This window comes from Eleginops maclovinus, chromosome 20 (genome assembly GCF_036324505.1).
Source record: "Eleginops maclovinus isolate JMC-PN-2008 ecotype Puerto Natales chromosome 20, JC_Emac_rtc_rv5, whole genome shotgun sequence".
Classification (NCBI taxonomy): domain Eukaryota; kingdom Metazoa; phylum Chordata; class Actinopteri; order Perciformes; family Eleginopidae; genus Eleginops; species Eleginops maclovinus.
Genome location: NC_086368.1, coordinates 26,558,880 through 26,674,026, shown reverse-complemented (window position 1 = coordinate 26,674,026; position 115,147 = coordinate 26,558,880). Strand labels below are relative to the sequence as shown.

The following is a 115,147-nucleotide window of genomic DNA, read 5'->3' as shown; positions in this document are numbered from 1 at the left end:
TTCTTCTCCACAGACTTCAGATTGACATTTTTAAAAGTAGACTGTCATGATCATTTTCACAGATGACGGTGGAGCTCGACCCAAGGGGACAGTTGTGGCATGTATTGGTATAAATTATACTTGTATTGACTTTTTACATGTAATAATGAAAACATATATATTGACTTTACATTTGACCTTTCATCACATCTGTAATAGGATGACTTTTCCAGGATATTTACAACACACTGTGCTATGACTTTTTCCAACATACTGAACTATTCTACGACTTTTTATCAGATTTTATGACAAACTATATTATGGCTTTTTTCATGATATCATCAGCGTATTATGAAATGACGTTTCTTATATTTTTCAACATGCAGTCATTTTCATAGTTTTAAATACTATTCGACTGCAATGTATTTACTCACATACATAATAAAGACTTTTTTCCACATATAATACTACGTTTTCATATTCATGTGCTATACTAGGACTTTTTTCAGGGTTTTACACATCCTTTACCTGTTCGTTATATTTTTAACGTATGACCTTTTTTAGATATATTTTGAACTGTGTATACTCTATTGTTCTTTATGAACTTTAAAACACATTATATTATAACTTTTTTGACTTACTTTACAATGATGTTTCCATTTTTGACATACTCTACTATTACTTGTTTCATGATATTTAGAATAAACTGTACTACGACTTGTTTCGACATACTGTAATATGAGTTTATATCATATTTTTCACCATACTGTACTCTTCTCATTATATTTTTGGCATAGTGTACTAGATAGATAGGTACTTTGTTGATCCCAAATTGGGAAATGAATTTGTTGCAGCAGCAAAGTGTAGTACGTCTTTTGCCAGGGCCTGTCACGGACCCATATAGGACCCATGTAGGTGGGCACGCTCGAAATCAGGGGCTACATCTGTACAGGCATTAAAATCTTAACCTATTTAAAAGGTGGAAGAAAGTATAAACATGATCAAATAAAATAATATGTAATAAAACCAATAGACAGCAGCACATCTATGTACGTATCTACTGTATAAAGGACACGAACCACAAGAATGCTCAATATTAAATGTTCTAGATCGACGATAAGCAGCACATCATTTTTTTTAGAGATATACATTGCTGTAGATATGCAAGGCGGATGATGTTAGAGCGTTGGCCTATGTTCCGGGGCTGATCCTCCGACAGCCCCCGCCCCAAATTTCAACCCCTGCCTTGGAGGCATCATAGCTCAAGCAAGTTCAGCAGGTGCCGAGACTGTGTTGGCACATCTTGGATTAAAGAAAAACGAGCTGCTGGATAAACAGGAATAAATGCTGAACCAAGTATTTACAGTCTGCATCATGTCTGAACATCAGTCAACACGATTGTACTTAGATATGGAGGCATGTTCTCAGAGCTTTTGGTTTCTGACGTTGGAACATTTCCTATCAAAAAAAGGTTGTATTGAAAAGAGAAATCGCACCGCTCCAAAAACATGCTGGTGTAAAGTTGCAGCTCAGCGTGAAAGATATAAAAAACACATGATTTGACTGGAGGGAATACATTTCCAGCACTCACTAATTACACATGTTTATTTTATACACATCCCTTCAAAAGTAGTTTGGGGTATTTTCTTCCAAAATGTAATTAGTGGATAAACAAAATCAGGTCTCAGAAAGAAAACATATTGAAATTAAAAATGGGTAAGTGGGCTGTGAACTGGGGCAGTACACACTTGTGTACTAATGCACTACTTTGCAAAGAAGTGTATACAACTTTCCTCTGCATGTTGACTGACTAAATCTTCTTACTGCCTGCAATGATGTTAAACTAGACAAGAATGAAATACAAGCATCTGATAAACTGGAGATTGTTCAGAAGAAGTGACAACTACATTGCATTTTACAGCGTTTCATCACTGTCGTTGCAATCTGTTTGCTTGCTGTGAAATCACAAGTGACAGCCGGGATGGATGAACAAATCTACAAAGGGTACTAAACATATCACAAACATAAAATGAATAATACAACACATGCTATTGGGATTCATCACAAGAACGGGAAGGAACGACACGATGATTAATGGCAGCAGAGGAACACAGGAACATGTTGTTTACCTGCAGGAGATAACAACAACAACCTGATCTATCAGTCAGAATAACGGTCTATTATTGATCATGCTGTTATTATGAGTGACTTGTCCAGCAGTGGCTCAGTAAGTAGGGGCTTGGACTGGAATCCTAGGGTCGCCGGTTCAAGTCCCCGAACCGACTTGAAAAAATATGGAAAGTGGACTGCTACTTGGAGAGGTCCCAGTTCACCTCCTATGCCCTGCTGTGGACCAATTTCCCTGTGTGTGCTCTGCTGTGTGCATGTATGTGACCAATAAAGAGGGTTTCATCCTCCGATTCTATCAATCTGTGCTCTTTGGTTTGCTTCTTTTTTAAATCCCAAAACTAAAAGTCTTTGTACGATGGAATCACATCGGCCAATCAAATCAAGCCAAGGACGTAATGGCCCCAAGAGAGAGGTGCAGGAATGAGTTTTAAAACCCCAAAATGTGTTTGCATTTGACCTCTTCCTGTGCCCTCGTCTCCAAGTCAACAAGTTTTTGGTAGGAAGCCTGAATGGAAATAATACTTCCCTCCTGAATGTCAAAATGTTCCTTGTGTCATAAAAGCAGCGGCTGCTATGAATTGACTAAATAGACAACGAAATCTGTCGTCACGCCAAATGTTAGCCGCCTTTAGCTTAGCGGTGCTGAAGTGAAGTCATGCGATCATGATGTAGTTCGCTTTTTACTTATGCCGATGTGAAGATAATCCTGCTGAAGGAAACGTGGAAGCATCATAAACGTATAATTGCCACAGATCTTAGCTTCAATATTGCCAACTCAAATGGAAAAATGTAAGGGTTTTTGTAAAGGTAGCCCTTGCGATGCTATTTTCAGGTTCGTTTGACAAAATAATTTCATCAATGCATCAATCTATGGCCCCTCTCCCACTTCCACCCACCTGCCTCTGTCGCGCTTGCTTTTGAAGATACTGAAAGCCACAAGGTCTGAGAAGGAGAAAAGGAAAAGAACAAGGTGTCAGACTTAAAAGTCAAAGAAGAAAAGCATGATTTGAAAGTTCAGATCCCCCATTAACTCTGAGCGACCTTCACAGTGGTGTGAAACAAGTGTAGGGTGGCACTATTATTGTCTGGAGTCGGGCCTGTGGGGGTGCTGATGCTCTGTCTTTCACTCACTTCTCTGCACTTTAACTTAAAGGTCAGGAGAGGCAATAAGGCACCAAGTGTCCGGTCAGCTAGAAGAGCCGCTTCCTTCACCTTAACCAGACAGGACACATCAGTGGCTACATTTGAATCAAGACACATAATTCCTTCACAAATATTTTTTTTTTGTATGAAATATCGTACGGGAGATTCTGCACACCGTACTTTACTTTGAACTTTGATTTTTCCATCTTCAGAAAAATGTTTCGACTGATTTTCCTACAGTTTTTTTCCACGCAAAATGCGAGCCAACTCTTTGAATCCCAAAGACACATTAATGTCTCCAGCTACGTATTTGACCCTTGCGTGGTCTTGTTAGCTTCAAAGGCCCCCTTTGCTTGTGTTTTGTTTATGACCCAGCAGAGCCATAACTCACGGTAGTTTGTCCTCCCACAGCTCGTCCCTCTCTGCTCCACTATTCTCACAACGGGTCAAATCGCATGAACTTCTATGGCTGCCTTTCCTCGCAGATTTATTGGTTGACAGCTAATTTATCCATTATACACATTCCAAATTATAGGCTTCAGTCAGCGGGATGGCGGCAACTGAACAAGGAAGGAGAGACGTGCTGTCATTCTTCTGTGCCACCACATTTCCCACTGGATCCAAGAGATTTACCTCAATCTTGTGCAGAGCGTATCACTTCTCTTGTTCAAAGACTGAGCAGAGTGCAGCGGTAGATAACACTAACGTCATTAAGTGTTAATCTGCATGAGGGTAAGAAAACCACCAAGAAAAACGAGCAGATTGGAGTTTTGGTTGCAGAGGTTGTACACAGACATTGAACTTTGGTCAAAACCCTGAAGGCAACATGGGTGTTGGGAAAAAAAATGCATGAAGTGCGATGTTCAACAGAGCTTTTTACTCTTTGTCACAGTCTGAGCAGTACATTTGCGGGAGTCCTTATCACACCCCTAACAGCAGGACGTTAATCTTATATTTTCTACACATATGGTGTTCAATGGGGCAAAGATATAGACCATTAACAACAAGTCCTGCTTATGTTTGTGATGGGCAATTACATGCAGCCTCTTCACATGTGACATGCACCAGGCTAAACAAGTGAGTGTAACTCAAACTCCAATTTCAAGTCATAAATGAGAAACTTTAAAATTGAATTTGCAGATTGCAATAAAAAGGTGATCCTACTCATATTGGAAAACCTCTATTTGGACGTTCCATAAGCTTGCAAAAGTTCTGGAAGTTAAAGACAACGAGAAGCTGCAGTGGCTCAGTCAGTAGGGGCTTGGATTTGGAATCGTAGTCCAAGCCCCTACTGACTTGAAGTCCCCGAACAGACTTGAAATATGGAAAGTGGACTGCTACTTTGGAGAGGTCCCATTTCACCTCCTAGGCCCTGCTGTGGTGCCCTTGAGCAAGGCACCGGACACCTCCAATCCCCCCTCCCCATTGCTCCCAGGGCGCTGCACGATAGCTGCCCACTGCTCCTAGTACTAGGATGGGTTAAATGCAGAGGACCAATTTCACCGTGTGCTCTGCTGTGTGCATGTATGTGACAAATAAAGAGGGTTTCATCCTCCGACTCTATCCAGATTCTATCTTCTAAGCTAAAAGGTGATTAGCTGATTAACGCTTGTCGACGAGAAGTTGTTACACCATGTAACCTGGTTTAACATTTCTACGTTTGTGCAGGACTAACAAAATAACACACACAATCTTTAAGCAATAAGCGTTGAGGGGTTGGTATGCATGCAGTATTTTGGAGGTTCGGATACATCCAAGCTAGCTAGGTAGCATTTTTTTCCCCTGGGTCATCCCTATGTACCCAGTGTCTTATGTTAAAGTAAAAGTAAGAGAGCTTTCAAAGTAGTTTAAATGTCCCAACAAATAGAAGGAGAAGGAAGGTTTCACACGTGATATAAGTGGTAAAAGTATGTTGTTTTACTGTAGAGATATCAATGATTTTTCCCGCACATTTGTGTAAGGATTCAAACAATGAGGTGTAGATAGGTATTTACCAGGGTTTAGGAAAGCAGGTTGGACCCAAGTGCATCAAGACAATGGTTTAAACCAAACATGTTCAATATTCAAGGTTAACTGGACATAAGACATACAGACCACACCTCTCTCTCTCTCTATTAAACTCAAAGAACCCACAACACCATCTGAAAAAACAGAACTTAAATACATGCAGAACTAATCAAGGGCCAGACACAGCTGGGCAGGGCAGGAAAACACAAGGGCACCAGGTGATCAGAATCAGTCATCAAACAGGAGGGAAAACACAGAGACAGGAAGCTACAATAAGACAGGGGTGAGCACTCTTCAGAATAAAACAGGAAAACAGGCAGACCGTGACCCTTCAAAATAAAACGGGCAGACCGTGACCCTTCAAAATAAAACGGGCAGACCGTGACCCTTCAAAATAAAACAGACAGACTTTGACAGTCGTTTAAACATGAATAGAGAAACATACATTATTGAGAACATAAAACCTTTAGAAGGGTGTTGTTAATGAGTCATATTAAGAGGATAATAACATTTTGTTGGTTGTCGTCAACATTTTTTGCCCAAGTTTAGGTTTAAAACACATACACCTTTAATCCTTTTAGCGGCTAAATGATTAAACTGACCAATTTTTTTCTCCAAATCTAAGTATTTTAATGAAAAGGACTTTCCTTCTGCACCTCTGAGAGTTCCACGAGTTAACGATGTAATATGCTTAATTAAGTGATGTGGAAATTAAACTGCTCCTCATTTTCAAAGGATCCCTGCCAAGGGCTCCACTCGGAGAACCAGCTGAGTAAGGAATTACAATCTCAGCGTGATGCGAGCCGTAATTGAAAGACTTTACTGCGATATCATTTTCGAAGCCCCATGTGCTCAAACTGTTTGTAAAAAATCTGTGGTTTTGATTTAAAAAAACACATTTTCGTTCATCATTAATACGATAGGCCTGTAAGCCCTCTATCAAACGACAGACGTGTGCTTTTCTATGTGTGAGTGAGAGCCAAAAAAAAGCAGTGTGTGTTTGTATTTGGCTGGGTTTTTATTGACCATTAGCAAGTCTTAATATCCCTGGGGAGCATGAGGTAAGGCCTTAGTTCACGAGTTAAGAAATGCTTGATTCTTACCATTTAGATGTCAGCCTTTTAATATTTACTATCTCAACCTTAGGGTTCATTTATAATGTAGCTATGTGCCATTACGTATCCCCAGTAATTCAAGTCCTGTGCACATAAACTGCTGGACTCCACACTACTACTCTCCGCCGTGTGACAGGCTCCGTGAGTAACTCTTATTTCCTGCCTATTGATTTAAAACACAACAAGCGGCTCTAAATGTGACAAAAGCTCTATTGTGCCTATGAATGGACTGAGCTCACGGTTTTTCTTGCGTCCCGTGGCAGCCGTTTTCAACCATCCGTGGCATGTACTCAAGAGCTACATTTCAACTTTATGTTCTCCCAGCTGAACGTCAAATCAATACCGCTTAAAGTCTCCGTCTCCAAAGAGTCCATTTCATTTAGCTGCTTTTGAGGGGCTCAGATAAATAAACGGCAATTGTGTTTGGTTTAAAGAGTTCAAGATACCAGCCCTGGTCACTTTCTCGTTTATTTATGTCTTTATACTTGAACCACAGACCTGAAGAATGACTATATGTCAGTGTCTGGTTGGACAGGTAGCATCAGCGCAGACTCCAAGTGTGGCCAAACATCCATTATCATCATCATAAAGCATCCACCTGCCTCTTAAGCTGCAGGATGCATGCGTACGATCCTGCAACCGCGGGTATCGCCACATACACACTCAATTGCTGTAATTGCACCTTTATTAGTCTCCCATTCACACTTTTTACAACCCTGCGCAAAGAGCAAGGCCACATCTGTGAAAATGGCCTCTAAAAGCATGAGGCTGTTATAAACAAGACCCTTCAGTGCCATTAGACTGAGTGGCTGGGGGAAGCAGACAGGCCCTCTACTGCGAACATGGTGAGTAAAGTCAATTAGCGTACTTCATTAGAGTGTAGTAAACTTGCAGAGAGGCTGTAACCTGATGAATACTGGTAATGCTCTGGTTTTAGAGGCATATTTTAGCGTGATCGTAAATAAAATAAAAATGCTGTCATTGTTTTAGCATCAGAAATATAGAAAACATTGAGAATATTGAGCCATTTGTTTTAAACGCTACAACCTGAGACACCTTCTTATTGTTTTTAGTCGGTGGGCTGGTTGAGATGAGGCAGAATAAATTGGGCAACAAGATAGTACAACTTTTATTGTTTCTCTAATTGAGTGCATTCAAAAGGTTAGCCAATGGACAGCTAAATGGACACCTTAGTTAAGAGTGTTAACATGATTTGTTTCTCAGTCAGAGGAATGTCTTTGGTTTTGCAGGTGGCTGGTTATAATTGAGGGTTAAATATAAAGGGGAAATCGTAATCCACTCACGGCACTATGAAAACCTTTGGTGAATTAACAAACTCAATTAATTCCTAAAACAATTGTTGGAGTAAGAGACTTCTTGGCATTGTAGTTGTAGGAAAACAACACAACATTCCTTTCTAATTGGGAGGATTATTACCCTTGTCCCTGGTCGACTTAAAAAGGACTTAAAAAGGCAGTCTGTAGCTAAATTCAAAAATCTGCCAAGACAAAGCTAAATCGACCTTATTTCACCTCCTTAGATCTCTGCAGTGGCTTCTGAGAAGTTTCAGAACTGTTTCATACAAGGTTTCATTCTTGCAACAACAAAAAGAAAAGCCCATTCAACCTGGATTCACAGTATGAAGGAACATTTCTTCCCCCACTCTGTGGTGTTTACACACACACATTACACACACACGGAGGATATACGTGATGTCCTCAGGGATAAACAGAATACACAGAACAGCAGTACGTAATCCAGACACAAAATCAAATATTTCATCACAGATTTAGAGGAACAATACAAATATGATTAGGGATGCATTTAATAACGATGGGGACTATTACCACCTTCCTGCTCATAAGGATTATTCTCTTTGCAGGAAATAATCCCAGTGTGAAAGACTTTATTAGGAGATGAACAAATACATGAAAATGTTTCTGTTGAATTGAACAATATTAGCGTAGGTACAGCCTGAAGATAAAATCCAACACTAATGTGCCAAATGATTTGAGTATGATGAGAGCCTTTTCACAGCTGGCAGGCATAACTATCACTGTGATGTTGTTCCCCTTTTTGCTTCGCATTAAAGGAAAACAACGGCCCAAATTTCTGCATTTTTCTTTACTCTTATCGTTACAGCACATCAGTATTAAGGTAAAGAAAAGGAAGCGATACATTTACATTACTTTATTATTGTAATACTTGGATTAAGGTTCAAGTTATGGAGAGCTGGGCAAAGAGAAGATACATTATACACTAGCGGTGGGGGAAATAATCCATACAGCATAGTATTGCCTAATATTACCTTGTGTGGCGAAGTTCTCAGAAATTAGATTTTTTTCAAAAGTTTTCAGATTTTTTTAGAAATTCTCAGCGTTTCTTTACAGAGACACAGTTGCACACAGAAGATACGTTCAGAAATAGAACGTTTTTTACATTGAATCTGGATGTACCAAAATTGAATGTGCTTTACGGAAACATGGTTGCACCATCTGATAATGTTTCCATCGATGCCTTCCGGACAGTTCAGGCAATGTTTTGCCAGGCAATGGCACCATGTCTTCACCATGAACCTGATTCTTTAGAGGGTCTCTGTGCTGTGGAGGACGTCCTGTGTCAAAAATGCTGTGTCTCTGTAGCTTCAAAGACTATTATTTTCACTTCGACTTATGTTTGTATAAATGTGTATTTATGTTAGTCTCATAAGGTGCAACTGTCACAAAACCTGATGTTTCATTTCCCCCTTGGATCAATAAAGTAGCTTGATTGATTAACTAAGTAATAATGACATCAGAATACATTTTTAGACTACTTTTACTACCCTGGATATGAGGCATCGTAGATGATCTTGTCTTAGGTTAGCGAAACGGTTTCACTAGCATGTTTCCTATTAACTGGAAAGTATTTCTTCAAGTATCTGTGAGACCAAGGTTCACGTCTTGGAAACACAAGGTTAAGTGCTTCAGTAGGAGTCAAACTCGCACTTTGCTTAGATCTCTTAACACTGCTCTGATTTCCCGGTTCCTTGTGATGGCTTGGAATTTCCCAACATTTTTGACATGACTTGAATGCGATCCGAAGGAGGCCGTCTATAGGCAGTGACAGAAATAGAACTGCTGAATCAAAGCAGCCTTCACCACTTACAGTTTCTCTCTGTGTGTGATGATGCCAATCTGACAGAGAAGTGGAAACTCAAACAGCAGCCACCTGAGGTTGGAGCCCGCTGAGCTCGCCGCCCCCACACTGAGGCGCATTTTAAAATCCACTTCTCAAACCCACTGGAGCCTGTACGTCAGAATATTTCAATCTCTACCTTTTTTTTTAACCACTGACCATTTTCAGAACATCAGGCGGTATTTCTCACCATCCCCACGTTGCTTAAGAAGCCTTGTGAAGTCTGTCTGGACGCCTCCTGTGGTGGAGTCTCCCTGCTGCCTCCATTTTAGTTGCACTTGGTATTTCTTGAAGATAAATGTTTTTCTCCAACCTGACTTTCTCGAAATCTACCAACACACTGAACAGAGTCCCACCCATTGATGATGTTTGTCAGAGTGTCTACAAACGTTTGACCCTGCTGTTAGACAAATAATGTAACCTGGGCATTGACACCAACCCAGACACCTGATCCTTGATCTGTTTATGGTAACCCTAACCCTAACCCTAAACCTTTAAGCAATGGAGAGAAAAAATCCCAAGTCCCTACAAATATGACATGACTAGAACTCACCATAAAGTAAGGAGGTAGTATTTACAAGCCGCAGATCATTCTGAAAAATGCGTGAGAAATTTATAATGCCTGAGGTGATTTGACATGTCACTTGAACTGAAATATTATCAGCCAAACGTACCTTGAGTATAAAAGTATCTAAGCCTTACCCTAACACTAACCCTAACCCCGTATAATATGCTGTTTGTATCACTAACAAGAACATATAAGAGCTTTAGATTGAAAGTTTGGCTACAACTGACCACATTACGGTTAGGATTAGTGTCAGTGGTGTTTTATTTTAGATTCAAAAAGTAAATATAACATTGAGATAGTCGTGGAGACGCATAAAGTGGCAGGATATGTAAAGAAGTACCTCGAAATTATACTTAAGTTCAGTGCATGCACCTTCCACCCTTGCGATTATGGTTCTCAAAGAGGGGTAAATCAAAATGAGTCGCAGGTTCATCTGAGCTGCAGCAGAAACCAACCCTATAACTGGATTTATGACAATAAAGATAAAGATGGTGATGGCATTCTTTCACCGGCTGTAGGTGCTCTAACGGAAATATAAAAATCATGCAGGCGAGGGTTCATCATGCGGGCAGCGCCGGGTAGAGCTGATCGAGGTCATGGCGTCTGTGTGTGCTTTTTCAGGCGCTTCAATGCGATGTAATAAGGAGGATGTGTCACAGTCTGCATTCACTGGCAGCAGAGAGGACTCGGAGTGAATTCTGATTTCAGGGCAGGCAGAGAGTGTTGGGTCTGGCTCGGAAACTAAACAGTACCCTCTATTGGATGACACGGAGATTGCGTGACCCCGTCTCAGAAGAATTGACTGCTGGTACAGATGCTGCGGCGGCTTCATCGATCATGCACTTTTCGTCCCATCAAACCACTCACTCCTCATGCATTGACCTATTTATAGATTTTGGGCTATTCTGCTTCCATAACATGTCTCCTTGCAGCAATTAAAGCGGGAACCAATTAAAGTGTTTAGCTTACTTGCTTTGTTTATTTGCGACCCTACATTTTCCTATACTCACAATCGAAGTTTCATGATGATATTTATACCATGTTGCTTCTTTTTTTTTTAACATATACACCTGTACTGACATGGAGTTTGACCATAGCTTTAAAGGCTGATTTCTCAAAACTGAGTTAGAGATAGGAATCACTGGGTAAATTCCATCCATTTATATAGTTGTTTTATATTAAATATAGGGATGTATTCATACATTTTTTAATCCTTATCCTTAACATTTAATTCCTAAAACATCGAGAAAATCTATTATTTTGTCTGGCTGTGACAGTATTTCCTGATTTATGGAGTGATACAAAGAGATAGACTATCCAAAAAACCTCTGTAAAAGACATTTGACATCAACAAATCAGCAATCCTTTTGAAGCTGGCTTTATCTAAAAAAAAATCCAGAAAATTTAAATAATCTGCAGTACAAAAGATTATTGTCTTAATGAAATTAATCAAATTAGGCAGTTTCATGTAGATACGGTTAAGTTAAAATGACTCCCGTAATGAAATCTCTTAACTGAAACTCTTGAACTAAGAGAGAAACTCCTCCAATGTCATAATGACTTTCTTAAGACTTGATGTATTGCTCCCCTTAATCGTGTCAATGCCACCAAGTGTGTCCATAACCGCAGTGCTCACCCTGTACACCCTGACTCGAGTCAATTACTTAACATTTGGTATGCACTACCACTGACCACAGATCAATTAAAAAGTTATTCCCTGGCGAAGCATGAAGCTCATCTACAGGCGACTGCCAAGTGGGTTTAAGTGTAGTCCAGAGGCCCCCAGGGGTCCGTGAGAGGACTCTACGGGGGGCAGAAGAGTTTCATTTTATACTTATATTACTGACTAGTTTGATCAAAGGCTTCACTCTACTCTGCACAGTATGGTGAGTTCCTTTCCAAAAAAAATGAAAAAGGATATATCAGATTTTGCAATACCTACTTACAATTTCCACCAATCTATAGGACTTAGATATCAACATCTATATCTACTTTCCTACATTTCTGTTATAATTCTGATTAAAATGCAAAGAGGTCCTGCTGGTCTTTCAAGAAGACAGTATTTTCTTTCATTTTGATTACATTTTTTGCTGCTCAGCGAGGCTAGAGGCAACGTTTCCTCACAGAGCATCTGACAGCCTGGTGCATTTACTTTTCTAAAACGTTATCCCCCGGTAATACAGTCCTGTTCCCCGCGGCTGCACACACACTAGGCAGCAAAGATATGATTTAATGGACCCAAAGAAAACCTAAAAGCGTAGTAAAGACATCAAAATAAGGAGTAAATAAGACTGTAGTATATTAAGGCCATCATCTTCCTCTGTCCATATCATCTTCCATTCATAAAGCCAGGGTCAGATTTTAAGTCATTGCGTGTTAAGCTGCTTTTAATATCCCTCCTGACCTGGGATTTGTTTCCCTGGAGACATGTCTTCTGAGCCCAGTGCGGCACGGATTAATGCTGTGCAAATGTCAGCAAAAGACAGAAAGAGACACCAGTGATTGGCCTGTATTCGAGAAGACATTTTGACATGTCAGAGTAAGGAAAGCACAGGTGTCAATGGCAACATTAATGATGGCTTAACTACGCTCTGCTGCTTTGATTTCCTTATCAGTAACACCTGTGCTTTCCCTACTATGACAGTCAGAAATGTGTGCTGTGAGAGAGGCTTTTTGAGAGTGTTTAACAACAGATGGTGAGCCTCTACAAGTCAGACGGTTCCGAAGGAAATTTTGACAGTTGTTTTCCTCTTCTACTTCTTAGAACATATGTTTCGTGGCACTATCTCTATCTGCGGAAACATTGTGCGTTTGGAGAACATAGCTGATAGCAACACACATTTGATTAACACAACCTGTCAAACACAGGTGTAATAATTAAGTGGCACAGCTCCATTAAGTGTCCCAGTTAGCATGCTAGCATCAACCTAAGCTAAATGAGACGCAGTCCTTTTTCATGTAATGAATTACACCTGTGCTCGTTCTACTATGACAAACCAAAAGGCCTGCTTTGGAAAAGGTCTAATGATCTAAAATGGACAAGCTATCGACCAGCTACGACAAAAGGCCTTTTTCACAGAAGACATTTTGACATATCACGGTAGAAAGAGCACAGGTGTAAATAATTAAGCTGCTTTGATTTCAGAGTCCTGGTGTTGTGTATGTTGGAACACATCAATAGTACAGAGCCAGCGTTGGTGTGATTAGTAACACCTGTGCTTTCATCACTAGGACAAGTCGAAATGTGTGCTGTGAGAAAGGCCTTTTCAAGACCTCTTCAAGGAACATCTTCTCTGCTTCCCAGATACTTAAGACAGCTCATCAGAGACCATAATGCACTTGGATTGTACTTACCAAGGACAGTCGCATGTTTGAAGCGCCTCAACTCCGTAATACATAACACACTAGCTTATAGTGTCGTTTTAATGCTGGGAAACTATTGCTGTGTCTCGATGTATGAACTTCTGTACTTACAGAGTACCAAAAGTTGAGTGTGGAGCGCTGGAAACTTCTCACACTCAATGTTCCCCATCTTTGCACCATGGAAATAAGTACATACGTGTGTTGTTTGTTTCACTATTAAATAAACGTACCACTATACTACTGTTTCAAAGAAGCGAAGTGAACAGTACAATGATTTGCCACAATTAATGCTAATGTTGCTAGCTAGCTAGTTAACCGGTAGCGGTAGTCACTTCCTGTGAGGGAACAGCAGCCCTGTGCGATTATATGAGTGTATAGAAGTATATATATATGGGCTTTTCTGATATTTAGTTATAGAGTAAAGTCATATCTCAGTCTTTAGGATGAACTAACCCCTCTGTGAACTTCACTTCAGCAGGTACACCGTTGTACTATTTGGAAATATTACCTTAATTTCCCAAAAAGTTCAATAACGTGGTAAATACAGCTGGTGTAGAAGTACTTTTTCATTTCTGGGAAACCAGGAGACATACTGTCAAAGGACAAATGAGTAAATAACAAAATTATTTACATTTACATAATCTGCTAAGAGAATTGTTCATTGATGTGAGGTTTTCATTGCTATAAAGCACGTCGAGCCTTCAGCTTCTTTGTCGTTTTTAAGATAGAGGGTTTAATGTTTTAGCTTAAGGGGACTTATATAATTATGTATTATTTACACCTGTGCTTTTCTACTGTGATGTACTGGAGGAAGTCAATTTAGACAGAATATACTTCAAAAACTAGATGCATACTTCCAAAGACACTACCAGATGATTATGGACCATTGCTCATTACTGCAATGGACAAAGCAAATACAGATGTTACTATGTTTACTGAAAAACACAAAGTAGTAAAGATTTGCCAACACTGTTAATGAGTACGCAAAATGGAATTGGGACGCAACATAAGGTTCATTTTCAAAATAGCAGTATAGAAGCAGTATTTCCTGCTAATGCACACATTGAAACAGAACAAATAAGATGCCGTGTGTGTGAAAGTAAGCGAGACCACCACGCATAAAAATGTTAACATTTATTGCTCTCTTCTGAATACTGCCCTGAAAGCAAAAGCATTCAGAGTATACACAGAAATTTTACAATTATATATGGTTTCACAAAGGCAGTGAACACATACCGTATTACAATCTACAAAAATCTACTTTACAGAAATTTAAAATTCTAAATATCAAAAAGTACAGCTGCAGAAAACAGGTGTAGAACTGGAACCAGAAACTGCTCTGGATATCGGTCGGTGAAACAACATGGTGACATCACGATACAAAGGAAGCGGAAGTCCTCTTTGTACTTACAGCTGGTTTTTGTAAACTACAACCGGCAGACCAAACAAAAACGTACTCTGAAAATTAACTGAAATTATGCTTTTTATAAATTATGGTGGGTTTTTATGCATCCAAAATATATACTTTTACAGGAGATGCCTTGTAGCATGGTCGTTGTATTGTGAGTTGGACTGGTAGTGTATCATTGCAAATAACAAAACAGGAGAAAGGTAAAAATAATAGGACACAATGGAAAAAAAAACATCTTTATAAGGATGTAGAAATCATTTTTAAAACAATGCATGTTGTCAACATCCTTGGTGGAAATTGGTGGAGTAATGAGTGATGCTGGGGTGGGGGTGGGGTGGGGGGGGGGGGGGTGGTTTACCTTCAAATAAAATTTTTACATGAGCTTCAGTCAGGAAAAGAAATGGTGGCGGTAGCTCGTTTTTATAAATAACCAGGGGCTGGTATGGCTGTTCTGACCCTGGTAGTGGTAGACCGGGCTTAAAGGGTACAAAACGTAGACTACAAATCCTGTCAATGTCCAGTGGCATTATTAGAAAAGAATCAGACCACTTCTGAACACAAAAAAAAAGGAGGAAGAATCCAGCCAAGAATCTGAAGGCTGCAGAAAACAAACCTCTTTTTAAGGACAACTTAAAAGCAGATCAATAAAATATTCCAGTTAAGAAATAAAACTTCAAATGAAAAAAAATAATGTATGTGTATGCCCACATCAATGCCGGGTATTTTTTTGGAGGAGTGTCCAAAAAGAAAAGCGGGGCGAGGCGTTTTGTCTGTACGAGTTGCAGTTATCCTCGTTCCCAGTGACAGTCAAGCTGGATTCAAGGACAAGCTGGTTTATGGTCACACATGGCTGCAGGGAGCAGGGGGATTTGGGGAGGGGGGTTCAGTTTAGTCCTGCTCCATGGGCTCTTCTGTGGTCCCAGTGTTCAAGGTGGCACTTTCCATGGCGCCCTCTGTAGGGGGTTCAGACGTACTGCTGGAGGGGGCGACGTCTTCTCTGGCGGCGTCTGCGCTCTCCTCTATGCTACAGCTGCTGCTCCCGCTGCTGCTGCTGCTGCTCACCGGGTCGCTGCTGCTCTCCTCGCCGTCCCTGCTGGTCTCCTGGCTCTCCAGGACGCAGGCCGGGGCTTGCTGCTCCGTCTGATCCATGTCGTTACCCTCCTCCTGGGAGCCGCACGGCACCTCCCTCTCGGCCTGCTCGGCCTCCGCACCGGAGCCGGAACACGCCTCGGTCTGCGTGCTGCTGCTCGGTTCTGTGGTGCGACACGGTCAGAAACATCTTTAGGAAACATCGTCTTCACACTAAAAGATCTTAAATCTGTCAAGAGAGTTTAATGATTGAGGGATGAATGACTGAATTTTCTTGTCAGGCACTTCAAGAAGGACCAGACAAACACTACTCAAAAGAGGAATACATCATCTCTTGAAAATAAAGCTGAGTAAACCAGACTTAGACAATATTGTTGTGGTTGATGAATGTTGCCCTCATTTACTTAAATATCAGAGCATTTCTCCTTTTTTAAATCTTTGTTCATAGTGGAGGCTTGCAAAAAGATCAAAGAAATCAAGGTTACACGGGGTAGTGTTATTGACAGACTAATGTATATTCAACTTTTGGGGGTAAAGTATTCCTTAAAAGTTGTATTTACACAAAATTGACTCACAAAAGTTTACAAAATGGACTCGATGTTTCTTTACATTACTGCAAAGAAACTTTATACATTTACATGATATGTATTTTAAGTCAATTACATGACAGATAACATGACAACAAGCCACTTATCATAACATCTTAGTTTGAAGATGACCAACGTCCACCTATAAAAAAAAATTCCCCACAAACTGGTTTATGTTTTAACAATTTCATGTTAAATAGGGTTGGAAATCATGCCTTATCGAACCATCTCCTCCTGCATAGACTGAGAAAGACTTTGGGCATAATTGAATATCTTTGCTGCCTTTAGAACATTGTCCCTCAATAGAGGAATACCCACAGTCACAGCTGAACTTGTTTTGAAAGAAAAATTTACTGAAATGATCAGCTTAAAGCGCTGGTTGGGATGAGCCTGTCGAAACGGGAGCTTACTGAGACACATTTTTAAATATGAGAGCTGCAATCTGGAATAACGCCACAATCTGAAAATGCCAATACAGTCACAACTCATCCCCTGATTCATACCAGAAAAGAAAAGAAAAACTGGCTGCAAATGTGGAATAGATTCATAACCGTCAACAAAACAGCCAATAAAACTGCATTAAATAAAACTCCAAAAAGAATCAGTCAGGCATCATTCAGATCACAAAAAGGGAAAACCTTAGACGATATTAAGAATCATTTCAATATAAAAACAATAATAATTGTATTGGTTTATGAGCATCTGTATCAAACAAGAATTTTGATTTAGTTTACTTATTATCTTTTAATAGCCATTTTACTATGTTTGAATATCTTATATTCACAATTTTACGTGCCATTTAAATATTGCAGTGGTCCATATGGTGCATTTAATAACATTTATATTAATTGTGCAGCCTAATTAGGTGGAGAAAATAGTGTTGTATAACACAGCTGTACCTAATAACTGGCAAATGAGTGTCATATGCAGCCAAAAGAAAGAAATTGCAGTACCGGTCCAGTTTTCCATACCTTGAGTGAATTCAGCTTTTTCTGTGTATCAAGGACTGCCTAAATGCTCATTTTCCCCTCAGTAATTCAAAAAACAAATACTAAATACCACACATGGCAAAAGGAAACAACCCTACCTTGGTCCTCTGGAGGAGCAGCACTGCTGGAAGCTTCATTGTCCTTCCTGTACCCGGCCTTCTCCTCTTCGTCCTCCTCCTGCACCATGGCTTCTGCCTCTTTCGATTGGCAGGTGGCGTGTAAAGGCCTCAGTGTGTCTGCCTCCTGCTCGTCCTCTTCGTCCTCCTCATCATCCTCTTCCTCGTCGTCCTTGCTGAACTTAAGTCTTTTCACTTCCTGTTGCTCGGCCTCCATGTCCTCCTCCGCTTCTTCTGGGTGTTTGTTCTTCACCGAGCTTCCCAGGGAAGCGCCCGACGCTGAAACCTCACTGAAAGAGCAAGAATTGGGGATGTGATTCCCGTGGATATGTGGAACATGGGTACATTTTCTGGTTTAGTTTCTTAAATACCTGGAGTCTTTGTCGTCTTCGTGCTCTGTGTTGAGGTCTTTGTTGTCTGTGCTGTCTGGCAGGCCGTTAGCTGATAGTGAGTGGGCCAGAGACAGCTTTGGTCGGTTCAGCGGCCGGGGAGTTCCAGGACCGTTCACTTTCCTAGGAAAAGCAAAAAAAGGAATAAAAAATAAATTCAACAATTAAGAAAAATATTATCAGTCTAATTTATGTTAGGTCTAGGATTAAAGACTAAATCTGTCACGTACCTCTCTGTAAAAGCAGATGTGTTCCCAGGAAGCATCACTCCATTCATTCTGTTGAGAGCGCTGCAACCATTTTTCCTGTACAAGCAAGTTAAGAATAAACATTCATCTTTATCCAGTGGAACATACAATTCACACATTTAGTTTACATCTAAAAGTGATTCGTTTTGGAAAAGACACTTACTCTGAGGTTGGGTGAACACAGCTTACCACCATTACATTCTATAGGGGGAGGAAGAAAGGGCAAAATTAGTTCAAAAACACTGAAAGCTGGTAAACAACTTCAGGGGAATAGCAGCTTGGGGCATACCTTCTCTACTCCCCGGAGAAACTTATCTGTTCCTGTGTAGTTCCTCTTGGGTTCTGTGAGCAGCTCGCACAAGCGCTGGATCGTAAATGGAATTCTAAAATGAAAGTAAAAGCAACAGACTCAGTACAAATGACTGAAATGAGTAATTTCTCATATTCTCAACATATCAAAAAGTGAAACATTATTGTAGTTTACCAGAAAGATATAGTATGAGGGCAATACTGTGGAGCTGATCTTTTATATAAGATATACAAATTCTCATGAGAACAGGAAGCTTGTGTACAAGATGGAGCTGCAGACGTTAACAACAACACAACGTTGGAAATACGTAAAAACAAAACTATCTGTCGTCTGATCGTCTATTTGACACGATTTTCATATTTTTGGGGAAATTATATCGTTTTTGACAAACAGAAATATTGTTTTCTGGCATCACTAACATTTTACAGGAAAACAAAAACAAAGGTAAAGCGGTTTTAGACAAAACGCTGGTTAGGATACTATGCAACCATTCAAATCAGGCTTGTAGGTCTGCTATTCAATTGGTTCAAAGTGCCAATTAACTCGATTAACGGGATTTTTGATACGTCTATAAAATGTAAAAAACATTTACGTCACAATTTTTAAAGAGCATTCTTTAAATGTTTTTGTTTTGACCAGCCAGAGACTTTTCTTCATAGCTTTTTTTGTTTAAGACTAACTCAACATAAAATCAATCGATTATCAAAGTTGTTTGCCAGGCAGATTGTCTATTGTTAAATTATGAATTGTTTTGGCTCCAATACAAATGTCTTTTTAATTTTAAAATTGGAAAAGTATGACAACAAACATTCAAAGCTTCCTTCAAAAACCTCAATATAAACCTGAAAAAAAAGTGTACATTAAAACAGCAATAGATTGCACATGTTGGTCACAGGGAACAAGACATGGTAAATCAGATCAGAACTGTCATAGAAATCTACTACTAAATGTGTTCACGTACCCATTGTATCCCTTGACAATTTTCAGGATTCTCTCCTTCATATCTTCGAATGGAATTGACTCGACGTTGGGATTTGCAGGACCTCTTTGCTCAGGTGCCGAGGCTCTGAAGTCATCCATCACATTCTCCAATTTAAACAGGAAGTAGTTCTTGAATTGAGACCATTGGACCCTGGAGTTTAAGGGTAAGTAAAAAAAAAAAAGGCTCAACACATTTTGTTTGACATATAATAGATGGAAAAACTGGCCATGTTGGACAAAAGCATGTAGAGAAGGAGAAACAAGGCATGGGCCATTTTAGGAAGTGGTCGCCATGTTTCAGGTTTCCCTCATTACTTACATTATTTTTTAGAAAGAAAATGTTACAAAACATTATCTTACAAGTGTAGTAACTGCTATTAAATGCTAAAGGTGCTAGTTTGGCACACTGACAGCATATTTGAATGAAGAGCCAAATAGATGTCATCACAGCTTAGGGTGGTCAGTTAGCCACAAAGCTAACAGGAATCATAACAACACCAACAGGCGCCGTCACAACTTTTTAGCTTTGTCCTAATGTTATAAAGAAGACGGGTATTAGAAGTTAATATGAGGTTAAAGCTAACTGTGTGAAAGCTAAAGGGCTATTGTTAGCTTGTGGTCTTTATTTACCTTCCAGTTCAGCTCTTACAACTTGCAACATAGTAAAGAAAAAGGGAACTAGTCAATGCTCACACAAGCATTTTAAAAATCAGTAGATTTTTGTCATTGTCATTTTTGTAAATTTTATGTTAAAACAGTATTTCCCATCCTTCTCGATTCCCAGCTGTGGCCTGTCATTTTGTCATTACTGTAGCTTCCAATCCACGTCCTAACGTCCCACAATGCCTTGTGTTGCTCACTGCCACTCACATCAAGATCCTATTTTCTATGCCGGTACGGATGTCGCATTGGCTATGGGAACATTAATTAAGAAGAGGCATGAAAATACAGTTGAAATAATGAATAAAATGAACAACAAACTAAGATCTTTCTTTTTGCAAATGTTGTTCTTCTACTCCACTACAATTCTGAGGCAACTCATATACTTTTACCCCACTACATTCAGTTACTTTGTAGGTTTGTATTAATGATGTGACATAAAGCAACACTTAAATAACCGTTAGGTACACCTGGAGTTTACTACCCTGCAGTTTACAAAGTCATTAAAACTAGCTGCACCTTTACCAGCTTTCATAAACACATTAATAAGTAGAATCAAAACATATTATACAGTCATTCAAATGTGACAATTAGTAGTTTTACTTTTGGTACTTTAAGTATATTTTAAATGCCAATACTTCTGTACTTTGACTAGAGAAACATTTTAATTGCAGGACTTTTACTTGTAACAGAGTATTCCTACACTGTGGTTCTTCGACTTCTAATTTAGTACAAGATCTGAGTACCTTTTCCGCTTCGTGTGTGTGTGTGTGTGTGTGTGTGTGTGTGTGTGTGTGTGTGTGTGTGTGTGTGTGTGTGTGTGTGTGTGTGTGTGTGTGTGTGTGTGTGTGTGTGTGTGTGTGTGTGTGTGTGTGTAGTAGTGGTAGTAACGTTAGGGTGAGGAGAGAATGTATCAGGCCTGCTATGTTCACTTACAAGGTCTCTCCTGTCTTGGCAATATGACATAGAAACTGCTCCAGAAGAGGAGATGCCTCCGTCTTTGCTTTCTTATCGAAATCTGGGGAGAGAAAACACATTTACATTACGTGGGAACAACGAAAACAACCCAACATTTCTTCAAAAACTAGCCTGAACCGAGATAGACAGGCTCTGATTTAACCTAGCTACATGTTTGATAACTCGGCTAAAAAGCTTGGTTGTTTTGCATTTCACCCACAAAACGAACCTTATTAGGAGGCGACACTCTGGCTGAAGACGATCACATTGTCTAATTAACATTACTTATTTACATAACGTAGCGGGCTAATGGTTGTTATACATATAGCTTGTTAGCTTGCTAGCTTGAAGTTTAGCACACTAGTTAGCATGTTTAGTTAGCCACAACCGGCAAACACTAGTCTACCATTAGCCAATTGCACTTGCTAGTTATTTCACTAAAAATATATGTCAACGTGTTTAATCAAATAATGACAGCAAATACATATACGTGAAGAACTAAGGATAACGTAAAGTGTCATAATTGTGTTAGCTTTTCCCCCTTGGCTAATCAATTGGTAAAGACAGCTAACCATTTCCGTGAACCAGCTTGTTAGCATTAGCAACTAGCTAGCGGCATTAGCCTGTGAGCAACAGTCCGTTTGTTTTCTATTATACAACGTTCAGCGGAAGCACACATATACAGCGTTGTCTCGATAAACACACAAACTATCGAAATAAAATGAAGTGACCTCGGAGCGCCTCTTGAAGCGAGTCGATCTCCATCACGCCGTTGCCCTCTGTCAGTGGATGTAAAAAGCAGACTGGCGGCTAGCTGCTGCTGCTAAGCTACGATCTCACAGGCAAAGAGGAGGGAGCATTTTAATATGGCGCCGTGAGGTCACTGCCTGTTCAGCAACAGGCGAGCAACTGTGCTGGGAAGAGCAGCAGAGCCTCATGGAGAAAGTATCTATCTTGAACAATTTAATAGATGTAATTTAAAAATACCACAGTAAATGTTACTACCAGTATCTGCCTACCTGATGATAACATGAATTAAACACACAGACACAGCATGATTGAAATATTACAACCAATATATTTGACTATTTTACTAAGAGGTCGGTCTAAAGTTTAGAAGAATACTCAGATATTTCATTTAAGTATGTATGTAATGTGCATATGTACCAAAAGTAATGTCCAATTTTAGAATCTTATATTGATTTACTGGATTATAATAAATCGTATGTTTGTATTTTAGTTTAAATGTTGGACTTATCCTTTAAATCTGAATGTGTAAAGTAACAAATAACTAATTCTGTTTAATAAACGTAGTTGAGTAAAAACTATAATATTTGCTGCCAAAAGGAAGTGGAGTAGAAGTATTGAGTAGCATAAAATGGAAATACTCAAAGTCAAAAATCTTACTTAACTACAGTACTTGAGCAAATGCACTTTAATACATGACACCACTGACTGTTGGTTTTGCTCATTTGCTGTCCACAATGCTTTTGGCATGGATCCAGGAACTCAAAGACTACAATTATTTAAAATCCCTAAGGTGTATATGTTGGGGACTATAATTTTCCTCAGACATTAAAAATACATATCTTTAAGAGCCAGTGGTGAAACAAATACAGCAGTAAGTTTAGTTTCTTAGCCTAGTTTCAGTAAAGATGTCGGTATTAATCAAAAACATACATGCATACATTTTTGTCATTGTGACTTTTTATGAAGTCATCATAATGTTAATTTTCAAACCAAAAAATACCAATTAAGTAACTTATTTCGAGACAAATGTTCTGTATTGTAATCTAGAATGACCTTACTTATACCTCTTTGCATTATAAGTATTGTGACAAGAATGCATTGCTTTGGTATATTTCACTCACCATAAATGGCATACAAATGTAAATCAGACTCAGAACATTGCATTGATTTATTTAGAAACACATGTTGACTGTACAGCCTTGTTCAGTTTCCAGTTGAAATTATATATTTAAATCTTTACACCACATTGAAAGTAATGCTGCTAAAACATTTGACCCATGTGTTCACAACAGACCATACATCATATTACAAACTAAGACACCCTCTCAAACACTCACTCACCTATCCCACTCATTTCTTGTAATAGTAAACATGGCAGACATGAATATTTATATGGCACATAATCAGCTGTCACTATTTTTAAATGCTAGCACTTTTGGTTTTGATTGACTCCGGACAGTGAAGCATCTAATGTGGACCTAACACAACAATCCCGTTCTTATAATATCATTCTGAAAGTGCATTTTAACATTCGGTTTGTTATATAAAAGTCTGTGTTTTCCTCTTTTTGTGCTGTATTTAATACTGTCAGTGGCATTTGGCAGCCGCAGAACAGACCAGGAACTCTTTCCATTCACACATGCTCACAATTCAAGTTATTTGCTGGTAAAACATTCACATGATTTAAGAGGAGCGGTTTATGAATCTACTACTTCAAGTAGTAAAGCTTTTTCCAAAGTCCAAAGTCAGCTCTGTGTAGTGTATGTCCATGAGGAAATAAAAAAGAAGGTAGATAAACAAGTACGCCATACATTTCGCTTTTAGCCTACACTCAAAATGAAGAGCTTATAATTCTTGATTTAAAAAAAAAGAAGGTTTTGTGCAGTCTTTTTTCGTTCACTTTTCAACATACATTTCATCGTACATAACTGAGATGTATTAAGACGGCAATAAGGCAAACCTATTCTACGGCACCACTGACCAGCACTGTATGCTTCTCTGTATACATAGGCTTATTATTACCATGATTTCAAAATGTTCACTTTCCAGAAACACATAAGAGCTGAGAGATGCCGGTATGACACATAATCCATGGCAACGTGGTCCTCGGGGTTGTCGGAATAAAAACAGTTTCTCCATCAGTTGTGTTTGACATGTCGGACCACTTTATCGTCAAACGCCTTCCTCATGGTCTTCTCTATCTGCTTGAGGAAGACCTGAGGAATGCGACCACACAGCGTGTTGACCGTGTCCAGGAACTTGGTCTGGATGGGGTAGAACAGCGACTGGAACATGTTGTCCTCGAAGGGAAACTGAGGGAACAGAGAACATGGTCCTGTGTCAGCTCTCATCCCTGAGCTATTTCAGTTTGATCGTTTTCTAATGGAACGTATCACAGACTAAACGGTATTTACGCATCCCGTCAGCAGGGTTCGGGTGGGGTGTGCTGGCGGTTTGCATTAATCATAAATTATGACTGAGCTCATCTTTAAGAGGCTTATCTCAGCGGTGCAGAGGGGAGCTGACTCTACTGCAGGAGAAAACAAAATTTAAATTTTAAAACTGACCCAGATTGTTTTAGGCAAGCAAGGGAGAATTTGTATCACAGAGGAAACACTAAATATGCTCTTTTTTCAGAGGACTACTTTTCTTTGTTTGTATCCTGAAGTCGCTATGTTTGCCTTATTCCAAGCCAATGCAGAAGCACTGAAAGATTATGTACATACAGGATTCTTGAAATAGCGGTTTGTATCTTCATTGTTTTACAGCACCTATTGTGAGTAGCTCTGGATAAAAGGGTCTGCTGCATGAAATGTACTGTAAACCTCTAATGAATCAAAACCAATTATTTACTAAGTTCACAATACTTTTCCAATGCACAGCATCAGTATCCTCCTTACAGCGGATCTTTTTATGTGCAGGAGGATCGCAGGTGTAACTAATTGCATTTATATGGATAACACCAGGACCCTGGAACTGACCCACGCGCTTAAACCAGCCATCGTTAATGCAGCAACTTACACCCGTTTGTATCTGCTCTAACATGTCTGCTGTGAGAAGTTTCACAGACACTAGCCATTAAAATTACAGTATTGAATAACCAACCACCTTGGACTCTATATCCACATTTTATATCAATATCTGTGTTATAAAGATGAGCATTGGTGGAAACTTGTATCAAGTGTGTTCCAGATAGGATGGATCTGGTTAAAATGCAATACATTATTAAGTGCTTAAATGATCTTCAAACAGCAAATTCAAACCCTAAAAATGACAAGTAATTAAAATGATTCTCTTGATAAGATCTTAGGTATAATCTTTGTTGATTGGCCTAACTGGGAACTGTTAAAGGCACTGTTTTGAGATCTTGTGCAGTAAATATAGACACTTGGACAAAATGGATTTTAAATCCTGATTAAAACACTGATGATTTGAGCAGATTCGTTCCACATAGCCATGGATGTGTACTTACTTTATGTACCTTTTTTTAATCTGCTATGCCACTTGCATCTATGCCACTTCTGCTGTAAAAAATGTAAATTTCCTCTGGTATAAGACATCCTTTATGTTAAGTTGCAAAGAAAATATTGGTATTTTAAGGAGAGTAAGCCATATCTTGGAATGGAAAAAGGTTTTGGATCTAAATGACTCTATGATGTACCCTTTCATATCTTAGGGCACATATGAAATCAGTCTCTATTGCATCTTTTCATACAGCCCCATTATTTCAAACCCCTGGAGCTATTAAATATATTAGATAGGTACTTCTGTATTGGAATGTCTTATTCATTCCCTACATACTGCTTTCACAGTGTCTTTGGAACTAGGTGTCAGATTCCCTGTTATCACACCAGATCTGTTGATGTTGAACAGCCTCTCTTGCGGGAGAGTACAGCACTATGAAAATTAGATCTGAAAGCATTTCTAACATTTATTATCATAGCCCTTGTTTTTATTCTTGGTCTATAACTATGTGCAGATTTAACATAGTGTGTTGTGCTTTGACACTCATATTGTTTCAATAAACCTTGATGATCCTCCAGGCACACTTACATCCCGTATTGCGTCATAGACTACTCTGAACGCCGGCTGCTTGTCGTCGTGATACACTCCACGGTTACCATGGAGAATAGACACACCCTCCTCTTCGGCCCCTTTGCAATTACTGCCGTACATACAGTGATCTGGCCTGTAGTTCCACTGGCAGGGGAAGATGAAGAGACACTCTGCAAGAACAGAAACACACAAAACAATGCTTTATAATCATTATATATTAGACCTAGGTTGGGAATTCAAATGCAATGCAAATAAATACAAGTGTATCTATGTAATCAATGTTTGCCATGTTTTAGGAATAAAATGTTGTACTTGAATCAGACTATGGATTATATATGAACAGACACCTCTGCAAACACCTTTAAAATAAGATTCTCTACTCTTGTATGGCTGGCAAAAGTAATTTTGAGACTTCAAACATGAATAAAATAACTAATCTGAAAGCCAAACATTTAGAAAGACACTACACAGCAAATAATGCATTATCTAAAGCTAACAAAAGGTGCATAATCTAAAGGGGAAAATAGACACCTCAATGTGTATTTTGAAAGTCCTCCTTACAATCTGCATGAAGCCATTTGATTCAGCCCTAATCTGAAGAGAGATCACATTTTTTTCCTGATGAAGAACAAGCACAAAGAAGTCAATGCTTTTGGACTAACTTAAATATCCCTCTGGAGATTGCAGAGCACTCCAAGCTGCACCATGTCAAACAGTCACTTTGGCTGTGGTTTAAAGCAAACACTAGCCATGCCAGCTCCTCCGTGCCTCTGAGCGCTTAATGCCTACATCTGGCCGCTGCAGCTGGAACTCAGTGTGCTGTAGCCTGCAGTCACAGCATCCTGTGTTTACCAATGCAGATTTATTATAGTGTGGTGCAGTGATGACATGTTTTTTTAGGCTGACATGGAAGTGAGCATCACAAGGGGTTCTTTAACAAAATGCAATGGGATTTTTCCATTGGATTTCGGAAAATATTGCAGAAATTTGTGGACAGGTGACTCTTTTAATGTTTGTAGGCAGGTCATTCCCCACATATTACCACCAATTGTATGATGTTTGAAGCATTAGGCTATAAACCAAGTACATCACGGTCACATGGCTGCATATCACTAACGCTAAGCTAATGTTTGTAGTTAAGTCACAGGTTAGCAACTGCTGTTTTTATGACACATCGAAGCTTCGGACATTCACGAGTGGGGTATTTACTGTGGTATTTTATGTTGTAGAATAAAACATGAACATCTTCTAAGCTTGGGTTAATCACAGATCTTGTTTCAGGCATCCAATAAAAAAAATACAAGAAAAACTGATGTGGTAAAATACTAACTAATTTCCCCTGGTATATGACTCATTTCTGCACCACTCTATCACTGGTTACCAACAATGAGATAATACAAAATGTATGTTTAAAACGTGATTGTGTGCAGACTAGGAATTTAAAATGAAATCAGATACCCCGTTTGATATGGTAGTAATTCCTTTTATTGGGCCTATTGTGTATTTGGATTGATAAAAATACATTTTATGATCATTGAAGATAACATAAATACATGACAATAAAAAGCACCGTACCTGGGTTGTAATGGAAGATAATGTTGAGCAGGTCCTGGTCTCCCCAGGTGATGTGGTTCTTGTACTTCTGATAGAGTGGGTGTAGAATATTCTCCCATGATAGGCCACTTGGGATCATACTGTTCTGAAAAACAGACAACAACATTCACTCTCAAAACAGCTCCAGAGCAATTCCTCTCATTTTTTTCTCGAACAAATCATCAAAAGGAGGAGCACATTTACATTCCTAGTTCCATTTGCAATATGCTGGCAGTGTTAAGAGCTGCTAAATTGAGTTCTGAGGGCTGAAGTCTGTGCACCTCGCATGGTAATCAGAAAGCTTCAGCCCACTCAAAGCACTGCAACTTAAGCTCAAAGAAAATAACCTTCAGTATGTAAAAGGGAAGCTCGCTTTAGCCTTTCACTGATCAAAGAGTCTGGGAAATAAGAATATGTTTTGTCCCTACTTTGAACAAAGTGCTGCGGATCCGTGTGAGGTTCATCAGCATGACACCAGAGTTGACCCCGGTGACTCCGTAGAAAGGGTGCCGTGCAAAGCGGCTGTACCATCCAATCTTTGGGACCTCATGCTCCGGGGCCATCGCTGCCAGCTGAGTGCTGTTGAAGGACTTCAGAAAACTCCAGATGTCGTCCATTGGCCGCAGGAACAGCACATCTGTGTCTACATAGAGTAACGACTCAACGTCTTTCAAGATGACCTGTCGGGAGATGATAACACCCATCATTAGAATATTTAAGCGTACAATCTTTCAACTAAAGTTGCATATCTCAAATCTGTGACTAAAGGGAAACTAAATGTTGTTCAACATTGAAACATTTCTGCAGAGGGGATCTGTGAAAGAGCATTTTGAAATGTCCTGAAAAAATCCTGAGTTTTCACGGTCTGCTACAAACAATAAATCAGCGAATAACTTCCTGTATCCAGTGATAAATTGTGCTGTCAATGCATGGCTGACAAATTACAGTGTAGGCCAGTTTAACTCAAAAAAGCAGCCAGACTTCAGAGCTGAAAAACCTAACAGTTTAAACTATTTCTAAAGTCCCTTACAAGTTGGACAGATTACATTTTGTGTTACTTCTAGGTTTAGCATGCTGTCAAAGATTGTACTTAACATACCATTGGGTGTATGAAACACATGGAGAAAGAGGTTCAGGGTACAGACAAAACCACTTACAGCAAATGGAAAGGGTTGGTTGTAGAAGGGCGATAAATTAACTGTTTGAATTTTGGCTTCCAACAAATATGCAATAAGATGATCAAGTTACCGATTGTTGTCTCAGCAATGCTCTTGTGTTGTCTTGTATTATAAATCAAGTGCACCCTTTCCTTTACAATGGTGGGCTCCCACCCCTCACTTAAAGCCCAAACGCAGCCAGGCTATGACATGTTTAGTTTAGCTGGTGCCAAGATGACGGGAAAAGAACCTTACATAAACAAAAAATGTATAAGCAGTTTGGCTGTTTGGAAACACTTTGGTTTCAACAAGTCTGACGAGAAACAACAGAAAGTACTTTGCAGGATTTGTTACACGGAACTGTTTGCACAACAAAGTAACCAGTTTGTTAAGTCAACTGATATTCAATCCTTAAGTGGCCTATAACAAACAATAAGAAGCAAAAAACACTCTTTGCTTCTTGGCAAAGACATGTAACCAGTTAGCACTGTGAGCATACAGGAATTCAAATACCTGGTAAACATTGTGCCACCATTTCCCCTGAGTTACACTGCCTTCCCTGTATAAGAAATGCCCAGTTAAAGTTGCAAATGATGCATCTGAAGCAGAAAATTGTGCCACCACAACGGATTTATGGTCAAACCGCATCATGAAGCCTTACATCATTCTTCAAATGTATTAAACTGACACTGATCCTTCTTAAGTTCTACAAATCCATGATGTTTCCAAAGTCAAAGTGTTATTTTTGTAGTTACGTTATTATAGAGGTTTTGCCATAGCAGCCCTAGTGATATAGTATTAAACGATGTCACCGTGGTACAGTGTTCTACCCCACAGGCTTTGCTGGCTCTGTTGGATTATATGGCTGACAGCAGTGAGATAAAGCGAGTGCTGGTGAGTGTGACAAAGCAGAAATCGATACCAACAAGCCCAGACAGAGCAGTAACCCACTAGTTATACAGCCTCAGTTTATGTGTGATTATCCACAGCAAAGCAAAAATAGCTATTGTGGAGTGGGAAGGATTTATCTGTCAATATAAATGGGGCTTTTCAAATGTTGTAGTTACATGCTTAATGGATTATAAACTATAAAAGCACACAGGATGTTAAAAGGGTTCCCTTTTAAGCTCCTTGTTATGGTGAGTATTGTGAAACCCACAAACAAAGATAAAGGTACAACCCTATAGCTGCAAAGCGTCAAGATTTCGAGAACATAAAAACAACAAAATATGGGATATAACCAAGCTACCTTCAACTACATAACTATATATGACTTATTAGATAAGGTATGTAACTTTGGGCAAGAGATAACTTGAGCTAACTCTTTCATTTTGCCTATGTTAGCTTACTATGCTACTCTTGTTAGCATGTTAGCTAAATGACTTTGCATTTTTTCTCTGCTGTAATCAGGCTAACATTAATTCGCTAACGACATCAGCGCAGGTAACAGCGTTAAAAATCAAAAGGTTTGTATACGTTATTTGATCCTTTAAATGGCAATCCCTAATTGTGTACAGTAAGTCACAGTTAAATTAAAACATTAGTACATTGTTTACCTCGGTTTTATTGTAGGAGGTATGGCATGGACGTGATAAATAAATAATGAAATAAATAAATAATAAATAATCATGTATTTTAGTTATTGACAGTTATTTCTAAATTTGTATTGCATATGTTATTTACACAATATATATACTAATAATAAATATGTATCCGTCTCATTTTTATTATATTTTTTAACTGATAGGTTATGCCCTGTAAACATGCTGCTGTAACAAAACAATTTCCCAATTTGGGGTTCATAAAGTATATCAAATCTAATCAAAATTAATGTCATCTACTCTTAAACGAAACAAAAATAGATGGATTTAATAACATCAATCATCTCAACCTGAATGTTACTAGGATTTAGAGCAGGGCTTACACGCTGCATCGCTGCTGGGTTAAGTGAAGGGGGTCAGACCAAACGTTAGCATCAATTTCAGCCCTTGAGGCAAAAGAAAGTCTCCCTCGTGCCTCGCCATCACCGTCTAGAAAACTGAACTGTTACCAACATGTTTACAGCGAGGCCTTGGGTTATCTAAATGTGAAAGAGTCGTGTGAAAGACAGTGTGTGTGATTTGCTCCTGTTACTGACTGAAGATCAGCGAGATTCTTTTATTTATGTTTCTTTCCTTGTTTCTTTAAATTAATGTTCACACAGGGCCTCTTGCGTGTAAGTGGAGAGGGGGTTGTTGAGTTAAATCAACTTGTTAGCATTGGGCTTTCAGTTATGAAAATATATTAAGAGTGGCAAATGTTAAGTGTTGAGATCATGGACTGTATATATATTTTATTCTGTAGTTCTTTGCCGGTTCATATTTGGATTCTGTGCCTCTGACCATGTCTCCATGCTTTAATGTTCAGAAAGCTCTTTATTTTTCTCATTCTGCCTGTGCTGCAGCACCTCTTTTCACCCTCTGTCTGAAACCAGAGCCCAGTCTGCCCTGATCGGTTAGCTGGCCGACTCTGTTGTGATTGGTCAACCGCTTAGAGATGTCCCGCCCCTTCACGTACATTGTGTCTGAGTTCTAGCAAATGGAAGTGCAAGTTTTACACAGTGATGTCACTATGTTAAAGGGGTAAACGAAGGACACCAATGGAGGTATTTCAGGCAGCGGGGGGGGGGGGGCTTGTGTTGCGTTAGACAAAGAATGATTCATTGCTTTTGTAAAGTATAAAAATGAAATCTCAATTAGATTATTTTCCAATCTCATTCATCCTGTAAAAGAACCATTTTAAGAATAGTTGGATGTGGATTTCTGCAGCATTCACTCAGTTGAAGCAGGTGATGATTCTAAATGAAGATGGATTGATCCAGCCCTAACATAACTCAAACTTTTGGCGAGGCTGAGCGACTACAAGCTTCTCAAAAGGTTTTCCTGATTAAGTGAAAAGTGAATGATCATTGATTGTCTTGCAGTCTGAGAAATAACCTATGGATTTGTCTGGCAAGCAATATGTTCATTACATGGTAAGCAAGCTGGCTGTTATTTCAATGAACACCAGCAGAAAAGAAAATCAATAGCCTTCAGTTGATGAAATCACCGGAGTCTCTAAGGACTGCTTATTCACTGAGTAAACGCTGTGAAAAAAAAAGTGTGAAATCCTCAATAATCACACAAGTTAATTATAGCCATGCGCTTGGAAGGACATTGCTGTTAAAGAAGAAATTAATTACATTTTTGTCCCTGGTTAATGACATGCATGGCCAGGATGTGAGAGGAGATAAGTGCTGCAGCCTTACGGGGAGGAAGAGTCTCTGAGCAGCGCAGGGCTTGAAGAGCTTTTTCCACTCGTCCGCGTTCCCCACGGAGAAGGTGATCGGGTAGATTCTGTACTGGAACTTGGCGGACATGGAGCGAGGCCACTGATTCAGCTGGAAGCAAAGCAACACATCACATATACTTAATTTACAAGGTCTAACAAGGTCTTTGCATTAGGAGTTTATTGCTATGCTTATTAATAGGAACAAGCGAGAATGTCCTTCTGATCCCGTCTAGTTTTTTCCAAGGATTCGTGGGTGTTAATTTAGAGAAATACTAAATACATTTGATAGCTTTCTAATGGTATTTTACCCAGAGGCCACTTACCGTTTACATGGCCAACATATAGGACTGTGATTTGACATTAAATCAATAAATTAGGTTAAAATCTTCAAGAAACAATGGGAAAAGTGGATGTAGAAAACATTTTTTAAAGATCCTCCTCTGACTTGTGATAACTAAGATGTGTGTGTTTCTGTATCTATGCTAACTGGTTGTCATTTGTTAAACGGTATAATGCATTGTTCTTCAACTGGAGGTCTGCGACCGTAAGGGGGGGGCTGCCAGATTATTGTTAAATATGTCTGAAAATACACATTGCAATAACATGATTCCAACATAATAGCAAAGATCTGTTTTGGGGCTGCTTCCGGTTTGAGCATGTAGAAGGAGGACGCAGTTGCTATCAGCTCCGCATTTTTCATAATATTTTACTAAGATAACGCCGAATTTTATTAAACTTTGGTACAGACTACATTGATAGAGTTAAACGGAACAATATTGCACACCGTTACGATGAGCAAGGGTGGACGGATCGGTAAAACCCAGCAGCGAATGACTGATTCATTCCCGGGACTCGAGGACAGGCAGAAAATGTCGTCGACGGGGCCTACACAGTTAACGGCTGAGATGCTAGTCATTGAGCTCCAGAAATTGAGCGAAAGTCTTAAGGAAGATTTCAACGCTGCCTTGTCGGAAGCCATGGCCCCGATACTCCCAACACTTGAATCTATAACCAACACTGTGGCGACTCACACCGCCACCATATCACAGATCGAGAGCACACTGTCTTCCCACTCAGATGACATCGTTAGCCTGCAGCAAGACGTGGCGACCTTGAAGAACCAGCTAGCCTCCGTGTCGGATGATAACTCAGCGCTACACGCTACAGTGGAGGACTTGATATCGCGCTCCAAGCGTCAGAACCTCAGAGTCGTGGGTATTCCTGAAGATATGGAAGGTGCAAACGCTAGGCAGTTTATGTCTCAGTTATTCAAGGAGGTGGCTGGAGATGTCTTACCTGACTCCGGCCCGGAGCTCGATCGCGCACATCGCAGCCTGAGACCCAGACCCAGCCAGGGCTCTCGGCCCATAATTGTCCGTTTCCATCGCTACGTTGAGAAGGAGCAGGTTTTGAAATGGGCCAAGGAACACCGGGAGATGTCCTACCGAGGGCACAGGATCAAATTCTACGAGGATTTCAGCGCCACTATTGCTAAGAAGAGAGCCGCTTTCAATAATGTGAAGTCCCAGCTTTACAAAAAGGAGTGCGATTCGGCATGATTTACCCCGCCCGGCTGAGAGTCACCTTCAACGGTATGGTCCACTTGTTTGACACTCCCGAGCTGGCTGATCGCTTCTATCAAGAACGCATTCATAAGACTTAAGCTGCCGTGTTTCCATTTCGCTACGGGTTGATTTTACTTTTTTTGATAACTCCGTTGTTGCCTACGGGTGTGTTTTTGCTAGGCTAGGCTAATTCCGTTTAGCCTGCTCACCAAGCCCGTGTTTTTCTGTTTGGACTCATCATTTTTTCCGGGTGAGTGCAGCACTGTCCTCTGCTGGTGTTTAGTCACCTGCCAGCATTTGTTCTGTTGGACTGTAGATCGTTGCCAATTTGTCTGTTCTAAAAACAGAATCGTTCTAGTGGTGTTTAATTTAATTTGATATTGTAGGAGGGGATACCACTGCGTGGTCAACTGGTTGTTTAGCAAAGGTTTATCCTGCTACTCACTTTGCTAACCGCAATGTTGAGCTTAAGGTTTTCTTTGTTTTCATTTGTCCTCAAAGATATGTGTTTTTTCTTTTTCAGTAGAGGGTTATTTTGGGAAAAGGTTGGGTGTTTGTCTAGGGGAGGGTCTTTGTTTTTAATATCTAATGTTACTGGTGTGTATGATGCTTGTCCACTACGCTTGTTATGTTACATATGGTTGATGATTTTAATTAATGACTAACCAGAATACAGGTCAGAGAGGGTCTGTAGGCTCTGTTAGATTTATTAGCTGGAATGTCAGGGGACTGGGAGGACCAATTAAGAGGTCGAGAGTGTTCTCACACCTAAAAAGTCTCAATACTGATATTGCTTTTCTCCAGGAAACGCACCTTTGTGTGAATGACCATGCTAGGCTTCGTAAGCCTTGGGTGGGGCAGGTTTTTCATTCAAATTTCAATTCTAAAGCCAGGGGCACAGCCATCATAATACACAAACGTGTTCAGTTTTCAGCTGAACAAACTACTTCAGATCCCGGAGGGCGTTATATTATAGTCAAAGGTGTGCTATATCAGACCCCAGTGATTTTGGTTAATGTATATGCCCCAAATTTTGATAATCCAAATTTTATGACCTCAATTTTCTCCTCTTTACCAAATATGGACACACACCGCCTCATCTTCGGGGGTGATTTGAACCTTGTAGTTGATCCACAGTTAGACAGGTCATGTCCCAAAAGATTTACCCCTTCTTGTATGGCTCGAGCACTATCCACATTTATGAACCAGGTGGGTTGTATTGACCCATGGCGGTTTCTCCACCCGACTAAAAGGGATTTTTCATACTTCTCTCTAGTTCACCGTGTTTACTCACGCATTGATTATTTTTTTGTAGATAAAGCCCTTCTGTCTTCTGTTGGACTGACTGAATACTCTGCTATCGTCATCTCTGATCATGCTCCTCTTGTTCTAGAGCTATCTCTCTCCCCTAGTCCAAGGTGTGGGCCCTGGAGATTTAATACAGGCCTGTTAGCTACCAAAACATTTTGTGAGCATATTTCAAAGCAAATAGACTTTTTTATTGATAATAATAAATCTGAATCCACCTCCCCCTCCCTTCTTTGGGAAACTTTTAAAGCAGTGATGCGAGGAGAGATTATTTCGTATAATGCTCACTCTAGAAAACAAAAGACAAAAGAACAGCAGGATTTGGTTGACGCTATTAGTAAATTAGACAGACAGTACTCGAGTTCTCCCACTCCTGAATTGTATGCTGAGAGGCGTAAGCTTCAATCCAAATTTGATTTGCTTTCCACTGGCAGGGCTGAGTATCTTCTTAGACGGACAAGGGGTACGTATTATGAATACGGTGATAAGGCTAGTCGCCTCTTAGCATCGCAGCTTAAACACCAGTCAGTTTCTCAGTTTATTACACAGGTCTATGACTCCTCACATTCCCTCACTACGAATCCTACTGAAATAAACGATGCCTTTACCACATTTTACTCCAAGCTGTACACATCTGAACCCCCTATAGACAATACAAATATAGAGCATTTTTTTGACAGTCTGGATATCTCTAATATTGATACTCTCACGCGTGATAGCTTGGACGACCCTCTGTCTCTAGAGGAGATAACTGGCAGTCTTAGGAAGATGCAAAATAACAAGGCCCCAGGCCCGGATGGTTTTCCTGTAGATTTTTATAAAAAGTTCTCGGCCCAGTTAGCTCCCCTTTTATTAGATATGTTTAATGATTCCCTGAAAAATGGTACTCTACCCCCAACACTAAGACAAGCCTCAATCTCCCTTATTCTCAAAAAAGGCAAAAAAGCAGAAGATTGTAGTAGCTGGAGACCTATAAGTCTCTTGAACGCGGATGTCAAACTTCTTGCTAAGGTACTGGCGAACCGCCTGGACCCGTGTTTACCAGGTATTGTCTCTGAGGACCAGACTGGCTTTATCAGGGGTCGTCAATTATCTTCTAACATCAGACGGTTACTTAATATTGTGCTTTCCCCTGCAGTCTCACCAGATGCTGAGATGATTGTCTCATTAGACGCAGAGAAGGCTTTTGATCGGGTGGAGTGGGACTATTTATTCTTTACACTTCATAAATTTGGTTTTGGATCTCGGTTTGTGTCATGGATTAGGCTTTTGTATACTAACCCTACTGCTAGCGTAAAAACAAATTCTCAACTGTCTAAATTCTTCCCCTTGACGAGGGGCACCCGGCAGGGCTGTCCGATTTCCCCCTTATTATTTGCCTTGGCAATAGAGCCCCTTGCCATTGCTCTGAGGTCATCTCCACTTTTCACAGGCATGCGCAGGGCTGGGTTGGATCACCGGGTCTCGCTATATGCTGATGACCTTTTACTCTATATCTCCGATCAGTCAACTGTATTGGTGACATTCTGCAACTCCTAAATAGTTTTGGGTCATTTTCAGGCTATAAGGTAAATTTTGACAAGAGTGAGTGTTTCCCTGTAAATGAAGTAGCTACTCGCATCCCAGCTCATGCCCTACCTTTCCACCTGGCTCCTACGAGTTTCCGGTATTTGGGTGTAACTATAACTCGCAGTCTTGCTTCCCTTCATGAAACAAACTTCTCTAAGCTAGTCACAGATATAAAGGCGGATTTACAACGATGGAGTAACCCTCCCTCTTTCTTTGTTTGGTAGGATTCAATCTATTAAGATGAACTTTTTACCAAGATTTCTTTTTCTTTTCCAATGTCTGCCAATTTTTTTACCAAACAGTTTACAAATAACTAAAAGATTCATTTTTTTGGGTGGTAAACTCCAACACCAATCTCTTCAAAAACAAAACTATCTTACCCCCCTTTTTTTTTATTCACCCTTCCCAAAATTACTTTTGGGATATTCCCTTATCAAATTTCCCTAATAACCCTTTTTTTCTCAGCCCTTTCTGGCCCCTCTTTGTGCCCCCCCCGCTCTTCCCCTCCAAATATCCTCAAACCAATTGTTTTTTAATCCTTTTAAAAATTTTAAACAATTCAGGGAACTTTAAATTTCCTCCCCCCCCTTTCCCCCCCTTAATAAACATTGTTTTCCCCTCCCCCCTTTTAAAAACCTTTGGTTTTTTGGGAAAAAAAAAAGGGTTTTGAGTTTTTTCTAACCTATACATTGACGGGACATTCGCAACTTTTGAGGATATTCGCAATAAGTTTGATCTGCCACATTCTAGTCTGTTTCGATTTCTCCAAGCACGAGACTGTGCCCGTACTCACTTTGCTTCATTCCCACTATTGACTGCTAATTCCTTGATGGATGACATCCTCTCACTTAATAAGTTAAGTGGTAGTATAACTGTACTATATGACCTCATTATATCGGCTGGGACCTCTCCACTTGCTGGGGCTGTGGGCAAGTGGGAGAGGGAACTTGGGCTTGACCTCACAGATGAATGGTGGGAAATTGCTTTTAAAAGAGTAAATTCTACGTCCTCTTGTGCCCGACTGACTCTGATTCAGTTCAAGGTTTTGCATCGAATACATTTCACCAAAGCAAAACTCTCTAAATTATTTCCAGGCTCAAGTGATATCTGTGATAGATGTTCTTCGTCAATTGCCAATCATACTCACATGTTCTACTCTTGTTCGAAATTGGCTGCATTTTGGTCTGTGTTTTTCGACACTGTATCTAAGGCTCTCAATATTTCATTGTCACCCAGTCCTCACGTTGCTATTTTTGGTGTACCTGAAGATTTGACCATGCTGACTAGAAACCAGAGTGATGTTATAGCTTTCGCCTCTCTTATAGCCCGTAGACGTATTTTGCTTCAGTGGAAAGACCCAAAGCCACCCTCCGCATCTTCCTGGTTTGAAGATTTGTTGTCTTTTCTCCATCTAGAGAAAATCAAATATACACTACGAGGCTCGTCTGATAATTTCCTTAAAAGGTGGAATCCGGTACTCACTTACATTGACTCTCTCACCTCCCTGGAATGTAACTGATAGTCCTATCAACGATATTGTTTGTTGAGCTGTGTGTGTCGAGCATCAAACAATTGTATCTGTGCTAAGTCTTTTTATTTATTTATTTTTTCTTAATGACTCTTGTCCAGTTTTGGGTGGGTTATTATTTGTATTTTATTTCCTTTGTGTTTTCATTATCATTCCCTTATCCTGTTCCTGGAAAAAAAAAAAAAAAAAGGGGGATTTCATGCATGTTTGACGACTGCTACTTCATTGTTGTTTTTTCTCATGTTTCCCAATAAAAATACATATGAAAAAAAAAAAAAAGATCTGTTTTGGGAAAAACACAACATTTATGACAAGTTAGCTTACCTATGCTAAGTCACAACATAGCACATATACATAACGAGAAACAAGCTACCTGCAGCTACACATGATATTTTTTATTACCAGTCAGCCAACTTTATTCTATGAGCTGCTTTCTTCGGAAAAGGCAAAAAAGGCACTTAATACAGAGGAAGCGTCTAATGGACTTCTTAAAAGGTTGACTAAGGAAAAGAGTTTGAGAAAGAGCCATTATAAACACTCACTATTCTGAAAGCCAATCCCCTGCTTCTCACACACTTTATCAACATGAGATGTCTCGTAAAGACGTCCATTTAAAGCAATGAAGTCACGTCTCGTGGTGTGGCGTGGTTCTGCGTTCAACACAGGCAGTCGCCAGCTGTTGTTTGATTAAAAAAGCCACAGTCTTAACAAGGGGAAAGCACCTTCTTAAACTGCACAATGGTACAGTATATGACCTGTACTAAGTCCCTCTATAATCATCAGTTTGGCCCTGGATAGAGTGAGAGCGCTGCAAGCATTCGGAGACTTTGTACTGACGAGGATACGAAATCAGAGGAGATTATGGACAACCTTTTTCCCTCCCTGAACACGCAGACACCCTGTCTTTTCACACAGCATTGGAAGTAAGCTTCTTTTTGACTTTTGTCTATGCCTTGACTTGCAGAGCTGTCTGTTTCCAAGTCGAGAATTTTAACACATGGCAATAATTCACCATACACATGACGGCAGGTTCACATGTTTAAGGTCCATTAATAGACGTGATGTTAATAGACTGTTAGTTACTCTATCAGTGGAACTAATCAAAATCATGCCAGGCACCTCCGTAAAGGTGACTTTGAAGTGGCAGGGAGAAAAAGCAGTGAGTGTCTGCGTGATATATTACTCCCCGCCTTGAGATAAAAGGGTTATACGTCTGAAGGGAGGCAGAGTTAAATAATGCTCTGATCTCGATATCATCTATTCCAAAGAGAGCGGGGGATGTTTAACACGCACTGGATTAAATCACAAGTCAGAAGACTCTCTACGGAAGTAAACAAAGCAAATACAATAAAAAGAGTGTTGCTTATAGATTGATCTTGAGCCTTTTTGGTAAAACCCTGGGATACACATTTGGGCCTCAAAACCCCAGAGAGTACTTACCCTTTTTTCAAACTGCGGGGCCAAAGGGTCCTCAGCAAAAATGTGAAACGTGATCTTCTTGAAGCTGAACAGGAGGGCTGATTTGACCATGGTGAGGGTCTCGTCCAGACGATTCCCACAGGCCACCACGGCCAGGTGCATGACGTCCTCCGCCCGTTTTCGCTTAGTCAAAGGTCGGCCCACGATATTCCGCGGCTTACTGAAACAAAAGACAGGACTCAGAAGTGCTAACTGTCTGATAAAAATGGAACAAATGATGAACAATAACGTTTTTTTGGATCTGAATGGGACAAGGCCATGTGTGGGGAGAGTGGGAGGGGGTTTGGATCTTCTGACAATCACTGATTAAATGAGGCTTGTTTCCCTCACTCGTCGCATGTAAATTGGCCTTCATGCTGCAGTGCTTGTGAAGAGCCATTTGTATTATACAAGAGATGCACTGAACCATACTTGAGTCAAAACAGGGATTCAAAGTCAACGAACTGAAACAGAAACTGTAATTCATTTTTATTAGGCTTGACCAACATGGACTTTTGATGGTTCATTCATTTGTGATTTATTTAAGTCAACACATCTTATCAATATATAGTACTTAAACAAACAAGCCCATAACCATTTTCATACGAAAATCCCCAAAAGTATACAGCGATGTAGCACTCGCCCTCATAATTTGAAAAGCCTATTAAACAGCTCTTGAACACTTGAAAACCTCTGCTGTAAATATGGAAGTAATTAACCTCTTGCTCTTTCAAATTCCCTTTTGCTGCAACATGCTTTCCACTATACAACAACATAGCCTTTATCTGCTTCAGTGCAGCAATATCCTGCTTGGAATAAACATTCACAAGCAAGACACCCTTTTTTCAGGATGCATCATTCATCAAAAGAAAATTGACGTGTTGCGCTTCGCTTTTACACATTTCTCTGTAATCCAGTCTGACATATTTCAGTGACAACATGACAATTTTACTGTTAGGATTTCAAACATAGCTCAGCTGCTAAACACAAAATTATACAGACAGTGATAGCACTCAAATAGTTCTGCTTCACCACTAAAATTGTTATTGCAGTTTGAAAATCCCTTATAAAAACAATATCCAAGGTCTGTATTGATCTACATAATCAAACATGGTGCTTGTAGATAAATTATGAATGCAAGACCACCATTGTTAAGATGACTAGTCTGGACATATTGAAGAACATAGCTCACATTCAGAATAGTAAAGTATTACATTTGTAGTGTAGCCAAATTGATATTACATAATTATACTAATTAAGTGACTTTATTAATAAGAGCTTTGAGGTTGACGCACAATTCATGTCTGAGTCATTTTCATATTAGCTTGTGCTAAAGTTAGCATAATTGATTTACAGTATACATTTTAAACAAAGATTACACCATATAACTTTTCATAAACAGTTAGTGACAATTATAGGATCATGATAAATGATAAAACATAAAGTAACAGAAGCAAAATAAGAAAGTATTCATAAAACTGGCTAAATAAAGATTGCTAACGCTAGCTAACATTAGCCACTAATAGCCACCATCAGCCACGGGTCATGCATTACCTAGTAAGCAGTAGCTGCAAGACCCCACAGAGTATTGAGCTGAGCAAGGATGCATTTCGTTCCTTTGTTCTAATTTCTAAAAAGAGGAATGTTTTTCTGTCTTTGTTTAAAGGGAATAAAGTCTTGCTTTAAATTTCGTGTTTATACAGATTCTGAACAGAAACTGGGTGTAGAATGAAGTCAGGTTGAGAGCTTTCTGTTAAACCCACATAAAGCTGGTACATTGTACAACCCAAAATGCATTGTGTCCATCCAGGCAGAATAGTGATTGGGCAACATCATGCCTGCATATTGAGAAACTACAACATTAAAAAAAAACTGTCATTGCGAATAATTGGATCCAGTCTCAAAACCGCAGCATATGTAAGCTCTGCTGAACTGTCAACAGGTCACTGTTCAACTGCAGTGGACACGGACATGTGAGAAGCACAGAAATACATTTTAGACTTTGCAAGAATCCAGGAAGAAGAAAGAAATGAAGCTTTCAAGAAAATAGCAGATGATCACATTCCTCTTCCTGTCTGACGGAGAGACAAGGTGAGAAGGCGAGGACTTGTTTTTATCTAAGACAAAGTGCCTTCATGTATTGTTCAACACTTCCTCCACACACTACCAAACACACACCACTTATTTTCAACTGTAAGTTCCCACTAGACTTTGTTCTTCCATGCTCAAAGGCACGGAGGTTCTTTATCAGATGTAAGAAAGTGCTCTCTCTGCAGAGCTAGTACTGCTGTGCTGTTAAAACAAACTCAGCAGTACAGCGTATCTCTCACTACATTCGTACAATGCAGGAGCCTGAAGCTGAGACCAACACCATTTATTTTTCCTCTACATGCACGCGCAGCATGGAGCTGGATGTAATAAAAACATGTTCAACATATGTTGTCATAGCCTTGGGGAGAGAAGACTGGAAAACAAAATAAGAACAAAGAACCTTTTCTTTCAGCATGCAACGTTATTTGGGAGAACAGTGCAAGGTAAATGGTTTTATGTCTAAAGACTGCATATTCCAAAAAGGCATTGATCTCCTCTGTGCCTGGAGGAAGCAACCATAAAACGGATGGGAAGAGAGAAGAGTCAAATTTGACAGGTGGGTTGCAGGGTTGTCTCCGAGCGTGACACTTAGTTTTCTGCATGGCTGAGGGACAATGATGAACCGCAGATTAGGATGAATGAGAAGGTCCTGAGAAATCTGTCTGCCACGCTTCAAAGGCCGATGCTCTGTCAAGGTTGTTGAACACACATTCCTATTTTTACCACAGAAAATGCATTCCATATCTCCTACACGGGTGTAATTACGCTGCACTTAGTCATGCAAAATAAAAGCCCTTGAAATTATTTTTGCGTTAAATTGGATGGACAAAACAAAAACAAAAATGGCTTTGTTTTTATAAAGCCTGGGCTGCACACATCATGTTTTGTGTTGTGGCACAGTTCCCCACATCTGGAAGCAGTCTGAGAAGCACAGCAGAGGTACAAAAGAACTGAATTCATTACCGGCTGCAGAGTGAGCACATGAAGAGTGATGTGCCTGCAAAGTAGTACAGCCAACCCTTTTAAATCATGTAAAGACATAAAAGAGCAGCACGTTTGAAGATTACGTCAAAGAAAAATGTACATTTAGAGTGAAAAACCAGAGCACAAACTACACCAAAGAACACCTCAAAGGCATTGAATTAAATCGGCACATAACTGGGTAATTTGACAGACTTGTATCCAACGTGTTCACTTTGGATTGAACCAGTGGGGGTCAAGGAAATGACACTTAACATGACCTTCCTCTATAGGGGAGAAGAACCGCTTTCAGCTCTTCAAATCAGGTACAAAATGTTTAAGCACATGACAATGAAACCTGCAGATAGTACTTCAGACAGATCCAATGGATTGGCAATTTATTCAATATGTGGCAAAGCAGAGACAAGCATTCGGTATGTGGATTGTTGAGCCCAACCATACAGGATCATTTGCATAATACACTTTAATTATATCTACATGTTAGCACAAGCTGAACATGTATAACAAGGTGTGAGTTCTACTGGGAAATCTTGGGTAGTGTGGCACTTGTTAACCATGGTAGCCACTGGATGTAAAGCTCTAGAGAGTGTCTACGGCAGGGCAAAATATGGGAGACTAGGGCTGTTCATTTTCTTGGTATGATTTTGTTGAGATTTCAAGAGCGCTGAGACGATACTACAATGCTGAGTTCAAACAGTGCCGACCACTGATTGGTAAGAGAGAAGCTAGGATATTGAGCAACATGGGACATCCAGACAAACTCTGCTAAGCTACCAAGTTTTAATTTACTCGACTTTTAAAAATGGCAGCCAGTAAAGCTATACTTTGTACACTATGTATGCTCCACCGTGCAATTGACAACGTGCAGATGTTCTGTTTGGCTGCAAATTAAAGGATTTAGGAAGTTTGAGGTTGAAGATGATGTGCAGCAGTTCCAATCCTGAGGTGGTACTACTGGAAAACAAAATAAAAAAAGAGTATCTGAGACAACGTTTGAGATGAAGCTAGCCAAACTGAACCATGCAGGTGCATAAAGGGAGCCAACAAAGTTCTGTGTGCAGTTGAGGGGAAATTTTAAGCATCAGTAGAAGAAGAAGAAGAAGAAGAAGATTCAACTTTATTGTCATTGCACAGAGTACAAGTACTAGGACAACGAAATGCGGTCTCTGCATTTGACCCATCCTAGTGTTAGGAGCAGTGGGCTGCCATTATGTACGGCGCCCGGGGAGCAGTGTAGGTAACCAGTGTCTTGCTCAGGGACACCACGGTGGCACTAGGTCTTTCGGGGAGTTGAACTGGTGACCTTCCAGTTCCCAGGCCAAGCCCCTATGGACTTTGCCACCACCGCCTACAGTATGGGCAGATGCCGAGTGTGTATTACATTGGATTTCCAGCACATCCACCACATTCGGACTGATTTACCTTGACTACTCCTCTGTCTGTCTGGTGCATGTGGTGGATCTGTCAATCAGCTGATCAAGCAATGACTGAATCAATGGTTTTAAGTATTTGCTGGATCATTATCTATCATTCAAAAAGGTCATCTTCAAGGAAAACTTGGGATTTGTTGGTGGGCTTTGTCATATCTATGCCTTGACTTTTACCCAGGCATGTCTTTCTGTTTTCCCAATTCCTCCTTCCACTCCCTCTATGACTCACTCAGAAGTGAATTAAAAGTGAGTTAGCCAGAGTAACAGGCAGGTTTAACTTCCCCTCATGAGTCTCACACAAGCACTCCCCTCCAACCACTTTCAGCTGCACAGCCAGGCAGGGAGATTTCAGAGCCCTCCTTGCAGAGAGAGTGTTCAGTCATGCAAGATGACATTTTTATAGCTATGCATGATGCCACAGCAAGAGAGTGACTTCCTCACTGCCAGGAGAGCTGATGAACGATATTTGAAGTGACGGGGCAAGGGATTTGTTTCAACGCAAGGTATCAACACCCATCTAATCCCATAGATGCAGGCCTTAATTCAATGTAACAAAGCAGATAGGTGGATAACATCTGTATTATTCAACGTACTCTGACAGGAATAAAGAGATTAGAGTGAAGTAATGTGTTACAGGAAGGCTCTGTTGTGAGGATTATACATCACAAGTTTTGATGATTAAGGTATCCACCAACATTTGTTTGCTTTTTTTTATTTATATGTTACATCGCTGACTCAAATGCTTCGACCACTGCCACAATAAACAACATCCTAATCAGGTTTAAAAGCCAATGAAATAAGGAATAGTAATCACATCGCACATTGGGCATCGTTATTGATTTTTATATTCTCAGATGGATAAAGATGTTTGTTGTGGGTCAAAAGTGTGTGCGTAAGGTCTGCGCTATCCCAGTACTAAAACGCAAGGGACAATATCAAAAGACAGACGGAAGAACTTGTCGCATTTGGTTTCTTAGCCTGCTTTCTTTTTACTTAATTCTGGCGCCTGACCTCTAATTTAACGCACCAGGGTAAACTTTTACCATGTGACAGGGCTAGCAACTGGTCGACATCTAGGCAAGACAGATGTTGAAGAACTCAATCATTTGGAATAATAAAAATATTGCGAAAGAGGACCCCAAAAAAGTTGAGTGCCGGGGATAGGAAAGAAAAATGGCGTATCGCAAATCTACGACGTGTTTGGTAAAGTACCTGGAAGATGTATCGGATAATACGTCTATAATGACGGCAAGTTTGAGGCCAACTCAGGTTGTTGTAAACCTCACCCCCTTTATTGTTTTTGAATATTTCTCTTTGAAGAGCTTTAAATGGTATTCGGACCAGATGTTTTGGTTAAGTGATTACTGTATGAATTGTTTAGAAGTAAAGAAATACCCATCAGAATTTCCCAGAACCTGGTGGGACATCTTCAAATTCATTGTTTGGTTTGACCAGTAGTCCAAAACCCAAAGATATTGAATTGAAAACAATACATAAAGGGGGGAAAAAATCAGCTAAATCTCCCATTTATTACTCTGCAACCAGCAAAGGGTTTGTGTCTTCATGTGGATTAACCGTATGCCATTTCACTGATTGATCAACCAGCTAAAGTGGTTTGCCTCAAACCTTCATCTGCAGCCCCAACACACACAGAGGGAGCTCTCCCTATTCTCTCTATTTCTGGCCACAGGAAGAAGTGTGATGTGTCAAGAGGAAATGATATGATTAGGAAAAACAGGGATGTTTGTCTATTGAGCATGCTGCACAGGAAATCTGTCCACGGTCCAGATTTACAGATGAACGACAAAAGGCAAAGATACACACCTTCTGATGTCATCCCTCATTTTGCCAAGGTTTGCATGAGTGTTAGAAAACGACATCCTTTTATTCGGATTCCTCTGGCTTTTATACCTCCAATCAAACATCCATTAATCACATAGCAGACATTTTTTTGGGAGGCTTTGCCCAGAGATGCTTACTGTATTTCCCACCAATCGCAGCAGTCAGTCTTGAGCGCTTTCCAATCCCGGTTGTGTGTTGTGTGTTTTTTTTTTACGGCCACCGGTGACCCCTTCCACCCCATCTCTCTTATCAGTGCTGAGCACACATGGAGGAGTGTGGCTTCTGGGAGGACGTAAAAGGTCCTTTCTCAATGCAACGCCTTGATGGCTTTTATCTCCACTGTTCCGCACCTCGAGTCTGGCTTTGAAGCTGAATACATATTATTAGTGGAGCGAGGGTATCTGCACACAACGTGGACTGGTGGCTATTATGGCATAGCTGGCGTTCAGCCCGGGGAGGAAACGTTAAGGGATGTGTGAGGCTGAAATTAGAAAGCTGGAAGACATAATAAAAATGCTCACATCCTTGAACATAAATAGCAACTCTGCCTTTTGTCTTCATTTGAAAGGCAGCAAAGAGATTGTGACTTAATCAGATCATCTGCCAGGGTGCAGCTTCTCTTTTTAGAGTCCAGAGAGGAAAATCAAACCTTTTCACTCCCACCTAGATTGTTTTAGCAGACTTTGACAATCAACAGGATGGGTTTCCGTCTTCTGTCACATCCAGTAATATCTTACCACCGTTGCAGTGTAATTACTCTAACGGGACACACAAAAATGTATGTGCTCATTTATTGTTCTCATTAATTGCAGTTAATGTCTGTCAAGGTGACCTTTCCCCCCTTAAAGTAAGACGGTAAGAAGAAAATCCCAATATTTTTGACCAAATTGGATAAATAATTCTCATCAATATGGATTTAATGACTAAGCGGGAAATGGCAAAGTCTGATAAGACACATTTTACTGTCAATCAGGCTTTAAAACCAGACAACACACATCTTTGATATCTAGTCTTATTTCACAATATCAATGCTATATGGATACATTGCCAAGCCCTACTTTGAAGCCTCAGAGGATTGAATGTAAATACTTTCCAAAAAACAAGATCTAAAATGTAGAGGTCAGGTTATAATTCATCACTCTGCTGTGCTATTATGTCCTCCCTGCAAACACTGCCAATATTTCCACCTAATCACATCAGTCATGCTCTCTACTCACATTTCAGCCTTAAATTTGATTGCAACAACGTGACTCACAGTGGAATAAATGAGTAAAAATAATGGGACATAAAACGCAGCCAGGCAGCATTTATGCTCATGTTGAAAGTGTCTCTCTGACAGATTAGGCATATTGTGAAGCCAGCAGCGTCCTTGAGCACAATGTAGGCTGCACGTCTGCCTCAAAACATGATTATAACGCTGACTCTTAACTTCCTAACGACAGGGAAATATGAGATTCAGCAAAACCCGAGCAGTTAATGAAGCTTTTGTGTGTGCAAAAATGGGATCAGGGGTGCAGAAATCGACAAGAGGAGAAAGAAACAAACTCACCTCTTTGCATTCACCCCTCTCTTGATCGCTTTCCCCTGCTTGCGTCCCTGGAGAGGCTCTTCCACGGAGGATTTCTTTGCAAACTTTGCTGCAACATCGCGTGCAAACTCAGAGTGCGATCGCCTTGAAGAGTTGCTTTCCTCCTCCTTTTTCTTTTCCTCTTCCTCTGCAACTTCTCTCAACAGCGGATCGTCCGCGGCGTTGCCCCCCAAAAAGTACAAAAGTAGGAAAACTCCGAAACACACGGCGATCACAACTACTTTGCAGTGGATCCGCATGGTGAGAGCGACTTGTTGCGGCTGGTTGATGCAGACGGGACTCCGCTCATGTCTGCGGGTGAGGGAGAGCAGCCCGAGTTGACATTTTCTTACCGCTCCCCGCTCGCATTTTCCTGCAGATGATGATGGAGAGCGGAGAGGAGCTTCTGCAAAACGTCCATGGACGATTAGGCAGCGGAGGCGGGGCGACTGAGCCATTACCGTAATCATGGGAGCACTACCGCACACTGTTATAAGAATCGGAGGATGAAACCCTCTAGTCACATACATGCACACAGCAGAGCACACACAGTGAAATTGGTCCTCTGCATTTAACCCATCCTAGTACTAGGAGCAGTGGGCAGGGGAGGGGGGATTGGAGGTGTCCAGTGCCTTGCTCAAGGGCACCACAGCAGGGCCCAGGAAGTGAACTGGGACCTCTCCAAGTAGCAGTCCACTTTCCATATTTCAATTATGTTTGGGGACTTGAACCAGCGACCCTTCAATTTCCAGTCCAAGCCCCTACTGACTGAGCCCCTGCTGGACTAAACATTTTTTAGAAATTGGTCCTCTGCATTTAACCCATCCTAGTACTAGGAGCAGTGGGCAGCTATCGTGCAGTGCCTGGGGAGCAATGGGGAGGGGGGATTGGAGGTGTCCGGTGCCTTGCTCAAGGACACCACAGCAGGGCATAGGAGGTGAACTGGGACCTCTCCAAGTAGCAGTCCACCTTCATGCTGTAAACACATGATTAGTCTCCTCGTGTTTCGGCTAACGTAGCAAAAACAAATGAGAATTTAGGTTGGTGGTTTTTTTGTACATATGTTCATATACATTAAACGAGAGATGGGCTTACTCCAAACTTAATTTTGAACATTAATACCACGAATGAAAACATTATAGTATCACATTATGAATACAAATGCAATCAAAACTAATTGTGTATTTAACAGATATTTAATCTGAAATATTGAATATAACTGAAACTGTATTTCATGTACTGTTGTATTATTTTATATGTCTACCCCCTGATGTGAACATTTAAGGTAAATATTATAAATATATCAGAATCAGAAATACTTTATTAATCCCAAAATAGGACATTTTTTTCATTGCAGCAGCGAAATACAAAAAGAAGAAGCATAACAAATAATCAGAACTAAAAAGAAAAATGAATAAAAATGAGTAAAAACGAGAAACATACAAATGTGAATGACAGATACAGAAAAATACATGGATAAGATTATTGTTAGTGTGTATTGTTTTATATTTGGTTCAGCAGAAACACTTTTACATAACTGAAATTGTGTTGCCATCTTGATATCTGTAAATGTGTTTGTTTTGATGGGAAGTCCATAAACTCAACATAATCGATTATTATTCATGAAGTAATAACTTTTTTAATAAGATTGCATCAATATTCGAAAGATTTAAATTGACTAAAATCCTAAAAATACTAGTGATCGTTTACCCACGAAAATATGTATTCACACCATCAATAGGTAGGCTACTGTTCATACATTCAGAAACACAGCCTACATCACATCTGTGTGTTTGGGGATGTGAAAAAAAAAAATTGAATGTAGTTTTGAGAAAAAAGTCAGAATTCTGAGAAAAAAATCTGACTTTTTTCTCAGAACACAAAATAATATATATTTGTTTATTTCATGTGGCCCTAATCCTCCTCGATGGATTTGAGAGAGGTCAGTGCCACAAAAACTTTTTCCCAGAACATTTTTACTGCCGGTTTACAATCTACATTACGGTACAACATGGGCGCTGCATCCATGAGCTGCCAGTGAAGCTTGTTGGGATAACTCTGTGTTTCTCTGGTGAGTGTTTATTCTTCTGAACTGGATCTCTAAACGTCCTGTGGTTTTAGTGACAGTCTCTGAGGCGATTCAAACATTCCATTCCCACTGCAGGCCTTGGGATAAAAGCAGTGTTAGATAGTGGTTGTATCGGTCAGCTAGCAATGCTGCTGTGCTACGTTAGCCGAAACACGAGGAGACTAATCATGTGTTTACAGCAGGAAAACGAAACCACCTTTAAAAAGCTATGAAGCCAGTGTTACATAAGGCTTATTGGATAAAGACTGTTGCTTTATATGCAACTACTTAATTGTTTTATATTTTTAAAGTCTGATGTTGAATTCGGCATGCATGTTCGGCACTAAAACCTATGTTTTAGACAACATTTAGACATTGGCGACTTGTTGTGCACGTGACGTACCTAACTTTCTCTGCTGAAATGACATCAGCGCCATAGGATTTCTTCATGTATTGTATCATTAATGTTAGCAAATACCTTTTTAAAACACGCTTCTACGTAGATCAGAGTCATGCCGAATGTAAATATAGACCATAATCATTGTTAAAAAGGGTTTAGTGTTGTTTTGAAGATACACAAGTCTGTCAACAAGCAAGATTTATTAAAAAGTGTAGTTTTTTTGAATGCAGTTTGGCTTGAGGATGTTTATTAACAAGAGAGGAGGGAAAATGTACATTCTGTCCGTGTTTATCTTAGTCTGTTTTACATGTATATAGACTCCTGCATTTACCAGGTCATTTTTACAACATTTAGCTTAATTGTATTTTATATTTGACATGTAATTTAATTCTTCTGCATGACTTGCACATTGGTCTTACAACATAATCTTGCACTTAAAATTCTACTCTGTTTCTTCTTGCACCAGTTTTATTGTTTTATGTCTTATATATATTTATTTTGCGTTTTTAGGAGCTGCATGGGACTTAAGATATGCCAATAACTACACTGTAGCTACTGTGCATGTAACAATAAAACCTTTGAAACTAGAACATAAGTCATAGTAAAGACACTTTTAGGAATCAGGAAACAAGCTATGTTTACAGTTCTCACCATCAGTGTGGCCCACGTGGGCTGCTGCTTGTGGTGACATGATTAAGTACAACAACATGTAACAGAGTCAACCACAAGGTGGCATGCTAAAGTCAGCTGCTGTGCAATGCAGTCCTATACATTGTAAGTGGAGCTTGAGATTTTTTTCCCTGTCATTGGTTCTACAGGTCTGTGTTACACCAGCAATCACAATGATAACTCCAGCGTTTGACCTGAGCCAAGATCCAGAGTACCTGATCCTCAGCATCCGTGTGCCCTACACCAGAACATCAGAGTTCGACCTGTTTATTGAGGGCACAGATTTCAAGTTCTACGCCAAGCCCTACTTTCTCAGGTGAGATCGAACACTCGTAGCACCGTATTTCTTCGATAAGGCAACCTATCTTGGATGAAAGAGTGTTTATATACAGAGTCAAGTCAACAGAGTGTGATAATTTACAAATTAAATCGATTCACTGAATGTAATAGTACAGCCAGTAAAAAGTACCTATTTTTTTTCCAAAAAGGGCTGAACTGAAGTATAATAACATCTTTATTTTATATAAATAAATCCAATAAATAATACAAACTTTCTAATAAAAATATTCCTTCTTGTGACTAAATATACGTTTAATAAATTCTGTAAATATTTCAGAAGATGGGCTTTTTATCTCGAAGACTACAGTTAGCGAAGTCTGCGCAATCAGGTGCATTTTTGTCACTTTAATTATTCTTTTTTTTGCAGGAAAAAATGATTTTATTTGTATTAAGTTAGTTACTGTAAAACATACAGAAACAACTATTCGCATGACTGCTTTTTGTCAATAACACTTGGGGTTTCTTAAATGTTCAGCACACATCTCTGGGTTTTTTCAACAAAAGAAGCTATTTGTAAAACTTTATTTACACAAACGTTCAAAACCTTTGTTGCTTAAAAGGTATTTAGAGTAACCCAAAATATATGTATAAGAACGTTATTTTGCAAGTTCCCATACATTAAATTCAAAGTTGAATTTTTTTCAATATAATTAATGACATGAAGTCAGAGGTCTTGGTAATGTAGTGTGAAATGAATCAAGTTTTGGTCTTAATATCGATAAGACAGGTTAGAACAAATGCTGTGTATGTCTGTTATTATTGACTGCTACTGACACTGGGTTATTTTCAGATTATCTCTTCCTGGACGAGTAGTGGAGGATGGGAGAGAAAAGGCCAAATTTGACATTGATAAAGGTGAGTCACATTATAAAATGATGTAATGACGGTTGAATAAAAAAAGGTGTGTCTCGTCATCTCAGCTGTATGGTGATGTTGCATTACAAATTGCATCGACAGCTGTTAGATTAAGCAAAGAAATTAAGATTGCACATCAATTACTTGGACCCACATTCATATCCTACACGCGACCACTGTTCAAATTACCATAGGGCTCGGTAGTGCCCGGCCCCCTTAGTTCTGGCCAGGGTACTGCTAGTTCCACTGAAAATCACTGTCTGGGGGGGCCCACTCAATTCATTCATTGTCTGCCTATATAGCCTACCGGTAACTATGATAGCCTACGTTTCCCTCTCGGTGGGTGCAATTTCCCCCCAGACTGCAGGGGCACTGCTCCGCAGACTAGCCTACTGTCCGATCTCCCTCTCCTGGCTCCTCTCGCAATAAGACATTATGAATTATGCGAGTGTTATGGGTGAGCGAACTAGCAGTGAGAAAAGAGTTCAAAGTAGAAAGGAATGTGGAATTTATTTATGAATTGTTTACAGAAATTCATTAATAGCCATTAATGTCAACGAAAAGACATATAGATTTGACCATGTTTGGGTTCACCGCTAAAAGACAACGTGAAAGCCCGGCAGAAGTCCGAGCAGAGGCGCAGGCTGGCGTGATTCAACATGATCAAAATCCTGTATGTGAGCCCCGCTGTGGTGAAGTGCAGAATGCAGAACCAACCCCAGACATTCCCAAAGTATGGACAGCCAACCAATTCAAAGAGTGGCAGGAGAAGGGGTTAGTAATTAAGGATCTTTGACGACATAATGCATAATGCATTTACTACTACTCTGTTGGTAGTAAGCAGTGCCCCCCCCCCCCCCCCCCGCCTTTTGCCCTGAATATAACTAGTAGTGTTTGGAACTCAACTAAATCGTTAAGTTTCAAAAGTCCTGACTTGATAAACTAGATTTGTAAGACTAATGTAAGATCTGATTTGTTCTTTTCCTTTCATTTATTGAGTTATGTTTCTAATTTCAAACACCTTTAGACCCGTTTCCTCCAGGGTTACGTTCTTTTATCAAGGAAAAACTGTTTTATTTGATCCTTTTCCTTCTCTAAATTTTTAAAACAATTCTATCACATCATATCGAAGGTTTATTTTTCCAGTCAAGTGTACGATTCAACATGGATTTTTAAAGCAGTTAATCCTTTAACAGAAGAACCGGCGGGTTCTAGAGGGTATAGGGTAAAAGCAAATCTGATAAATAGCTAAGCCGAGACCATTAAAGCTTTAAAAACCATTACAAGTAATAAAATCAATTCTGGATCTCACAGGTAGCCAATGCATAGACTATAAATTCGGGGTGATGTGGGCTCTCTTTCTGGTTCTTGTTAAAACTCGTGAAGCTTCAGTGTTCTTTTAAGGGACACGTGTAATAAAAGCATGCATTAAGGTCTCTGTGATGGCTTTATAGAGAAACGGGCAGGGGCATCTTACACCCCTAATCAGTGTTGGGTGTAACGCGTTACAAAAGAAAAGTTACACAGTTACAGTATTAATTTTTGCTGTAACGCAGTAATATAACGCATTACTTCTGAAATGTGGGTAATATAATACCTGTTACAATTCTCAGTAACGCAATGTGATGTGGTGTTTTGTAATTCTAAGAATCCACAAACATCGTGAGACATTCCGACACCAGAGAAATAATTGTGCCGGTAGAATAGTAACTCAGTAAGCCTGTTTACTATTGGTTAAGAGGGCTGCAGAAACAGATCCGCAGTGCAGAGCTGCAGACTCGGAGAAAAGGAAAGTAAAAGACAGGAGTGCCTGCGCGCAGGCCGAAGCAACAGCAGGTAACTCTCTCTTTCTCGGGCTGCTGTTTAAACCCTGAGAAGTTAAGAGACTCGTGGCAGAGTGTTGAAGATCTGCAGCCTCTGTCCTCTGTGGAATCGCACCGGCTTTTAGAAAGCTTGTCAGCCAAATCCCCGTTAACACACCAATGATAAGGTGAGCTAACGTTGAATAGAGACTCGTTCATATACAGCAGGTCTCTGGGCTGTGCCGAGGCTCCACTATTATTAATAACAAACTGCGACGTAATGCTACCGGTATCAAATATTATTCAGCCCACTTAAACGGAGCATGAGTTATTCTAGCTCTTTTCCTAATTTTCAGCATGTACCGCCAGATAGATAGCTTTAATTAATGAGCTGTAATAAACTACATTTTAGCATTTAAAGTCACACTTTTGCAGTTTTTTGGGTGAAAGTGACTCAAAGTCACGCAAAAGTAGTGTAACGTATTACAGTTCAGAGACAGTAATAATGTAATGTAACTTATTGCTTTAAAAAGACAGTAATATGTACTGCATTACATTTTGGAAGTAACTTAGTAACATTCCAACGTATTCCTTGTGTTCGGAAACCTTAGATATGATGCTCCTTTATAAAAAGACAGATCTGAATGATACTATCGACCCCTCTAACAAAAGCTCTGAATGAAACACGGCTCTGCTGCAGACACGGATTAATCCCCGGGGAGTCTTTAGTTTGATCTTCAGTCAATCAGCCAGGGAGAATTAACCCACTCATGTCATTGCATCACGTTTCTAGCACCACAGCGATGTCACAGTGATTAAAGCCTGCAGGCCCCCTGTAACATCTCTCCACAGTGACAGGGAGCTCTCTGCTATTCCTTTACATATAACAACGATCAAATGAAACGCTGTCCCGTCTGTCACTGCGTTCTGTCTTTTTCTCTCGCGCATAATCAGTCCTAATGAAGTTGTCTTTATGGGGACATCCGCCTTATGGACTCTGACACCTCGTCGGCCGTCTGTCAGCACGGCCTCTGTTAGCGCGCTGTGTCTAAATAAGCCCGGAACATCTGCTAATAAAGCCGCGCTAATGAGCGTCGTTGTTTAGACTTATAATGAGCAGTCGTTAAGATCCCTCTCTCTTGCAGGCGCTCTCCGTTCTGCAAGGCCCGCAACACGAGCAATTAGCGGGGCTCCCATCGTAAAGCACATCTAAGCTTTAACACTTGGGTGCATCGAATTTTTATGAGGTCTTTAGGCGGCCCTCAGAATTTCTCTGTGGTGCAGCCAAATCAGTCTAAATCATCGAGCCTGCTTAATTTTTAATAACGGGTTGTGAAGAAACTACTTGATTTTTTTTAAAGTGCTGCAGTGTTGCACAGGTGGTCAGGCTGCGGGGGTGAGATACTCTCCTTAAAATTAGAATTAATGACTTAACAAAGAGAGATCAATCACACTTTTGCATAAAAATCATTAGTCTTTGATAAAACACTTCTTGTGTGTTGTGTTTTTCCTGTACCACATGTTGGGAGTCACCATGTCGTTGTCATTTCTGACAAATTGGCTGTCAGTTCATGAAAAGCTCTTAGTAATTTCTTTCTCAACTTAGTAAACATAATGTTTATGTTATTTAAGGATAACCTTACCCATGAAATGACCATTTGGCTATCAATTACTCGCCTCGTGCTACCTTGAGTTCTTGAAGCGAACATTTTCTTACATGCCTCCACAAAGAATCCAAAAAACTGGGAAAAGTCTGAATGCATTTGGGTCATATTTACTAAAAGCAACTTCTATATCAAAACATTGATTTACTGACTTCACTGACAGTATAATACAAGTCTCATACATCCAGTTGGAGGCTGACTACTTTCAAAACTCATGCATTTTTAGGAAAATGTAACGATTTATCCATTTCCTCAAACAGTACTCGCACAGTAGAGTAGTGTGTGTTAGATTGTGAGTTTATCACGCAAAAATGTGACAAAATGCTTTTATTTCAGCCTCTAAAATAGGGTTTCTTTTCTTAATTTTTCTATCAGAAATAAACTAAATTTCTCTGGGTTTTTTAAATCAGAGTCAGAGAGAGATTTATTGCCAACACATACGAGGAATTTGTCTTGGTGTTTTTGGTGCATACATAAACATGCATACATTAAAATATATATATATCTACATTGAATATGAGTGAAGTAAAGGTATACCCTTAAAAATAAAATATATTTGTATGTTTGTTCTGCATTTATGTGTATATTATATATATATTTCTATTTATTTGAACATTTTATAAAAATCTTAATGACAAAAAAATAGATATATATTACAAATAAAATGTGTGCTCTTACAGTGAGCCAAAAATGTGGAGGGTTGTGCAGGAGTGACAGTATTAGGATGAACAGGATATTTTTGACATAGTGTACGTTAATGTAATGCATAGAGGCTATAGAGGGATGACTGAGGGATAGTGGGGGTCCCGGGTCTTGGTAATGAGGCGGGTAGACGGGAAGAAACTCTTGACATTTAAAGACATCACCTTGGACATTGAGTAAATGGCATAGACATTTCTATCTATTTCTTTGACTGTATATTGACCAAACGTGTCGATCAGTCTAGAAAATAGTAGCTAGTTGCAGTTATTGACTAAAATAATCCTCCAATTTGGTTTATTTATGGTTCGTTTTATCTATGGTATGGTTCAAAAAGAGGCTTCCAGACTGGTGGATGGATGATGTTAAAAAAAGAGATCTGTAATGGTTTAAAAAACATGCCTTGCTCATTTTGCTGTAGGTCTGTTCACTGTCTGGGTCCCTAAGGAGACGACAGGAGAACACTTTGAAGGACTTCAGATGCTGACCAGCCTGCTTGCTCCTAAAGGCGCCCGCTCAGCAAAACCTCTGATAGAGGACGTGAGCACAGGTAAGCTAAATCTATAGTCGGGTCAATTAAGGATAACATTTAAAAGAATCTAGAAACAACCATGACTCATTACCATATCAAAGGATGCAGTGAAGGCGCTGGAGAAGCTGATGAGGAGGAAGACGAGGAAGACTTTGACTGGCAGGTGGAGCAGGAGGTGTATAAGGAGAAATCTGAGGAGGAGCTGGGGGCCCTGCAGCAGTATGGCTTCGGGAATCAGAGGTCTGGAGTGTTTGCACGATTACAGGTGAGCTTAAACCCTTCTGTCTGAATATAATCGTGCAATAAAAACGAGGACGACAGAGCAAGATTTAATGTCTTAACAGGAGGAGCTGACCGACGTGATTGATGTCAAGAACCCAGAAGGAGCGACGGCAGCAGAGAGGAGGCGGGGACGGCAGGATGTAGAGGCGTCTGATTTTTCTCCTGACCATTACCTGTGAGTTTATGGGAATAGAAATCTTACACACCCTTAAACATAGCTTTTATTTTACCTCTCTGCTAACATCTCTGTATGATTTCAGGGCCGATTTGTTTGAGGATGAGGAGATCAAAAGGCTGCTGAAGTTCAGTCCATGGTGGGCAAAGCTGAGTCCTTCTACAGAGCAGGAGAAGGAGGCTGGTAAGTTTAATTTACCCCTTTTTTCTTTATATATGTTTACTGAGTACAGATTGTTTTTATCTGAATTATATTGCTTGACTCTAATATTTTGCTGCTGTCCAAAAAAAAGGTTACATGAATTATTCAATTTTTTGGGGAGAAATGATTGAAAAAAGAATTATCCAAAAGTATAAAGAAATTGTAGCAAAAAAAATCAAAATGCTCTTAAAAAAATGAAATCAAAATGCTCTCAAAAAAATGAAATCAAAATGCAATTTAAATGTCTTTTTTAAATAAATGATGAACAAAAAATGTCACCAAAAAATAATAATAATCCTCTACAAAATATTGTGTGTTTTCGTGGTGGAATAGATATCGCATGTTAATATAAATGCAAATCATTGAAGTTTTTCCAACAATCAGTAACAAAGTAGTGACTGAAGGCTACCAGAAGGTGGCATGAGAGAGAGGGCAATCATGCATTGTCTAATTTGGCCAGATTTGCATACTAAAACACATTCTATTACCATGTTTACCATCCCCTGTAGTTCCTCCACTAGTAGCGAATTGTTATTTGAAAAAAAGGATTCTATACAGGAATCTCTTGGCTGGGTTTTCTGCCTGCAAGGCATTGACATTGTTCTCTGACAATATGCGAATCCCCAAAGGACACATGAGTCTTTTCACTGCCCCCTGCCAGAGGAAGGTCGGAGAGAAAGCAACAGAGCTGCTCTCCCTGCCAGAGCGCCCCAGGGCTCTTCAACAGGAAAGACACTTCCCATTATGAAAGGTTGATCTTGGACCTTCTCTAATCACTGCATCTCTCTGCTGCGTGTTGACCAATTTCACACATCCTGAGTCAGGACCTGACAGCTCAGAACAAAGCAGTTTATAGAAGGTTTTTCTAAAAATATTTGAATTCAGGTTTTAGTTTGAGGTTTATTGCCAACTAGGTTTTCAGATACAAATATAAATAACATAACTTTGCTTTGGTGTATAATGGTCAACAAAGAAAGAGGAATTACGTTGAAAAATGTTGTGCTAATTTCCATTATCATATTTGTATTTTGTGTCTCTGCTGGGACATGTCTCCACGCTTTAATGTTCAAAAAGCTCTTTATTTGTCTCAGACTGCCTGTGCTGCAGCACCTCTTTTCACCCTCTGTCTGAAACCAGAGCCCAGTCTGCTCTGATTGGTTAGCTGGTCGGCTCTGTTGCTATGCTAGCCAATAGAAACTCAAGTGTTGCGTAGGGATGTCACTATGTTATGGAAATAAACAAAGGGGTCGAATGGTGGTGTTTCAGGCAGGGGTGGCGATGTGTGGGAGAAAAATTCCTTCTGGAGGGAACATTTAGTCTTTGAAAACCATTTGCATGCACATAAACCCATATAACACACCATAAGGAAATGGAAAACCCCATAAAGCATTACAGCCCCACTAGAAAATGAAATATATCTACACAAAAATGAAGTGCAATGAGAATATGATGATATAAAAATCTGCGCAGAATTTAAAGGGCAAGAGCTATGCAGTTTAAAAAAAGAGTTCAATGGCTTTTTCACTCAGATTGAGACGTGCTTCTTGTTAGCTGAAAACTCTTCCGTAGCAGCGTTAGCTCGTGAAGCCTCGGCACTGCGAGAGACTATTTAATCGTGCCGTCCCGCTCCTCTAACAGGCGTGCTAATTCCAGTACTTCAACTGGTTAGGCAGGCGCGTGGCTCACAGCTTATGTGCAGTGCATGGGTGTCGCGCTCTTCATAGAGGATTTAGATTAAACAGATAGCTTTACCACAGGAGGGAGAGCCGTTCTGTTGTGGGGTTTCCAACTGGCGCGAGGGCTGCCGGCCGCTGATGAGCAGCCATCAGTCAGCCACGCAGAGCCCATTAGCCGCAGCCTGAGCTTCCAACATTACGGCTCCCTCGCCTCATTCTGCCTTCTGAGACTGAGTGCCTCAGTCGGGAGCCCGGGCGTAGATAAATGGGCCAAATTAAACTTAATGGCTTGATTGACAGGTCAAATTGCATTAGCCTCAGCCGAGTGTGAAGAATGGCCGGAGATTTAAGCGGCTCGACATCAAATCCAGAATGCACGCTTGTGATTTTAACTGTTTGTCATATATTTAAAATGGCGAGTACAACGCCTCCTTCCTTTCGATTTTTTTTCCCCGCCCCCTTCGAGTCTGATATATATGTCAGCTGACAGATGCATGTGGACACAAGTGCTAATGAAGTAGAAAGTGGCCCCTCCGTGCTCCCCAGTGTCGGCGCCAGTGCACTGACAGGCCACAGCTGTCCACTGGAGACCTGCAGTCTCACACCAGGCCGGGTTAAACCATCCTGACAGCTCGGGTTCTGTCTACCTGCTGCACTCTGTTACGGCTGGCTCTAGAAATTGGACCACGTTAGATGGTACTATGAGCAAAAAGTTTGCAGACCGTGTCATCAAACGTCTCTGTGATTGGATGCTTGATATGATCACAGCATGCCTTCCAAGGTCACGTGTCAACCTTTTGTGAAATCCTGGAAGCGTTTTCCAACCCTCAGCGGTGTTTTGACAAAGCATATTTACTGCATGCCATCGGGCCATCTGGACCTGTAGAGAGCAGTGCGGAGCCAGGCCGCCCATCCAACTGGAGGAATTAGGTCAGAAATTAATTTGCAATCAGCAGAAGCCCCCCCCCCCCACACACACACACACACACACACACACACACACACACACACACACACACACACACTGTGCTAATGCTCAGTAGAGCTGATTCGACCCAGCAGAGATGAATGGATCAGGTCTGCTAACCTCCTCACAGGTTTAGCTGCAGGATTAATGATTTAAATATAATGGCATCACCAACTTGTAGCCATTACCATTTAGATTGCATTACGTTTTCGTCAATAGCAGTTGGTTTTTTCAAGATTTTCTCGGGCCACCAGATCTTTTATTCAAGTGACGGTGTCGAAAAGGGGAGAGACAGAGGCCATGACTACCAGAAGTCCCTGGCCAAATTCGAACACGGGCCTTCAAAATTCAAGATTCAAAGTTTTCAATGTCATATGCAACATCAGCTACAGTGTAGAAATGGCAATGAAATGTCCCGAGCTCCTCCAGCAATGCAACACAGTTGTATAAGACATTAAAACAATAAAATAAAATAGAATAAGAAGTTTTGCATTTAGCTTAAGCCCCGCCTCCAATCCATAGCATCACCGGATTGCATTACGTCTTTGGTCATTAAAATGAATGGTGTGAGAAAAAATTCAAAGTGGCTTTTACCGTATTCTACAACTTTTAGACCCTTGTGATTTAAATAAGGGCTTTTAAAAGTGTTCGTACTTGGTAGTTAAGAAACAGATCCTTTGATTTACAGACGTCTCTTTCCCAATGTAAGTCAATGGGGAAAAGTCCTTTTTGAGCCCAATGACATGAACACAGAATTATTCTAGAAGAAAAAATAGTGCAAGACACAGTCTATATGCAAGAACAGAAGGTTACATTAAATATTGTACAGTAAGATGAAATGAAATACTGTTTATTACAGTGATAACTATTCAGATTACTGACCAGCTCTACTAGCTAACTAGACGTGTTGATAACGCTTTTAATTCCAAACCTGTGTTGTGTAGGGCTAGCCCGTAAAAGACGGTGAGTGGAATCAGACATCAGTGACCCGCAAGCTGCTTGCATTTCTTTATTTCTATATTCTAGCAGGACAAGCAGCCTCTCAAAAGCATTCCCGAAGGATAGCTTACCTAGTAGAGCTGGTGGCCCATTTGATAATCCTCTGCAGCTGACCAGGGTTCGATACCAACCTCTGGACCACTTCTGCATTTCATCCGCCTTTCAAAATATGCTAATCCATCTACAATAAAGGCAAATAAATGATCTGAAACACAAAAAAAGCTATTACTTGAACAGTGTGTCCCACAGGAGGTTGTAGGCTTTAGATATAAACCGTCACGGTGATGAGACAACAAAAACAAATCACACCCACAGAGATCTACAAACCTAACGGGGTCCGTGCTGCTGCCAAAATCTGATTCAGGTGCAGCCTTAGTGTCTTTCTTTGGAACAGACGGACTTTAAATCTGCTAAAATCCCCAGGATAATTTCCGTGGGATTTATGATCCTCAAAGATTTAAGAAGGAACACTTTTTGTCAACATTTGTCTACTAAACACACATTTGCTCTTATGTTTTCATCCCTCACGTGCATTGTGACTCTGCATGTGTTAAATCCCCTCTCGAAGCTCAAGTGTTTGCAGAAGCGGCCGTGCAGATGCAAGTGCACGTGCATGAGGTTTCTTTGTGTGTGTCTGTGTGTGTTCTGCTCTGCTGCTGCAGCTGCACCGCTGAGGGCCTCAGGTAGCGCCTGCTGGGAGCTAAAGCCTGACGTAATGCAGCAGGAATCTCCTTCCCAGCAGAACCTCGTTCCCACTGCAGCAGGAGAGATCATCCAAAGCGCTGCATGTGTATAAATATATCGAGTGTGCCTTCGCGCGTGTGTGAGTGCTAGAAGCCAATACACAGCCATGCTTCTCCCACATCGGGGGCTCAGCGCAGGGACTCTCCTCATGCAGAGAGAGCAATTGCTTTCAGCTGTTTCATAAGCTGCCGGGAGAGAGAAAGAGAGGAATCGTCTGAGTTACGGCGTGTTCCTGCAGACTTCAGCGCGCCTTTCAATACCGCGCGCCGCAGATAGCTTAAATGGGATTGAAGTCTGTTTGTGTCGCTCCATTAGGCTTGCCACAGATCCCCATTAAGCAGATGTCTCTTTCAAAAAAGGCAACAGTTAGTGAGTTTGCAGCGAGCGGGGGGAAGCAGACGTTTTGAGATATTTTTCATTTGATGCAAATGTATAATTCAGATGTCAAACGCATCTTAATGGGATTGGGTTAACTGGCTTAATGTTGGCCTGTAGGACCCATTTTCTGCCCCTCATTTACTCCTTTCATGTTGCACCTGAAATAGCCACCCCCCCTCCTGCTGTTTCATCATAGCCGGTTGTACTCCAACGGTGGAAAACAGATTTTATTTGCGTAACTATGTGCAACAGTTGGAACCTGAAACAGAAAGACTGTGTGTGGTGATATGTTGAAACAACTGCTGATAGATTGTCTTAGAGGGAACTTTTTTAACACTTTCAATCTTGAGAGGGTCTCATCTAAGAGGTGGAATATGGGAAACAACTCTTTCTTCCTTTCATGCAACGTTACAACTTCTGAATTAAAGTTTCCCTCTTTCACCAAACTACGTACAGCTCAGTTGCCTTGTTATAACTCACCTCAAATTAAAGGAACACCTTACCGTAACTATTTGGGTTAGTCTTTCCACTGTTAAAACAATCACTGACTCTGGGTTTGGTAAACTAAACTCTATAGATACCAACAATCCTACGCCTTCTTGACTTTCAATAGAGCTTAACACAAAGTAAACTCACCTGAAAACACTGAAAAACAAAATGAAACACAACCAGAACGTCTTACTTCCCACCGTTACAGCAATCACCTGTTCTGGTTTTGTCCAAATAACCCTTCACAGAGTAAGATGTTAAAATATTTTGGCTTCACAAGAGCACTATTTCTCCATCCCTGCCCGCTGATCAGCAGCTATCGCTTATTCTTCACAGGCAGACCGTTAAATAAGCAAAGTGTAATCTTATTTTTAAATCTTAAATGAGTTGACACAGTAAGAGAAAGAAGAAACATTCATTTCATGCATGTGTCTGGGTGCATTGTCCTGGTTTGAGGATGTGGAGACTTGTTCCAGTGTCGTCCGTCCGTCTTCATCGGCTTATCTGAGATGGGGTCCTGTCGTTGAGCGTACGGTGCATGGATCTTTAAAGAGAAATGGATACACGGGACCCTGTTAATTCCTATGAAAGTTCCTCGGAGTAGCAGTGAATCAGAAAATTGTATCCATATCTGGGCAGGTGTTTTGCATTTTGCTTAAGCCCCGCCTCCACTCTGTAGCATCACAACCGGTCTTTGGTCATTAAAATGAATGGTGTGAGAAGAAAATGGAAGTGGCTTTTACTGCATTTTACAACGTTTAGGCCCTTATGGTTTAAATAAGGGCCTTTAAAATGTTGGTACTGGGTAGTTAAGAAAAATATTGGTTGATTTACAGACTTCTCTTTCCCAATGTAAGTCCATTAGGAAAAAGTCCTTTTTGAGCCCAATGACACGAACACAGAAGTTGTTGTACCGCTCATTTGCCACTATGAAAATTTGCTCCAAATCAACGTCCGGCGCATTTCGTGAGGGGTTGGTAGGAGGCCCCCAAACTTCCCTTTCCCCTGGCAACATTAACCAGCTCTTAGCCTTCAACCCCTCCCTAGGCAGACAACCATGTGGCACTCTTACTAGATCCCATAACACACCTAAACTGGCCCCTTTTTATACGCAAAGGAGGATTTGTTCTACCCTGATTCCGCTGTGCACTACGATAAGAGGACTGATCCTCCGCATGTCTGATTAAAAATGGTTTTCTTTAACACCTTTTGCCCTCCACTTTATTCACACTAATGTTTTGTCACGGGCTGATACTTCAGCAGGAAAATCACCTCCAGCGGCTGGACAGTTGATCCTGTTATATTACCATAATAATCGCATTTCAAGGTCGGACTACTTCAATGACACGAAGCCCTGATGAGATTTGTCTATTTCATTACGTACGGAGCTCTTCAGTCGGCAAGCTAATAGGGGCAATCCCTGTTAGACATGCACACAAACCCTACAGAATCTTTGCATATTTGGTAAAATTGTACAGGAAATATCTAAGTCCGGAGCATTCAACGTTTCCAAAAGAGCTCTAAACCGTGACGTGCGTGTTTTTATTCGCACGTGAAATAACAGAAGGGCCAAAACTGAGAGAAAATGGTGCTTTCTCAGATTTAGCCAGGCTTAGTGTGGACGTCATCTTAAAAGACGTTGGACACTAAATCCACATTATTAAGCCGTGTTAACCATGGCAGCACCATAATGAAACATCAAGCCTTTTTTTTCTCTGGATACATGGTGGCTTCTACTACGGTTTTTCTGTCCATGACAAGCTTGTGTGTCCAAACTAAACGATTGTCTGCAACCCCTGCTTCCACTACTTGATTCCTCTGCAGTCCAGTGTCTTAAGTCCTTTGTATACCTTTCTCCTGCAGCTGTGTCATTCACCGACGGCGAGAAGGAGCAGCTGAGGAAATTCACAAACCGCTCCTACCTGCTGGACAAGACGTCCCGCAACCAAGTGTGGCTGAGCCTCGTGGACATCCTGCTGGCTTATTCCTATGAAGTGCGCTCTACAGAGGGAGAGCACAATGTGAGTGTGTGTGAAGAGACAACTCCTCCTGAGCAGCACTTAGCCTTGGATGACAAAGCCCTCTATCCTCAAATCCTTTAGACCCCCTTCCATTTCATTCAAAGCCTTAAGAGATTACCCGCAGATCCGAGAGCTCAGTCTGGGCCTCTTTGTGTCACTCTGCTAAGGTAGCTGCACCGAGGCGAGGTGAGCCGGCATGATTTCATTAAAGACAGTCCACAGCGTGTGTGAATGAAATACCGGAGATATTTGATACGGCAAACTCTGTCATGAGAACAATTTAATTTGAAGTCCCCCCGAGCCTGCTCTCCACAGTGAACATGGTATCAGCATTATGTTACTGTGTGTATCCCCCTGTGTGTTACTGCTGTGGTGATAAGTGGTCCCTTTCCACCCCCCGCAGGTAGAGTCACCGTGGACGATCAGAAAACTCAGCGGGACTCTCTGCTGGCTGGAGGTGAGTCAGTTACTGCCAAAGGACAAAAAGATGTGGAGGATTTACTCTTGCATTCTGATGTATTGTTTAATTAACAGCGACTATAGAGCCATATTTAATAGGGCGGACACCTGCTGGTCCGTTGGTCCATTGGTGGGTCAATGGGCGATTATCTAACCATTTCTGATTGGTAGAACTATGGCTTTTGGGAGAATATTGCCAGGTATTTGATATGCTGCAAATACCTTAATAATTCCAACTGATTTAGTTAATCTTAAGATAGCGTGCAGTCATTTTCCCTTAATTGACCAATTGAGATGTTGAAGAGTTGGGAGCGTTTTAGTCCAGCAAGATTTTCTTCTCTCGGGTGTCCTCTCAGTTTCTTGAACAAAAAGAGCAGGCCTCGGGAAGAATGATTGTACATTTGAAAAAGGTTATTTATATCATTTGTTTGGCTCTAGAGGGTCCTGTGTGAAGATTAATGAGTGATGTTCCTTGACTCAGCGTTAATTGCCACAACTACAAGTTGGAAAATGAAACCAATCTGGGTGAGGAGTCGGAAACTACTTTAACCCGCTCCTCATTTCTTCTTCAGACTAGTTGCTCAAGGCTACAAAAGTTGCTACTAGCACAACCCCCCCCCCCCCCCCCAAATCACGTACCGAACTGTTGACGGCCAAGATGCACTGTGGGTTGGCTTTTTTTTCCCCCCCAGTTCTTATGCAACTGACTTAGCCTCAGCTTCTTCTGCTTTGAAAACTCATTTCCAGATGGAAATGGTTTCCATTAGGTACAGATGTGTATTCGGAGCACATGTTGGCAGGACTTGTTGCCAACCTGCTGTGAGAGAGCCGGGCTGCTGCTGTGTCTGAGTTGGCAACCTTGCCGATTGTATTTCAAAGAAAATGTTCAAAGGAGAACGTAAATTCACACACATACTTATCACCTCTGTCAGAGTCCACCTTTCGGTCACACAGATCTTTCTCAAGACGTATCAACTTGCCGATTGTGCCAATCAAATTTCGGCATGGGGTGACACCAGTACCTAGAATCTGAAGCTGTTCTCTACGGAAGTGTTTCTGAAAGTTTAAAGGCCTCTATTTTTAATTGATCAAATACTGAATTAAAGAGGTCCAAATAAAAGTTTATAAGTAAATAATACGTAGCATGATTCATTATTGTATCCTGGTCAGAGTACATGTTCCAAGGATTGCCCCATATTTTAATAATGAGATTCTCACAGACGCAAATCTTTCATTCTTCAAATTACTTATATTTTGATGAGGGACTGATTTTTTTACAACAAGAAGGCAAAAAAGTATATAAAAAGGGAGAAAAAAGGACTCCTCTACGCCATTATTCCATCCTTTATAGTTTGTATTTCGAAACTAATGAACAAATCATTTGTAGTGCCAATAATGTGATTATGGCTTGAGTCATGTTCAGCCCTGGCGTTAACGTACTGTAAAATACTTTAACTGTGAAAGTGTTTTGGGTGCATTCATACACTTTAGTGGTTATTCTCACATAAAAACGTGCATTTGCTTATGAAAGAAAAAGAAGTGCAGTTGGAATTTTAAGGTCCATTTTCTGAGGCTAAAAATATACTGTTATTGTCTACTGGCTTTCCCCGGGGTCCTGCTGACAATGATCCCCCATTTTGGGGAAAGTTATAAGAGCAGGTGGGCCAGTGACACATTTGTGCTGAGCACCAGAACGAAAACACCAACACATCAGAGACAGTATGATAATAACACCAACAAAGCTTTCTTTGACATAGAAATCACTTCCAAAATACCAGGGTTTCAAAAACGTCCTGAATGGAGTTAATTTACCTGATTGCTGTAACTCCTTAAAGTGCTTTTATACAATTAACTCAGGAACACTGACATTCACACACTTCGGGTAAATGCTCTAGGATAAACGGACATGATGACTGTGGGTGCTTTGGATCAAACCACCAACCTTCCGATTGGTAGTTGTCCTCTCTACCTGAGAGCTATTGTTGCCTGTCTTATTGTTCACTTTCGCCTACACAGAGGCCTTAAGGTGAGCAGCCGGTTGTTCAATGTGGCCCCGCGACATACTGGCCTTCACACTGCTTAAATAATGTAGCCATGCGATGTCTCAATGGAAGATCGTTTATTCACACCTGTACTCAGAGCTGTCAACTTGTAAACGGATAACAAAAGACGCAAATTAACTGCAGGCCTTAACAGTGCCAAGAAATGTAATACCTCATTGAACACATTTGGTTTAACTGGAAGCTAAGCCGTATGCGTTACAGGTTGGACCTGTTATAAAATCCTTAGGACAGACTCCTGAGTTGATTATTGATGTGTGAATGCGGAGACTTTCACACATGGTCTCGCTCTGTGTTCAGTATGTTGACATCAGAGATTGAACACACACACACAAGAGGCTGATATTTGCTCTAACAGTACACGATCTATCCAACACAGACCTCCAATGGGATCTAGAGGAAGTTGTTAATCGTTACTCGGGTGCTGTTCAACAAGAGGAACAGGTGTTACCAATTCAAATCATGTGTGTGTGTGTGTGTGTGTGTGTGTGTGGTCTGTCTGCTCACAACCTGCCACTAAACAGTCACTTGAGTGTGTAGTCTGTGTGACTTGCATTAGAAATAGTTCCTTGATGTTTTTCTACCATTTAAGACCATGTGCGCAACAGGAGGACAACATTATCTATAAAGGTGTTGTGTAACAAAAGGGTTCAATTCACTCTGGTGGCTGTTGATAAGTTAGCTTTTTACATTGACGTGCTAAAACAGCAGGAAGTCGTTCAGTTCCTCCCTGTCTCTCTGGCTAATAGTGGCTGCGTCTAGGATAAGTGGCCTGAAACCACATCATTTTGACAAGCACAGCACCATTCATCACCTATATGTTATTTCCTACTCTCCATTATCCCTTATTGTAGTTTATATCCAACACAGAGTTCAAGTGTTCTCATGGTCAGATGGCTCTCTATTGGTTTATTCAATTTAAATACATTTGATCCAGTTACCCTTGACCGGGAGCCATTTGAAATAACAGGTTTCTTTATTGAGCTGTATCGAAAAACTTCTGAAACAAGATATTTATTCTCCATACCAAACTGTTGAAGTACAAAATAACAGAGTGTACTGTTTTTTAAATAACGTCAGCATTCTAATTATACAGGATCATTGATAATATTGATACGGGGGTGAAGGGGCTGCTTGGTAAGCGTTCAATGGCAACATCTACATAAGCCTAACTTCCATTTTGTTAAAATTAACAAATTGGGTCCACCATATAGAGCTGTCGGCCAGTGTATTGGGGCTTAGTTCCCGTGCGGAGGACCCCGGTTAAAGTCTGGCCTTGAACAATTTTCACATGCCACCCTGTCTGTCGAACCCTTTCAACACTGTCACTCTCCAATTAAGGCTATCTGGACCCAAAAAATATCAATTGGAGGAACTTTTTCTTTCATTTTTAGCAAACTACTTCCATACTTTAACACACAAACATGATCCCTTCTTTTTAGAGAAACACTTAGTTCTAAAGTGTAGGTATTGATGCAGACTAATTTGGTTTCTTGAGGTCTGTTCCAAGAAGTTCTCTGAGTGATATGGATAACTTTGCTCACTACAACCTGACCTGGAACAGTTCTTCTTACTCCCGGACTTGAGGAGGTTCCAAGTTTCCTCTGCAAAGTTATCTGGATTACTCCGTAAAGTGGGTTTGTGGAACAAGGCCATAACGATGAATCTCCTTGATGTTCAAAGTGATTGATCACTGGGGATTTTAGCGACAGACATTTGGCTTTTTAAACATTTCTGTTGGGGGGAAAAAGCTCTGCAGTGTTGTTTCAAATGTCTTCACTCTAGCAGGCCCAGTTTTGTGGTCAAATTGAAGAGGAAACCATGCATTAGCAGTAATGTAGGCATTGCCTGAGGAAGTGGTTGACCCTAACCACCACATTGGGGCAAATAAACCTGACAAAGGCCCTCTTCAGAGCTCAGTCCTGAATCAACATGCAGGAAGACTACATTCATATGGATTGCAGTTAATGCCTGTCATCAGAAGGCTTCTCATGTAAAGCTGAATTTGTAGTTAAACCAAGTGGTAATGGGAGGCATCGCATTTCACATGTTGATGGCACCCTCGCAAGACATAAGGTCCTGGTGTTCCCATAGTTACCGTTGAGCTATTTCTGACTACTTGTATTGAATGATATCCAGGTAACTACTGTGTGTTGCTTTGGCTCATTGCTGTTGAAGTCACCAACATCCAGTCTCCCATAAATGAAATGAAGTGGCTTTTTCAAACTAAGAACTAAATATGTTCTAAGGCAGTTCTTAATCTTTTTAACCAAAGCTTCAATTTGAACAGTTTCCTTTTCCTCCAAACCATAGAAGAACTGTTGTTGCATACAATTGTCAACAGGAAAAATAATGGGTAGCTTTGTCTTTACGAAAACAAGGGCGCCCAAGATAGCCCCTTCCTCCCATTTGTGTAGCCAAGGTAATTGGTTGACTTTTTAAAACGTGATGGAGACGGTGCTTGCTTCGATATGTTATTTAAAAGGCAAAGCTAACCAGAGCAACACTATACACTTCTTTGGAAACACAACACAGTTCTCAGGCTTTACCCTGATTGACAGACCGGAGGTTGTATGCATGGGTTTGGGGACGGGTTCCATTTAGGGCTGAACAACTAATCAAAATGTTGTCAAAAATCTCATTATGCAAGGCGCAGTATTCATTAAATGGTGTCAATGTACCATTTCAAAGGTAATATTGTTATGCTGCATAGATTTCCCATTCTACAGTATAGCTTTAGAGGTAGAGCGGCCTTCCAAAGAAAGGCTGGTGGTTTGATTCCCAGCCCTGCTGTCAACATGTTGATGTGTTAATCCCAATGGCATGGCTAATGATGTGTGAAGGTAAGTTTCCCTGAGCAGTAGCTCTTTGTTTGGCAGCTCTGCTTCTGAATGAATGTGTGTCAATGGGTTGCAAAGAATGGAAAAGCACTATAAACGCTCCTTTTACAAATTACATTCCACAGACTTAAAGAAAAACTAGTACATTTCAATCAGAATGAGAATAACAATATAAAAATGAAGACCGCATCAAGTTTCTGTACTCTGGTCGGTTGCTCAACAGCTCTGTGTGATTTCATTCTGTTATCCTTGGTGCTCCAGAGGTTTGTTGTTTTCATGCCTTCACTGACAACAGTTGTGCACATCTGCCAGGACAGATTTGAAGAAGACGCTCCTTCATTAATGTTACACATGTGAGCTCACACTACAGATGTGGCCCGCAGCGGCCTCATTAGGTGTCGGGGCGTGCACACATGGTCACCACTTGTGAATCGAATCATGCTAATTATGAACAGGCCAGTGATGTCGCTCGGAGGAGTTGTGTTTTATGGACCCTAACAGCAGTTTGTAGTTTCCCTGCCGTGGTGCCACAGTGGAGTTAAGAAGAGTCTCCACCTGCCTGGCAGCTCTTTACTGTCAGTCAGTCAGCGGGGCTGTCAGCTGCTATTGACAGGCCAACTCACTCAAACACCCCCACCCCTTTTCCTTTTCCTCCTCCCGTCACCTTGTGCTCGACAATAGATTCCTCTCCGTCTTTGACTGCCTGACTGTCTGTCTGTGTGTCACGGTTAAATCAGCTCCGCTTCCTCCGTCTCTCCTATCCCTTTTTTATGCTCTCACTGTCTATCTCTCTTCCCTCGCTTGACATTTCCTCCTTTACCACCTTGTTTTCAACATTCAAAGGCTTTATTTTCATATGCACAATGGCAACAGTGTAGATATGACAATGAATCTGAAGTCCCATGCGCCTCCAACAATGCAACATAGAGACATTAAACAATAAATAAAACGGTAAAAAAAAATAAGCTGAATGTTGTAAGTAAACAATTAAATGCATGAGAGTGCATGTACATAGAATGAGATCCCTCCCTCTCCCTCCGTCTGCTGCATGTTGACTTGTCCTCAGTCGACTGCGCTGGTGTGACTGCACATCCCCTCCCTCCCTCCCTGCAGCAGCAGACCTTATTTACTCTCCTGCTAAACAAGCCCAAGGGAGAGCATGATCCCGAATGACACGCATTCGCGAGCTCCCAACACATCCGTAACAAAACCACAAGGAAAAGAGAAAGAAAACACGAGATGAAAATCTGTGCACCTCTTGTCTCCGGGCTGCGTGTCCATTAGTGCGGCGAGAAACTCTTGAGAGGGAAGGCAGTGATTAAAGAGAAGGCAGCAATTAACAGGCCAGGGCTGCAGAGGTGTTTAAGAGTTGCGAGTCCCCTATTTTGCCAGCTCAATAAATGGGGAGTTGTTAGGAGTAATTAGCACCACCAGCGACTCACCAATGGGAGCCAGTCAGCAGGAAAACAGAGGCTGTTAAATTATTGGGTTGAAATGTATAGCTGAACCAAACCATAGCTGTCAGTCCCACTACATGTTTCCTTCTCTGATTCAATAAAACATGGTCTGTTTTTGTGCTGAGTTTCGTTCTCTCTGTGTTGCAGACATACAGCTCCCTGCAGGATGTCCTGGTGTCGTTCGGACGGAGGGTGCTGTGCTACCCGCTCTACAGACACTTTTCCATGGTGTCTGCGGCCGTTCGGGACACGACTAAGATACTGCTGGCAGGTAAGTGGATAGGTAGCACCAACCCACACACACACACACACACACACACACACACACACACACTAATACATACGTTTTAAGCTGCTGAAAAGGCATCTTGACTTATCAGCGCTCTGCTTTCCTGACACTTTGGTGAGTGGTTCATGCGGTGTAGGGCTTTACCAAGTGTGATTTTTTTAACATTCAAAGCATCTATTGCGGTTTTCCAGATGAGGCTTTTAGTGTCATATTACATGACGTCACCGCCATTAAAAAACAACACGTATTAGATATGTTGCTATTGTAGGTACGTGCCTCACTTCAAGTGATTTTTAAACACTGTTTGACCGCAGTGAAAATATTATTTTTGAAAGGTTTATTTACTTCATTTATGCTATGTATTGGAGCTACATATTTCTTTATATTATTTAATAAAAAAAAACATTTACTTTCTTGCTGTTTTTGTCTGTAGTGAATTTATTTTTATTTGGTGTTGTTGAAGTCGTTTTTATGCTTTTATTTTGAAGGCCTGTTTTGGCCCTGGGTGAGTAAGGGCACCTGGTGTAATTGTATATATTTGAGACAGGTGGTGGTGGGAGTATACCACCAGTAGGCACATGGTTATACCAGGGTAATTCAAGCCACAAGGAAAGGTTTAAGGAAAGGAATTGAGAGGAAACCTGTTCATTGTTCTTTCGGTAATGATATTGACTGATATGTCCCCTGTTCTCGATTTCAATTAGATGTCTGTCACTATTGCCTATCTTGGCCGGGGCTCTTTTTTTGAGACTTTCCCATGAATCTTCTCCGGTGACATAAAAGTGAAATAAAGATGGGAAAAAAAAGTAATGTTTGACTTTTGGAATTTACAACACACAGAGAAATTGTTTGGAGTGAAAACTAATCCTAGACCGGAAGCTAATTCTACGTCGTCTCAGCTCAGAGAAGACAGGTTTTGGCGATCTGAAGGCATTTCAGCTCCAGCATTTCCAAGAAGTCCTAGTGCTTGCTTCCCGGCTGCTGTGCAAAAGTTAAGAGAGATGGAAAGGGACTGGATGTACAAGCCGGAGCAGCACACTCTGCTCTGCGTAGGTTGCACATTTTATATAAATACATTTATTCAGTGCCTTGCTAATCGGGCATCAACCCTGCATTTGCCGGTAAATGAATGTTGGGCCCGTGAGATGCACACACAGCTGATTGGGTTGAAATGAGAGTGTTTCCCTTGGATTATAAACCTGTCTGATATGCTTGTGGTCTAGACAGGAATAATATGTGTAGCATAATCTCTATCTGTGCAGAAATGCCAGGTTTAAACAGAATGACTAGCCATGCAAAAATGCAATTTCAATACCATCGTTTGGAATATTGATTCTCACTATCGGGTACAGCTCTAATACTGTGAACGTAATATAAGTTAAGAGTGGCCCCTCCTCCTCTGGGAGCGAAATGTGGATTAGTGCAAAACGGACTGTTGACTTTGATATCACGAAGCCCAAGTAATCTTTAAATCAAAAGCCCCCGCGGACAGATGAGACACTGCAGTGTAAACACACTCAGGGTGTGTGAGGGCTGAGATTATCCAGCTTGTGATGATTTTAACACTGGTAACTGACAGCAAATTAAAGGCCTTTTTAAGCTCTGGATTAGCATTTCCACGCCTCATTAAGTAGGGAGATGAGTTGATCGAGAGAGCCGGGGAAACGGCAGTCGCAGTTTTTCCCCCCTCACCTAATTTCCCTTACCTCAGAAACACTTTCTGAAATCGAGACTTCTCACGCTCCCCCGAGCTTTAAGGCACAGCCTTTACTTCTTCTTCTTCCAAAACAAAACCAGCCAAATGATAAGAGGCTCTGTTTATGTGTGTTGATTTATTTAGGAAAGAATAATTTATTGCTTTCACTCACCACTCATAACCCCCATTATTCTGTAGCGTTAGTGAAGTATGAGTAATGGGGGTTTTCCTTAATGAATTGTTACACTACAGTAATTCAGCCTGGCGTGTGTGTGAGAGTGCGTTTCCTTCCAGCATTACATTTCACACTAATTAATTTGTCAGGATAAAGCAAATGGCAATGCATGCCCCATGTTTGAGGCACTTCATTTAAGTGGCAGCGAAAGCAAACATTCATAGGTATTAGCAAAACAAACCCATTAACGGCAGCGCGCAGGTTGAGGCCTCCGAGGAAATGTTATCCGGGGGTAAATATTTGAACAGCCCTCAGGAAGCAGGTGGAGGAGCTCCTTGAGAATACTCTCCACGCTGCCAGAGTGGATATAAGTAAGGAGCTACTGAGCAGGTACAGGGGAGCGGAGGGGGCCTGGAGTGAGGGGGTTTAGAGGAAGATCTATGGGTCAAAGTGAGGGAGCACACAAATATTTGCACTGGCTTAACGAAGGTACTACGACTTATTTGTCAATCATGTGATACCATTGGGCCCAAAAGTACTTCTTCCCATTAACTAACATTGCTAAGGACATCTCTGTAGATTCAGAGGATATTTTTTTGCGAGCTAAATCCACTAGCCCTTTTATTTTTTGCCCCTTAAAGCCGTAAAATGTGCATAAAGCTGAATCAAGCGTAATTTTCTCCTCCATTCATCTGACTGATTGTCCGTGACAGCAAATTAGGGGCGGTGCTTGAGAAAAACCCAAGTGTGCATGCTCTATTGGCAAAGCTTAACCAATAATCTGGATATTTTTGTCCGAGTCTGGCCATTTTTGAGCATCTAAGCAGCTTTCATAGCGGTGAGCAGGGCCCCGCCTCCCACGCTGTATCCAGTTCTCTTTGTAAACCATCTGTCATGATCCTGTCATGATAGCAATGACAGTACAAGACAAGGAATGTCAGATGTGGTCCTTTTTGCAACAGATCCATCCACCACAGGTCTTTGCTGTCAATCATTCAGTCACTGGTCTGAACACTGGTCGGGGAATGTCTTCCGGAAGTCAGAGAAGTCGGGGAAAGTTTGGGAATTGAAGCAAACTGTAAGCACTTTGACCCAGTATAGGAAAGCCCAGAAGGAGTAATGAAATTCTACAACTAGAGCAGGGTGTGAACACTGATGGGATGAGATGCATGGATTGAGTGTGAAAGGGAACAGACACAATTAATTTGATGATTTAGGGTTAGGGTTATTGGACAATGTGTAAGTAGTTGGACCGAACTGAACCAGACTATTGAACCACATCGAAGTAGATTGTGATGTCCCTGGGCTGTGGTCATGCCTGGATTTCCTTGGTACATTATACTTCACTCTGGAGGAAGTTGTGTTCCCCTGCTTTTAATCCACATCGTTATCATCAGTGGCAAAATAGGAAAAATGGGACAATGTTGTTTAGCTGGTTTAAACACTCTCCCTATCTTGGATACCACCAACCAACTACACTCTTCTACCAGACAGTATGATTTAATAGCACCCCGTGTAGATAATTGGTGTCTCAAGACTGAAAGATAACATCAATGGGCGTCTAATTAGCGTATGAGACATAAGACTAAGCATTTGTTCACATGGAGATAAAGACTCCAGGCTGGAGGAACATAACGATGTAGTCATTTCATTTAGAAATAAAGCATTGAGTAGGGGGGGAATTCACTTTGCTGCCTCTGCTGCACTTTTGGGAATCTGCATTTTTGTCCAGAAGACACAACAGGCTTTTTGTAACACTTCACACCCACTACTACATCTATGCAATGCTGCTCATTCTTCAGCCCTGAAAGAATTACTGTGGTGCATATGGGTTTGCACATCCTTTCCATGGTCATTTAATAACCTGCTCTTGCTTAATTAACACACCTTGTTCACTTCTCTTGGGCATTTAACCAAGAACAGTTGGGAACAACCTTTCCTTCCCTCAGGATTCTTCCCCGTGCGAAATAAGAGACATTTTGGAAGCCAGTTTGTTTTTGCCTCACATGATCCAAGTCCTGAAGTAGAAGGGCAGAGTTCCCTGCATACGATCCCATGCTTCAATGAGAACCAAATGTTTGTGTAAGAGTTTCCTCGCTGCAGGTTCTCTTGTTTATTTTGATTGGACTGGAATGTCTCTGGACAATGCCAACCAGCTCCGCGGAGGAGAAATCTTACATGCCCTCGGTGAATTTTCGGCCACATAGTGAGGCTATTTATACGCCTGTTTGGAGGGAGAGGAGCTGTGGCAGTTTGGCTGGTTGTATTCTTCAGGGGAAAGACTTTTGTCAGAATAACAAATTGAGAGTATGTGTTATGCATCGGCGGTGGTGAGAGCTGCAGCATGCTAGCTCAATTGATTTCTGAACATGTTTCCAGAGTCCGAGTGCAGGTGTCGACCGTAAACCATGTCGTATACAACAAAGACCACCCACCTTTTAAAACATGTTTGAAAGGTGACATACTCTGGCCGGCAGATTATTTATTTCAGCCGTGATTGAGCTGTAATTGATTGCATGCTGCGTCACATGCTGGAAGAAAAACCACAAGGAAGCATGTACGCACAGAATCCACTTAAGACGGCTTTAATGGAACACAAATATTTAATTGACTCAACACCATAGTGCACTTTATGACTCTTATGGAGTGTTGCTTATAGAATAAACAGGGTTTTTTTCTAGAAAGATATAGTATGAGGGCAATACTGTGGCGCTGATCTTGTATATAAGATAAGGAGCTGGTTAAAAACAAAGCTGTCTCTGCCGCCTGACGCTCAGTTTGACACGATGTTCATATTTTTTGAGAAATTATACAGTTTTTGATGAACAGAAGTGTTGTTTTCTGGCATCATTTAAACATTTTACAGGGAAAATCTGCATTTTGTTACCTGGTTTGGACAATCCCTGATAACGATGATATATTTGACAGACTTCAGTTCTTAATAGGGTAGCTTAGCAGTGCATTGATGGTGTTGAAACTACAGTAAGCCCCAAAATGTGGATGAATAACCAGAATATTTTATAAGATGAATAGTAAACCGTATTGTTTTGTAGTAACATTGATAGCTTTGCTCAACATCTCAAATCTAGATGTGTAGTTATATGCAGTAACATACAAAATAGTGTGCCTTAAACTCTATTTTTACTGCTGTTGCTATGTGGTTTAAGGAATGCATCTTCTAAATGACCTGTTTTTGTATCAATTCACCTGTGTTACCTTGAGTTTATGAAGAAAACGTGCCTGCCTCCATAAGTACAATAATAATAATAAAAACCATTATTTAAGGGCGCCTGTGATGACACCCAAGGACACCGTAACATTTGTTAAATATTGTAAGAGGGGGAAAAAGCAACAGAACATGAACAAAAATGACCCGTGGAGGGAGCGAGAGAGGGTGCAGTCCTGAAGAAGGTCAGCCAGATAGGTGGGGGCCAGGTTATGGAGGGCTTTGTAGGTGTCCCGGGATTGAACAGGGAGCCAATGCGGTTGGATGAGGATGGGGGTGACGTGGTAAGACGATTTAGTGCGGGTGATGATCCGAGCTGCATGGTTCTGTATGATTTTTATACAAAACTAACAAGGATCCAAAAACATAAAGTCTTGATGATTTGAAGTAAATGGTTCCCTGCAGAGCTTCGGTTTAGAAACGGTCACACATATCGTGCAGGCCAATTTTTCTGCATGAAAACCAACGTTTTCTTCAAGAACTCAGGGTACAATTGGTGATTTATCAAAAGTACATTAAGGTGCATCAGCTCAACGATTTCCAAAAGCGCAAACTAACTATTTATGTGGTGTCTTGAGTATCCAGAAAGTTTCAGTTATATCTGCCGAGATTTTTAAAATGTTTTATGATTTCTGCATAAATAGATCTTCTCCAGCAGGAGTCATTTGCATTCACGACGGGCGGAACAAAGTCATCTCTGAAAGTGTTTTGTTAGAGCATAAGTAGGCACAGTCAACACAGCAGCTGTTTCCATATTTTCCTACTAATACCCATTCATAGGAGGTGTTGAGTGGCAGAGTTAAATATGCTTATATAGTTCAAACCCTTAAGCTGTGAGGCAGAGTGGCTGGCCAATCTATAATACACAATCCTCGTGATAAGATTGTAACTGTGTTGTTGGCTTAGCCTGGGCTACAAGCTTAGGTATGTTGATACTCACCATATATGACCACATGAATAATGTTCCTAGCCCTAAAGTAAAAGAAAAAGGGATATGTCAGTGTTTCTTTAAAAAAAAGAAAAACTGGCCTTCAGTTTTGTGAGATCACAAGCCGAATGGATTCAGATTTTGACTGTAATCGTGTTGGGTGGGCAGACTTCAATGGTTGTCAAGTCAGGATCCATCAAAGACAGTCAGTGCTATTTTTGACGGATCAAGGCAAACACGTTTCTGACAGAGAATCTGAGCAGAGCTGCCATTAAACAGACAAATTGAACTCCAAAAATAGAGTTTGTCTTCTCATGTGTCAGACAAACCACTTCTTCTTAAACCGTATGGATCAAATTACTCCGCAGCTCGCTGGGCTTTTCCTCTGATCCCGTTCCTCGGCTTTTATGTATGGAACAATGACTGCGAGCCTTTAAGATGCACGCTGAGTCTGCCAGCAGCTGGAGTGCATTGTCATCCTTAACACTGAGCAGCGAATAACACTGTTTTTCCATTTTTCCTGCACCCAGGGAAAGCCGGTGTCCTCAAATGCCTGCTAGATATTCACAAAGTGTTCCGAGAGAACGACCCGGCCTACATCCTGAACGATCTGTACGTCACAGACTACTGCACCTGGATCCAGAGGGTCAAGTAAGTCTACCGACACACACACACACACCCCGGATAGCTTTTATGTTCTCATAATTACCTCTAGCGCAAAGGAGGGAAGCGCCACTCAGCCCCAATGATCCGTCTTTAGAGAGGATTAGATGAGTCACTCGTCACAGGGGAGCAAATTCAATGACCGACTACCTAGATATGCAATCTCAGTTCAATTCAAATAGCTTTATCAGCATGACCATAATGACATGCATATGGCCAAAGCTTTTGTACGATTACAACGTCTGTACAAACATATAGGTACCACTTTACAATAAGACTACCCTTATAGAGGATTCATAAAGTTTATAATTAGGTTGTAAACACGTTATTAATCATTAAGAACCATTTATAAACCAGTTCTAAAATAGATTTCATTCATCAACACAGGCTCACTATTTGGCAAGATGACTAAGCCTTATATTGGCTACCTAGCTTCCTTCGTCTTCTTCATCAGCCAACACCCTTGGTATCTGTTGTTCACGGAGTTGATTCTCCCTCCATCCATCTTGATGTTTCTTGGCATCTCTTAAGCTAAATAGCAAATATAAGGCTTAGCAGTACAGATAAATGTGGGCTCCCTATTTGGCAAGCAACCGGTCACAGTTGCCCTGTTTATCTCTTGTCTTATAAAAGCTTATTAATGATTTGTAAATTGTTCACAACCTAAGTAATAAATCAATTACAAACTATTCCTAAAGCCTTTACCAGCAGTGGCTCAGTCAGTAGGGGCTTGGACTGGGAATCGTAGGGTCGCCAGTTCAAGTCCCCAAACAGACTTGAAATATGGAAAGTGGACTGCTACTTGGAGAGGTCCCAGTTCACCTCCTGGGCCCTGCTGTGGGGCCCTTGAGCAAGGCACCGGACATCTCCAATCCCCATTGCTACCCGGGCGCTGCACGGTAGCTGCCCACTGCTCCTAGTACTAGGATGGGTTAAATGCAGAGGACCAATTTCACTGTGTGTGCTCTGCTGTGTGCATGTATGTGACAATAAAGAGGGTTTCATCCTCCGATTCTTCTTATTAGGGTAGTGTTATTGTATAGTGGTACTAACATATACATTTGTTGTAGACATTTTGAACACAAGAAAAAATAAGGTGTTTTCTTCACAAGACCAGAGAAATACAGAATAGAAAAAGTTAAGGTGAGTTATTGATGTTGTGCAATCTTCTTGGTTCAAACGTACCGTCAGTGACTCCTTGAAGATCCTCACTTGATATGAAAGTTAGTGACATACTCGTATCTTCCGTGGGAGTAACCTTCCATTAGCATTCGGCAAGCCAAATGCGTAAAAAAAAAATCTGCACTTTTCCTTTCTCTCCAAGTGATATACAGTTCGAAGGCCCTCTCCTCCCGCGAGTTCATATTTTACAATTACTTACACATTTCGAGGCTGCGAGCGCATTACTCAGTAATGAGCTCTGTTTTACTCTTGGCTGGGGTTCAGCCAAGTGGTGTGCTCGTCTGGAAAAAGCCCAGTTGAAAAATGTGTGCCTGATGTTGTAGGCTCGGCGCCCAGATGCAGACACGATAAAAGGTCTGCAGGGATTTAGCACCCCCCCACACCTCAAACCCCCTCCTCCTCGTCCTCCTCCTCCGCACATTCTCATTTCTACATTTTTCCAACTAAATTGTGCTCTTAAAGATGCTACCGATGCTGGGATCCTAATGGCTGGGAAAGATGTTTTCGAAGCGGACACACTCCTTTTTAAAAAGCTCGCTCTCTGTCAACTCTTGTTTAAACTCAATCAGTGTCCTCTTTGCTGAGGGTCACGACTTCACTGCCTCCCGTTTCCGCTCTTCCTGTCTCAGCCAAATGTCAGCTTGACCCCACATGCTGACCGCAAGTACCCGGTGCATCGATCATTAAACGGATTAGCCCTTGCTCTCCAAGCGACCTGTGATTGAATGGTTACATTCCCCTTTTCTGTTTTGCTTCAGTCCTGTCAATAAAGGTAGTGTAAGCTGTTGCGTTGCGGAGAAGATGTTCGGATAAACAACTTCTATCTAGAGCTGCTTCAAAGAGCAAGTTTTAGTGTTCTAGCTCACAATCACTGGTGGTTTTCTGCAACTATGTTTGATATAAAAGAATCCTGCAGTCAAAGCATCCCAGCCTTCTCTCTGCGGTTGTGGAACGATAGCATTTACCGCAATATCTACCATCACACATGCAGTTTGTTGTGGCATCCCGCTTTTGTGCCGTCTGACATGTCTGATGACGGATCGCGAAGGCATCGCTTTCTTCGGTGCGAGATATTCCCCCCCCCTGCGCTGGATTTGTCATCCTCCGCTAAGTGAGTCGCCTTTGGGAGTTGAGCGGTAAAATGAGATGTTATCTATACCCCCGGTGCAATCCCCTGTATCTTGTCACTCGGCGATCAGCTGCGCATGATGGACATAACGATTAATGTGTATCTGTTGGCTCGGGGGTTGATGTATATAATCTCCTTCGCTGTCCCACATGCATTTCTGCTCCTCAAGTTCTCCGGCTAGCGAGACATCGGTCTCGAATTTACAACCTCGTAAAGATTTCACTCTGATTTAAGCCTCGGGGCAGGCGGCCCCCTCTACTCTGACACAGAGCAGAGTCCTGCACATTGCAATCAAGAGTGCAACCTCCAAAGGAAATTGCTCTTCACATTGTCTCAAACTTTTCGCGCAATGGGGTTTGTCCCAGAATTTAGCACACATTTCACCCTCACACCCATCAAAGTCCAATATTCGTTAGCAGAGAGGGTACCACTTTGCAATAAGACTACCCTTATAAAGGATTCAGAAAGGGTTTATAATTAGGTTGTAAACACTTTATTCATCATTAAGAACCATTTATAAACCAGTTCTAACATAGTTTTTATACAGCAACACAGGCTCACTATTTGGCAAGACGACTAAGCCTTATATTGTCTACCTAGTTTACTTTGTCTTCTTCATCGGCCAGCATCCTTGGCATATGTTGTTCACTGAGTTGATTCTCCCCCGAGTTGATTCTCCCCCATGATGAAGAAGACCAAGTAAGCTAAGTAGCCAATATAAGGTTAGCAGTACAGATAAATGTGGGCTCACTATTTGGCAAGCAATCGGTCACAGTTGCCCTGTTTATCTCTCGTCTGATAAAAGCTTATTATTGATTTATAAAGTGTTCACAACCTAATTAGTAAATGAATCATAAACTATTCGTAAACTTGTATAAGGATAGTCTTATTGTAAAGTGGTACTGCAGAGAGAGTTCTTCCAAATGCTGCAGCACTGCAATTACAGGCATATTAGTTCCAGGCTTTTCCTTTAGGGGGTCCTTCTGATGCCAATGCCCCCTACAGAGCTGCTGGACTGTAAAGACAAAGCAAGGCTTCTCACTTTCTCTCTCTCTTTCTCGTCTTTCCCTTTTATCAAATAGTCTGGAGAGAGGCCAGCATAGATTCAGGGCAGCCGGCACAGACTCTAAAGCCCGGTGTCGTGTTACAGTCACACAGTTAAATCCGAAGGGCTACAACTCTCCTTTTCAAGCGCAGGTTCACTTGAAACCATCCACCCAACCTTTATTAATTGGGTCAATTAGAGTCTTGCAGTTAAAAAAAACAAAAAACATGGCAAGCGTAGTGTTCCAGGAGGGAAGTGAGATGAGATTCATGTTTCCCTATGAAGTCAAGGTTTCAAGGTTTCAAGGTTTCAAGGTTTTTATTTGTCATATGCACAGCAGATACAGCGTATATGTTGGCAATGAAAATCTTATGTCGCGTGCTCCTCCAACAACTCAACATACATGGTGCAAAAGATAAATAAAATAGTGAAAAAGAGAGAAGAATATTTACAATATCAACAATACAGATTTGAGGAGGTGAAATATATATATGTGGAATACATTGAGAGTATTTAAATACTTTACACTGTTGAATGAGGAGGTATGGACAGATGCATATATTATGTATAACAGATGTATATGGCAGATATGTATAATATATAGATATGTGTACTATAAACAGATATGTATAATATATAGATATGTGTACTATAAACAGATATGTATGGCAGATGTGTATAATATATATATATATGTATGTGTGTACTATAAACAGATGTGAGTAGACATTCACACAGCTCAGGAGTTCAGTAGTCTTATAGCCTGTGGTATAAAACTGTCTCTGAGTCTGGTGGTCTTGGTCCGGATGCTGCGGTACCGTCTGCCAGACGGCAGCAGACAGAACAGATTGTTGCTGGGGTGATGGGGGTCCTTTAATATCCTACCGGCCTTCTTCCTACACCGCTGGGTGTAGAGGTCCTCCATGGATGGCAACTCCGTCCTGGTGATGTGCTGAGCAGTTTTCACCACCCTCTGTAGAGTCTTACGGTTGAGGGCGGTGCAACTGCCATACCAGGCGGTGATGCAGCCAGTCAGGATACTCTCGATGGTGCACCTGTAGAAGTTGCAGAGTATCCTGGAGTCCATGTTGAACTTCCGCAGCCTGCGGAGGAAGAAGAGCCGCTGTCGAGCCGTCTTGGATATGACCCTGGTGTGATGTGTCCATGTCAGGTCCTCACTGATGTTAACCCCGAGGAACCTGAAGCTGCTGACTCTCTCCACAGGAGTCCCGTCGATGGTGATGGGTGTGTGTGCTTCTCTCTGCCTCTTCCTGTAGTCCACAATCAGCTCCTTTGTTTTGCTGACGTTGAGATGGAGGTTGTTGTCCTGGCACCAAGATGTCAGGGCTCTGACCTCCTCTCTGTACGCCGTCTCGTCGCCGTCTGTGATCAGGCCGATGACGGTCGTGTCGTCAGCAAACTTGATGATGGTGTTGGAGCTGTGTGTGGCCACGCAGTCGTGCGTGAACAGGGAGTAGAGGAGAGGGCTGAGCACACAACCCTGAGGGGCTCCGGTGTTGAGGGTCAAGGTGGAGGATGTGATGTTCCCCATCCGCACTGCCTGGGATCTGCCCGTCAGGAAGCTCATGATCCAGTCACAGAGGGCGCTGTTGAGCCCAAGGTCCCTGAGCTTAATGATGAGCTTGGAGGGCACAATGGTGTTGAATGCTGAACTGTAGTCAATGAACAGCATTCTCACATAAGTGTTCCTCTGGTCCAGGTGGGAGAGGGCAGTGTGGAGGGTGAGGGAGATGGCATCATCCGTGGACCTGTTTGCTCTGTAGGCAAACTGCAGGGGGTCCAGTGAGTCAGGGAGGGAGGAGGTGATAAAAGTTTTGACTAACCGCTCAAAGCACTTCATGATGATGGAGGTGAGTGCAACTGGGCGGTAGTCATTGAGGCAGATGGGTTTTGTCTTTTTGGGGACAGGGACAATGATGGACTCTTTAAAGCATGTGGGGACTACAGACTGGAGCAGTGACCTATTGAAAATGTCTGTGAACACATCTGCCAGCTGAACTGCACACACCTTGAGAGCACGGCCAGGGACACCATCAGGTCCCGGAGCCCTGTGTGTGTTGATTCTTTTCAGAGATCTACACACATCTGCACTGGTTAAAACCAGTGAGCAGGGATCCTGGGCCTTTGGTGCCTCCACAGCCGGGGGCTTCTCAAAGCGTGCATAAAATGTGTTCAGTTCATCTGGGAGAGATGCAGACACTTCCTCAGCACCACTCGTTGTCCTTTTGTAGTCTGTTATTGTTTTTAGTCCAGACCACATATTTCTGGCGTTGGAGCCCTTGTAGTTCGACTCCACCTTGTCCCTGTATTGTCTTTTCGCACTGCTAATAGCTCTCCGGAGTGCATACCTGGAATTCCTGTACTCATCCAAATCACCGCCGCTGTGCGCGATGGCCCGTGCTTTAAGTTTAGCTCGGACCTCGCCGTTTATCCAGGGCTTCTCATTTGGGAATGTCCGTACAGTAATCCGCGGCACGACGTCATCGATGCATTTGCCGATGTAGCAAATGACCGCGTCAGTGTGTGTGTTTATATCGTCCTCCTCAAACACACACCACTCCGTGATGCCAAAGCAGTGGCGGAGAGCAGAGTCAGACTGCTCGGACCAACGCTGCACTGTCCTTGTCACAGGTCGGTCCCTCTTCAGTCTCTGCCGGTAAACAGGGAGCAGAAGAAGAGATATGTGGTCTGACTTGCCGAAGGGGGGGCGGGGGAGGGCTTTATATCCATGCCGGAAAGGAGTGTAAACATGGTCCAGTGTATTTCCACCGCGCGTGGGGCAGCTGACGTGCTGATAGTATTTCGGCAGGACTTTCTTCATGTTGGCTCTGTTAAAATCCCCGGCCACAATAAATGCGGCCTCTGGCCGAGAAGTCTCTGTCCTGTCGATAATCCCATACAGCTCCTCCAGCGCTGTGTTGTTGTCAGCGTGCGGCGGAACATACACTGCTGTTAGAACAACAGATGTGAACTCCCTCGGCAGATAAAAAGGCCGGCATCCGATCATGATGTGCTCTAGGCTGGGAGAACAGTCCGAAGAAATGATCTCCACATCTGAGCACCAGTTGTTGTTGATCATGAAGCAGACACCTCCTCCCTTGCTCTTCCCTGAGTTTATTGTCCGGTCCTGGCGATGAATGGAGAATCCGTGTGGAGCAATGGCGGCGTCCGGTATCGTGGGGTCGAGCCAAGTCTCCGTGAAAACCAAAACATTACAGGTCTTAATGTCCCGTTGAAATGCCACCCTGCTACGGAGTTCGTCCAGCTTATTATCCAGGGATTGGACATTTGCCAGAAGTAAACTCGGTAGAGGAGGCCTGTTTTCACGTTTCCTCAGCCTGACCAGGACCCCGGCCCGGGAACCTCGTGGTCTCTTCCTCCTGCGCTCCACAGGTAGAGCTCCAGCAGGTAAACACGGAGACTCTCCATTGTTTGCAGGTCGTCGTGGATTATTGCTGTCCACCAGCGACCTGATGTGTAAAAGTTGTTCTCTATCATATTGGATGATAGGGCTCGCTTGGGCGGTTTGCATGTTGCAAAAAAAGTTAAAAACAACCAACAAAGTAAAACAATAAAAACACTAAGATGTGGAGTTGTTGAGGAGCTCGAGACACGGCAGCCATCCTCGGCGCCATCTTGCTTACACTAAGTCATTAGTGGAAAGGAAATACATGCATGTGGAATCTGTGTCTACTAGATGTGGGAATTTAATAAACCTGCACTGCTCCAAAGGCTAGAAGATTAACAAGAAATGGTTTAGGGATAAGCCGCGCCTCGCGCCACAACAGCTGAATGGACAGACTTGAAGACTTGTGAATGGAAGGTGTGAAGTGAGCAATCCCCCAAAAAACAATGGGTGTTGTTTTCATTGCGCAAATGGAGTCCAACAAAGAGCAGAATGTGTGTGCAGCATTAAAACCAACAAAGCATACTGCCAAAAACAAAGTTGTTGACATTCTTTTTTCCTGGGATGATCCTTTTTTGTTTTCTGGGAGGATAAAGCAGCCTTCACTACTCATTCCTCCTCGGTATTGTGAGCATGACATCCCACGGGGAGAATTGGGAGCTCTGACAGCAGCACCCTGCAGGGAATATCGCCTGGAGCTTAAACAACTGTGAACGCCTGAGGGCAACAGGGTCAAGCATGTGGGTCAGCGTGTCGGCGAAGGCCTGCGGTCAAACGCCTTGAGAATACACTCGGCGTGGTGGAGCAGTGTTAACATCCACCCCTCCCCCCTTTCAAGCATGACTGGTCAATTCACTTCAGTACACCTATGTGTCATTGTAAAGCACAGGGCACTTACGACACAGATTTTCCCATAGGCTACCAGGCGTAATAGGTGTTTTCATTCCTCCCCCTGCCCGGGAGCTTATGTTTTTGGCTCAGTTTCGCGCCTCTGTCAGCAGGTTTACAGAAAAACTGTTGGACGGCTTTTTGTGAAACTTGTTGGCATGGTGTGTCATGGGCCAAGAAAGTTCATCCATTTTAAGAAAATGGAACCGTGTGAGGAACATGTGCGTGAACCACTGGCGAGTTTGAGGTGTTGTAATCTCCACGAGAAAAATGGGCGATTGTCACATAGCCAAGCCTGGCAACTTCCTGCTGTCCCCTCCCCCCTCAACGACACAGCTGATGTCACAACCAGATGTTTGCTAAGAACCACCAGGCAGTGCCACACAACTTGTCAAACGCCCGTCTTGAAGGCTTTGAAAACAGATAATGGAGCCGCTCTATCAGATGTTAGCCCCGGCACTGAAGGAAAAACCCCCGCTGTGGAGAACAAAGATGCAAATGTCTGCAGGCTAACGGGGATAAGCAGTACAGATTTCCTCCCAGCATGAGGCCACTCCATCTTTTTGTCTTGAGTACACAGGCTCATCTTAAACACTCTCTGTATTTGCATAATTTCCTCTATCCGAGCCCACTCCAGTTATTACAAATAAATTATAACAAAGGGAACTCCTCTGTCCAAACAAATATTAATTAAAAACAGTTCCTGACAGCGTAATACCTGTACCTTTTTTAAGAGGTATCCACACGTCTAATGCAACACAGACACTCTTAACAACTATTAAAACAATCGCAAAGCTTCACTGTCTAAGGGATTGCGTAAATTGATAGTTGAGGAGAGACCATAAAAGCAGAGTTATGAGCTGAACATAGTTTGTAGTAAAGATCCCACAATCCCAACAGTAGGGTATACATTTAAACCTTAGTTTGCCAGGCTGCAAAGTTGTAAATCAAACTGTAAGCACAATCCAAACCAAAGCCTGCTATGGTGAGGATAGCGTTAACACAATTTCACCTTGACTTTTAAACTTAAATGATGATGTGGGAAATGCAACAGAACCAAGTCAGTTGAGGCTTTTCAAGAACTCAATGCCTTAAAGCAAAATTATTTTTTTAACTACAAACTGAGTCTTGTTTTTGGTAGACTTGATCATTGTTTACAAAGAGGCATCTTGTGCACACAGGTGCTTTTATACCATGTCTTAAACTGGCTCAAGGAGACAATTTCTCAAGCCATGTATAAATATCGTATGGATATTCAATGGTGTTTAAAATGCATGTTGAATATTCATCTGTAGTGGTTTTATAATCCCAGTATTCCTTCCTAAAGTGTACTGAATCTTCACATGACATTGTTTAGTTTAGTTTGAGACAGAAAAAATCGTTACAGCTAATACTGATATACCTTTTATCTAAAAACTTGATTTAACTGGCAAGATATGTGGCGAAGCATTAGGAAAAGTACTTTATTTACTCCGCTGTCACACACTTTTACAGAAGACTTTTAAAAGACAGCCAGTTCTTTAAGCATAAATGAGTTTGATCATTTGACTTCCCATTTTAAATGATTTGCTCTTATCAGTGTAGGTTCAATATAACAATTATGGTACACCGCCACCAACAACACCACAATCGCCGTTAGCGCGTTAAATGAGAGAAACCCAATTAGCCCAACACTTGATAAGACATTGTTTTCCATGAAGACAACAGATTATGTCGAGAGCTAGAGGCAGGACGACATTTGTAAATTCTAATTGTCAATGCAGGAAAAACCCTGACTATTGATTATTACATGGTATTAATTCAGGTAACATGCAGCCTTTTTAGTTTCTCTGGTTTTACTAAAGATATAGTCTGATAGATATGTGTTTGAGTAAAATCTTATTGTTGTTTTATTTTATAAACTACTGGCAACATTTCTCTGTGTTGCAATTCAACTGACTCTCGAATGGCTGCCATACGTGTAGAGATTGACACAATAATCTGGAGTGGTCTCTGGATTTTTTTCCAGAGCTGTATGTGATCCGGTGAACCAATAGCTGTCGAGACATTTCGCTCAAACTGGTGATCACCCAGATCAGTGGGCTTTCTTTCTCAGGGAAACCATAATCTGTCCACAACTCCTGGCCTCCATTCAAAAGTTGACAGCGATGGTGGGCTGTTTACAGGAGATGGCATATCCCATAGTCAAACTGGTAACTACTGATTCAAAAAAGAAACGGTATGCCTGTACAACTGCTCAGTAAGGAAAACTCAAAGTCTGGAAACTCCAATCTACAGACATGGTTTCTTATAAGAATCACCTGTATAAAACTATACAACCTTTAATGTCTGTCATGAAGTCACACAATGAAGTTGCCGAGTGAACGGTTATGATAACGGATAGGAATGACGTTCAAAGCCACAACAGAAAGACCCAGGTTGTAAAGACATAACAAATATGTCAGTCAACAGATATTTATGGTGTCTCAGTGTGTGTACAGTACAATAAGTCTTTCATACGCAGCTCTAAGTCTGAACTCAAACATTGGCGCGTTGAGTAAATGCATCTGTTTTTCTCATTTCATGAATCAAAGTGGCATCCGATGCCTCAGAAACCTCCAAGCGTTCAGTCACAGTGACGGATCACATCTCGCAGCGTCGGCTTTTATCCCTCAGCCGGTGAATGGTGCATTCTGTGAGTTACACTGAGGAAATCTGCTGCTCATATTACACAGATTTATACATCTGAAGACGAGCTTTATCCGAGACGTTTTCAAGAGCACAGACGTGCTGAAAGAGTTGCTCTTTCAATGAGACCGATGAAAGAAATGTCAGATTGTAATTTAGCTCGCCTCTCACACACACATACACACATCCCATTCTCATTTGAAGACTTTGGCAGATGGAGGCGTCTTTGTCTCGCCAGAAGTTTTTCCAACCTTGAAAAAAACCCCACCCCTACTGAGTTTAATGAAGGCAAGCCACAACAGCGGTGTAGTAATGACTGGATTGTGTACAACATTATCCCTCCCCCTCCTGGACAGAGCCTTTGTATTCACCGCAGGCCTGAGCTTCTTCAACCACAGAGCGAGGGAGGGGGAGAGAAAACAAGCGCGCCTCCCCAATGCTAACTCAATAATGACTTCCCACGGGGAAAGAGAATACAGGCCAGTCTTTGAAGTGGCTGTGCAGTAGGAGGCTCTTCTGCTCGAGCCTCGCTACAGGAAGCGCTCACGTGGCTTTTATAGAGCCTGGGCCTTAAACTGGCTCCTTGCAGCAGCCTGCACACACTCATCATCATTAGTTCAGGTTAATGTCTCCATACCTGTAATCACTGCAGGAAAAGGCCATTTGTCAATGTTTAAATAGCTTTGCAAGACCGTAGTTGTCGGGCTTTCGTTGCTTCGCACTGTGAAATGGCAAAATCGCCAGACTCGGTTACGCAGAGAACGCATGGCTTGCTGTTCTTTACACCTTCACACAACTTGTGTTGACATGTTTGTGTACGGAGATCAAGCATTGCTCAGGTGAGACAAGATTTCTCTGGCGATCCGAATTGTGATTGATTTGAAAGATTTGTCTGGCCTGCCATTGTGATGCATTATAGTAACGGTAGGGGAGGGAGAAATAATCAATACAGCATAGTATCGCGGTACTTTGCGTGGCGATATTGTATCGATACACGGACGGCAAGTATTGATATTTTATTATATAAACTTCATATTAGAATTTTTCAGAAATTCTCAGAATTTTTACTTTTTTCAGAAATAATCAGAATTTTTTGGTTTGGACTGAAATCTCTCAACAGCTAGTAGACGCATTGCCTTGCCATTTGGTGCAGATATTCACAGGGTCCAGATAATGCATCGCAGTAACTTGGTTGTTCCCCACACCATTACTCTTACGCCACCAGTAAGTTGAAGTTTGCAGTTGTAGGTGTCATTTCTTTACAACTATTGGATGATTTAGGTTCAATTGTATTCACTTTTGACTTTTAGCCCAATGGTCAGGTCGAAATTTTACATAGTGTCATTTTAGTGCCATTCCACGGGCCATTTTTGTAAAAGACAAAACAACAAATCCTAAAGCATATCTCCTTGGTGGAGGTGAGTCTCATCATTCCCATCATAAAATGAGCTAACAGAAAGGCATGTTGGGTAAAATGGTCTGAAAATCTGAAAACTACACCTGCACCCTGACTGTAGTGTTCACCCCTAAAGCTCTGCTCTTGCTGACACAATGAGTTACTGCATCAGTGGAGGAGAGTAGCTTCAAGTAATAGAGAACATGAAATACTATCCAATGTTAGAGCCAAGAATCTGAAGACTTCTCAGATACTAAATCATTGCCGAGCCGTTTATTATACTCTGAGACAGGATTGTACAATTCCTTAAAGTTATCAAGGCAGCAATTATTTTATCTTAATCTCAATGATTGCTCCCCTACGCTGTGTGTACCTCAGCCTCGAGGCCCATTTGTTCCTACTGAAGATGTATCTTAAGAATATATAAATAATGTCCTTTAACAGTGTCTCTCATGAATGTGTTTTAAGAGAGGAATATGCTACACCGCATGTTTGAAGGATCAATGGAATGCATTAAAGGATAAATATGGTAATTTAGCACATTTACCCTTTAATGCACGACACAATCACATTCCTGTTCACAATGTTCATTCCTCTGAGTATCTTGGGGAGTTTTCTTGGATAGGATTTACAGATTTACTAGCTTGAGAATGTTGTGTATTTTAGCCAAATTCTCAGCTCCATGGCTGAAACCACGGGAATGTTTCTACTCTCTGAGCTTGGCATGCAGCCCAAGAATCTTAGCAGGGAAAAAAAAATCGACTTTGGCTACTGTTTTCAAATTCTGCCACACTGTGACACAGAAAACTGCCAAAACATTTTTGGGGGAAAAAGGTGCATGTGAGAAAGGGCATCTCCGTGCTTTCCCACATCCCCAGCTTATTCCTTTCTGTGTGCACAGAGGAGAATGTGCTAGAACTATAAGATCTGTTTACCCAGTCCCTCCTGAGGGTCTTAAATGAATACACGGCCCCTTACACACTGCTTCCATAAACACTTCAGAATAGGGAGCTCATTAGGACTGCACGGTAATGAGGAGCCATCCTGGAGCTCGGCAGCGGGGTTAATTGGGCCAGAGAGGGCACCGGGAGCCCAGTGTGAAAAGCCCCACCACACACACACACACACACACACACACACACACTTTATCCCACCCTGAATGGTCTGAATCGCAGTGACCCGCAGAGGTCACCTTGTAATCACCATGGCAATAGGGGCAGCACACACGCCCTAAACGCACCGGGGGACGAATAGCAACCACTTAAGTTTTTGGCAGCAGGGCGGGCATCCCAGTGTGAATAATGTGCAGGCGCGGGCCTCCGAGCAATCTGATGGCTTTACACAAAAGGGGCCTTGTGGGAGGAAATTCATCAGCAATAAAACACCGCCTCGCTCTTCAAGGAGTCGTGTTGTGTCTTCCCTGGTGATAAAAGCAGGGCTACGGGACGGAGACATTGTTTAATGTTCTGCATTATGAGGGCATTCTCTTAATCTTTGGAAACTCTGATCTGTTAGGCTGCAGCTCAGAGTCCAGACTTTTATTGACTGTATTGCCGAATTGTCAGGCCATTTGGGGAAACCTGCTTCCATTCTGCTGGATTTATTCTCTAAATGTACCTGTGTTCGATCTATTAACACCCTTTGCTACTGGACAGAAAATCCCACTAATGCCTGGCTTCTGTCTCCAGTGTGAAAGGTTACTCACCATTCATGACTCTGCAGGTGACAGGTGTTCATCAGCAGGGATAGCATCATGACGCCCAGGTGGATATGCACATTTCACGCCGGATTTATAGAGCAACGCTGTTGGATGCATGTTGAACGGAATACTTATTTCTTATTTGGACAACGCTTATAATTTATTTGTGTCCAGAGTTGGGTGAAGTACTGAAATCTTGTAATTGAGTAAAAGTAGAAGTACCAGAGTGTAGGAATACTCTCCTGCATTCAAAATGTTCCTCCAGTGAAAGTAGAAAGTACTCTCATCAAAATTTACTTAAAGCAGCGACAGTAAAAGTAGTCATTGTCTGATTGGTCCATTTCAGAATAATATCTCTGATATGTTTTATAATGATTGATCATTAAAGTGTTCTCAGAGCTGGTAAAGGTGCAGCTAGTTTGAATGGCTTTGTATACTGCAAAGTCTGATTTAAGGGTTGATTATATTTCACATCATTAATCCAAATCTGCCTAGCAACTAAAGGTGCTAAATAAATGTAGTGGCGTAAAAGAGCACAATTTACCTGAATTTGAATGGAGTAGAAGTACAAAGTAGTATAAAATTGAAATACTTAAGTAAAGTATCTCAAATTGTAATTAAGTACAGTACTTGAGTAAATGTACTTAGTAACTTTACACCTCTGACAAAGGTGACATTAATTTGCTCTCCTCGAAGCCCCTACAGTATTAATAATAACAGTCAAACTCAACAAAAAATGTCTTTGTTAATCTTGTCACTTCTCCAACTACCGGCAACGTCGGTTTTAAAGTTTGGAAGTTGGACTGAATAAGTGACGGTTATATACTGTATATGTTAGTGCAGATCAGTCATTGACAGTAACCTAAACTTAATTACTACTTTCAGGCTCTTTGGAGACACGAAACGTGATGCATCAGAATTGTATTTACAAAAACACGCATTTACCAAGTAGTTTTTTGTCTAAAACAGCCTGATTGTTGGGTAAACTATCCAATTTAAAATCCCACTAAAAGGATCTATTTCTCCATGCCATCCATTACATTCTCAGGAATGGTTCGCTGCTCGTGAACTCATTAAAAAAACATATAAAGAAATCCCATCTTGTGTTGGTGTGAAAGGTTCCTCTGCTTGCCGCTGCCTCTAACTGTTGGCTTAGCCTCTCATAATGCGAGAGGTAAAAGTGTGTGCATTTGCATGTACTGGCCGAGGGTGAAGGAGGAGGAGGAGGGGGAGGGGGAGAGCACTCTGCCTCTCTCTGTAATCCCTCTCAGTCTCTTATCACCTCTCGCAGGGAGAGCGGCGGTTGGGGGAGGGGACAGGAAGAGCCGGAGCCCCGGGTATCAGCGCAGCTCATCTGCCTACATTATTAAACATCCATATTTCCATATTTCATTGAGCCCCCGCGCCTCGGAAAATCGTGTTCTACTTAGTATTCAGATGAAAATGGGATATGGTCAATGGTATTAGATTTGTAGATGGTTATCCCGTGGCTATGTCTTTAAATACGCAGAGCCAGTCCATCAGTCAGCATCTCTCTCTGATGAAGTTGTAGTTTTCATGTCACTTTTCTCACGTTCCTAACTTCTCTTTCTCGTCCCTCTCTTTAATCTCCACAGGTCCAAGAAGATGTCAGCGTTGGCCGCGACGTTGCAAAAAGCCTCCCTGCAGAAAAAAGACTTGGAGCTGGAACTGGAGGAGCTGGAGGAGGCGGCGAAGATGGTGGCAGAGGAAGAATCCCACAGTGACAGCAGCAGCTCGTCCAGTGACAGCAGCAGTAGCAGCAGCAGCAGCAGCAGTAGCGACTCCTCGGATGAGAGCGAGGAATCTGAGGCTGAGGGAGGAGGAGGGGGAGGAGGAGGAGAGATGTCTAAGGACAACCCTCCACAGTCCCAACACATCCCAGCTGCCACTCCCCTCCCCCAACACAGCACACTCCTCTCAGCGGAGGATAAGGTGAACGCCCTCCCCTCAGCCTCAGAAGGATCCAGACAGCTGATCCAGGAGCTGGGGGAACGGGTGACAGAGGAGCTGAAAATCTCGGAAGACTCTACAGCGTGTTCACGGGCGAACGGCAACGGCGCAACGAAACCAGAAGCAACATCTGCGAGGAGCATCAGCGGGATTTTGTTAGAGCCGAGTCCTCGCAGAAACCCTCTGCTCATCGTCCAGACTCAGGAGGATCTGAAGTGACTTCCTCATGGCTCACCTGAGAGACACTTTTTGAACTGATGGCTTATTGTAAGGGATGTAAGAATGTGCGATCTTATTTCTATATTATCTTTGGAGCTCGTTAAGAGGACCTTAATGTCTACAATGAATAGATTTCTCTTGAGTTTTTGAGCTTGCTAATCCTCCATTAAAATCCTTTTTTCATAATGATATATTTTTTTTAATGAGCAAGTAGGCTTTGAGTTCTCATTTCATTAAAGGATAGTAAAGGAATTAGAGGCAGTCTTCTTTTTTTCCTCTGTTTTGCCATGTGGAAATCTGCAATTAGTGACAGAAAGAAACACTTATTTTGGTCTTTAAAGTCATTGCTCATGTTAAAAAAAGGACTTTCAAAGCTGTTTTCAGCCTCTTTAAATATGAACATTTCCCGCTTTCCTGTTTTATATCATAAGAAAGTGAATATTTCTGGATTTTGGACTGACCAAACAAGACATTCGAAGAACTGCCTTTGCACACGGACAACTTGGGATGGACATTTTTCACTATTTTCTGATTCTATACATCGAACACAAATCAATAATAGAAATAATAGCAAGTTGCAACCTTAACCTTGTGTTATGTAACACTCTTGCTACTGCTGGCCTATATCTAAGCCACCTACATGCTGTACAAATGTATTTACTCAAAGGAATTATCTCTGTTTAATTATGTTAAGTAATTCAACAGAGATTGTGAACTAGACATCTGCTACAAGTGTAGAACTTCTGCTACAAATGTACATTTCCATACTCGTATCAACAAAATGCAGTCCATCTATATTTGCCTCCAATAAACCAAACACAAATATCCTTCCAGGAAGCTGACAGTCCTTCATTGTTGCAGATCTCCCTGCCAAAGTGGCTGGCAGAGCTGCTTTAAGTGAGCTTTTCTTTTCTTAATGAATGGAGGGAAAAGCACTAACCTCCTTCCTAAAGCATTGATTGAACTGGAAAAGACTGTCGGCACTAAACGGGGCCGCGGAGCACGCAGGAGTGATTGATTCATCTGGCATGAATGGAGGAGCGCCGTCGACACGGCTCAATATCATCGGGCCGTGTCTAGCAGGCGAGAGAAAACAAACAAGGAAGCACATGTCAGGCAGATAGATGAGAGCTGCGAGCGGAGGCTGCGGCACGGGAGCCGTTTCTTTGAGAGATAAGAGCACCCCGGGGCCCGAGGCAGCCGCGAGATAGAGTAGCAGCGGGCCAGCAGAGACTAACTGACACTCCGGCCAGCTCAGGCGTGAAGCTGTCCGCATACATTGGCAACAGAAGTCAAATCCACTTACCCTGCAATAAAATAGATTTTCATTTTGTGTCCCCGGAGTGGGTTGATTTCCTGTTATTGAGGGATCATAAAGAGATCCAGAAATTAGCCAGACATGTCCAGCTTTATGATCCTATCTGACTTAGAGAGTGATTGATGGAGCCACAGTGTTGCCTCGGGCATTTTCAAGGCAAATTTCATCCCGCATGAATGAAGGCTTCTGAGGAGCCGGCGGTGATGACGGCTCCTTTAGGTCGACGGTGTCTGAAGTATTGTGTTACCGAGATGGATGGTGTTGTTTAACACCTCCCAAGAAGACACAAACCTCCTAGCAACACCCCCTTGGGAGCAACGCCATCATCGCTGTGTGACGGAGATGAGTTACATCGTGACAGGCCATTTATACCCCCCTTCGTTCTGGGGACATGAGTTCGGGGACTACGCAGACCCCGAAGGCGGCGCTTCCCTGGCCCCACTGGGGGTTTCACATTGATTAAGTGACACCGGGCTCCGATGCCGTTTTTCATTTTAAAGTGGCCTCCATATTCCCCCATTAGTGCAGACGTCTGGGAGCCTGACCGGGGGATCCGCCGCCGAGCTCTGCACTTCACTCGGTTCTTCTGCAATTAATACCACTCACCGACGGACATTTTTCACGAGAAAGGCTGTGGTTTAATGAATGTAGCTGATATATTATACAAGGCAGTAATAAATGTGATGTCTATGCTCTATTTTCACTTAGATTTGATAAATCAGCCCCATACCCATGTAGTGAGGGTGCCCTTTGACCCACAAAGGTCTAAGAAAGTGGAGTAATGTGTTCAGGCCTTATGTGGGCCACTGAGGTAATTAGCCCATTAGCAACAGAACATGTCCAATAAGAAAAGGCTACTAATGCTGGTGATGTATTAGCTTTTTATACCAAGGTCTGCATTGTTCATATACTAGCTGCAGAATGTGCTAATAAAAGGCTAGGGGACAGGTCAAGGCCGAGTCGTCCCCAGCCAGCAGCAGAATAACTTTATCAAACATTCTTGAGAGAAGACAAAATAGGAAACATGCAGAAGCGTTTTTCTTGACCTTGGAAAATGAGTTTGAGATAAAAAATAATCTTCCTGGAATAGTTGAACATTGTTGATTCCAAGCTTGTTCACATTCTTGCTGAGAGCTGTATGAATTATATTCAAGTAAATCATTGCAGCCAGCCAAGAAAATACATTCACATTTGAGCGTTTTCTACCAAATCAAGCTCACAAGCTAATACGCAAGTAAGCTTCTGATTCCCGTTTGTAGTCTGGGTAGGATTGATTATACTAGAGTTTGTTTTAATGCATATAAAGAGTCCCTGTGGAGAGTAAAAGAAGCGGGAACACATTAGCCAACATGCTGTTTTGGAAACCATCGGCTGTTGTCTGATAACCATTTAGCTTTTTATTAGCTTCTGCTAGTTTTGAAAACACCTGGTTACAGATGTTGTCTCAATACTGGTAAGAATGATTAGCATACTCAGGTTGAATTCGCCCCCAGCTGCTTATTGTAGTCAGAAAGATAGCCAACTGGTTAAGAGATTGCTGAAGTATAAGTAGGCAGTAAGGTTGGAAAGAGTCAGGTTGAACGGTTCCTTATTTTTAGCCTTTATGCTAAGCTATGCTATTTGTCTCATGACTTTGACAGGCAGATATGAGAGTGGTATTGATCTTTCCCGCCTTACTCAATGTAAGCAAAGAATACCTTTCACAGTTTCCACTTTTTTTCGGCATAGTTGTAAATCTCATCTCTCAGTGTATGGGACATCCTTAACATATAACATCCTGTGGACAAAAAAACAGAAACACTGCAATGCATAGGAATTCAAATCCTAAAGAGGGTTACATAAGAGAGGTTGCCGTCTGTTGTGTGTGGAGAAGACAAATTCCACCATATGAACACACACATTTAAAACAATTCAGGTTTAATGTCTGAAGGTTTAGTGCACCGTTTGGCTTTACCGTGACCTTGCATTGCCCCACTTGTGTTTCCCAATGATCTCACTAATGTGATAAAGCATTCCCTGCCTTGTTTTTGTTTCGACCGGGAAAGTCAGCAGCCGGGACAGCAGTGTGCTCTCTGCCCCCTCTCTGCCTGCGACACACACACTGCCTCTGGTTGATTGTAATAGAAAAACTCAATCTCCTCTCCCGCTCCTGAAAGGCAAAGTGATTCTGGTGCTTGAAAAGATTAATAGCCCTCAAGAAGAAATGAATCAGGTGCTCTCCAGGGCCCGATCCCTCCTATGGGCGTGCAAATAGAAATCCTTTTGTGCACCCTCTTTTTTTTTTTGTGCCTGCCGTGTCGCCCGGTGTGGCTCGGCTCTCTCTTTTGTGGCCCGCGTACTGTGTCATGTCGCTCCAGGCTTGGCCGGCAAAGACACGAAGAGCGGTTGTTGAAAAAAAAAAAATGGAAGCAGGTGGCCGATCTCTTCAGCTCATTCTTCGGGGCTTTGTACTCTCGGTCCCTCTTGGAATGACTGGCGTATGGTAATGAGGGAATGAGTGCATGGGATGTGTCAGTGTCTCTGAGGCTGACAGCGCTGACAGGGAGGGATTATCTAAATGGGCTATTTTCATGCTCTTAATCACAAAAGAAACAGTGAAATACCCCCTTTTCCGCAGCGTGTGGGAGCGCATGTGTGTGTGGCTGCGTGTGTTGACAGCGCCGGCATCCACTTGTCGTCGGTAGCGTTGCCTGGCTGATTCACTCTAATTGGTGTGAGCAATGTCCGTTAAATCACTCCCTAACTCTCAGTGGACATGTGCTATCAGGCGGCTTAATGCTGCAAATTGCCTCTGCCGTGCCGGAGGTGTGTGTGTGTGTGTGTGTGTGTGTGTGTGTGTGTGTGTGTGTGTGTGTGTGTGTGTGTGTGTGTGTGTGTGTGTGTGTGTGTGTGTGTGTGTGTGTGTGTGTGTGTGTGTGTGTATATGTGTGCAAGCAAACCACCTACCATTATACCACCTTGTTAAGTGCGTTGGAGTCGCATGGATGTGGGTAGAGTTGAGTCGCCTGGAAAAGCAGCCGCGTATGAGGCTTCTTCACACTTTGACACGCTGGTATCTGAATGTACATTTTTAACTATATGCTCTTCCACTTATCAAATTCAAATGCTCGGCCTCACAGTTGACATACAGTACCGTCACAGTGGGAAACAGCACATTTATAATGAGGCTGCCTCCACATGGCGCCGTCTCGAGCCCACTTTGTTTTTCGCCCAGTATCCGAGCCAGTCCTTGTTTGGGTGATCCAGCTCTGGTCCTGTGTTTGTTTTAATCGATAAAACAGCTGTCAAACACGATTAATATTTCAGTGAGAGAATGTGCTGGAGGGAACCTTTAGGTGCGAGGGGAGTTGGAAACAACAAGCTGACACTATGCTTTCTGGCTTTTTCCCCTTTGGCTGTTGGATATATGGTCGCCTAGATCATGAAATGCTTTGCCCGACTCTTTCATGACTCCTGAATCAAAGCGGCACAGGATGGAAATCACATATAGCGGGGTAGAGCTCTTCTGGTTGGTGTATCACCTCGTTCCAAGCCGTGGAAGTTTGATCTTCTTGTTGCCTCTTTTGATGTTTCGTTTGTAGAGGAAAGCAGATCAGAGCTTGGTCAGAAGAGCAACCGATCCCCAGAGGCAGTGTTTTGTCTGCCTTGTGTCCATGCAAAAGTGCCCTTTAGCCTTCATGTCAAGTCCACGTTTCTGCCCCTGTTGGCTCGCTGTACAGCAGCCTCGGACTAATGATGCCTCACGTATGTTCGACTGTTGCAACCAGACAGTGAACAAAGGCTTCTTCCTTGTGATCGTTCTCCCCCAGAGCTCTGCAGACTAGCTCCCCTGACACCACCGACACAGTTTCTTGACTCTGTGAAAAGCTCCTGCTTGCATGTAAACACAGAAACACACTTTTTCTAAATTTGCTCGGGGGTGCGAGTTCTGCTGCTTCTGTTGACAAGCCCTGAGCAAACAAACACACGGACTTTCCACCCCGATCATCCTGCCATGTTTCATCTACGGCACCTCCACGGCTCTCTTCCCAGTTAGTCTGCCGTACTTCCTTTCACCTGCTCTTTCTATTTCATGCTCTGCCTCTCCCGCTTCCCCCCTCACTTTCTTTCTTATCTCCACCCAGCTTTGCTTTGGAGTTCTCTTGAACGTTGTGTCAGCCATCCCACGTGCGTCCCACCCAGTCGTGCAGCGTTTTTTCCAGCGCCTCTCCTTTCCACCCCTGCACACATTACAAGACTTGGCCTCCTACCATATTCCCTCCCCCCCACCCCCCTGGGATGCGTTACATGTAAGCAGATACCCACACATGTGTCGCTATGCCTATCCTGTCAGCATGTCATGGATCGGCCGCCCTACGCGATTCAATCGCTGTTCTTTGGCACGGGGAGGTGTAGATTACATCTGCATGGTTCAGCGCCGTGCCTCCCAGCTGACACACGGCATCAACCGAGAGGGTAAAACATGGGGGCTGACGGGGGGAGAAGAAAGGTAGAAGAGGGGGAGGGGATCACTGTCAGTGCAGCAAGACTTTAAAAAAAAAACACTCGTTCCTGCTCGTGATGTCTTTCTAGTTTCTTGGAAAGACTTCTACTGATTCTCATCAAAGAACCAGACTCGAGGCTAATGAAAGATTGCAAAGAGCATGTTAACATGAGTCAAAAGCAGAAAAAGTGTCATTAGGTTTACAGAAAGTGGGTCCTCAGCTATGACATTGACATCTGCCACACCATGACTGGCAGCTAAGTGGATTCCCCTGACATCAGGGCAGTGGAGTACGCATGTTGTATGTTAATGTTGTGTCAAGCCGTGGGAGCAGTGTCGCATCGGATAAAAACTGATAATGTGGAATAAACTACGTGCCGTTCGGCTGGGAGCTGAGTGCACTTTAAAAGAAAGAGGAAGCTATCAGATAACCGTTGTTAAGGTCGCTGGATCCATTTGCTTGTACACAAGAGCTGTTGAACTCTAAACCCTGGCAGAGTGGCTGCTTTAATTCTCCTTCAGTATGGGTTTGGTGCGTGAGTGGAGACTTTGATCTCTCTGTTCTACAAGATTTACTTGATCTTATTTGACATGTCTGCATTAGTGTTTTGTTTGTTTTTTTAAATAAGAAGAGATATGTGTCAGGCTAATGGCTGGCTATGTGATTAAAGCTCATGCTGGTGTGATCAATTACTGTCACATATTATAAAGTTGTCAGTGAGTGTCAAACACTGAGATAAACGAGGGAAAAAAGTGTTAAACCCCCGCCCACACACACACATTTACAACATCTGTCTCCATGTGAATATACTCAAGTGAAAATCTGTCAGATCCCCTTTTCCGCTCTTATCAGATTTCAGTCATGTACAAGCAAGGAAAGTGTTTCATGAAAAAGTGTCAGATGAACGCAGAATCTGTATGCCATGAGATTTTGCGTCCTGGTTTCCGTTTGTAGTTGGAGTATTATTAGCTCAATCATGTTTGAGCAGGCTTTGGTTGTAATCGGGTAAACAGTCTGTTTGGAGGCACTGACTGCAATGCAATCTTGGAACCGGTCGACCCTTGCCTTGTTGACAGTTTATCTTTGGAGTCATCTCTATTAAGAGCTGGTCGTAAAAACTAATTCTCAACGTCTTTCCATTCTTGAGAGCTGCTAATCGGACTGTTGACAATGACCAGCGCACGGAAGAGGCGAAACTTGGCCTGGATATCTGGAAAATATTGGCCGAATGGTTCTTATATTGGTCTCAGAGTTACGATTGGAAGTATGGAAAAAGGGAATGAATAGAAACACAATTCCCTACTGTCATTATCGCAAAAGTAGCCATTCAAAATGCCTAACCAACTTCCAATGCAACGTCATATTCCGTCCTTATTAAATCTTCCTAAAGAGGATGAAAGCTACAAAAGGTTAAAAAATGAGTGACCTTTGCAACATTTAAACTCTTCCCGGGGTTCAACAACGAACTTGCGTAACTCATGATTTAAATCAGGCCCATGTGCTTTTTATTTCATCCCATATTTTCTCACATGAATTACATTAGGATCAAAAGACTTGAGATGCATATTCTTGGTAATACATCTCTTTTCAGCGTAGTCCAGCCCATCCTGTGATCTCTATGAACCGAAAAAAGGAGGGCGATGGGAGAGGAGCAGGATTTGCAGTCAGGCGGAAAGAGTGTGCTCCTCTCTTAACAGTCCAGAGAGTGTAACCCTAACGTGAGGATAAAAATGAATGAGGCGCCCACACACTCACTCTTATCTCTGCCGGTGAGTCAGGAAACTCCAGCCTTCACATATCTGTGGGATGCTAGCGTCACCCGTGGATTTGGTCACACACTTCCCTTAAATATCACTTTGCCTCCAGAATTTAGGTAAAGCTCAAAAGAAATGCAACTTTTAATGCATTGGTTTGGCAAATATTTCTATGTTGGTGAGTACTGAGTATATCTAAAACCAGTAGTTAGACATTTTGGATAATACTCTTAATTCCACATTCAAGGTGGAGCGTAAGATGAGAAGATTGACGATCAAAACCACTTTTTGTAGTTTAAAAGCTAGATACGGCAGAAGGCTTAGCTTAGCATAACAACTGGAAGCTATAGGGAAACCAGTTCCAGGACGTAGCTCGTTATTAAACATGCTAGCTATGCTAACTTATGCATAATTAGACCAATATTCTTTGAAGTTCAAACAGGGCTGGGCTAACCATAGGCCCCTGCTTCCAATCTTTATGCTAAGCTAACTGCCTTCTGGCTCTAGCTTCTTATTTAGCATACAGACACAAGATAGATCTAACCATCTCCCTGAGGTTTCTTCCATTTCTTTGCTTCTTTAATTGGGTTTTTTTTGGGGGGGGGGGGTATTCTTCATCCACTATAAGGGTGTCGTATGCTGAATAGATTTCAAATCTCCCTGAGGCCAATTTGTAATTTGGCTTCAAAAATACAATTTGATCAATTGATTGATTCATATGAATGAAATGAAGGAACCCTTAATCGCCCCACAGAGGGGAATCTTGCATTCTGCATTTGACCGGTCCTCGTGTTAGGAGCTATGGGATGCCATATGTACGGCGCCCGGGGAGCAATGTAGGGAACGGTGCCTTGCTCAGGGACACCTCGGTAACACTTGGTCTTCGGGGACTTGAACCAGTGACCTTCAGGTTACCCCTGCCTCCACCACCAACTACTCTGTAGCTGTGGTGTATGTTTATATCTATTTTAGTGAATGTTCTTGTTGTCATGTCCATATGCCATGATAGCACAGACATGTTTTTTTAAAGAAAAGAAACCAATACATAAATCTTTTTCAGATGTTTGTGAAGTTGCAACACCAGCCAAGACAAACTTCTTTTAAAAAGTTGAACTTACTTTTTCACCCGTATACTGTGTACATGTCAAGGAGCCTGTTGAGTGCTCACACTGACCTCTCCCAAAAGCCAAAAGCAGCAGTGAATAAATCACAAAGTAGGGTGCTTTCCAGGATTCATCTCAGAGGGATAAGGGGAGATGGAAAACAACATATAGCAGTGTCTGGTGCCAAGAGCCCCATTCTTGGAAATGTACATCTTGGCCGTCTCACTAGCATCCAGCCTGTTGGAGGATGCAAGAATGTGACAGCATCTAATCGAGAACAGACCTTGATTCTGAACCCTGGTTTGGAGAGAAAACGAGCATCTTGTCAACTTCCAAACTGTGAGATGATGTCTATTTAGAACCTAATAGGGAAAGTATGCTGTCAATTTGTTGGCTTGTGTTGTGTCTGTTTGGCATCATTGTAACATAGTATCTCCATGTTTGGTATTTGAGTATTTTGTGACCTTAAATCAAGTAAATGAGGACTTTTTATTTGATGGAAATTATGCTATGAATGGACTACAGCTCAATTCTCTCTGATTTGTTTTCCTTGCCATACTTTATATCAACATTTCCTTCATGAACGTGCATGTTTTTATTCATTCTGTGACTCTGAATAAGTGATAAAAGCTTGAGTCACGATGAAATAATGTGAGCTTTTGAATATACTGTAACTAGTTAGACTTGGCTCTAAATGACATGATGCAGAGAAAGTGGACTTGTCCGTATAATTAACAATTGGCCCTGCCTAGTTCAGACAGATTTCTTTGTCTTCTATCTCCGCTTTGTTAGTGCAACAGCGTTACAATCTGGACTAAGCACCGCCTTAGACAATTGTGATTAAATTAAAGCAACACAAACCACTTAGGCCTTTATTTCCTTCCGTTGATGATATGATTATGATGAGCCAAACCTTTGTCATGTGCTGGCACAGCGCTAAAACCAAGTGTTTAAATAACTTCAACACATCATATGGCCACCATGTTTGAGGTTCATTGTTCTCTACAAAACTTGAACTTTTCAACAAATGACAGATGGAGTTTCCAACTGAGCATCTATGGCCATGCTGTTAGGCTGTAGACACAACAGTGGTGTTAGTTAAAGGCCAATGTACGAATGCTCATGGCTCACAATGCCATTAGCAATGACAGAGATATATGAACCAGATTTCAGACAATCTATCAGTTGTCACGCTGTAAAACCACAAATGGGAATCATGTGGAGGCGCTGGATAAAAAAAAGTGAGTGGATCACCAAGGATATTTTCTACGTGCCTCGATGGCTTTACTAAATGTTGTACTAATTAACTTGGATGATGTAATAATAAAAATAATAATTCAATTGTTAGCCTTCCAACAGGGCTAGAGGAAAAGTTGCAGGATAATTGTTGTTTAAAATTGACCCTCTGTATACCATTGAGAATTGTTCCAAATTCAATAAAATCTATCCAACAATAGTTTAAAAAAACGATGGATCGTCAGAGTCAGTAAGATACATGCACTGGACAAAATGCTGCTCCAAAAACAAGTAATACTATGACAAAAGCAAGGTGTTTTTGCTTGTAATAAGTACAACAATCTGCCAATAGAAGTAAAAATGTGCTTGGTAAGATGTTCTTGAAATAAGATGGGATACCTAGACAAATAAGATCTTGTAATTAGTTGGGAAAACCTATTTTGAATTACATTTGAACAGAATCAGGAAATGTTTTGTTAGAAAATCAGCCAGAAATGCTGAAAAGATGTCTGTCTTCTGATGTTAGTTGGTGATTTTCCAATAAAAATGTAAAAAAACGTTTCATCTGAGATGCATTGTCTAGGAACAAGACCTGCATTGTTACCCCTTGAGTATTTAGGTCTTATATTGAGTGCAAAGACCAATTTTGAGTAGATATTAGACAAATATACATGGCAAGATTGGGAGTTTTTGTAGTGTGAATGTCTGTAATAAAATGTCTTATCAATGAAGCGTATAGTTGACATTGTTCAGTGTTGAAGTGGTGGCTTGGCCGACAAATTGACCATCCTCAGAGCCATGCTTTTGGAAATGCAATTTAAGGAACTGGTCGGATGATCGCATGACCAGTACAGACGGATATCAACACTTTCAAACCTGCCAGAGAAGACACATCATTTGATTGCAAGCCAAATATTAACACCACCAAGGAAGTGATGTTAGGTTTGTTTTGTCTGTCTGTCTGCCAGAGCAGGATAAAGGAAAGAAATACTGGCCGGGTTTGAATGAAACTTGGAGGAATGTTGAAGAACGGGCCAAGTGAGAAGCCATTAAGATTTGGTGCGGATCCAAATCATGGGCGGATGCACTCATTATTGTTCACTTTTGAGGCATTTGGCAAAACCAACATTCTGTCTCCATTGTATAATGTCAGTTATAGCCTGATAAAAAATACAAGATGTAATTCTAACCGTGATCAGATCTTTTTCCCTGTTGTAACACATGGAGCCTTCCTATCTGGCTTAGACTGGATCGACTTACCAGACACCCATCCTTCCCTCCAGGAAACCTGAGTGCACACACAGCATAATCCTGACCCTAAGGAACCCTAACCTGACCTGAACCCCAACTCCTAGATGCCTTAAGCCCAGTTGCTAGGAGATTTCTTAAACGACTAAACCCTGTATTTCGCAAGAGTGTTTCCAAATGCCTCTTGTTTCTCTGACGTCTTCTAATTAGGCAGTTTTTCTCCCTAGTGACAGTCTGTCATCTGCGGCCCGAGTTTTGTTTTCATGTGCTCCACACAAGCGTCTGTCCCTGTTCAACCATTTAAGGATGATTGCATCTTCGCCACATGAAACAATCGCAGGGCAGAAGTAAAAGCACCATGTCGTTTTTTTTAGATCTTACTGTTACATGGATGAGTGCAGCACACACATAACCTGCCCTGGGCCCGTTTCCACTGTGCAAACACTCGCTTCAGTAGACAAGGACAAGCCGCAACCTTCTCTGACATGACAAAGCAGTGGGCTGTGTAAAAGTCTGATCCGACACAGCTGCTTGATTCTTAATGGCGTGTTTCTCCTCACATGACAGCCCTTCTCACAATGTTATGACCGCAAATTGTTCTTGCTCTGTGGGACCATTAGAGAGATGCACATGTAGGATTTATCTGACAGTGCTTTGACCTCTTTGGTGATAAGCTATCTGTGAAAGGTTGAAATGTGTGAATAACTTAGGGGTGTGTTTCCTCGTATAATAAATCAGAAGCAGCAGAATGATGGGTCCTGTTCCTTTAAGGTAGTTGGATTGATTTTGTTTTTGTCATGGTCTGGCAATGAAGGTTTATTGGCTTATCAATGAATCCACTAATTGGATGCTGACAACAATATCTTAATAGCTTTTGGATGAATTGCCAAGACGTTTTGTACAGACCGTCATGTTCTCCAGAGTCTTAACGACTGTGGTTATTCCCAAACTATTCCTCTAAAGCCACCATGAGTATGTTCTTGAAACCATTAAGGGGATATTTGAGGGCTTTCCATAAACACAAATCCCTTTTGGTAACCTTCCCTGAAGCGCTTTGAGTCAAATTGTCAGAAAATCTGCTGAAAATGCCCCGTCAAGATACATTTTTCATCCAATGTCATCATTAGGTCAACGTAGGTCCTCATCTGGTAGATGTAAGTACACTAAGAAGGCCTGGAAGAACTTTCTCTCTATATCTCTATTTTTTACCTCTTGACACAACACATTATTGCAATCTTTGATGGAACAACAGAGTGCAACCCCATGAATGTCTTCCAGGAAAGACCATTACCTTTTCTTGGCTGAACACAACCCTTAACCTTCATTCCTCTGAGGCTGGCTTCAAGTTTATCTGGCCTTTTGGTAAGGGCATCACACTGCTGAGTTCAAACCTGCCTTTTATTAACTCTCAGGAGGTTATCTTTTATGTTGGGTTGGTGTGTTTTGTCAGCAGGATTACTGGAAGACTACCGGTCCTAATTTCATGAAATTTGGGGGAAGGGCGTAGCATTGGCCAAGGGACAACCTATTACATTTTGGAACGATTCACTGGGTGGATACATACAGTCATTTTCACTTGTCTTTATTACAAAAATGAGTGAGTTAATTGAGGTGAGTCATGCAGGAAAACTACATGAACAAATCATTCCTCAAATGTCTCATAAGCAAGTTGATTGGATGAGAATTACCCGACGCATGCATTTATTGACTGTTGACTAAGAGAAAATAAAACAATAAATGATGTTGACACTGATTATTGTGTTAAATGTAGCTCAAATACACAGATGACAACGAGCCACTATCTACTAAACACTCTCCCGTATTGATTTGTTTTGCTGCGTGGTTAATTAACAATGATAATTTTATTTACTGCTGGTTCAACTAAAGTGTAAAGTGTCAGCAGCCTCTTCATTAAATCAAACGCCAACGTGGTGCACTCTCGACTGACTCTGCCCCCCTCCGAAAGACAGCAAAGGGCAAGCTGTCGAGGAAATCAGGTGTGTATTAACAAGTCAATGAGAAATTCATGTGTGTATAATTTCTCAGTGAACGCATCTGACCTTTGTTAATGATGCCACTCAAACCTGCAGGTGGTGTTTCTCAAATGAACTCCCGTGGGAGCGGCGTGTGTGGCTGCAGCTCTAAAAGTGGCTCGTTTCTGCTGGTAGGAAAAAGGAAGATCAATCAAAGGCGGAAAAGTGAAAATAAAAGGAAGCCATTGTCTGAATCAGTTTAAATCAAAGCTTGCTTACTCGTTGCTCTGATGTCTGGCACCTTCTCCTGTGTGTGTGTGTGTGGTAGGAATGCAAAACTCATTTGTGTTTTTTCTCCCACCTGCCAGCGGCAAGTTGTAAAGGAGGGGAGGCTGGCTTTCTTCTTTCCCTTAGTGTGTAGAAAAGAGCACCCAGCTTTCACTTTCACAGGTGCTTAAATTCACTCATGTGCTGCTGCCGGGATGGATAACTCTTGAGATCTTTTTGTGTGAAAATGACCCTTATATATTGCGTGTACTCTACTTGGAGTACTGTTGGTTTTTGAGCACGATTCCGGGGTTGACAACGTCCTTGAAAAGCAATTTATCCTCTCCCCCCCGCTGCCACCTTGTACGTGCTCGCTCTTCCAGCTATATCCAACCATCTCCTCCTCTCATCTCCTGGAGCCCTCTTACTCCATCTTAATTTTCCGCCGTGCTTTCATCACCTGCTGACTCACCCTCTCCCCCTTTCGCTCTCTCCCTGTTCCTCCCCTGTTTCTCCGTGCTGCATCACACACTTATCACATCCAGTATCGTAAGAATCAAATGTGAAGGCCGGTCCGCTCTCGCGCTGCTTAAATCTCCTCATAATGGAGCCCAAGGGTGTCTGAAATTGAGTGTGAAGACTACATCAAGGTCATTTACTCCGCCCCACAGGATAGTGATGGATGTCTTGTCTGATTGCTCGATTTGGCTGCCCTACTTGAGGGCGGGGAGCATATCCCATCGCACTGAGTGTTGCTTTTGCGCGGGTGGTGTAGGCTAATTGGGAAGGCTGAAATGCCACTGAAAAGACTAAAACACTGTATCATGTCAACACATTTCACATAACTGTATTAAGTTAGTCGAAAGCAATAATATTAGGTTCAACTTAAAAGTATTGCTTGCAACTAACCTAACACAGTTATGTGAAATCTGTCAACATTTTTTTAAAACGTCATGGCGGAGAGGTGTCCGGCTTCTTCAGTCAACATTTGAAGGGATTAAAACAAAACATATTGATTGCAGGATGCATGCCACACCATCTGTCAATACGCTAATCTGCCAAATTGACTGCGCCTCCCGGGGCCTTGTGCGGCTCCAAAACAGCTGGATCCAGTCATAGAAAACCATAAACATGAGCCGTAGTCAGCTGAAACCTTTCCCAAGTGCCTGTGATTTATAATCTCCGGGATTGTGTGTATGTGTGTGTGTGTGTGTGTGTGTGCGTGTGTGTGCGTGTGTGTGTGTGTGTGTGTGTGTGTGTGTGTGTGTGTGTGTGTGTGTGCGCACTTGTGGGAATTACTATGGGCTGCGGTTGGACATGCCGGGCTCAACCCATGCAATTGTATTGTTGCAGTAAAACCTCGTACACTCAGAGAAGCATGATCCAGAAGCGGGCTCAGTTGAGTGTCGTTGCCATTTTGCTTGGTCCATCCACTTTCTTAACAGCGGCGTTAAGGGAGTAGAAACTGGCGACCCGTGATGACCTTTCCATCCAATCTCATTTGTCACGCTCTTTATGCGTGACTATTATGAAGATTAGGTTCATTATCTCATTTGATTCACTCTAATAAAGTGTGAGAAAGTATAGCGCCATAATGAGTCCAGAAAACACATAATTATGGGTAGGAAGGAGGAGTAGGAATTCTGATCATGGCATATGTATGTGGGATCTTTTTTCAAGCAATATTTAGTCGTGAAATAGAAGAATTTAAACTCATTGGCTCAACACATATCCCTAACCCTTCTAGCAATGTGATTGGAGACAAAATTGGGGTCAATTCTTGATACAAATGTCTATACGAAACCCCACGTTTTCACATGACGTAAACATATTTTTGTGTGCTTTATTTCCAAGGTGCATTCAGAATTGCAACTAAAAAATGATTCGGAAAAATGCATTTTCCAGACAATGTGGCCCTCAGTCATCCTGCATGGAGCAACAGCTGTCTAGACGTACGAATCCAACAGATGAGGTGTGAAACTGTCACATTTGTAAACAACAGGCAGGTATTCGACAAGTGAGGCGTGATTGTCTCCGTCTTTATTCATTGTTATGTTTGAGAGTTAACAAAGCGTGAGATTGGGCCGTGCCTCTACGCTGTACATTCTCAGCTTGCAGGCCTTTTGTTCCGCAGCCCTTTGTGGAGCCTGCCCGGGATTCATTGAAACTCTCCACTGCTGAGCTGAAGGAGCTGCTTCCCCCCCCCCCACACACACACCATGCACAAAAGCTGAAGCTCTGCCAGCATTTCGTGGGATAATCTACCTTCCTGAAGGTTTACTAAAGCACCCTTTCCTCCCTCCCTTCCCACCACAACCGCACTTCTTCTTCTCCTCCTCCCTCCTCCCTCCTCCTCCTCCTCCTCCTCCTCCTCCTCCTTATCGGGCCCAGTGTAAACAGTGTGTGGTTTCCTGCCAACTTCATGGGAGCCGTGAGCAGCCTCACCAAACAGGAACACGCATGAAGACATTCCACCGCCGAAGGAAACAGTGTCCTCGACCGCCCTCCCCCCCCTGTCCTCCAATCTCCCCGTGGACGCTTCCCCACATCCCACACAGCTCCGCCGGGGCCTGACCGCTGGACAATGAGCACACATGAACTAACACTAACACGCACAGACACACAGCAGCGGGCACAGACTGCAGCCATTCTGCACGACCAGGCGGATATGAGAAAGAAGGTGTGTGTGTGTGTGTGTGTGTGTGTGTGTGTGTGTGTGTGTGTGTGTGTGTGTGTGTGTGTGTGGATAGTTGTCAAAAAGAGAGGGAGTCCACAGAAAGGATTGAAAGTTAATACCCAGAGGGAATCTATCATCAGCTAATCTTATATCATTTATCATCATCCATCAAAATGTTGGGTTTTGGAGCGGGAGTCTGACTACAGGAAGTTTTTCCGGACTACGGGAAAGACAAAAACATCCAAAACACACATTTAGTTATCGTTCATCTGATTGACTGTCTATTGTTTCTGTAGATGCCTCTTAATTGGATTAACAATAGCATCAGATATGCCTCATTTGCATATTTAAACACTTTCTTTTTTTTACTCGTAATACAAAAAAGCTGTCTTCGTGTAAGTAATCCCCTGGGTGGATTTTACGGAGGTATGTCTTAGTTTAAGATTTTTCAACATTCACCTGTAAAGTTATTGCAAAATCCATCCATCCATCCATCCATCCATCAATCCATCCATCTATCCATCCATCCATCCATCCATCCATCCATCCATCCATCCATCCATCCATCCATCATCATCCATCCATCCATCCATCCATCCATCCATCCATCCATCCATCCATCCATCCATCCATCCATCCATCCATCCATCCATCCATCCATCCATCCATCCATCCATCCATCCATCCATCCATCCATCCATCCATCCATCCATCCATCCATCCATCCATCCATCCATCCATCCATCCATCCATCCATCCATCATCCATCCATCCATCCACCATCCATCTATCCATCCATCCATCCATCCATCCATCCCTCCATCCATCCATCCAACGATCCATCATTTATGAGGGTTTTTACTGAGGGCTTTTTTTCCTATATCATCCATAGCCTGATTTATCTCATTTTATACCTAATAACATGAAAACCTGAAAAATGTATATTGTGTTTTGTATAGCTGCTGCTTCATAGACGCATACAAAGACATATCAAGAACTCCCTATGACAAAACTCCCTTTGAATCTAATATGTGAAGAAAACTAAACCTTATTGTTGAAGCTGGAATCAACCAATACTCACATTTGTTTCCCCGAGAAATATACGCAAACGTCCAATGCCAAGATTGACAGTTGGGGGTTCGATGCCTTGCTTAATGACATCTCGGCACGTCAGTGGGCTAACTAGCATCTCTTCATATGCCAATCCACACTCTGTATATTTGGTCCAATCAGAACTTGAACCACCAACCCCTTTGCTCCCCAAGCCAAGTCCTTACAAACTGAGCCACTGGTCCCTAAAAGGGTAATTTCCCATTTCTAAAAACGTCTGACTCTAAAAACAATGGTCTTTGTGTAAGTAATTGACTGAGGAGGGGTCATAGTGATTCAATATTTGACCCTATTAACCCACGGTGTCTCCCCCTTACTGTGTGTGTTCACTGCGTTTAACCGTGAGTTGTTGGAGAGGTTCTTCTACTGTACTTCCTGTTAAATTGGCAATCCATAAGAGCTTTAGCTGAAAAGCAAACATTGCTGTCAAGGGTACTAAGAGAGCAGTTGGAGGGCTGTTATGTGCCTGTTAGAAGAGTAAATTTGTTTAACATTGCAGGAGGGCTCTCTGAAACCAGACAGCAGGTCGCGGTAAAGGCAATACATCTACACAGAAAAGAGAGGCAAAAACTGCTCGGTGAGAAACAGAACAATACAGAGACAGATTCACATGGGCATCATCTGCAGGTGATAGGTGAAGTTATTGTGGTATCATAGTGGAACCAAGACATATGCAATGAATTTGTGGCGTTTTCCACACAATGCTTAATTTATGACAGTGTGCCATTGCTGTCAGGACAAAATAAACCGTTTAATTAGAAGGCAAGCAAAGAAAAAACCCATAGGGGAGTTTACTGGGCAAAAGAAAATGGGAAAAGACACACAAAGATGGCTTTAACTCATCTTAAGTTGTATTCGCTGCGATTTCTCTCTTGGCTTCCAAGGCGTATCGATCGGGGGGAATGTTATTGGGGCATCCTGCGAGAGATGATTAATCATAAGTCACTTTTCTCCTCTGTGCGTATGGATCAGTGCCAAAGAGAAAGAGAAAGAGATTGTCCTCTATCTACTGTCCCGTTGATTTTCTTAGCAGCCGATTCTCCCACTTCTGCCCCCTGCTCTCTTTCCATCTTATCTCCACTCCTCGGTTTCTCAATGTTTTTCGAGGAACAAGTAAACAGAGTGAAATGGTGCCAAACAGAAGCTGATTTCTTCCCTTCTCCCCTGAGAGGTTGTGCTCACCAGACTGATACGTGGCATCTTTTTGTTTGTGCCCACAGAAGTGATTCAGTGGCATATTGAAATTACACTGTGGGCTCATCTGGAGAAATTGCCGGGGAGTTTTGAGATTCAGGTCAAATGTTGGAGGCTCGTGATAAACTCAAGTAGTCAAAGCAAGACGACTTGTGTTAAGATGTTGAAAAGATGAATACATCTCAAGGTTTGATTGCCACATATTCCCATTGCTTGTCATTTAATGCTAAAGCTTTGTCCTTGTGAGCCGTTTAATTCCTCATGTACTGTGATCGCTGAACAGAAAGGATGAGGATTTAATCAAAGTGTCTCCATTTCTCACTTTATATTTCACAACACCTTGCTCGGCTTTCATTTCTGACATTTTACACGTATTCTTTTGGTTTCAGTATTTCGGAAACAAAGTCTTTGATTGGCATGATAATCCAGATCCGTCTTAAAGTCTGATCCACATGGAGCACCCAAACCCCCACCCATTACACAGTTGTTCACATAAACCTTGACTTTAACACTATGAAACACATTTAGCACAACCCAGGCAGTGTCAGAATATGCCCAATGCCAACATTTAAAAAAGTCTCTCATTATAACATACTTGCACATGGCAATTTGGGCATGGTGAATGTGGTAATATGCTTGGACCAAAATGCTTACAGGATGGTGGAACTGCTGGGAAAGTCCCTCCCACCACATCAGTTTTGGTAAAGATGAACGGTTTGAGCCTCTCTCAAGACCTTCTTTTTAATGTTCAACCCCATTGGTTTTATCGCTTTTCGTTTGTGTATGAGAGCACCACCTAAAAATCTGTAAATCCTTGTTTCTTAAGACCAAAACGTACGATTGGTCGATACTTCCCTTTGTCATTGGGACACCTAGGAGCAGCTTGATGCCCCTTACCACAGAAATAAGTGACAGGCATAATTTTGAAGCTTCATGTTGTTGGCTTTAATTAAAAAGGACTTGTTTCTGTGTCTCATGTAGCGAAAAGCCAATGTGCATAAGAGCTGTTTGTCGGATGGTCAAAGTCTGTGCCCAAAACTTTATGGTACATATTCAACAATCCAACAATTCATTCTTTACTCAACTATTTCTGTCACTATGGATTATCCCCCCCTCCCCCCATATGATGTTTGTCACTTCACTTTACATTTTGACAGGTTAGACAATAAGAATTTCTTCTTTTCAACCCTCACATCCCATATTTTTCCACACTGCTTCCTGCATTGGCACCCGACAATGCCTCTGATCCTTAATTACAGATGTGCCAATATAGGCTTAATCATGACGAATGGAGATGTTTGATTGGCATATTGGCTGCCATTGAGATTGAACCTGTGATTTCTCCAAACACACTAGACACCACTCAGGTTTTACACATCCATGCCTGGAAGCAGTACAACCTCAATCTTCTGCTGTCAGACACACCGCAGCTCTCTGGAGTTATTGGTATTCAAGGCTGCATTGTGCTTCAAACAAAGTGCTGTTCGACACAATGGATGCAGTCAGATTCAGTCTGAACAGTTTTTTATTGTTGGTAAACCAACAATCTGACAGAGACTTCCACTTTCTGGGAGTTTTCTGGAAATAAATTGTGCACAAACATAATCAGCACAACTGTCATCCTCCTTTGTATCACATGAAATTATTCTTTTATTGTATCACACCTCTGATTTGTTTCACCACCTCGTGTCATGCTGCTCAAACTCGGCTACTCACCTCTCATAAATAATGAATTAGGGCAGACTGTTTGTCTTGTGAAAATGTCTGCAAGTAATGTAAGCGCCTTGCTCAAGGGTGTAGTTGATGAGAGAGCGAAGAATCTGCTTCTCAAGTGCGCTGTTCTTGCCTTTAGGCCAGCTGTTCTCTGTAAATGTTTGTTAACGCCTGCTTTAAAATGCTCTACATCCCTGTTGCAGCAATGATTTAACCAGTCTGCACACATATTGTGGTCTAGGGAATGAAAAGGCAAGAATTCATGTTACCTGTGCATACAAATGAACACGTCTCGCAACACTGCATGCAACCGTATAACTTGAAAGCTACAACTACAAAAAAAAAAGCACAGTTTTCCCAGGAACTCATTACGGAATCAGCGAGGCAGGGCTTAATGTTGTTTTGAATGAATTGTAGTTATCAGTAGGCCACCGTGATGAAGCTCAATTAGAGCAGCATGCTATAAGCTAAGCAGAGGTAATCACTGGGCGGAGGGGCAGACTTATGTGGAGGCAGGGATATTCACTCTGAACTGAAAAGGCGAGGGATTCACAATAGGACCTGAAGCCGTGGAGAGCAGCTAATGAGCCTACATGATTCACTCTTGGTTCTCCCCCACAGAGAGCCTGGTCCTGGGCAGAGCGGAGGAGCGTGAGATGTGTGTGCTCCAACACATTCCATGACGCAGCCTGTCAGAGCCAGGAGCGTAAAATGAAAGTTTGCCTTGCCAATTTTGGATGAATGAAGGTTTTCTGTGTCGGATTAGGGTCTTAAATCAATCAAGAGACTAGACTTTTCAATAAACAATGTGGCTGTATCTCTCCCTATTAAACCTGATGTTTCAAGAAGCTCTGAAGAGAAATATATTTTGAACTTTCACAGATATTCTGTACAGATATGCCCAATCCTGAATGCAAAGGAATAGCTTTTCTTTGTGGTCTGTGCATGAATTGTATGAAAACCTTTCTTTTATGGAGTTAAAGAATTGCCTAAATGGTCTACAGCATTACTTTTTGATTAAAGGATAATGTCAGAATCAGAATGTCTTTATTGTCATCACACTCAGGTACAACAAAACTGTGTAGGCTTCTCTCAATGCAGTAAAAAACATAGGAAGAATCAAATAACAACACTTAAAAAAGCAGTAGAAGCAGTAACTAGAAGGCACTAGGTGTTAAATTCAATGTACATATTTACAGATTACACAATGGTACAAGAATTCAAATGTGTTCTTATTAGAGCCTTAATGTTATGAGTAGCTGGCATGTTTA

At 41.7% G+C, this 115,147-nt stretch overlaps 3 protein-coding genes across 3 annotated transcripts; 1 reads left to right on the top strand and 2 right to left on the bottom strand.

The window, feature by feature from the left end:
* Positions 1-14,601: 14,601 nt before the first annotated feature.
* Positions 14,602-22,116, bottom strand: ppp4r2b (protein phosphatase 4, regulatory subunit 2b). The gene is made up of 9 exons (XM_063911712.1): positions 21,951-22,116; positions 21,199-21,280; positions 19,583-19,753; positions 18,601-18,694; positions 18,475-18,512; positions 18,294-18,368; positions 18,046-18,186; positions 17,657-17,964; positions 14,602-16,146 (listed from the first exon to the last, which is right to left on the bottom strand). Exons 1-9 carry the CDS (start codon positions 21,982-21,984, stop codon positions 15,782-15,784), a joined length of 1,308 nt encoding a protein of 435 aa, XP_063767782.1. The 5' UTR covers positions 21,985-22,116; the 3' UTR covers positions 14,602-15,781.
* Positions 22,117-23,123: 1,007 nt separating this feature from the next.
* On the bottom strand, positions 23,124-47,858 carry gxylt2 (glucoside xylosyltransferase 2). The gene is made up of 7 exons (XM_063911654.1): positions 47,406-47,858; positions 39,495-39,693; positions 32,062-32,193; positions 28,047-28,298; positions 27,601-27,724; positions 26,023-26,195; positions 23,124-24,281 (listed from the first exon to the last, which is right to left on the bottom strand). Exons 1-7 carry the CDS (start codon positions 47,681-47,683, stop codon positions 24,108-24,110), a joined length of 1,332 nt encoding a protein of 443 aa, XP_063767724.1. The 5' UTR covers positions 47,684-47,858; the 3' UTR covers positions 23,124-24,107.
* Positions 47,859-49,414: 1,556 nt separating this feature from the next.
* shq1 (SHQ1, H/ACA ribonucleoprotein assembly factor) lies at positions 49,415-94,630 on the top strand. The gene is made up of 12 exons (XM_063912096.1): positions 49,415-49,494; positions 50,710-50,876; positions 51,690-51,754; positions 56,341-56,469; positions 56,553-56,716; positions 56,796-56,908; positions 56,994-57,091; positions 64,226-64,383; positions 64,787-64,840; positions 71,347-71,470; positions 78,044-78,164; positions 93,226-94,630. The coding sequence occupies exons 2-12, from the start codon at positions 50,734-50,736 to the stop codon at positions 93,797-93,799; spliced, it is 1,743 nt and encodes a 580-aa protein (XP_063768166.1). The 5' UTR covers positions 49,415-49,494; positions 50,710-50,733; the 3' UTR covers positions 93,800-94,630.
* The last annotated feature ends 20,517 nt before the right edge of the window (positions 94,631-115,147 follow it).

Coding starts and splice junctions, on each gene's coding strand:
- ppp4r2b (XM_063911712.1), bottom strand. CDS start 21,984: ATGGAGATCGACTCGCTTCAAGAGGCGCTCCGAG. Junction 19,754..21,198: donor GCCAAGACAGGAGAGACCTT/GTAAGTGAACAT, acceptor CTTAAACTCCAG/GGTCCAATGGTCTCAATTCA. Junction 17,965..18,045: donor GAAGACGACAAAGACTCCAG/GTATTTAAGAAA, acceptor TTGCTCTTTCAG/TGAGGTTTCAGCGTCGGGCG.
- gxylt2 (XM_063911654.1), bottom strand. CDS start 47,683: ATGCGGATCCACTGCAAAGTAGTTGTGATCGCCGTGTGTTTCGGAGTT. Junction 28,299..32,061: donor CTCAGAGACTCTTCCTCCCC/GTAAGGCTGCAG, acceptor ATCTCCCGACAG/GTCATCTTGAAAGACGTTGA. Junction 24,282..26,022: donor TCTATGACGCAATACGGGAT/GTAAGTGTGCCT, acceptor CTGTTCCCTCAG/TTTCCCTTCGAGGACAACAT.
- shq1 (XM_063912096.1), top strand. CDS start 50,734: ATGATAACTCCAGCGTTTGACCTGAGCCAAGATCCAGAGTACCTGATC. Junction 50,877..51,689: donor GCCAAGCCCTACTTTCTCAG/GTGAGATCGAAC, acceptor GGTTATTTTCAG/ATTATCTCTTCCTGGACGAG. Junction 64,384..64,786: donor CTACAGAGGGAGAGCACAAT/GTGAGTGTGTGT, acceptor CACCCCCCGCAG/GTAGAGTCACCGTGGACGAT.